The 142257-nt window shown below is 46.2% G+C and overlaps 1 protein-coding gene across 2 annotated transcripts; it reads left to right on the top strand.

Moving 5' to 3' along the window:
• The first annotated feature begins 51419 nt into the window (after positions 1–51419).
• RCOR1 (REST corepressor 1) lies at positions 51420–140569 on the top strand. Of its 2 annotated transcripts, XM_075029803.1 has the most exons (12): positions 51420–51723; positions 51826–51885; positions 96212–96295; positions 115643–115695; positions 119745–119906; positions 122546–122664; positions 126218–126296; positions 130574–130768; positions 131815–131892; positions 132616–132673; positions 133222–133451; positions 136109–140569. In XM_075029803.1, exons 1-12 carry the CDS (start codon positions 51537–51539, stop codon positions 136148–136150), a joined length of 1347 nt encoding a protein of 448 aa, XP_074885904.1. In that variant the 5' UTR covers positions 51420–51536; the 3' UTR covers positions 136151–140569. The 2 variants fall into 2 exon arrangements, with proteins under 2 accessions (XP_074885904.1, XP_074885905.1); XM_075029804.1 differs by lacking the exons at positions 51420–51723; positions 51826–51885 and adding an exon at positions 73387–73462.
• The last annotated feature ends 1688 nt before the right edge of the window (positions 140570–142257 follow it).

Here is a 142257-nt window from a genome sequence, read left to right as displayed (position 1 = left end):
GCTGGGACACCAGCACAGGGATGGGCTCGCTGTCACCTTCCATCTCGGCAGCGGGGCTGGAGCAGCAGCCACCGTTGACATGAAGAGCGTGTTTGGAGCACACACACTTTTTTTATTGCAGAAAGGGGTGAAGCACACTTGGACAAGGTCTGGGGCTCCTTCAGATGTTTTCCCAGTGCTGCTGGGGCCGCGGGGCATGGCATGCCACGGAGGCTGGGCAGGGCCGGTGCCCATGCCGGCCACGCAGCCCGTCTGCGTACCCCGCACACGCCAACGTGGTCCGTCGCAGCCGAGGGTTGTTTGATGGGCTCTTGGGAGCGCTGCCGTTTGGCAGCTCACCCGGAGCTGGGTATGGCAGCATCTCCTGGAGCGCCTGACAATGCGGGTGGGAATTTCACTTCAATAAAATGGGAATTCTTACTAAATCCAGTAGGAAGGCAGGTAACACAAGCAGGAAGAATGGTCTATGCATAGTGAGTCACAGCTCCAGGGGCTGGAAATGTGAATAATGAAACTTTCCAGAGCTTTATAGCTCATGCTAAGAGATGTTGCAGGAGACAGACAAAATACTCAGGCACCCCTCTTCACATCTCTGCTTTGTTGCTGCCAGCCTTTAGCCCCACTCTTCTACCCCCAAACCAGGGATGACAGAATAAGAATTGCCTGTGTCCCAGTTTGCAGCCAGGTGTTTCAGCTTAAACTACTGAGGAAAGTGGGTCTGGGCTAATACATCAATATAGTGTGGTAAAGGGATGTAGATCTTGGAATAATGGCTGTGCTTGGGGGAAGTAATGCTGTTGGGTTGGGTTTTTTAAAATGATGTCAGCATTTGAGATCCCTTATACCTGTGATTGGCTTTAGACCGCAAGAAACATGAAATTTCATATCAGTTTACCTTGGAAATCTTGCTGCTGTCTTTGAGCCACAAGTACTCCTGGAGACAGGCTGCTCTTGCAATTCATGTGTTCTGTGAAGCAGAAAGAAAAACATTTTGGCGAGGGTTCAGGCACTTTTCTCTGTTGTCCTGGTGATAAGTGCCTGATAAGAGTTCAAGGTCTTTGCTTGCTCGTAGAGAATAAAAGCAGCTTTTCTTAAGTTGCTGCTGGCATCCCTGAGCTCCTGGAGGGTACTGGTTTGTTGTTCCCAGTGTCTGGGCTGTTCTTGGTGAGTAAGACAAGGTTGTGCTGTGTGGGTTGTAATTTGTCCTACATCAGAGATGAGCTTCCAGGTTTTCAGTCTCCGGCATGCTGCAGTGACTATGCCATGGCAAGCATTTGGGTGAGCTGGATGCTCCCTCTGAGGGGCTGGGGCTTCATGGAAGGAACGTGGGATGGTGGCACAAGCCTGCTGCAGCTGGTAGCTGGCTGCAGAGGTCCCGGGAAGCAAGCCAGGGCTGGCTGCTGTTTTAGAACCATCACTAGGTTTCAGAGTTGACAGCCTAGGGAGATGTAAAGGCAAGGCAAGCCTTCCTGGTGCTGCTACTTCCAGCTTTTTGTCACCTCGGGAAGATGAGACTGGTTCTCTGATGCTTGGTTTGTGCTCTCAAAGACTAAGTGTGTCTGAGGACTGGATTTTTTTAGGAGGAGCGTAAGGATGGTAGTGTGGGGAGACGTGAGGCAAGTTCAGAGCAGCGAGATGTGACGTTCAGGCTTGCTGTCTGGGCTCCAGTGGGCTGAACCAGATGCCAGGAGCTGAACTCAGGTCACCTGCAGTGGGAGGATGGAGCTGCATCCACTCTGCTCTGCTGCCTACCAGCCCTTGCTCTCACGGGGCTTCCCCAGCTCCATCTGCCTGACGCTGTGGGTAACTTCCCAAAGCTGGAGCCTCAACTGCTTTCGTTTTTGCAAAGACCTGTTAGTCATTTCCCACTTTTAAACAAACATTTCAGAGGCACTGGAGAAGCTGAGCCACCAAAAGGACAAAGCTCTGTTGCTTTTAAAGTAGCTCATTCATCAGTGAGTTTTATTGTGCAACAGCTCAGCCACTGATGAGTTGAAACCACCCTCTGCTCGTTCTACCGGGAACAGGAAAACGTGCTTCTTGTGTGGGCTGGTTTTTCAATCTTCAGTTAGACTTCCGCTTTAAAAGTGTTGTAGATGAGTTGGCTTTGTTGTGAGTTTTTTTAATATTTTTTTTTTACAATTAAAAAAGAAAAATCTTTTATTTTTTCATATTTTTTTTAAATTTATTCTTCCCCTTTCTTTTGCAGTGAGGCCTGGGTTTGTCTCATTGCTTTTCTGCGGATGATCCCATGCTGTCTTGAGACCTTCCCTTCTTCCTTACATCCAGAGGTCTCCCTGGGTTTCTCTGAGGACACTTGCATTGGTTGGGCAATGGGGATCTGAGGCATGGTTGTTCCTGCAAACTAAAGGCAAACAATTCAAATCAATCCTTGAAAAGGAGGAATCTTCTCACCCATGTTTAACTGCTCTCTGTCTTCGGCACTTTTTTAACCTTCCTTTCTACTTGTGTGACCTGCCCGTAGGTGTGGGCTCACGCATTCCTCCTGCTAACCTGGGCAGGGCATCGGGCGCCTGGCGCGCGGTTCCACGCTGACATGCTTCTTGAAAATCCGATGTGACTGAGGGCACGCACAGCTTGGGGGTGAGTTATTGCCAGCTCTCCTGGAGCATTACCGAGCAGTGCTGGAAGTGGCCCTGGGGAACAGCACTCTTGCAAACGATCAGCCAGCCCCTTCCTCAAAGAGCCCCTCGGAATAAAAAGTTTGTAGGGCTTAAAGGGGAAAATTGCTTCACCAAAAAAATCCCAGAGAGCACCAAGTATTCAAAAAACAGTGGGAAATGTTTAAATCAAATTTTTAACAGCATATTGGCCACTTTAGTTAAGAGATTTATTCTTGACTCATTAAAAAAGAGCCCAACTTAATTATTGACCTAAATGCTGCCTCATGAGCGGCAGAGGCTGCAAGCCTGAGGCAGGCAGAGCCGAGAGCTGCGGGGCTGAGTTTTGCTCTGAGATCTCCATCAGTGAATAGATGCTCAGTGTCACGCTGTCCTGCCTTAGCTCCTCATCCCGGGAGGTGTGTGCTGCATCCCCAGGCCGGCCCTGAGGGATGCGGGGCCTCTGAGGGCTGCCCAGAGCAGCAGCTCGGGACCTGCCTCAGCATTTAGTTTAACTCCCACCGAAGGGGCTGGGGTTCACTTCAAAGCTCAGCGTGTGCCAGGTGGTCTCTCAGCTGGGACACCTACTTGACTGCTGGTGTGAAGAGTGTGTTGCTCTGCTACGTAAGCCTTTCAGGTTCCCTCCGATTTACTGTACTTCGGTAGGAGCTGGAAAATAACATTTTCTGCTGGACCTCCCCCTCTGCAGCAAGGGCCTGGCTCTGTGCCCATGAGGCAGATTCAAGTGTTCAATTTGGGTATCTCCAGTGACATTGGTCAGGCACAAAAACCATGCGATCCAAGAGAAGCAAAATAATAATTTTAGCTACCTTACCCCAAATATCAGTCTCTCTCTGTCTTTTTTTTTTTTTTTTTTAAATGATTTTATTTTTATTTTTAGGGCTCTTTTTCCTAAGCTGCTTAACACTAGGAAAACCAGAAGCTTGTTGTCATTAAATTGGGACCACGGCACAAATGGCCAGGGCTCCTGCCACCGGACCGAAGCGGACCTGTGGTGCTTCTTCCAACCTGCCTTGCCGCAGCAGTGAGTGGATCAGCAGCCAAAGGTTACCCCCTGCAGTACATCTAAAGCTACTGCACGTATAACACGAGCTGGATCTCATTTATTGATGTCGATTTGCATGTTGAAAAAAAAAAAGGGAAGTAGAAAAAAAAGCAGCTTGCTCCTCTAAACTCCAGAGTCAATTCTACCGACCTCAGTAAAAGTGGATGGGGTTGTCAATGGCATGAAAGAATCAGCAATTATTGGCACTGTTCTTCTTTGTGGGACCCAACTGGGAGTTTCTCTGGGAGATACGTTAAGCCAAGGATCATGGTATAATAACTAGATCCACAGGTCAGCTCCAGATGTAGTTTTGACCAGGCATGAACAAAAAAGGGGCTAAAAGTTTATGTAGTTCAAGGGACAACTGAAAAAATTCACGGGGAAACATGCTGAGGGACACTAAGGCTACACTGCAGCCGTTTGAATTGCCTAAGAATCAAACTGTTGGAGATAGTGGGTTTTTTGGGGGGAAACACTTTTGTTGATTCTCTGTTCTTGTAGTACCCCCTCCTCTGGGGAAACCTGGGACTGACAGACCTTCGAATGGTCCAGCCCCATGGCTCTTGTTCTCTCATAGGCATCTGTGCCAGCGCTTCCCAAAGCAGTTGGGGCTTGCTGTTGCTGCACGCTCTTGCCAAATTTAGGCAAATGTAGCTGAATGTATTACACAGAGGTCACAGCTAAAATGTCCTTTCCAGCGTTACCTGGTTAGGTCCTTTTCCAAATGAAAATTGAGCTCCTGAAGAACGTGCTGGCCTTGTACCTCACCTGTGCTGAGGTCTGTCCACCTGTGCATCACCTACACCAAGGTCTGCCCATGCTTCAGAGGCATCTACCCCAGTCTATTGACCGGTCCCATTTTAGGGATGCAGTGGGGCTTGGCCAGCAGTTGGCAGGGGCTCGTAAAGCGGTTGGGGCGTTTTGTCCCCCTCTAGCATGCACATACAGACTCCTTGAGCTCTTAGCTGGCTGCTGGCACAGCCCTCAGCATGGCACAGCCTGTGTTTTCTCATGTGAAATTCAATAAATTCAGCATTTTCAGGACCTTTGCATAATCAGGGTTTTCAATCTTCTCCTTCATTGCCTTCTAATACACCCTCCTAACAATTAACTCTGTGTGTTGGGAGAACGCCAAATGCAGGGTAAAAGACTTCGTTTTTCTTTCCCATAATTAAATGTCGTGTTTGCTGCTGTCTCTCCCACTCGATTAAGTGTCCGTGTATGGTCTAAAATGCTCTTTGGTGAATTAGCATAAGGTCTGTCAGGATTCGACCAATATTCTCCTTCCCACTGCATCTGTGCAGCTCACAAAGAGCAGCGTTGACTGGCAGCGGGGGCCTGGAAATGGGCTGTTCCCCCGGCCTTTTGCGGGGGGAACGGGGTCAGGCTGGGGGGAGCACTGCGAGGCTGTGTGCCCACCTCCCTTCGCCCCCTGCCCAAAGCAGCCATGCCTGGAGATGGAGCCTGCGACCCTCCACGTGGCGTCGTGGCTGCGCCTGGCTCGCTCCTGCAGGAAACTTCTTGGATGGTAGAGGAAACAGGTTTTTACTGCAATTCCGTAAAAACCACTTGCAAAACCTCTCCTGGGTCTCCATCCATGCTGCAGGCTAATTGGGGCAGCCAGCTGATAAAATAATCTTTTTTTAATTACATCTAAAGACATGTTGGAGACACACTCCCCAAGCCAGACTCGGGCAACATCTAAAGCACTGCAAGTGATGGCAAAAAAATATAGTAGGGTGTCACCGATGAACAGATCTGTGAGTTATAGGCTGTGAGGTGCCGCAGGTATAGTAACTTTCTACCAGTTTGGGATGAGCTGGAAGTGAGATAATGGCTGGGGTCCTCAGCACAAGACGAGCAGTGTGGTAACCCCAGCTGGCAGTCCTGTCCTGGGGAACGGCTCATCCCTGCTTGGGGTGTTTCCCCAAAAAGCATTCCCTGGAGCTAGTGCCCCTGTTGCCACATCTCCCAGGGCTGCTCTGTGCCACCAAACTCCAGATAGAGGGTGCTGGTATGTACCTGGGCGGTATGACTTTTCAAAGAGGCAGCATACTTCTGCTCAACTTTTTGGCACAGCCCCAGCTCCTGCCGGGGGTCTGTCCCCGTCTCCATTACATCCTGCAGTGCCCAGCCCTGCTCTTTAGCCTCCAAAATGTTCCTGGAGCCTTCTTCCCCCCCCGTGCTCATTCAATTGCTCGATTCTTTAATTTTCATAATTCTTCAACTTCTGTTTCATTACCAAGTTCAGAAGTAGTCTTTCCGATATGGGAGGATGGGTAATTATAAGTTGGGAGAAGACTTTGTGGTGAGGGGAACAGAGCTGGCAGAGAAACCCGGGATGTGGGTGCGAGTGCCAAGCCCTCCTTGCCTGGATGGACCTCCGCTCCCTGAGGATGGACCTTGCTGGGTGGGATCTCCGACCACCGCTATTTCCCCACCTCCTCCCGCACCCCTCTCTATGTCCTTCGGATAAACAGCCGCAAAAAGGGAGCCTTTGTTTCCAGCAGCGTTGGGGGAATGGCTCATGGTGGTACAGATAACCCTGCCTGCAAACCAGCAGAGAGGCTGCAGTACAACCGGGAGGGTACACAATGAATTATTCACCAGCTGTTTCCTCTCCTTTCAAGACGTTTGCTGTAAAACCAGGGGCCAGAAGTGGTGCATGTGAGCTGTGTAATCAACCACACAGAAGGAGTTTGAGCTTTTGGCTCGCTGGGTACTCAGTCCATCCCGGTCACGGAGACCTGGTTTGTGCAAATCTGTGTCTGGACCTCCACGGTGTTTGACTGTGGGTGGCCCATAAATGTGTTTTCTTTGCTTTCTGGATGCCTGCTGAAGACCTGAAAATCTGATTTACAGAAGCGCCAGGTGCCTGCAGCTTCGACAGACATTATTAGGAGCGATGCTTTAAACATACAGAGAGAGTCACGGTGCCACGCACCCCGATGACTCAGGTCTTGGGGCTTTCTGCTTGGGCCCCTGCAATAAATGGCTGTTTGAAACCTCTCCTTTGTGTGCCCCAGTCCCAAAGGTGGGGATAGCGACAGCCCTCCACTCCTCGGGCTGCAGTTAAAGTAGATGCTCTCACGTCGGTGAAGCGCTGCATTGGTGAGACGCTCCAGAGAAAAGCCCATGAGGAGAAAAGACAGGTCTCCATGCCTGTGTCCAGCACTGAGAAAAAATGATGCTGAGCAAGTACTGCTCAGTCTTAGGGCTCTGTGTGTGGTTTTATTTCTACCTCTGGCTGAAAACCATTGTCTAAGATGTGAATAAAAAGCATTGCTGGTTTTTTTTCCTTCAACCTAGCTATTCAAATGGCCATGAAAAATATGTCTGTTCTTTTCTTTTATAACCTCTTACAAGGTCTCAATTTTAGCCTCCACTCCCCAGACCCCATAAAATAAATGGGTAGAAACACCGTAAAAATGAACAAAATCCCCAAACATAGCTAGTTTGTATTCTGAGTGTCTTATTAAACGAATATTTTAAAAAAATCCCTCTCCTTACATAAATATGTGATCATTTACAAATCTGTAACTAATTTTAAGCTGTTTGAAACAGCCTTATAGCAGAATGACCTAGAAATAGAGCTTTACAATGAGGTGCCAGACAACCACACTAAAGAATGAGAACAGAGCAGATATGAGATACCTGTATTTTAAAATATTCAAAGAAGTTATGCCTAGAAAGCATACAAGTTTCGAAGAAAACAAAAAGGTGAAACTGTTAATTTTTTACATATATTTGGCTTTAAATAATAAGAATATTTTCCCCCTAGGTGTTCAGCACCCTGCCATACCCGGGAACCGAGCACTCAAACACCACCTTCCTCTCCAGCCTTTCACCTTCTAGCAGCGCGTACCCCAGCCAACACCTCCACCTTTCCAGAGCAACAGCAGAGACCTGAGAGAAGTTACTGGAAAAGGACGGTATCCTCTTGTATTGCCTCGTCTATTTACATAACAGCTATCTTGGAGCCGGAAAGCAAAGTCTTTTGTGCCTGCAGTTTCAAGGGAAACTCATGGCGAGGGGCGGGGAATAGAGGAGTGGACATAAAAACAAATGGACAAGCACATTGCATTTCTGTTCCTTGTGCTGAATAATGATGCACAGTGAGTTGAAAACCTGCCCTGTGCGGCCAAGTCCTACCTGATCCTCTGGCCCTGCTGGATGCGGGTGGTGAGAAGTGCTTCCCAGCCTCCCGGTTCGCATGCTGACAAGGTCTAGGCATGAAGTTGAGACTGGTCCAGCCATTCCCCAGCCCCGGTCAGGTCCTATTCCAAGGTAAGAAGAGCAAGGTTAGGTTTGGATCCTCCTTCGTCATTGCCCCCAGGGCAGGAGCATCCTTCACTAGTGCCCTCCTGCTCCCACGTATACCTTTGTCATTAAACCAGAGGGTGGCTCCAGGCTTTGCCTCAGTCCGTCTGGGAACAGAGGAAAAGGGAGCCTGTCTCCCAAGGGAAGGTGGAAACAGCTGAGCTGGCAAGCAGAAAATCCAGCCTTGTCCTGGCTGTGCCCAGGCTCCGGTACCCATTCCCTCTGCAAGGAAGTGCCTTCGAGAGGGGTTAAAATGTTGCTGCCCCTTTGGTGGAGACTGAGCTGGCCCCAAAGCAGGGCTGAGCTCGTGCTGCTGCTGCTGCTGGTGGGTGCATGATGGCAACCTACTTGATTACGTTCCCAGCAGTGGGTATAGCAACGTGTTGCCAGATGATGAGACCTCACACAGTCTTAAGGATGCTTTTAGATTTGTCTATTAATAACTCCCTATGTTTTCATTACTGGGAACATAAATATGTATCCCCAAATGCTCCTGATCATCACAGACCTCATCAGGCTGGGAGTTGATAAATTGGTGACTGATTTCAGTTCTGTCCAATGTAAAGTTTTGTGATTGATTGATCAGCGTGGCCGGAGCCCTCCTCGCCTCACTTCTATGCCAAAATTCTGGGTGCATATGCTCATTACAGTGACAGGCTGGGAACAAAGCTCAGGAGAAAAGCTGCAGGAGCTAGGCCAGTCCTGGATCAGGCTGGCATAACTTCAACTGATTTGAATGTGAATTAACGCCCATTTAGGCCAGGCCTGGAATTTGCCCCTGGCATGGGCTGGCTCTCTGCAGCTTCACTACGTGGGTCATTTGTGCCCCAAAATGCTGTTTGTGGAAAAAGAGCTGAGCAAAAGCAGATCATGGTGCCAGCCTGAGCTGTGATTTTGGCTATGAAAAATGTGACTAATATGAGCGAGTCTTTTCTCTTGTGATCTAACTTAGATTTTAACTTCTGTTAAAAATTAAAGTAGTTAATGAGTGCATACAAATGTGTGTGCATGGGATGCAAACACGTAAACTCCCACCCATGAACACACACTGTATATACTGGCTGATTCTAGTATAAGTGTTTCGTTTCTGGATTTAAAATTCCTCCAGATTTAGTACTTTGGAGTTAAGATTTTGTCACGCAGTACACAGGCCTGCCAAGATGCTCAGTGCGAATGTTGGATTTGATCTGGTTGCTGCCAGTTTCTTGGGTGATTTGGGATCTGGGCTTTGTCACGTAGTCCTGTCTCTGACCCCAAAAGTCTCTTCGGGCTCTGGACTACCTGAGCTGCTGGTTTTGGGGTACATGGGTATGGTGGTAGGGTCTCCCCAGACTGGAGGTTGGTATTTCCACTTCCCTCAAGGGTCACTTTGTAGTGTCTTGTAGCTGTTGGGTGATTAAATTAAAGTGTTCAACCTAGTGGCAACATAGGAGCGACATCAGCGACCCCACTGATGGGAACACGCGTGCACATGTGTGTGTAAGACCAAATACAGCGTAATGTCTAGCAAGAAGATATTTGCAAGATGACAAATTAGATCTGCTGAGACGAGAGCTGCCCCGGTCCCTCCACAGCTGGTGGGACCATGTCCCTGTGCCCAGCACTGACTCTCCATCCTCTGGTAACATGAAAATCACCAAGGGCCAGCTGCCGCCTCCCTGCCAGCTCAGCTTGGATCTGCCAGCTTCAAATATCACCCTGAGCCATTATCTGTTATAAATGCAGCTCTTCCTGGGATCAAAGAGAGCAACCACATCAAAAAAGACTTGTTCTCGCTGCTCGGGGCAGGACAGCCACCCCCGGGAGCGACAGAGGACGCAGCCATGCCCTGCTGAGGTCCAGAAGAAAATGGCACTTCTGGGCACTCTCTGGCTGCTTTTAAAAGTCTTAATAATTTTAAGGCCCACATTTGGGCTAAAGTAAAACAAATCACAATTTAGGGAGTCTGTATTCTAGTCACTCACGTGAGAATTATTTTAGGACAAAGAGCAGCAGCATTTGCAGTCTAGTGTGACACTCTTTGCAAGTATTAATTTGGTCTTGTTGCTGCGGGGACTTACTGGAGAAAGGAATGGCAAGAAGAGAAACAATGTAAACAAAGTGGAGAAGGAAACTGGAAAGCGAAGGTCTTGTCTCCCCTGGTGTGTTAGAACCAGAGTCCTGTCTGGAGATGGTCTTCACCAACGGTGGTGAAATGTCTTTGTCTAGATCTCCATGCCTGAGCACAGAAGGGGAGAGAAGAGCAGTTTTGGCCCCAGAAATGAAGAAATAGGAGGGTGAAATTATGCTTTCCTGCTGCAAAGTGTAGCAGCCACCTGGCCTCATGTGGAGTCACCCAAAAGCCTACTGCAGTGAAGAGCAAAATGTGGCCGTAGCAATCCAACCACTTATCGAGCTGGAGAGGGTCTGAAGCCAACTAATTTGGTAACAGCATGTTTTTGTAGTGTAATCCCGTGTTAGTCTTTAAAATGTTAAATCAGGAGTGAAATCAAGATTTTTCTCACTGCTGGATTTAGTTCAGGCTTTCCAAACGGGATAACACAGCTGAGTGCCACATTCATCGGAGTTGTTGTATTTCATCTCATTTGACTTCCTAGTTTGTCCTGAATAGCCGAGGACTTTCTAATAAAATAGTTTTGTGCTCTGGAGGCTGCTCAGAGCCGGTCATATTAAGGAACCCTGGATAATATTTCAGAGAGTGTCTCAGAAACGAGAAGATGTACCTCAAACCCGGGCTGCAAGCCCCGGGGCTGTTGAACGTCAGACTTCCTATTCTAGCACCGGTTTTCCCCAGCAGGACCCAAGCTATCGGTGAGATCACTGCATGGCTGGGCTCTGCTTTTAGGGGCCAAGAAACTCCCTTAAAGAACCAGTGCAAGTTGCAGGGCAGAATGTGCACTGTGCTGAACTGGGTGACACTGGTTTGGAGGCTACTGGTACACGGGGAACAGCGGGAGATGGCGTTTCCTAATATTTAGTCCCCACGTGCAAAGGCTGTCACAGGATGCATGACTCATACTTAATGGGCCTTCAACTGTTTCTGTTGATGTTGCTGTCTCAAACGGCCTGGGAAAGGCTGGTCAGGAGAGATCCCAAGGCGGGCAGTCCACGCACAGCCTCCTCTGCCACCGCTGCAGCAGGGCTGGAGGGTCAGCCACTCCGAGGGGGAGAGCAGGGGGCTCAGGGGCCACGTCCACCCTTGCCTGCCTCTGCCTGCCTTGGTCCAGGCGCCATCCCTTCCCCGAGGTGGGAGAAAGGCACGCGTGCGTTGGGAGAACTTTTCTGGGAATCCTTTGCCACTGGGGAAATCCCCCCAGCTTCCCGTCCCGCTCCTTGGGACAGGTCGGACGGAGGCGTCCTGTGTGCAGTGTGGTGAAATCGGATCTGGTTTTTTTCTGCGACACAGATCTCATTTTACCTGCCCGTTTCCTACCCATCAGCAGCTCAAGGAGCCAGCTGTGTCTTACGTTGAGCCCTTGCTTGAAGTCAGCGGTGTTTCTGCAGCTTTCGGTCACAGATCTGAGTGCGCTGATGACTAACAGCTTCCACGGACCCATCCATGCATGCTGTCTTCTCCATCCCTTGTGAAACAGAGAGGTATGAACAGAGAAGGAAATCAAGTAAGTGACAACGATGACAGTCTGGCACTAACTGAATGACTCAGCAGACACCCTGTTTTCAGTTATTTACATTCAATAAACCTCATCTTCAGGGTTGAATTTTTCTTGTTCAATTCTCATCGGGTGCTCAAACCACACACAATACTTTGCAAATATAGATTTCCAAAAAAACAGTGCGATGAATAGTTTTAGCACAGCTGGTTCTTGTAATACTGTTCTGGTTTCAAATATTCAAGAATCCTTTTAGAGCCCCACGTCCTCATTCCTGGTATTAGAGTCAAACCTTAGCTTTTATTTTATTTTAAATTCTATTCCAGCTCTCAACTTCTAGCTTATAATTTTGCCCTAGAAAGGCTTAGGAAATGAAATTAAAAGACACTTTCAAATGCATTGTTTTTAAGATCACTGATGATTTTTACATTAGATAATTTGAGCCTGGTGTTATCTTTAAGTGCTGGAATCACAGCTGATAACATCAAAAATAGGGTATTCAAGATAAGGTCCCTTTTAAACAAGTAGCACACAAGGAGCTGACCAATATTAAAACCTCTTGAAAAAAACCCACGACACAAAAATAGCTGATGTGAGTGCAACCCAGCATAGTTTCTGCCTGGTTCTGCAGGATGCTGGGTGGGCACAGTCCCAGGCACAGACCCAGTGAAGCTCACTTGCCTCTGACCCCTTGTACACCATCAATGCCCAGATACCCACAGAAACCACCTGGATTGCTAAACCCCTCCCCAGGTGGGTGGTTAAAGCTTTCATTTAGACAGAATAAAACCCTCAACAACCTACAGCTCCTACAGATTAGCCTTCAGGTGATTGCTCTTAGCTATTTGAGCTGGCTTTAGAGGGCACCGAGAAGCTGGGAGGTCTAGTTTGGGAATCCTGGAGAGGAGGTGCTGCCCTGGGGTATTGCTCTTTGCTGGCGTGTTCAGTAGTGGTGTGGCAGTCCTGGGATTTGGGCTGGGGAGAAGCTTGTTTTGTTAAGCTTTCTACCAGGGGCTGAGCGGTGCCTGCAGGGAGCCTTCCTCTGCCTTGGAAGATGAAGGTGGGCTTCCACCTCCCTGGAGGGTGTAAGAGCTGGGCTGGGGCTAACGAGGCTCGTGTGTGTTTTGGAGGATGGAGAAGCGAAGCCTGAGCAATGTTCAAGGGTTGGAGAGCTCTGCATGCCTTAACAATGGTGAGTTCAGTGTGGGCTGCTCCCTGGTATGGGAAAACTTGCCCATCTAAATTATTCAGAGCTGGGACCTGGGGAGCAGGTGGGTCCCGGGGCGGTGGGGGTAATCTGCAGTGTGAGGCTGGAGGAAGGCACATCTGCTGGCAGCTGGCCTCAGGGGACATCTCCCAGAGGTTCCCTATGATAACTAGTCAGTGCTTCCATGGTGCTGGTGATGGATGCGGGAGCAATGCTTGCTGCACTGGCTCTGAGTCTCCCTGGCCAAAGTAATTATTTCTCTTGGAAGTTTCATCTTGCCACTTTGGATGTTTTGCTTTTAGGCTGATTTGTGGCTGCGTCCAGCCCTTCCAACAGCAGCTGAACACTAACAGCTGAAGGCTTTACAGTAATATGCTTAGTGTAATAAGATTTATTATTTTAAATGCCTGATTAAAAGCCCTGGGGACTGGAATTCTCCCTCTCATCAGGGCACCGACAAGTACCCTGGCACCGGTGGGTGAGGTTTCCTCTCCTCCAGCAATCACCGGAGTTGTACACCTTGTTCCCACGTCCAGCCTGCTTTTAGGTGTAAAAAAGCATTTTGTTCTGTTCCTACCACCCTTCGCTCCTGGTGCTGGTTGCATCAGGGACTCCTCTGACGTGGATTTCTGCCCTTTGAGCTGGATGGCCATCGCTGAGTTGCTTCATCCTGGCTGGGAAACAGGCTGTACGTGAGGGCACTTGTAATGTGGGGCTCCGGGGCACAGACCTTTGCATCTGAGCAGCTGCGCTCACAAGGGGAGTGGTGCTACAAAGCACCTGTGCGTTGCAAAATTAGCCTTACGTGTAACGGTGCTGCGTGTGATGTGCCCCAGACAGGGGGAACAGGCTCAGAGCGAGGTGGGAAAGAAAATATGTTTCTACTTCTAGCAGTTCAGCCTTCAAGCTCCCAGACAAAATATAAATTTCAGCTTGAAGATAAAGTATATTCTATTAAATGTCTTCAACTATATATTTAAACTGTACCAGAGAATCAGACCAGAAATTTAGAAGATAATTGAATCTGAATATTAAACCAGCAATTCCCCAGAGGCGAAATTTTTTCAACTTGTCTGATTCTCCAAGGAGATGGTATTCCCAAAGAACTAATTTTGTAACTAATGATCAGATGAAATAAGGCTTTATCAATGGTTTACAAGACCTAACTTGGCACTAGTTGAACGCATATGGAATTTGTCATTAGTAATAATGAAAAAAATGTTTGAAACTTTTTCATTGAACGTGCATTTTTTCATTGAAAATGCACTTGTAACCAAAACCTCTTCTCCTCTCAATCTGTGAGGTTGGTAAAAGATGATTATGCCCTCTGTAACCTGTATCAAAGGAGACCCTACCTTTCTATATCATTTTCCTTTTATTTGAAGATCTTATTACAGAAGCTGATGGAAGTTGTCATGACGTGAGCGAGAGACAGAAAAGTTGCCAAATGTCTTGGAAACACAGGCAGCTACTTCTGGGAAAGCGGATGGCTAAGGGCTAACAGGAAGGCAACTGCTTGATTCCAAATTTAGATTCAATGTCCCAAATAGCATAAATCTGCTGAATTCTGTCTATTCAGGCCTTTTAAAGATCTTGTGCTTGGGATGCTGTGTCTCAGGACATTTGAAGGTAAATGCTGTCCCCATTTGGCACTAGTGGAATGGCTGAGCAGATCAGGGATTATTTATTCTTTATTATTAGCATGTGTTGGAAAAAATACTAATTTTTCAATGTGCTCTGCCCTGGGCAGTGGAGGAACAAGCAGAGCACAGCAGCTTTGGGCTGGGTGGGTGAAGGAGTTGCGGGGAGAGGGCTGGGGGAGGAGGGGGGGTGCTGCTGGGGAGAGGTTGGTGCTGTTGCTCCCATGGATGGACTTTCCTGGGGGAGTAGAAGGGGCTCTGCCTCCCTCCCTGCCCCCCTCCTCGCTCAGCAGGAGTGGATGTGCTGATTCAGCAGTTATGGACCATTGGGTGCCTGCAATGGACCTGCCGTGTGTGCGGCTGTCCCCAGAGGGGCACGGTGTCCGTCAAGGAGCGATAGTGAATGAGGAACCAGAGGGTCAAATGCAGCTGCTTTTCCCTCAGTCCTGGGCAATGAGGTGCGATGCTGTTCCCAAAAAGGAAGAGTTGTCCTGGGCCAGCCAAAGGACTGACATTCGGTTCCCAACACAGCAAGGGAGCTGTCAGAAGCGGGGAGATGCTTGAAATGAGCCATTGCCAGGTGGGTGTTTGTTGGCTGATGACTGGGAGGACCTGGGTGGATGAGTGAGAAAGGGATAGCAGTAAAACTGGAAAAAGAGTGGGAAAGAGAAGGATCTGACTAATGGGCCCGTGTCTGAGAGGCATGTGAAACGTGCTGTAGAGTCCAACAGTCTATCTTCTCCTAAGGTAGTGATCAGTTACATCCCGCTGCCTAACAGAAGGGGATTGTGCGCTTCAGTCCAGTGCCCTGCACAGCATCTGCTCCCCTTTGATATAAAAAGATGGATTAGGTCAACAAGACATACTATAGATGGCTTATTTATAACATATTCCTGCACCTATGTGTTGGCCGAGCAAAGATTGTTTAGCCTTGTGAACCATGCAGGCGTGCACAGGTACTCAGGAGAAATTATGGAAATGCTGATTGTTGGCAGAGCAACATGAGCAGAAATATTGGGGAAAACCGAGTGCTGTTTGCCTCCACAGTTCTTCTTTCGGCAGGGACAGCTGGGCTGTTATCCACTGTCCCATGCTTGGAGGAAGGAGCCCCTCCTGTGCACTGACCTCCTTTTCCCTTCCCTTTCTGCCCAGTCTTGGATGGTTTTGGTGCTGCTCTGGGCATGTCCTGCGAGAGCAGGGTGCACCTCTGGTGGCAGGACCTCACCTGCATGGCCTTAACACCTGAGCCATGGTTGTAAGGAGCACAGAAGGAGAAACAAAACCCCAAAGGCAGATACGGACACCAAATGCCCAGCCCTCATTGAGTGTTGGAGGCATAGGGACACCTGAAAATCCCACATGGACGGATGTCGACTAACTGGGAGGGTGTGAACCTTCCCGGTTGAGGTGGATCAAGAGAGGGAGAAGACTTTTGCTCCCCTCTGCATGTGGGTCCCTGCCTCTGTGTCCTGCTGGGGTGCAGCAATCTGCCCTGTATTCTGACCAGGTGCCGCTGGCCAGGCGACATGAGGGTCCACATGCTTCAACCCACAAACCTGCCCTGCCCAGTGGTTGGTGATGCCCAGAGCCACCCCAAGAAGAGCATGGGGGATGCTCTTACGGGGGGGGGTGTGTGTGTGTGAGCATGAATGCCTGAGGGGATGTCAGCCCTGGGAGGCTCCAGTCAGCATCTGAGCCCGGGTGAGCTTCCCCTCAGCAAACGCTCACACTGGATGACTGTGTGGCGCAGTCATGCGGTGGCAGCCATCCAGCCCCACAAAGCAACAGAAACTTTAAAAAGAAGTTGCTGAACAACACCTAAGGGGAGGCCTGCAAAAGGCCCAAAGTACTCTGGTTGGGACCATCTGTCCAAGGCTAAGGTGGACAATGCCCCGACCCAACGTGGCCCCAAGGCCCTGGTGTGGCTGGTGGCATCCTGGGGTAGGTGAAACCTGCTAGGGAGCTCAGGGTGAGGCTGGTCTGTGCTGACCTGTAAGGCAAAAATAGCCATGTTGCTTTTAACTTTAACTATTTTTAGGTGGAGGAGTGACATGAAAGCCCAATTCTCCTCTCATATGTGCTGGTTTTCCACCAAGACCCAGCAACAGTCTGGCTTGTGCTGGTGCAGTGGAAGAGCTGTCTCGATGTTGGCCCAACCTGCTGTGCCAAAGCAGTCAAAGTTATTGCAATGAGCATACCAGGTCTTGCACTGACTGTCCCTTGCTGGATTTGGAGCTAGGTTGCCAAAGAAAATCAACTGCTTGGGAAGGTGGGCAGCTTTTGTAGCAGTTGGCGATGCTGCTTGGTTTTTTGTGGCTCCTGTTGAAGCTTCTCCAATGGCTCTGCCCTGTGGGACCTAGTAGGGATTCACCCTGAAATCACTGCTGGGAAAAGGGGCTGCTTCAGCCTCCCCCAAGCTTTGGGGGGTGCCTGTGTCTTGGGACTGAACTGCGGCTTAAGGGCTTGGCCCCGGCATTGGGGCGTAGGGTGTCCCCTGTGTCACTGGCAAGGCCAGCAGCTCCCAGCTGTGCTGCCCTCCCTTCCGAAGTGACAGGCTGCTGTCCTGATAGTTCACGGGTCCTGCAAGACGCTTTGAAAACTTGTTGTAAGTGGGGATGTTTGAGCTCGCTTTTCTCATCGGATGGCAGTGCAGGAGCGATGCAATTAGCCTGCTGGCAGGCTGCAGCCGCTCGCAGGGATTGCTTCGTTCCTAACCTGCTGCCTCAGCTGGTTGAATAGTTGGAGTGTTTCCCTCTCAAAAGCATCTGCATTTTAAAGGTTGGTAACTGCTCACTTAAATTCCTCCCTCCCGAGAGGAGCAGGTCTCTTGAAGGCATCTCTTGTTGCTTGTTCGAACAAAATGCAGCAGCCTGCGGATAACTCGGGCTTCAGCCCTGGGTGCAAAGGGGAACCAGATGGTGTGTAAAAGTCCCTGCCCTTGTCTTTTGGGACGGCTGTGAGCTGTGCTCATCGGCTCTGTAAAGCCTGCTTTGCTTTTCACGGGACCGAGCAGCATGGAGGGGTGGGTGCTTGGCTTTGGTGTTTCTTATTACGTGGCCAGCGGGTCCCTGCGCTTGGAGGGGCTTTGGTACCCCCCACGGCTCAGCGCTGGGTGCGCTGGGGTTGCTGCCTGTTGGATCTTGTTGTCTTCACAGAGCCGCTCCTCCCACGCGTGAGGAGCTTGGTTGGGAGCTGCTCTGCTGGGTTTGGATTTCCTTTTTTTTTTTTTTTTTTTTTCCTTCTTAATTTCCCCAGTCATTGTCACTGCAGGCTGATGGCTTTTTACAAATTCAGCTCCACTAGAGGGCAATGCGATCTGGCGTGGGAAAGGGAGCGAGCCGGCGAGGAAATGGCACAACGTGCACGTAGGGATGCGATGGTGGTGGGTGACCGTCGGCCCTGGCGTGGCGTGGGGCTGGGCAAAAAAAGGGCTCAGCCCATCCCTGAGTGGGACCCCAGCACTGGGGTGAGAGCATCTCCCGTCTGTCTGCGAACCCGCACGGTGCGAGGCTTGCTGGTTGGCGCAGAGACGGGAAAGAACTTGACAGTCAATGAATGTCACCGAAAAGCGGGGGGGGGGGGGGAAAGCCCGAAGTAACACTGAGCACTTCTGAAATGGCAAAGAAAATGCGTGGGTGGGGGGATGGATGACACGCACAAGTACGTGTTCCTGCTGCGAGTAGAGGAGCCGGCTCCGGACACATCTTTCTCTTCCCTGGAGATGTCAAGGAAGATTGCTCTGTGCTTTGAGCACCGTCCAGTGCGGCGGGAGGTGACAGCGCCTGTCACGAGTTGTCTGTTCTCTTGTCCTCCCCCGGGGTGGGGAGGAGGTGGGTGCAGAGGGCACTTTGTTTTCATCAGGTCTGGGGGATTGTATTTTACTCAATATATTGAATATAAAAGAAAGGGTCGGCTTCCTTCCCTGGTCTTGGTGGGTAAGGTTTGTTATAACATCACACCACTCTGTTCCGAGAACGCATGTGATAGTGTGGCTTCTGCTGGGGGCCTGGAAGGCTGTAAAAACTGAGTTTGTCGTGGTGGTGTTTTAGGTGTTTTTTTCTTTGCTTTTTGCTTTTGAAGGACATGGAGATAGCTGATGATCTGTGCTTCATTACATATGATCAGGCACAACAAAACCTGCAGGAATGAGTCCAGAGAGGGATGGAGGCAGGGGGATGCTCCAGCCAAGTGACCAGCCCAACCGTGGGGCAGAGGACTGGGGGGTGCACAGGGCTGGCTGGGCAGAGAGGTGAGGGTGATGAGGTGCCTTCATCAAAGAAAAGCCCTGGGCTTTGCCAGCAGCGAGGGCAGAGTTGGTAAGCGGCAGTGGCAGTTGGCCAGCAGCTGCGTGGTGTGGCTATAAAGTGCATACACCTTCAAATATGGCTTGTTGGCTGCAAGCTGGTTCCTCCCAGGGGCAGAGCCTCCCTGCCTCCACTGCAGGCACCCCCTCCTGTGCCCCTTCTTCTGCAGAGGGTCCTCTTCTTCCAGGGCCAAATGCCGTCCCAAATGCTTCATGTCCCAACTGCTACGGTGGCTGAGCAGCACATCCTTTCAATGTAAGGGAAAAAGCGAGGAAGATGACCCAGGGGAGTCTATCTGCTCCAAATGTGGTTTTGGGGTTTAAGGCCACCTCTCCATCCAAATTTCAGGGGGCTGTGGTGTGGAGGTAGATTCTAATGCTCCAGGAGTGACTCTTGGCTTTGGCACTCTTGCTGTCCCATCAAAGCCCCTGCTGTGGGCTGTCCATGCTGGTCTCGCTGCTGTCCCAGAGAAGGCTGTAGCACAGCGTGAGCGGTGCTGGGGGGGCCCATGAGACCCTACCCTGCTCCATGGCTCTGGGTGGCCAAAAACTTCTCGAGCCCAGGCTGGCCCTGGTTTTGCCCCAAGCCATCTCCCGGGGTAGCCGCAGCCAGCGTGAAGGGCTCCCCATCGGGGAGGTAACACACCACAAGAGCTGCCCACCTGGTTGGAAACTGCACCCGTTTAAATTTATGTGGAACCTGCTGCAAGGTGGCACATCAATAAAAAAATGTGAATTGCTGACTTTGACATTCTCTCACAGGAAAACTGACCTTGGGAGATGATAAAATGCAGCTGTACCGAGGAGTTACCTAATGAAGTTTGACTTTAGTTATTCTAGGTTTTCTTCAACTTTTGGTAGATGGTCTTCCCTGTATTAACACTGTAGCAGCTCTCCTCCTTCTGCCCAGCACCTTGGGCACAGGCGTGTGGGACTTGGTGACTACTTCCAGAAGGCTGGGAAGAAAGCAAAATTAATTCCAGTTCAGTACATGATGTCATTTTGTTTTTCTTCTGTGGTTTATTTTTCTTTAATTTAATCTGCTCCAAATTTGGCTACACAGAAATTTCCACTCCAACCCAACCCGTGAGCTTTTGACAGGCTTATTTAAGACCTACAGCTGGAAGAAGTAATTAAGGTTCCACTGAAAATGCAACTTCTTAAACTAAAGCAAAAGAACTAAATTTCAACTTAGTCTTACTTTATAATCTCAGGTTCAGCTTTGTAGGTATGTAACATTTTACTGCGGATTGTGAAAATACGGTGCTTGAATCCCCCTTTTCTTTTTGGGGTGGAAGCTCACAAAGGCATAAAAAGCCCCTGAAAACACATTTCTCTCCCTTCACAAACCAAGGCCTATGATAGGTGTCTGCCAGTGATGGAAGGAAATGATTTTTTGTTTTCTGCTAATGTCTAGTATTGGAGGTGCGGGGCAGGGCAGGATAGTCCTCAGCCCAAAAGCCATAGGGAAAGGGTAAGTGGAGGAACGTGGGCAGCAGAAGGTGTGGCGAGTGTTCACTGTGCCCATGGCCCTGTGGTGCTCTAAAAGCAGAGGGAGCCAGCCCAACGGGTGATGTTTCAGTGGGCGTTCAGTGGGTAGTGTATCGGTGGCAAATGGTGGGTGTGCAGGCACTGAAAAGGATGGGTGAGGAGAAAATTCTGGCTTCCCTTCTAGAAACCTGGACCAAGCTAGGTTTACACCAGCCATATGGAGAGCTGGAGCAGATGCAATGAATCAGACCCACCATGGGAAGCCTGATCCTTTCCTCAAGAGCATTTCCACCTCCAGCCTTGACGCCTTGCTTTCCCGTTCCCACCTCCGTGGGGCTGCTGGTGTAACTTGGGGAGCATTTAGGCATCTGTCCTCCTCAGCAGCCCCTTGGGACAGAGCTGTCCCCAGGGCCCTCAGAGCCATGTCAGCAGCCCAGGTGGGCTCCCACGGTCAGGAGGCAGGAGGTCTTGGCAGCATGCGGAGCTGTGGGGACCCTCCAGTTACAAATAAGTCCAGCTCCTTTGCGGAGCAGCACAGAGAGGCAAGGAGAAAGCCACCAGGCTGAGAAGTGCTGTATCAGCTGGCGTGGGGTATTCGCCTTCTGTCCAGGCTCAGAGGGGGGGAACCTAATTCCTCAGTGTTCCCCTCGGGAACCAGGATGCAGCCTGTCAGGTTTTAGAGTTTGATTTAAAAGTCTGCTTTTGTGTTCAGCACCTGCTGTTTCCTGCCCTTGGAATGGGAAGCCCGTGTTGGTTGCGAGTTGACAGCGATGACTCCGCAATCTGTCCTGTTCCTCCAAACGGTGTCAGGGCTCAGGCAGCACTTGGCAGAGCACAGCAGGGAGCAAGCATTTTAAAAGCTTCAGGAAATGCACATCAAATTATTTTTTTTCTTTTTAGGGTGCAGCAAAGGAAACAAGCACTTTTAAAAGTTTGCCTCCACTGGAGGGCTGGTGTTGCAGGAGCCAGGGGTTGTCCTTGTTTGACGAGGACCTGGATGAGTTGCGCCTCTGTGCCTGGTTCTTGTACTGCTGACCTGAGCTTTGGAGCTTCCAGCCATGAGACCCTTCCAGGCAATACCTGCTCCAGGTCAGCTATGGCCCTCAGAGCCATAAATGTGCTACCGGTCCTTTGCTCAGCGTTGGCCACGGGGATGGGAGGGGGAGCTGTGCCTTGCCTGCATCTCCCCAAGAGCAATTGCCATGTCAGAAGGGGGGGGGAGTTTAGGCCTGGCTCAGGGAGAGGGTGTGTAAAACTAACGCTACAGCTGCCTGGAAATATACTCAAATGGAAATATGCACAAATTTCTTAAAAATCAGTAAAGCAAATAAGTAGTGTGGAATCCTTAGAAAATCAGACGATCAAATTTTTGACAGGGAACAGCACTCCACACTGATTTTTGTTTACTAACTTGCAGGCATTCTTGAACAGCCTTCTCCTGTCATCCCTTTCTTCCCCCTCAACATTTCTAAAGGTTTTCCTGGGAAGAGGGGCCAAGGAAATTGCTGATGCTCAATGGAAAATTTAGGATTTTTTTTTTTTTTTTTTTATTGTAATTGCAGGGACAAACCTTGTTCTGTTTTCCAGAAAAACTTTACTTAGTTAACTTTCTTGAATGAATCGCTGCTGTTAAGAGAAAAGCACTGCTGATCTTGTCTCTATCACTTCCTATTACACCAGTACCTCATCTCCAGAATATGTACTGTTAATCCTGTCTAAAGCCAGTCCCTGCCTTAAAAATTCACTTTGGCTGGCTGGGGCTGTTGCTACTGTTTATCAACAAGCACAGTTAAAATGTGCTGCTGCTTTTTGCATCGTACTGTGATGCAGATTTGTCCAACTTCAACATCAGGAGCTGGATGAGAGGAGAACCATGAGTTTAGTTTGCTGATGCCGTGAATGCCTGCTCCTGGATACTGGATCGCTGCTGTCGTGACCCCCTTGCTGCAGAGCCTTGGTGCAGCACGAGCTCCTGCTGCATGTCCGAATGGGCTTAAAACATTCTGACAAGTAGACTGTATCAGCTGGCTTGATGCAAGATCAGATAGTGTTTGTCAGGGCTGTTCCAGCTGTACAGTTCATTGGCGATTACCCATCTTCCCACATCTGGCACAGCCCTGGCACGTAGCACCCAGCTTGCTGGGTAATTCAGTCTCCCTGTGCTTGTACCTGACCAGCACCAATTCTGCACCGCGGGTGACCTGCTGGTGTTCTCACCTGGCAAGGCTGAGGGTGAAGCGGTGGTTGGAGATGGGCATACTCGTTCCATCCTGCAGCTGGCAAATACTGGCGAAGGAACAATGTTTTAGGTGGGCAGGGATGCAGACCCAGGGGACTGCCAATGTGCTGGGGTAACCCAGGCCAGGCAAAGCTCTGCTGTGGCACGGACCGCTGGCCCTGACCTGGGGAGGAGCTGGGATGGTCCTCAGCCCCTATGAACCCAGAGGCAGCTGAAAGGGTGCAGCCCAAGCCTGGAGGGTTTATCCCTGCCGCGTACAGGAGTGCAATATTTGTGGAAGAGGAGATGGGCTACGTTTGCTCAGCAGACCCAGGGGAAGCTGTGTCCTGGGGAGCAGAGAGTGGGAGGCGAAGGGAAAAGCAGAGAGCAATTTAAAGGAGTCCTCTAGTATTCATTTGCCTGCCTGTGCCGTGAGGTTAATGAGGAGGCTGTTTGGGAGCTTACAGCACTGCTGCTGCATTGTGGCATTTGCTAACACAGCTTTTAAGTCAAAGGGGGAGAGAGAGGGAAAGGAATCAACTGAAACTTTTTTTTAAATTTAAAATAAAATCCTTTAGATTTGGTGATGCAAAAAAATGTGAATAACTTCATCCCTGTTACAATGTATTTTGAGACAGTTTCATGTGCAAACTGCCTCATTTTCATTGATCTTGCAATAAAAAGCAGCCGACTGCTCACCAGGGTTGGCTCTGGCCATGTCCCTCAGTGACACATTTGCAGTTGGCAGGGGGAGGAGGGAGTTCACATGGGGCCAAACACATCCCAAGTGGGTGTTCCTCCAAGCGGGGAGAGCCGCAGTGCAGAGATGCGTCTGTGGTGGCTTGTTGTCCTCAGAAAAGCCCTGGAGGGCTGGGAAGGGACAGTAGTGTCCCTGTGCCAGCTCTCATATATGTTCAGCAGAGCTTTTTTCTGGTCCTTAGTCCCACTGGCTCCACATGGGCTCCTCATGGTTTGAGGAGGGGCTGTGATGAGCCGGGGCAAATCCTCTAAAGCATCTCTGCAGCCTGGTGCTCGCAGCAACGAGTCTCTGAAGGTGTGGGTCTGCTAGGGCTACTCTCAGCAAAACTGTGCTTTGGGTGTCACTTCGGTGGAGTTGACCATGCAACTGAACTCCCAGTTCCTCGGTTATCTCCTGTGAGAGATGTACCTGCTATTCCCTATAGCCTTTATGGGTAGCCTGGAAAGAGGTAAAGCCTGGGTGTTACAGGGAGTGCTGGCCAAAAACTTGCTTTGCTGTAAGTGCCTGCATTCGCCTCCTATATCCTCAGGTGGGTCACGCGTATGAGCAGCACAACTGGAGAACTCCTGCTACTGGCAGATAAGTGATGTCTCAGTGTGTTCAGAGTTTAAAAAAAATCTACTTTTCTTGTTCCAAATGATTTTAAAAAGCAAGCTAATTGTCTAGATGATTTCCCTTGCACCAGAGAGTTCATCTTTCCATGTTTGGCACAGTCAGGTTCTAGCCCAGTAGTGGGGCTTTGGTTGCTCTGATAGTACAGACAAACAGCGATGATCAGGAGGAAAAATGACAGTGACATTGAAACAAAATATACTGAGCTGGGCCGGTTTTCTTTGCAAGTATTTTGCTTTCCCACAGTCGCAGAAATCTTTGCCTGGGGATCCCATGCTGGGACAAATCCTCCTGGGACAAGCAGCTCAAAGGCGTTTTTGGGAGGGGAAACATTCTTCTAGCCCAGCTTTGGCAAAAGCACACACAAGTGTAGGAGTACAGGGCAAAAACCCTCTGACCTGTCCCTCCATCTCCTCTCCCAGCAATGGGCTGGGTTCCTCAGGAGCCGCAAGCCCCTATCTCCTCCCTTCTTAACTAGAGCCATCCCAGATTACCAGGGGTTTGGCATCTGAATCATACAATCTGTTGGTGACCTGAGCTAGTGGGAGATTTGGAAACTTGTCACCAGGATGCAGAGCAAGACTCTGTTCATAAGTTATGCTGTTGCTGTAACATACGTCCTTGAGGGCGAGTGGCATGAACAGCAGCTCTGACGTGAAATGCTCCCGTGTGGCTCCGTTCCCCTCGGCGGGGAGAGCCACGCAGAGCCTCGGCAGCCCTTCCTGGCAGCCAGCATTTCGGGTGCAGTCCAGCTGCATGTGCCTGACCCTGGATGGTCGCGATTTGGGACTGCAGCAGAGGAGTTTGCACGCCGAGCTGGGGATGCTGGGGGAGGAAGGCAGCTGGCATGGCCGCGCTTGCAGAGCCAGTGTTGGTGAGCTGACCTGCTGGAAATGATTTGACCTCTTTCTCTTAATTGGTGGGCCCCGGTTGGGGTGATCATAATTATGGTGGCTCCTCATTGATGCTGAGCTGCACAAGGGTGGCAGACGCGCACGTCGCGTGGGGCTGGGTCAACTTTCTGAGCAAGGGTGTTTTCACGTGGGTTGCCAGAGCCCACGCAGACCTCTGGAAACACTGGGTGGCCTCTTTATCCTGGGATGGTATTAAAGGCAACCCCGGAGGGGAAAATGCCAGGACAGGGGAGCTAGGAAGGCATGGAAAAGGAGCGAGGGGGAAGGGAGGTGGAGAAGAAGTTTGCTGAGGGCCTAATTAGCATGAGTGAAAAAATGGTGATAGGGGGAAGAGAGGCTGGGAAGGAAGGGAGAGCTATGTGTATATACGGAAAGACCAGCTGGTGGACAGCAATCAGATAAATGGGAAGAAACCAGAAGCAGGAGAGGAACAGGGATGGGGAAACGGGAGGGGAGAGGGAGAGGGTGGGGAGGATGGTTAGTTGTTTCGAGGGATTTTTTTCAGCAGAAGAAAATTAGGGTTAAGGGAAATGGAAAGCTGTGGAATGTGGAGAGAAGAGAGGAACTGAGGGAGGAGAATCTGGCTTTAATATTTCTCCTCTCCTGGGAGAGGAGAAATTGTTTTCAGGATAGCTGTGCACTTGGTTACACTGAGAGGAAAACCTGAACAGTAAAAGCAAGAAAAAGAGGACCAAGGTCCATAAGGAATGCAAAAAGACCAAAGGAACAGAAGGAAACTGTAGAGCCATTTATTGCAGAGAGACTGCAATTGGATTTTCTTTTCCCTACTAAGCAGGTGTAAAAGTGGGTTCAGCTCCCCTTCTCTCTCTGGAGCAACCCTGGGGCAACTGTTCTGCTGTTCCTCTGTTGGTTATGCTGCAGTTGGGTTACATCCATGCTGTGCACATGTGAGCAGGGCTTGTGCATGGACCTGTTTTGCATTCCCAGGCCGGCCCCCGGGGGCTTCCCCTGCAGTGCTGGCTCTGGGCCCCGGCTGTGCCCGGGTCTGCAGCCCTGACACCAGGCACGGGGCTCAGAAAGCTGCGTGGCCGGGGGAGTGTGTGCTCTCCCTCATGAGCTGTGCCCCAGGGAAGCTAAACCTCTGTGGCAGCCTCCCCTGCTCCATCTCCTAGCTGTGTGCCAGGCGAGAGTTCCATTTTAATTACCGAGCAATAAACTTTTTCACATCCCCTTTGGAGCCACTGCCGTTGAGCTGTGCTGGTGTGCGGTGCTCAGGATGCTGAGCCCCCGGGTGCATCTGCGATGCCCAGACCACACAGCTGGGAAGGAAACTAAAACCAAGAAGTAGCCCAAACCACAGTGCCAATGGTGACCCTTTGGAGGTGGCTGTGGTGGCACCATCTCTGCTATTAAGCAGAGATAAGGCCAGGGTGTACATAGGTCTCTCCTGTTTCTTGGTTTCTTTCTGCAATATCCACCCTCTATAATTCTGGTTATGTGGGTGTAATCACGTATAGAGTTCTCAGCTGCTGTTCTTCCCCACCTTGTACAACCATACCGGTGTGCTGCCTATAGGCTATAGGCAGAGGAAACTCAGATATGATTGATTAAGAAAAAGTTGCTATTGCCTGGATCGTACAGGCTCTGCCCATACCTGATGACTGGGCACATGCAAAACAGTGCTGGTAGCCTGGAAACTGGGTTGTAGAAATTTTTTGGGGTGTGTGTGGGGTTTTTTTGCAACTTCATTTTATGTATGTGAATTTTTGACAGACCTGGTGAAAATGTTTAACAGCTTCCACATCACTTAAAACAACCCCTGCTTTTTGCTTACTGTAATGGGGTCTTTGGTAAAATAGAATGAGAACTATCCATGTAGGCTATCAAAGGTGCTCATGGAAAGGGTCCTTCTGTGAAGTATAAGTAGTTTCGCATTTTAATGCACTTCTGGATAGCTCTTGGTTCAGTGCGAGGCTTGCACTCAGCAGAGAGGAAAAAAATGTCTGTTAAGCAGAAGTCATTATCAAAATAATGGCACCATAATACAGGCCTGCTCCTTGTCACCACCCAAGCAGTCATGCTGGACCAAATGGAACCAGGAGTAAAGTGCCATTCCTATAGAGATCTCTAAATCAGCTACAGTGGTGCTGTAAATCAGGAGTGACTCCAAAAAGGCTGCCAGCATCACCCTTCCACACCTGTCCTTCAGCGGGTGTTTCTGAAAAGGGGGAAGGCACACAATGACCTGTGAAGTCAGGAATATGAGTATGGTGTGGTCCTACGTACGCCAGCGCCCTGGGCAGGACTCGGGCAGCCAAGGGGGAATTGCTCCTGGGCAGCGTTTGTCCCCAACAGGACAGTGGGGTGGGGGGGCCCCGCGCCTTTGCGGGTACCCATTGGCAGAGTGATGCTGTCGTGCTGCCCTTGATGCAAAATGTACGCCACTGTGCAAACATGGTTTTGCCTTTGATGGGGGAAGGAAAAATCCAGGACTGGGCAAGACAGAAAGCAAGGTGATCCCAGAAAAGTAAAGTGAATCCTGTTTGAGGACATAAGTGATGGCGATGGCCATGGGTGTTATGAGAAAATCCTTCTTATGTGGGTATGTCTGCTGTAATATAACTGCTTCAGGCAAAAGGCACAGTCTGATTTGGCAACAGATAAAGGCTAAGTGAAACTTTTTTTGTTTATTTTTCTTAGCTTTACAGCTCATAACTGGAGTGGCTGGGTTTCTTCCACAAAAAATGCAAAAATTCAATTACATTGAAATGGCTGAAAGCTAAAGAAAATTAAAGCTGAACTTTCTTTTTTTCTGAACTTCTGCTTTTCTAAAAATTTCAAACACCACTTTGTTTTGAACTTTTCTTCTATTTTTATTCAATTTTAATTAATTTTAATGAAAAACCTTAATGCTGTGGTTCAGTACAAAACCAGGTATTTAATTTCACATCAAACTGAAGTGCTGGTAGCAATAATAATCATATTAATAGCCATTTTCATAATACAAAGAAAGGGACATGCTGAGGCTGGGGATCTTGTTTGGAAGGGGAGACTCACTGGGCACCCTGGTGACAGCAGCCAGAACGCAAGTGCATGTGGTGGTCTGTCCCTTTCATTGACAGAGTAAGATCATACAGTCAAATCGTACAGTCACTGCTCTTACAGACAGTGTGGCCCTTCTGGGATGGAATAAGGAAACTACAGTCCCTCCTTTTCTACCTTTAAGAGCAGTTCAGGGCTCCGGATCACACTGATCCCCTCCCTTCTCTCCATCCAACTATAGGAGGCCAAAGTGCTTTTGCTTGGTGAAAAACAAACCACCCCCAAACCCCAGAAAAAATACCAAACTCCCTCCCCCAGCCGAATTAGGTATTTTTTATAGGGTGACCTTTTGAGGGAAGCAAACATCATCAGTCAGAGCAAGCACCAAGAGGGTTGTACGTGATACGTGATAAACTGAAACCATACCAGGTTGGGTGGTTTAACTGTTTTAGCAGCCAGACGCAGAGGGCTGGAAGGATGCGGGGATGTACATAGAGCCCTGTCGCCCGTAAGGACCGAGCCTGTGATCCGAGTGATGAGCCGGTGGGTCCCCGACCTCCACTACCCAGGGGTGCGCGCAGGGAGCGGTGACCGGCGGCAGTCTCGCCCTCGGCTCTGCCTGTTGGCTTCGCTTTTAACGTTTTTGTTTCCTGTGTTGTGGTGGACGGGTTCGCAGGCAGCGCTTCCTGCCAGACATCAGTCGGGGACCACAAAGCGAGCTGGATCAATAGTCTCGCCGCTGTGATGTCCTTTTGATTAGCGCGGTGTCTCGGTGGCCGCATCCCGGTGCCGTATCGGCCGCCCTTGGCTGGAGGTATCAGCCTGAATCAGGCTTGGCCTGTCTCGGAAATGACAAGGTTTTCTATAACATCCCGTTATTGGCAACTTCTACTTTGTGTCAGATACAGACAATGGACTTGTCGGGTTTCATCTGCCAGAGGAGAAGCAGCTATGAATATCTCCCCTATGCAAATCTGTGCAGCCAAGCAAAGAGCACAGCCACTCACGGCGTGTCAGGGTCCCCTCCCGGGTACCCAAAGATCTCTCTGGTTTTCTGGTCAAGAATCATTATACCAAAGACACACTCTTCTCCTCCATCTTTAGAATGCAAAGAATTTGTAAAGGCCAAAACACACTTCCAAGTCCTCTTCTGTACGTTACGGGTTTGAACTGCAAGGTTACGCTTGGGTCGTTCTCTGGCTTTTCCTGGGAGCAGGATGTTTATGGAAAGCTCGGTTATCACACGTGCGTTTGCGAGATGAGACCTGAAGAAAAAACCCACCCAGCGTTGCAAAACATTTGAAGAAGCTACAGGGATTACCTGCCTGGGCCCAGCTGCTGCGCTGGCGTGGGAGCTGGGGCAGAGCCCACCGCCTCGCTGCAGTGGCATCCGTGCTGCCCTCAGCCCAGCCCGTCTTGGTGTTGGGAGAGTGCTTCCCCGTCCGTTTTATAACTAAAGGCTGGAGGATTATGTTCAGCCTTTGACTATCCAGTTCCCTTTCTCCACTTCTTCAGACGGCGTCGCTCCAAGCGGGACCCGCTGGAGGTGACTCGGGCCACTTTCTTTGCTCTGGCTCCGAGAACTGGTGGCCGGCAGCTGGCCCACCTCGAACTGCCGGCCAGGCAGGACGCCTTTCAAACAGTGGATGAATAAAAATGGATATATAGACTGCTCCTGGCCTTATAAGTGAAAAAAAGAGAAAAGATTTTCACTGCGCTGCTTGTTTTTATTTTTGTTGTTACCTTTGCGAGCACAGGCGGCCGCGGGGCAGTATGAGAGGACACAGGCTGCGCTGTGAGGCGCGGCTGTTAAACTGCTCAAAACAGTGAATCTTTCACCATTTTGGTCAAAAGCATCCTTAAAAGCGAGGCAAACCTTAGCACTGATTTGAAGCGCAGAGCATTTTACGTCTCAGTTTGTCTGTGAGGCCAACTTGGATACCAGCTGCCCCCCCCCAGCAGGAGCATGCCTGGGCTGCCCACCTCTGGCAAAGCTGAGACCCCCTGGCAGGGCAGATGTCAGGAGCCACCAGCCCCACTGCTGCACAGCCCCCTCCTGCTACCAGAAGGTGCTGGCGTGTCCTGATAATCCCATCTGTTAAAAATGCTTGATGTAATTGAGGAAAAATGCTGTATTTACCTTTTGCTCATCTTAACTCAGTTTGAAGAAAAGGCTCTGCTCTCCTTGCTTGGGGAGGACATTGTCCAGAAAGGTTAACGATAGAGGATGTTTATATGGGAACGGAGTTTCCCAAGGAGGGAGCTGGGTGGAGGAGATGTGTCGTCCAGTTGTCATTTTAATTTCCTGTTTTTAAATGACCGGTCTCAGCCTTTTAGAGAGAATACGGGGGCAAGCTGTGTTGGATGTGTGCTTTGCCATCATGACAGTGTGAAGTGAATGAACTGATGCCTCCGGGCCTGCTCATGGAGGCCCTCAGGGCTCAGAAGCCCAGCATCTGCCATGGGTTGGGTGGTCCCGTCTTTGGAAAACAGCCACTTGCCGGAGGGCACCTTCAGTTTAACAACAGGAGGGGCGTATCAGTGATGTGAGAGACTTGTTCCACCTTTAGTGCTGCCTAGTATGATACGTGCCCCATAAGAGCTATAGGGCAGTTGATGTGGTTACCCGATGGGCTCCTGGCCCTTCTTCCCCACTCACACCCGTGCAGTGGTTACACCCAGCCCTGTAGCAGCACCCAAACCTCTTATGGGTCTCCAGGGGTGTCATGTCAACCTGCTAGCCAGGAACTTCGATGGACAAAGACATGCCGGCCGTCTTGCTGGAGGTAGGGTCTGGAATAGTGCTGTTTTGCCTCCAGATGCCCAACCAAATTTATGCATCAGCACAGCCTCCTTGCCCAGTCTGAAAGCCTGAGAGAAATTGCTCCGTAGCTCTTCTACAGAAGGCACCGGGGAGAGGTGGGGACCTAAGCAGTTTTGGGGCACAATTCCCTGTGTAAAGACACCATCAAAGGTTTGGAAGATAGGTGTGAGCCAGTAAACTGGAAGGGGCATTCCAGCTGCCCATGGTACTGGGCTGAAGTTGGACATATTGATGGAGCAAGGTTGTTCGTACCAGCGAGAGCTGCATTATAAAGGGGCTAGCAGATGGATGCCTAACACAAAGGACTGAATTCAGTGCTGACCTGCACCATGTGCAGCCCTTCAGTGGGCTGGCGTGGGGTGCCAGTCAGCTTTCAGTTTGTCCCCAGTGAAGCCCTTATTCTAGTTGGACTCTATTATACGGCATGGGGTTTGCTGCGTTAGTGGGAATGGGATCAGAAACACCTATATGGGAGACACTGCCCACAAACAAAAGTAATTTTTCAGTTTTTCACAATTTGACTAGTGTTTCGGGGAAAAAAAAGGCTCCTGATGGCGATCCGTGTCTAAAATTTCTGCTAGGTAGCTGCATCCTGCTGTGTCCTGCCCTGACCCTACATCATTTTCAGCTGTCACCGGCTGTCCCTTGCTCTTGCCTTGTGAACTGTGTGAAACAAAACAAGAACAAGTACAGCACAAAAGTGCGAACGGCCTGTGCTGCAGACCTCCCTCGGGCTCTCTTCAAGAACAGAGGCCGGAAGCCAGCGGCTCTGGAGACGTGCCCTGGGTGAACTCCAGGAGAAGACAACTTGCTCCGCACGCCAGCGAACAGCCTCTCACCGGCGCGGCTGAGGGGCACCAAGCTCCTGGCGCTCGCTAAAGCAGCCAGCGTGGGGTCAGGGCACAGAAAAGCGGAGCCTGAAGGTCTCTTTGTGGTTACCAAAAGGGTGGGTTAGACTTCTGGGCAAGCAGCACCTCTGCTGCTCCTGCCCGCTCAGCACCCTGCCGCCTTCTTGCCAGGGCAGCACGGGGCTGGGGAAGCTCCTCCTTAACTTTCTCATACAATGCAGCAGAAAGTCTGTTATTTCTGCATAGCCTGGAGCTCAGGCAAGCTACTCTAAGTCTGGGTCTGGCTGCCTGCAAAAAGCGTTACCCAGCTTTTGTTTGCTTGGCTTTGTTTTCCCTTTTGTTTGCCCCTCTTATTTTTATTTTTTTTTCATTCCGAGTAGGGGGAGCATTTGAATCCCCAGCAAATCAGCGCAAGATCGATTTTTAGCAACATCTAACGTATGCGCTGCTCTCCTGCAGTCAGAAGAAGAGAGCAGAGGAACTGCGCTGAGCCGCAGTGCCGTGGGGTGCCTCCGTCGTCCACGGACACCAAGGTTGGAGCGGGCAGCGAGAGCGGCCGCTCGTCCTCCTGCCCGCTGCAGCCCACTCGCGCGCCCTGTGCTGCCTCTAACAGACACCCGGGTTTCTGTCCATATATACATAGATTTCTAACGTGCGGCAGAAGCGACGTTAGGCTTACCTTTGGGTGGTTGTGGTTTTTTTGGCATGGCGATTGTTGGACCTCTCTCCCCGCTCTGCAATGAAGAGGAAGTTGACTCAATGTTTGTTACATTTTGTAGATTACGGATGCCCATCTACAGCATATGTTTACAACGAATTTATAGACCCCTATAAAGGGGCTTACAGGCATTATATTTAATTAATGTGGCAGAAATTATATTATTGTAATAACTGCCTGGCCTTTAGAGGTAAAACTCAGAGCCAAGGATTCCCAGATGAATCATCTCCGATAAGAACCAGAAATGACACAGGACATATATTGTATAGTGAATTTGTTTGGATTGGTACCTTTAGGGTATTCAGCCTTGCCAAATCTCTGCGGAGCTGACACAGTTTATTACACATTTTCATTTATTAAGAGATTATTTGACTGCAGTTTGTTGTTTTATTGTACAGCAGGTGATAATTTTACACTAAATTAACTGTAACATCTCTGTTAGGAACAGGCCGAAGAGGCTTCTTGCTATGATGCTAAATACTAAGTAATGGCTTTTATTCATCAAGGGAGTAATTTACTCTCATGTGCAGGGCTTGAATAAGACTCTCCACCAACCTGTTATTAGCCTGTGCGTGTATGCGGTTCAGGTTAGGGTTAATGGGTCTTGTGCCAACGCAGGCTGCCTCTTAGAAACAGATATCTGTGCTAGCTCGCTACTTTGAGGGTTGAGTGAAAAATGGTTCAAGGCTACCACATCTGCACTTAGGCAGACAAATGGCCACTGAGGTCTGGAGGTGGGTGATGCTCATCGTGGCAGCCCAGGAGCCCGGCTTTTAGCATCAGAAGAGGTTACAGCTGGGCAGGCAAAAAAGTGAAAGCTCCCAGCACAGCCTGACTCTTCAGTAAGATAAAAAGATGCTGTTTCTGTTCCTGGCTTAAATATTTGTTATTTCAACTGTTAATTCAACCAGAAAAATAATTTTCAAACCTTTTATAAAAACAAAGGAAAAAACGAGCAACAACAACCATCCCCCTTTTCCCACAGAAATTAATAACTATTGAAGGAAAAATATTTATTCAAAAGCCCCTTTTTCCATTTAAAATAGATTACAGATGAAAATAATTTGCTTATCCCTTAATGAAGTCCATTATACCAGGCTAGTTTCATAGTCTGTCTCACACAGATACCGTCGAGTTAAGCTTTGTGTTGGGAGATGGGAATTCCACACCAAATTGAATTGGAGACTGAAGCAGGAACAATTATGGCTGCAAATTATTAAAGCTTTGCTATATTGGAAATTCACAGCATGCTTATAGTGGTAACTTACTATTAAGAAGAACCATACTACAAAGCTAAAAATAGAGGAAAAAATCAGAACCATATTGCTTTGATCACAATTCCATGTTTAAAGAAAGTAATCATTGGCAAAATAATCCCCTTCCCAACTGCGCCGTGGATTAGCTTTGGTTAATGCTAACATTTCCTTTATATGGATCACATCAAGGGAAAAATTATCAATTAAAATCTAGGGCTGAGTAAGTAATTCATAGTAAATAATTTACTTGAGGGAACCCCCTGACACACACACGCTCTTTCTCACTTATGACTTTTCTGCAAGCACACCCTGACTTTCAGCACATGATACTGGTGAGCAATAACTTACTGAGTGGTTAGCTGTGAGTTACACACATTTGTTCTGACTGGACAAGCAGATGAAGTCTTATATTTCTACCTGCTGAAGGGATGATCAGAGCTCCTAAATTAGGTGTCCAGTGTATTTTTTTTTATGATTAGTTATTCCAAATTGTCTTCTGGGGAATATTTTCTAGCACTCCTTTTAAAATTCACTACTCAAAGATCATTCTGTGGCAAGCTTGTTAGCTGGAGCGCTCACGGAAAGCTGCTACCAAAGCAGTGCACATCCACATGCTGAGAATATGAAAAATTATTCTTAACTACTTTTTGCAGTATTCCCCAGATCTGAAAGCATTGAATAGGCTTGTCTGGTTTATTGATTTGGGGGTGTTTGTTATTGTTTTTGGATGAGGGAATGTGAGACTATGTAAATGGCTATTGCCTTTTGGGAATGACATTTGATTTCTTCCCCCCTCTCCAATTTTTTGGAGTCCCTGTTTGCTGCGAAGGAAACATACAGCCAATTTCCAGCTCATCGTTAATGTGGATTTGGGGTTTTTTTCAACAGCAAGGGCAATACCAGCCTATGAAACAAAACTCTCCCAGGCGCCAGGCCTGGGAATTAAGTGTTTGTGAGTGGGAGGCTCTGCCTGTGCATCCCAGCTCAGATGCAAGCATTTGGGGAAAAAACGTGCGCACTTGAGAGCGGAGGAGGTGCATGGCACCCCATGGACACCAAAGGCACACCTGCGCAGAAGGTATGCTTGAGAACGAATCCTTTGCTGGATAGCTTACAAAAGCTGCTGCTCCTAAAGCCACCAGCAAAAAAAGATGAGCAAATCTGGGAATAAACTGAGATTCAAACAAATCCTTTGTGCACATTCAACGCATCTTTTGTGCAAAGTTGAGAATTGAAATGCATTCGATCCTTTGAAAGAAGTTACAGTCAGCGCATTTTTAGAGGGATGCGGTCTTGTGCCTGGACTGGAACCTTCAGGTCCCTTCTGCCCTTGCCTCTGTAACAGCCCAGTGATGTACATCTCTGTGGTTTTTAGCCGGCACACAACAGCATAGTGGGAGCTTGTAAAGCCCTGAGAGATCCTTAAGTGAGGGCTGTTCTACAAGGGCCCACTGAGATTACAACAGACAGGATTGCAAACAGTGATGTTAGCTGGCATGAGTGACATGAACATCAACTAGATCATGTCTATTTCTAACATCCAGCAAAATTATTAGAACCACTACTTTTATCATCAGCAAGGATAAAAAAACCCTAAAAGGATAGGGCTACTATGGGACATCCTATACAAAATGATGCTTGGAGGTTGCACCACTGTATATGCTATTAAGTTACATTTCTACCTCTCTAGCATCCCTGTAGCCTGCTCAAAGAGCTGTAAGTAAAACCTGAGCAGCTGATAACCACTTCACAAATGAAAACCTTGATTTTATTTGATGGTATAAGACTTGAGTAGAAAATGGGGGGAAAAACACAGAGCAGAATAAATTTTATTAGTAGAGTAGATGTGGCAGAATAATTACAATTTCTGGGAGAGTCTTGGAAACAGCATAAGAAGGCTGGAAAAGAAATAGCAGCTTAAATTTTGATTGTCTGTTTGGGGTGATAGTAAAGTCAAGAGTGCCATTTCCAGTCTAAAATCCTTATATCCAATACTACAGAGCATTAGAGCCTAAATAAGGATTTGAATACAAATGTCTTCAACTCCGGCTCACCACAAAATTAAAGGATCTGTTCCAGGAAATACAGTATCCGCATGAAGCGACCCCCCCTAGATCTATGGCTTTGAAGCTTAAGTTTTAATTTGGGATTAAGAAAAAAAAAAAAAGTTGCACAAGGCCCTGCAGAAGTCTGACATGGTGTCCTGGAAGAGATCCTGTGCCGCTGCGGGCTCAAGCAGAGCTGGGTTGGAGGTCTCGCCACTTGCCCGCCCCGGAGAGGGAACGCTGCCCGCGGTGATGCTGCTGATGTGAGGGTGATGCTGCTGGTGCGAGAGTGATTCAGCTGCGAACACAGAGAGAAACGCTGAATCCAGGACAGGCGGGCTGGCACACAGGCTGGCTGTGCCCCAGCGACGGTGGTTTTAAAACCAAACACGCGTGTTTTGTGTTAAGGCTGGCCTCCCTCTGTCCAAATGCGTTGCAGATTACAGATGATGTGGGCTTTGCATGGGTAATTTTTTCTTTCTCATCTTGGTATAAGGCAGCCCAGGAGACACTATCATATATGATGTGTGCATTTTTCTTGCGCTCTGTGTTTCATTTACTCAAAAGAGCTTCTTAGCAGCCCAGATACAGTAGGTGACCACTTCCATTACTCTCAGCGTTGCGCAACGTTATTATTTTGCTTGTCTTCTTTTATGTGCAGGCTTGAGTGCACTTGGAAGCACCAGGCAGAGCTCACTCATTTAGGGACATCTGAACTGGGGCAAAATAAGATATCCAGTAGGTTTTACCATCACGCCTTTACCTCCTAGTGTAGACAGAGCTGGCCGTAGGGTCATCTTCAATAGATGCCCATGGGTGGCCCTACCAAACCAGATGCCTCAGCGCTGGAAGTGCTGTGTCCCAGCAACAGCGACGGCAGGGTCCCGGGATGCAGGGGATGCTGTTAGCTGAGCTGCTTTGGAGCTGGGGCTGGGTCACAGCTCCATTGCTGGGCCCGCTGGCTCCGGGGTTTGTGGCCTCTGTGGTGTTTTCCCTGGGTCAGCGTCACAGACCCGGCAGCACCGGGCGGCTCTGCCTCGGGGTGACAGCGGGGAGTCACCGACCAGCCGCACCGACACGCTGCCAGCTGCCCGGTTGCTCTGTAAGCAATTCTGAGCTTGGGTTTTGGTTTTATTTATTCGGTTACATAAAATATTCAAATTTGAAAAAAAACCCCAAACCCCACAACACCTAAAGATATTTCCAGAGACCAGTATTTTCCGTCTGCTCCTGCTGGGCAGGGTCCCTGGCCCTTCGGCCCCTGGGACAGCAGTTTCCATTTTGAGCTCTGACGTTCTTCGGTCAGACCTGGCTACAGGAGCCTGTTCAAAATAGGGGCCTCCTAAGCCTGGTTCACGAGCCACTTGCAAGCTCCACTCCAAGGTGAGTGTGTGCAAATTCACTGGCTGTATTCCTTGTCTTTCTTGCTTGTTGTGCAACTAAAGATTGGTTTCTGAGTGATCCCGCTGTGCATCCTGAGTCCTGCAGGGAGACATGCCAGTACGAGCCATATTAGTAAAAAGCGCTAGTGAAAGGGTAGGCAACTTTGTTCTAGCATTGCAGCTCAGCTGTGGGCTCGGAGGGCCAGGGAACCTTTGGTGAGGGGCTGCTGCTCAGCAGACACGGGTTGTAATTTTTTCACCTGGAAGAGCTGCATCTTCCCAAGGAGGGAAGAGCCTCTGAAAACCTCCTGTGATGTCTTAAAACATTTTGAAATTTTTTCCCTTTTTGAAATAAAGAACTCATTAACTTTTCTGTTCCTCTGAGTCCCCGTGCTTCCCATTCCCAGAGGCATAACATTGAGCCTAATCACCAACTAGAACAACTGAGGCCTTTATTTTGGTGTAAATCTGCATGAAAAAAAGAAAGTCCCCTGTGTATACAGCTGTAACACTTGCATGATTGTAAGAAAAATGGAGGAACCCACAACTGATTTCCAAATCTGCATCTTCCTTTTTCCTATAATGAGCATGATGCATAATTTACACAGGCAAGAAAACGTATGAAGCTGATTATTTTTTTCTTTCTGTGTGTTTTCATTCAGTTGCAGAAGGGCTGGAACTCCAGAAAGCTGAGATAAGAGCCCTACCCTTTCCTTGGTGCGGTGAGCACGATATGGAGGATGGAGGGGAACTCAAGGTACAACCGTGAGGACTTAGTTGGGTCTTTCCAGCAGCTATCAAAAAACCCCTGTCTTGTCTCTTTCCTGTTTTGAAAAGGAGGAGCATGAGAGCCATGGTGTGAAATGCTTAGCGGTGTCGGGGGCAATCAACGTCTCAGTCACTGAGATACCTGCCCACACCCAGGACTATGGCAATAAACTGCTGACTACAACCAATATTATAAAAATTCCTCCCTGGATGCCTTAGACACATCAGTGGTTTTGCATGTGTCGAAGACTCACTGGGTGATGACATATTTCCTCCCTGGGTTGACTCATGAGCTGCTCCTCCTGGTTATTATGAAAGTTGGAAGCACTTTAACGTTGCCTGCTGCAAGTACATTTCATGGAAAGAGAGAAAAATCTCAATATTATTTTTGCATTCAGTGATTTGACCCTTTCACTTTTGCAGTTGGTGAGCTTTGCCACTTTGACATTTATTTAAATAGCTTGTTAGTGGCAGAAGCAACGACAATAAAATTTGTGTGTTTAATTTGAAGCAAACAATCTCCACTGTTAATCTGGCCTTCAAGGCCTGAGGTAAACAACCGCATTTCAAGGGAATGCTGCTAAGGAAAGAAAAGTCTGTTGGGTGCTACTTTTTTTAAATGATGAGACAAAATGTTTAACAGTCTAAAAGCTCTAAGCCCTGAGTTGTTATGGGGAGATAACAGCTCCGTTAATTAGGTGATCAAATAATACTTTATTAGTAAATTCTTGCATCGGTCTGGCATGGCTTGTGCTTGTTTATGAGACATGTGACTCTCTTCTTTTGAGCATTTATAATATTCCAGTAGGTTATTGAATGTAATTGCCGTAATTCTCTAATCCGTATATTTTCATCAGTGTTGTGTGCTGATTGTGACCTGGTTCAGGGTATTTGTCTGTGCTGATTTTCAGCAGCTGACAGGAAAAAAAATAAAAGGTCTTTTCATGATGGGCAAGTTTGCCACTGATTCAGCCCTTGTTTTCTGTCACTCACCAGGAGAGCTGAGACTGGTAGATCCATGTACTTGAGCTCATTCCGAGTTAGCACCACGCCAGCAGGTGGGCAGAGGGGAAAGCGAGAGGGAAGAGGCTGGATAAAGCCGTTAGGGCAGCTGACAGGGAGACCAGGAGCCGACCCAGCTCCCCTGCCGCTGACTCCTGAGCAGGGGCAGTTTATATGGGGATGGACAACACCTCCTGTTGCGGCTGCTTGCCCTGCCGCACGGACGGCGAAACCGCCTGTGAGCTGCTGATGGCCAGAGCTTACAGCCTGGTGGTTTAAGGGAGACTCAAATCACTGCTGACCCACCTTGAAACGCGGGCTGTAGGCAGAGCGCTCAGGCGTGCGGCAAGAGCCGGCGTGGGGAGCCGGAGGGTCGGCGGCAGAGCTCTGCCAGCAGAAGTCACCCGGCCCTCGAGTCAGCGCCAGGGCGTCTTGCAGGGACGTGGGCTGCCCAGATTGAAATCGCTGGTGGATTTAAATCAGACCCAGCGTTTCACAACGCAGCCTCTCCCTGTAGTTCCCGTATCCGCTTGTATATCATGCAGCTCCTTCACAGCCTGCAGTACTTTTAACACGTAACATACATGTTTATCTCAATGCGGGATAGACACCAATTAACACTGCTCGTTAATGAGGGCACAATCAACTTGAATAACCTTGAACCACCGAGTGCACACAGTGATGTATGAATGAGAGGTTAACTGCAGATGACAGCTCATTTCTTTTTGTTCTTCTGCCCAGAACATCCTGCCAATACACACATTATAAATAACGTGTTCTTGTGATGGTAGCGGGGGCATTTCAGAAGTGAGTGTCTCTGTTTTAGGAGTGCTTGCATGACATTCGGGGTTTCAGCCTTAATACCATCTATTGCCTCGGCGGCTGGGATCAGCTGTTTCCCCCCAGGATCTCCACTGCTTGTACCCTAGACCGCAGCCCCGTTCTGCTTTCTGAATTAGAAAGTTGAATGTGAAACAGATTAACTTAAAAACCTACAGAAAAGGGCAAGTGGCATTTTTGATGTGCCTGAGACGCCCGGGCCCATCTGACTCACAGTTCACAAGTTGCGGAGCGGTGTCATTCGTAATTCGTGTTAATGCTCACTTGCTCACCCACCCACAGCTGTGTTATATACTGCTTTTCCATGCAAAACACTCAGCCAGCAATAAAGCCCAGTTACCATCACGCTATCTCCGCTCTCGCACAGATTATGCCACCTCAGTGTTCTTTCTGTGGGGAATATATTTACTTGCTGTAAGGAGCCATCTAGTGAGGGTTTACTGCACATAAAATCAAAGTAAGCGTTTCTTTACTGTTTCCAGGCAATACCGAAAGAAAAAGTGCTATTTTTTTTCCCCTCCTCCCCCCCTCCATGTGCTCCTGCTGCACTCGAGCCACAGCGAAAGCAAACAGCTTGCGCAGGTGAGGCTGTGTGGGACTGAATGCTTATTCCTCTGGCCACCTCTTTACAAAAGACAGGGAGCACACACGCTCGCCCTCGCTCAGCTCTGCTCTTGAGGTACCCACGCGGCGTAAGGAAGAGTCCCAAAGGACCTGCCCTCTGCGCTGGCAAGAGCGAAAGCAAAGCGAGTGGGTGGAGAATACAGGGAAGGGCCACGCTAGGCAGAAGTGAAAGGCCTGGTCCCATCTTAGCAAATGGGGAGCGGAAGAACAGAGCAAGCTGGTGAAGTGGCCCTTGTCATGCAGGCAGCGATGGCATAGCCGGGAACTTAATTCAATTTACAGAAGAGCCTCAATCAGCAGACAGATAAAGACAGCCACGTTTGAACGGTGGGCACTTCTGTGCTAGGTTTTTTTTTGTTTTTTGTTTTTTCTTTAAAGAACGATGAACTTCAGCAGATGAAAATGTGAGGGTAGAGTTCAGAGTGTCGGTGCACTACAGAAATTTGAAGTTACTGCTCCTGGAGCATCAAAAGTACAGCTACCTTGCAAATCTATATTGTTATGAATTTTACAGTTTGCAGAAGGTACTGAACACACCAAGTTAAATATTAAGCACTCACTCAGTGAAATGACAAGCAGCTTTTCTACAGGGTAGAAGTAAGATTTCATGTTGTGCTCTGAAACTATGCCCAGTGAGCGTGGCTGGGTGGAGGGAGGGGGTGCAGGACCAGCATCATTCATTTTGGTTGTACCGAAGCAACCTCCAGGCTAAATCCGAGCGGCCACAGGCAGCGGGGTCTCTGTCGGGGTGTGCCTGGGATGCTCCACAGCAGGTGATGTGCTGGAGTCTCCATCGTGACATTCACTGCGGAGCCTCCTCCGGTCCCTGCGAGCCTCTTGGGGTGGGAGTTTGCAAGCAAACAAGCAGCTGCGCATCACTTTGAGCAGCCTTATGCTGTGCTGGCACTGGAGTAATCCTCCCCATCTCCTGCCTGCGTATTTCCAGCGCTGGTTCTCAGCTTTTCCATCCCTCGATAGCTCAGCTTTGTGCTCTCCCATGTTGTCCTCAGCTCAGTTGCCTTAGGGACAACTGGCCAGCCCTGGATGGGAGAGTGCTGAGCGTCAGCTCCTCCGTAGGGCTGAAAAAAATGGCAGGCACACTGGAGGAAAGAGATGCTGAGACGTTTGACACTGTAGTACACAATAAACAGGACAGTAATTTTTCATAGCTACACTGCATATCAGGATAGGGAAAGTAATCCAACTTTTATAAACAAGCCTTTATTCTACAAAACCCAGACACACTCTCATGCACAAGAATATGCACTGAATTATGAATGCCTGTCATTTTACAATAGCCTTTTTTTTGGGGGGGGGGGAATACAAACAATGAAATTTTTTTTTTTTACAGGGAGAAGATCCCCATTTTTAGTCTGTGGAAAGTATTTGACTACATCAATGATTAATAGGTTTAATGTAATAGCTGCAACTGAAATTTAAAAAGCAAACAAGCCAAACAGAGCCGAATGGATTTGTTATAATGATTTCATTAGGGATTTTTAAAAGTTTGCTTTATACTTGCAGTTTGTTTTCAGAAAGAATTGGCTGAATTCAGTCAAAATGGTTTGTTCTTTGTCTGTCCGTGGTCACCATAGCTACCATTTCAATCTGTTAACATATGTGGTATTATTTTGTTCCTTTCTCTTAAACTCTGTTCACAGATGCTGTCAAGATTTTCCTTTGTACATATCTGATCGGTTCGTGCCAGGTTTGGCTCCACGCCTTTTCAGACGAGAGCCTCTATGATGAGGACAAGGTCGTTAGGCACTTGGTGCAGCAATGGAGACAGAAGGAGAAGCTGGGGTGGGGATGGCTTCTACTCCACTATGGCATGGGATCTGTGAGAAATATCTTGGGAAGATGTTCTCAGAAGTGTATCTTTTCTCTGGAGAGGTAGGTATTCCCTGGATGTGCTGTGGCAGATCTTCAGCTGCCGTAAATCAGTATAAATGCATTCATTTTAGTGGTGCTGTCGTGCCTGCTGATGGTCAGGTCCTGTGATGTTGCTCATTACACAGGTTTTGGGTAAGGAGCCAAGACATGAAGGGAGGCACGGCTACATAATTTTAAATAAATAAGTAATAAGATTGTATAGACTCTACGCTCTTGCTCTTTCCAGTCTTAGAAAAGGTTCAGGTTGCCACTGAGTAAGGAGGTGAATCCACTCTGTACAATGGAGGTGACTGGAATATCTAGTGGAGATCAGATTATCCACACTTCACATTTTAATTGGCATTGAGTGGGGAAAAGAGTCAGTTTTCTCTATTGCTGAATGTGAAGATGATTGAGATGGCTTCATTTTCTTTCCAGCTGTGAAGCAGGCAGGTAAATGTATTGATGTGAGTATGTATGCAGTACAGTTTATAGCGGGGAAGCCATAAGAGAAATCAGATAGTCTGGAAAATACACAATTTTCTTTCACAACAAAGCTCTCACAGTAAAGAGTAAAGTTAAGGTGAGTCTGTCTCTTTTTTTTTTTTCATCATAGTATAAAAGCCTTTGTTTAAAGCTCTCTGGGTCTGATTTTCAGAGCTGCTGAGCACCCTGCTCTCTGATTTCTTTTAACTGGAGATGTCGGTGTTCAGCATTTCTGGCAGCCGGGGCCCGTCTACTAATGCCTGCAGAGAGTAGCTGGAGAAAGTGTGAGAAACATTATTGTAATGAGGGGCTAATTCTGCCTCTTCTTCCTGCCTCTCAGTGCAGATGAAAGAGTGCCTGCGAGTCATGTTATGTGCACGGAGAAAGGGAATTCTGATTTACTGGCTCTGGCTCCCCAGGGGCAGGGATGCTCTCCTAGCACAACTCACAGTAAGTCACATCTGTATTTCCAGTATAAGGCCCATTTTTAAGGACTCCTAGTTCGGCTATAAAAATTCACTTAGCGTGCATGAATAGAAACCAAATTGACAAGATAGACCATAACTGCTCTGAAAGGGCCATTAGTTCCTGTCGTATGAAAAATCCACGTTTAAAAAAGCGAGTATTGTTCACATTTGCACAACAGGCTGTAACTGTTCCTTCTAAGTCATTATAGCCTGTACGGAAATAATCATTTTCAAAATCACTATTGATACCACAGGCACAGAAACAGCAGGAAGCAGATGCCTGTGCTTGATATTAATCCAGAGCCTTCCAGTGCCTCTGAGCAGGTTGGATCAGTCTAAACTCTACATTTACGCTGATGTAACTGAGAAGAGGAAGACCACAGTACAAAGAATTGATGTGATGACTGGGAGTTTGGTGCAGGGTTTCTGGTGTCCTCAGATGAATGCCAGCGGTGCAGTGGCTGTGAGAGTGTACCAACAAGTTGTCCATTGAGAAACACCATCCATCCCCTGTGCTCAGTGCTGGTGGGGAGAGGAGGGGAAATGCATCTGTATTTGTCCTTTTGGTGTTTAATAAGGGAAAAGCCCGGGGCAGATAGGAATGGAGCTCTTTTTTTAATTGTGATTTTAAGAGGTACTAGGTTATGGCATTTTCTAAAATTGTTTCTTTAAGCCGGTGATTAATCCCTCACTTGATGTCAAATTGAAGTTTCTTTGATTTTTTTTTCTTTTCTTTTGCAGGTTTTCATGTGTTGCAGGTTTTCCTTAGACAAATAGTAGTGAGGAACTCACTTTGATTTCTCTCTCCTCCCCCTGAGATTGCTAGCATTTGAGATTTCCAGATTATATTTGGAATGAATGGAAGAGAGAGTGTAAAATCAAAGGTTGGCACTAGAGTCCTGATGAGTTGTGCTATGCCTTAGGGGTGTGTTCATGGAAACACTGGGCCTGAGCCTTCTTGTACTGGTTTTACAACAAAGGGGATTTCCAGGGATGTCAGCAGAGTGATCCCCATGTTTGTCAGAAGGATGTGAATAAGACGACTTTCTCTACTCCCACGTGTGCGTATGGACATACCAACCTATACATTTTTACTCTCTTACAAAAGTTTTCTTGGACCTATGACTATGTGTTTTGAGGGCAATTTCAGATGAATTTCTAACAGTTCCCTTTCCCATGGGAATGCCAGTGGTCAGAGGCCCTGCAGGATACCCCTGGCTGAATTTCCCTAAGATCGTGCTATGTCATGGGAAGAGATTGGGCTGAATGGTGGAGTAAGGGGGGCTGTGTTGGCAGAAAGTCAAACTGGGGATTTTTTGGTAGGATTTCAGGAGCAAGCAGCTGCCTCTCAGCTGGACCTCTCCTCCCCATTGCTGGGATTACAATAGCAGCAAGGCAAGTGAAGAGGACCTTCAGGGAGGCAGGAGACTGCCTGGCTGAGGAACTTTGCTGCAGGGTTTCAGCTGGAGCCCCAGACACCAGAGTGCCTCCGTGGGAGCGTGCAGGCAGGGGGCTTGCCTGCCAGGTTGCAAAGGCGGGACCCCTCTCTCTGGGCTGCCTTTTCTGCTCCCACCAGTGGACTGCAACGACGTGGGCCGCTGGAAAGCTGCCACCGTGGAGGGTCTCGCATAGAGGAGTTGTCCTGCTGGATCCGGCTGATGCTTCTTGTAGCCCGTTAGCCTTGCCACTAGCAGCATCCTTCAAAGGTAACGCCACAGCACTGCGCAAGTAGCTGCTCCTGGGGAAAGCTTCCTCCCTCACTCAAAAAAAAAAAAAAAGGAGATTGATTTAAATGCTGAAGTGCAAGGGATTGTATTCCTTGCAAAGCTCTTAAAATTAATATCTGCTGTTAAAGCCCTGGATCTCTTAATGCACAGCATCCAATCTTTGTCCCATTAGGTCTCGTGACCCAGAGCTCACTGAAGGGATTGTGTGCATTTCTTGTTTGAAATCTCCTGTGAGAAAAATTAAGTTATTGGACTCCTGGCCACCCTGAAAACGATGGCAGCTGTCCCCTGCATCTCTGTCTCCCCTCACAGACTTTAGCATTGCGTGCTGGCTGCCCCGCTGCTGAGATAGTGATGATGGAGAGGAGTGAAATGAAAGAAGTTTATAAAAAGAGAGTGTTATCTCCCCAGGTAAGTGCAGTGCTAGCTGCAATTGTCCCTATGATGAAGTGGCTCCTGAAAAGGAAATCTTTTTTCCCCGTTTGTTTTTTTTTAAGGAGTGATAAATCTCTTCACACCTTGTGTTTCTCTTCTGATACAGCGATTTTTTACTTAAACACAGAACTGAGTGGAGCAAAGCCATCAGCTATCTGAGGCTTTCTACTCTGATTTTGCTATGCGCCCCTTCCTCATCCTCAGGAAGGGCACGGTGTCTGTCCCACCTCATACGAGGCTTGGTTTCTGTGAGAAGGCACCAGCTATGGAGGGGTTAATGGCACCACAGCCTAGCTCCTGTCTCACCCCCTCTCCCTGCTGTCCCTTCCCACTTTCCTCTCCTGACCCTTCTTTAGAGCTGCTCAGGGGTGCAGGGTTTGGGGCAGAGAGGGGCTGCCTGCTCTGGGTGCTGTCTGCCGGGGGGTGCCCCTGCTCCAGAGCCCCCCCCTGGCTGGGGAGGTGGGGGAGCTAAGGGGGAACAGGGCTCCTCAACAGCCTGAAATTGAATTAGCTGAGAGAAGCTCCCAGGAGGAAAAGGAGAGAGGGGAGTCCAGTGGGAGCAACATGGGGTGGCGGGGAAGGCCATACGCCCCAGGAGCCAAATCCCTGCTGAGGGGATGCTCATAGCAGCATGTACAGATGGGTGACTCCTGTTCCCCTCACCTTCACAAGCTGTGAAATAGCTCCTAGCACGGAGGCTGAAACAAACCCACTGGGGTCTGCGTTCACACTTCGCTGGGATAGGTGAGGCGTTCTCCGCAACTCTGCCCGCACCAAGGCATCGTGTTTGTCCCGCTGCTCCGCCTGGCATCGCCAGCCTGTGCCTGCGCAGGATTTCAGTCCCATCCCCTCCTTCCTCCCAGGGCGAGCCCTTAGTGCCTCCCCTCTGGGCCAGCCAGGAGCCCCGCTCCAGGCCAGGATGGGTTCCCCTGCCACTGCGGCTCCCCTGGTCCCACCACGCTCACCCACAGCTGCCAGCAGCCCTTCTCCTGCCTGCCCCCGCTGATCCAACCCCAGCTGCCTCCCTGCACCCTCGCACTCCCACCGTGGTCATCCCCGTATTTTTTCCGCTGGCCTCCCACTCACTACAGGATATGAGCCGTTCTCTCCAGTGGGAAATGAAAGTTTGGATTAAAATTTGCAGTATTATTCCTTCTCTAAAAGCAGCTTTCAGGCTGAAAGGCTCCAAGGACAAATTTCCAAAGGAGCGCAGGAGCTTTAGGGACAGATTTTTAAGGTCTTTTAGCTACATTAAAATGAAATTAGATGCCCCTTGGGATTTTTTCAGCAGAAGGAGTTGTTTTTGAAATTTGCATGTGATGTCTGTTTATGTCTTTTAGGCATCTAAATGCTTCCAGAGATTTGGGTTTTGAACACCTAAGTCCCCTTGAAACCAAAGCAAGCCAGGCATCAACTCCCCTACATTCCTTCCAAATTCCAGCCAAAATTGTTGTCAAACTTGGAGCACAAAGTTCTAATGTAAGAGATTATAAACCCGATTTCCGCTCTGCTTTAGCAGGCAGCTTAGCACCAGGGAAAAAAAACCAACCCATAGTGTTGACTGTATAAACATCTTGTTCAAAGGGTAACACTTTCCTGATTAATAGCCTTTCAGTATTAAAAACAATCAGTCTAGATTGTGATTAATTGTCCCTTCTACTACTAGTAACCAAATATATGTATGTGTATATACATACATACATATATATATACACACTTGTGTAAACACACAGGGACATTCTCACTGGGGTAAGCATTTTTAGTGTGTCTGTTTTAAAGGAAAATACAATACGCAGGAGGTGAGAGCTCTTTTTTACAACTGGGGCAAACGGGAAGGGTTTTAGCTCTTGTAACCCTTTGTTGCAAGAACCAGCAGCCCCAGGGATGCGTGGTGAGCATTGCTGGCCTGGGGAAAGGCACAGAACGCTCACCTGGGCAGGGAGGAGACCAAGAAAGAGGCAGAAGATGCTTTGCTTTTTGTCCAGGGAATGAAGGCTGCTTAGTTGTTGGGCATCCTGGCTCCATTTCTGTTTCATCTGTATTTTACTTGTGGGACTGACAGGGTTAATGACAATAAAAAGTTTTCATTTAAAAGTTGGCTTTTTAGGAGGTGCTTTTCCTTTGACAAAGATAACCAAATTTCAAGAAATTATTTAAAAAGACAGTCCTGCCTGGTGCAACCTGTTAGGCTACAGCAAACACACAACAGTGACACCATCTTTATAAGGAAAAGACTTTTTCCCCCCCACCTTTTGCTCTGATATCTAAACAGCTGAACAGGTTAACCATTACGTTACAGTAATGTCCAGAAGTTGCAGTCAATCTCAGGAGCTAGGAAAAATGCTATCCTTGATTTATGTGACCCAGTCTGCTACAGATTGTACACGAAACTCCGCCTGATCCTTCACATGGCTTGATGAGCCTCAGCAGGGTGTGCGCAGTCACATGTAAGATCATGGCCTAACGTGTCTAAATGAAGTATTGATCCACGTAAACAGGAACGTGCTCACCAGAGTCTCTCTTAGTTCTCTGGGGGTTTCCTCCTCATCTGTCCCACCTTGAGGAACTTAAAAATAACAAAGTTTTAACATCGGTATCTTCAGAGCAAGCGGCATGAGCCAGAGTAGAATTTGTTGCTCTCTTGGCATTTGCAGTAGCCAGAGGCTGCAAAAAAGTGCATTCACTGTTGCTGCTGAAAAAGAAAATACAATTCTGTATTTTGTGTACAGTCTCTGTGTACACACTCGCCTACACCCTGCAAAGAGTTTTCTTTATGGCCAGAAAAGAATTTTTCAAAGTTTCCTTCAAGAACACCACCAAAATCTGTAGCGCTGTGTTGGGACACTCAAAACTTCACGATTTTAACCTAAGCAGAAAGAAACCCAACGCCACTGTTAAGGAAACAAACACACAGAGAAAAATTTCTCAACGGCTAGAAACAAAAAGCTCCATCGGCACCAGAGACGTTATGTTCAGGGCTCATGGATTTCTGCAGGAAGGTTTGGAAAAGCAGCCCTGCCGGGGTTGAAGAGGGTGTTGTTGGCGCGGGCCAACAGCTGTGACAGGCGCCAGCTGGCCGTGACGGCCGCAGCCCCGAGACCTCCTGCTCTGGGGACAGACACACGCGCGACCCTCGGCGCCCAAGGGAGGAGGAAGGCACCCATCCGCTCCTGGCCGTCTCCTCATCTTCTGCTGGGGACGAGGAGCAGCCTGGTGAGCGGGCCGGAATGGCAGAATGTGCCCCACTGTCCCAGCGGGTGGCTTCGGCACGGTGGCATCCCTCCCGGTGCTGCCGAGCAGAGCTGGGGCTGCAGGGGACGTGGGGCTCCTTCAGCCCGCTCCGACGGGACGGGATGGGATGGAATGGGACGGCACGGGATAGGATGGGATGGGAAGGGACAGGACGGGATGGTGGTGCTCAACCCCACTCCCGGGAGGGGCAGGGCCGGGGCCACAGCTCCAGGAAAGGCAAACAGTTGTGAAGTGCCAGCGGTAAATGTCGTTTCGACGGTTTAAAAGAGTGAAATTGTGTTATAAATATTTTAGGTGATTGACTTAAATTTTAATCCCGGGGCCTAAATGGGTAACAGCTATGAAGAGAGGCGGAGGGAGGGAGAGGAAGTGAAGGAAGACCAAAATTAGGCCTCAATTTGCAAAGCCATACACACGTGTCTCCGTGTAAGCTCATCTGTGGTCTCAGGCTCAAGTTCAAGTTGAATACTCAGGTGTACTTCAGACTAATTCTTGGGCAAGATTTTTTTTTTTTTTTCCCCGGGCTTGGACCTACAAAGCAGATGGAAAAACCTTTTCCATTTCACTCAAGCTCATTTTTAAATGAAAAATCGGGTGTTCCCTTCCTGCCCTTGCATTTCTGGAGTAGAAATACTGGAGCGTGGAAAAGGGTAATGAACACTCTGCCATGTTTGCATTCCTGTCTATCATGAAAATGTATTCTGCGCTAAAGAACTAATACACTTTGCACTGGGAAGTATTTGTGGCTGTCAGTGCTGGGGTTTAAGAGCATCGCTAATTATTCCCGATTTAGAACTGATATTTTTAAAGAGTGTGGAATCAAGAGTCACTGTCATAAAATTTAGTTTTGTGAGCTAGACAAAGTTATTTTTATGCAGTGTAAATAAACTTATTTTTTGCGCTGTAAATAAGTAACTGTGGTGAATAAATATTCACAGGTACATGCATGCGTACATGAAGGAAACTGGTTATGCATCTGTCAGTATATACACACAACACACATACTGAGTATAGAGGGGAAAGTAAATATTGTAAAGAGGTCAGTATGCTGAAAGTAACTACCATGCATTTAAAAAAGGTAATTTCTTTCCCCAATTTTAATGGAGCAAATAGCACATGAAAATCAAGGACCCCTTCCAAACTACTACCGAGAAGCAAAATAATTTTGATCATCTTAAGCACAATATAGAAAAGGAATGGTAAGCCCAGTACTAGAGACCGTAGCTCTCCCTCAGCAGCTCTTTCCCCCTCCCCCTGTGCAAATTCTCTTGGATTAAAATGGCAGAGGGAGGAGGGGAGTGGCTGGGGACAGTTTTTCTGATATGAGATAACCACTGCTAGTCAAATCGCACTTTTAATCGCACGGGCCAATAAAAAGAAAACTTGCTACAGAAGTTGATTTGAATGAAAATGGAAGACACACCCCACAAGCTGCTTTCCATGATTATGTATTGTTTTCCCTCACCCCGCCGCACAGTTCAAGTCGCGAATAAAAGCGAGCAGTTTGTGTACTTTTGTTGCCCATTTTCGCCAGGACGGGTCTGGAGCTGCCGCCCCCGTCCCGTGTGTCCCCCCCCGCAATTCCTCCCCTGCAGCGCACAGGGCTCTGCCGGCCGGCAGCCTCGTGCCACGAGGAAAGGAAAAGTGGTCTCACTTCCCCTTTTGTTTCCTGCCCTCGCCCCTCGCCCCGGCTCCCTCCCGGTTTTTGGGAGCGCTGCCGTTGGAGGCGGACGGCGGGGCAGTACCCACGCTCCCGCCTTACACTCGGGGAAAGCACAAACGCGTGGGACGACGCCGTCGCCGGCCCCGAAAGCCCGATCTGAGGACGGCGGCCATGCGGGGAGGAGGGCTCCCGTGCCGTGCCAGGCCTCCGCAGGCTGAAGGGGCTCCACCGCGGCCCGAGACCCCCCCCCCCACGGCCACGACGCCGAGGCCGCTCGGGGAGAGCCACGCGCCTGGCCGGCAAGGCGCGAGCTGTGGGAATTTGGGCCGTGGGGTCCGCGGCTCACGCTGGGCCCCAAGAGCGGGTCTCGACTCGGCAGGAGAGCCCCTCCAGGGGAAGGGGGGGGGGGAGCTCAGGAGTTACTTGCGAGGAGCTCCGGGCGACCACCGCTGCAGCCCGGGGCAAGGGCTCCTTCAGCGGCTCCTCCCGAACGCGAGACGCCCCGGCGGGCGGCTCTGCCTCCGGGGCGGGTGGGGGGGGTAAGCCGGCAGCACCCTCATGACGGGGCCCGATCCTGCTCGGGGCTGGGCTGCGGCCCGGGGGCCCCGTCCGTGCGGTGCCTGCTGCGCCCATCCCCTCAGGGCTCCGCTCCCGGGAATCGGGAACTCCCCCCCGCCCCCGACGCTGTCCCGCACCCTCAGCGCCGCTCCTAGCCCCCACCTCAGGGCACCCCCAACCCCTCGGAGGACTCTCTTCTTCTTCGCCCCCCCCCCCCCCGCCTCCGCGGTCCAACCGCCCCCGCCGGCGGGGGCCGTCCCGAGTGGGTCGCCCACAGAACCCCAGCACCAACCGCCCCCCCCGGGCAACGGGGGCTTTGTATGGAATCCCATTCAAACCACGCCATAACCTTCCGCCGCGGGGGGGGGCGGGCGAGTGGGGGGGGGGGGGAGAGAGGGAAAGTAGTCCCTAGCTACAGTCGTCCGGGGGGCTGAGTCCACAGCGCGGGCGGCGAACCCCGCCGCAGACCCCTCCGCGGGCCGGGCCGGGCCGTGGAGCGCCGCTCCGCTCCGGCGGGGGCGTGCGAACCCGCCTCTCCCCGGCTCCGCTCCGGCGCAGCCCTCGGAGGAGAGGTATCGCTGGGCGGAGAGATCGCGGAGCCCTCACACGTACGGCCCGGCGATACGCCTCCACCTAACCCAGCAAACGGAAGCGCCGGGCCGCCACGATGGACGGGAAGCGCCGTCCAATGGGCAGGCGGGCTAGCCTCCCAAAATGTAGGTTGAGCCAATGGCAAGGAGCAGGAGCGGGGAGAGGCGGGGCCGGCCGCAGGCAGCAGCGCAGGTTGAACGGAGTCCCAGCGCAGGGCTGGGATGAGCCTCAAAGTTCGGGGCGATCGTGGTGGGGGATGTAGCAGTGCCGCTGCCGCCGCGCACCGGCCCGGCCCGCCCCGGCTCCCGCCTCCCCCGGCCCCCCCCCGCAGTTTTTAAACTCGGATTTCCCCCCCCCTCCCCTTCTTCTCCACTCCCCCCTCCCCCCCCCTTCCCCCCCTTTCCTCCCCTAAATGCCAGCCATGATCGAGAAGGGCCCGGAGGTCTCGGGGAAACGGCGGGGCAGGAACCACAACGCCGCCGGCGCGAATAATAACAACAACGGCGGTAGCAAAAGTTTATCCGCCGCCCCCAACGGCAACAGCAGCGGCAACTCCTGGGAGGAGGGTAGCTCGGGGTCCTCCAGCGATGAGGAGCACGGTGAGGAGCGGGGGGGCGGCGGTGTGTGGTGACTGGAGGGGGGGGGGTGTCAGGGGCCGGGCGGGCCCACGCGGGTAACGCTTCTCCCTCTGCCTCCCTCAGCTGGCGGCGGTATGAGGGTCGGGCCGCAGTACCAGGCGGTGGTCCCTGATTTCGACCCCGGTAAGTCTTTATTATTTTTTAGGCGGGGGGCGACTACCTCCCCTAACCCCCCCCCCCATCCGTTGCTTTGGACCCTCGATGAGCGGAGCCCGGGGGGGTACTCCCTCATGGGGGGGTGTGTGTTCAAAAATAATCCCCCCTAATTCCAGTCCCAAACACCCAAAGCAGGAGCAAGGACCCCCCCTTCCCACCCCCCCCCGTTTGATAAAAGAAGTCTCGATGCTTTCCAGAGGGCGCTTTGCAGGCAGGGAGGAACAGGGAAGCTGGCAGGGCTAGAGGAGGCAGGAGATGGCAGTTGGGTGGTTTTTTTTTTTTTCTTTCTTTCTTTCTTTCTTTTTTTTTTTTTTAATCCCCTCCTGGACGCATGTGCCTGTGGGCTCGGTGGTAGGGATGGAACTAAAAGACATCAAGTTGTAAATATAATTTTTTTGAAGGTATGTAGAAGCGACTTGGGTCTGTATTTTAATTTTCTCTCTTCCTAAGAAGCTGCTCGCCTCCCCCCCTCCAAAAAAAAAAATGTTTCACATTCCAGCTATTCTGCTGCGGTTCTTTGTAAGCTAATTTAAAGTGGCATGGAAGCAAATTTTGAGCAAACAAAGGAATTGGGGCTGTGCTGAAAGGCAGGTGCTGGAAGCACGTTAGTACTGATGTATCTCCGTGTATAGAAAGACAGGCTGTTGACCTCCTTAGTTTGAAATCTAAGCAATTTTTTTTTTTTGTATTGTTCCTTTGTAACTGGAGGCTGAAGCTAGCGAAAACCCCTCCTCCTGTCTGGAGATACTAGCGTTTGGAGTTGTCCCTTTGCCCAGCCCAAACTTAATTGAATCCTCCGCACCTCTTGCCTTAAAACAAAAAGAATGGTGTGGAAAGCCACCGTGTCTCCTTATCAAATAATCTTGAGAGTTACTATTGTGTGGATTCAGGAAAAAGGTTTCTCGTGGATCGTCCTCAGACTGTGCACTAATGTGTTGGATACCTTTTTTATTATTAAATATATATGTTTGTTCTTAACTGTTAAGGTCTCGGCGTGGGGGAAGGGAGGGCAAAGAGGATTTTTTTCTTGAGTTCAATATTACTTGTCTTTATTTACAGAATCATTTTTTGCTACTCCTTCCCTCTTCATTTTCTTGACAGAATAAGATACAAGGTCTTGGCACATGGGAACTCCATTTCTTGGTTGACCAGGAGGAGGAAGGGGCGGGGGGGGGGGGGAAGGAGGGGAAAAAGAGGGGGGGGAGAAGGGGAGAGCTGTTAGTTAGGCAGCAGTTGACACTGTTTTTCAATCTGTAGGTCAAACACAACATTTCTGTAACACACAACGTGCATCACGCTGGCTGTTAGCCAGGTATCACAACAATACTTGGGCTTTTCGGTCACCCCTGTGAATTACACTCTTTTGTGCAATTCATTTCTCTAATATAATAGATGGAGGGGAAAAAAATACTATGTGCCCCTTCCTCACTATTATGTGCTTAGTTATACATTGTTCTGGTTTTAACTTATAGATGTACAGTGACCTATACAAAGGTTATTGCTTTCTGTGCTGTGTGGAGTGGAAGGGAGGGGGAAGTGTGTGATGTGGAGAAACAATTTTTTTTCTGAGTAATATATACACTAACACAGCATCAGCAGGCGCTCTTTTTGAGTACACAGTATAATATAGCAAGCTCTTAGTAGATTCACCTGAAGCAAATGATCAGTCTTCTGATGATCTGAATGGGCATTGGATCCTCCTTTACTGGTCTTTCTATTTTTATTTTTTTTTTCTTAAAAGGATACTTTTTAGCTAAGTTTGAGGTGAACTTTTGTCTGCTTGTGTGTTGAAGAGTTGGTTTCCTGGCCTGTGGAATTATTCTGGAATAATTTTGCAATGCAACATTGTTCCCTGAATTTTGTGATCCCTTCTTGGTCCTAAAGGCTAAATAGCTACATTGTGTTTATTTGTTATGCCTCTTTTGTTTCCCTGTTTAAGAAAGAAAACTGTAAATAAGCCCAACACACTGCACTAAGACCTTTTGACTGAAACGTGTTAAATTGTCCTGTTTCACTGGTAATTTCAAAGTTAAATCAATGGAATAGTGTTATCAGAGTGCACAGATGCTGTGTCTGTTTCTCGCTAGAAATTTTAGGGACTGGTTGACCGAAGGATCGTAAGGCTTGAAGGTTGTTTGGTGTTGAGTTGCACTGGCTTTCACCTTCAGATTAGCTGGCTGGTAAAATGCGGAGGGCTCATGCTGCTCTAGCTGTGTCTGAGGGGAAAATGGCACAGACGAGGCCTTGTGTGTGTTTTTTGTTTTTTTTTTTTGGTTTTTGTTTTTTTTTTTAACTTGATGTTCAATTATACCTTGGGTTTGGCTGAGGTATATCTGTAACTGCTGATTCTTACATCAGCATTCTTATGTGGGTGTTCCTCTGTCCCCATGCATAGGGGCAGAAAAAGTGTTTAATTTTGTTTCATGTCTCAGCCTCATGCAAGCTGTAGCAAAGAGCAATAAAATCAGGAAAGCTTTTCTGAAATTTTTTTCTGTGAGACTACAGGAGAAAGGAGAGGTAGAGCAAGGCAGTGGTGGGATGTTGGTCTGGGTTTCATGAATCAAATAGCCAGAGAAGAGCACAAATAGTACCATATGGTACGGCCTGAAAGTGAAGAGAGTGTCTCCTGAATGATTGCCTAAGTTTAGGGAGGGAAGGGACCTCAGCACCTTTCAGGTAGCATGGAGGAGGATAGAGAGTGCTCGTCTCCCTTCTTTGAGCAGAGTATGAGGAAAGTAGTTAAGGGTTGTGCTTCTCTGTTTTTGCTTCATCCTTAGAACCAGAAAATAACAAGTTCTCATTCTGGATTAAAATATCTTGGTGCAAGTTTTTAATACTCCTTGTGGCTAAAACTTGCTGTGGCAGTGGCCAAGGAAGGGCCTGATGCAATTCTTTGATTGTAAAAATGCTTGTGGCTGGAATCCTCTGTAGGAGGTGGTCCTTACTCGCAGCTCCTTTAAGTAAATCTCTTTACAGTGGCAAGGCCTATTCCATGTGCTGGCAGAGCCTATAGGTTCTTTGCCAAAGTTAATGTTGCTATCTTTCTTTTCTTTTCTTTCTTACCTATCCCAATCTCCCCTTACTTTGAGAAAGTAAGTTCTCACTGCGTTGATCCCACTTCTTGTATTGTCTCAAAAACTTACACCTCTATTATTATTTGTGTAATAAGAATAATTGTACAGTAAAGGCAAGGGTTTTGCAGAGGCAACGTGTTTATTGAACAAGCTGATTCAACTAGGGAGAAGAACAGGCAAAACTTTTTGGGCTGAAAATCACATGCCAGAGCTCACTAGAATCAGTAAAACTTGCAGTTCAGCTGTGTTTCACTGTTTGGCCTTGATTTCACAGATGTGATGTGAAAAATTGCTATTGTCTCTCCTATTTCTTCTCTTACTAGAGCTCAGAGCCAGCTGAAAATTCTGTGCATTAAAGAAAGGCTGGTATCGGTAGGTCAGCATTTCTTGCGAGTTCTCAGCCTGAGACGTTGAAGGTTTTGAAGAGGGAAAACTATTATGGTTCTTTTAATCCGTACAAATGAAACCCACATGTCCTGTTAATGGAAAAATTCGGTGGAAGGAAATATTGCCTATCCTAAAGCTAAATAAAAATCTTTTGTGTGGGGAAGCACTGATATTGTATTTGACCATTTGACTTGTTGCTTATTAATTTCTGCTATTGGAACATTGAAAATAGGTGGAAGAAAACATTAGTGAGCACTTTAACACAGCCAGTGAATTTAAAGATTAAAGCTTCCATAATTTTGAGGAGTGTTAACTTCCTGAAGAGAATGGTCTCTGCTGTATTTTGACATGTATTGAAGGCAGGTGAACTTTTCTTTCTCCTTTGTAGCACTACAACTTTAGATTCCCTCATTTGTTGCGATGGCAGTAAAAAACCAAGCCACATCCTATGCCTTTGGACATCAGCTGTGTTGGTCATCTTTGGAAGGCAGCTTCTGGAGCCATATCCAGTGGAAACAGATGAGCAAAAGCTGTTTTAACTCAATAGTGTCTTGTTGTAGAGATCCAAAGTTGAAATGCATGTCAGTTGGGAGACTTCAGTCCCTTGTTTGCAACACTGCTCTCTTCCCAGTTTTCTCTTGTTGTACTGCAACAGGTAAAAGTAAAAATGGTGGAAGGAAATACTCTAGTGCTTTCACCTCTAGATGCAGAAAAGTCTACTGGAAGGTGCTCACTGCTAGAACGTCACTAATCCTTGAGAAGCTAATTCTCTGGTCCACACCGTTAGCTGTTCTCTGCGTGCTCCTGCACAAACATTTGATATTCTGTGCCTTTCCTTCATGGCCCAGACTGTGTTGTTTCAGTGTTACCAAAAGATGAATGGGGCGGGGGGCGGGGGGGAACCCTGAAAAAGAAACCAACAACCCTTTTCAATGTAGTCAGAAACTCTTGTCAGTGTAGTTGTGTCCAAGAAGGGTAAAAAAACCCAAACAACATAGTCCCTGCTGTCTCTGATCTGGAATGCCTGATAGGGAAGCGGTGGCCTGGCAGTGTCCTAGGAGAGGAAGGTGGTGCATCCATCCATCCAATTCTGGCTTTTAAAATGCGTCCACCCTCTGTCTATCTAGGATCAAAGGTGAAAGTATAATAATGGGACAGTCCCTGGGTGGCTGATTCCCCTAGAATAGCTGTATTTCTCTGATGGTTGTAAAGGCCAGATTTCATTAGGTTGTATCTTCAGCTACTTCATGGGGTTCTTGGCAGAAGCATCTATTGGCCTACGCAATAGGGACTGTAACCCTTTAACAAGAGGTTGTTAAAAGCCCCCTTATGATGTGCACTTGGCAAGTCCAACTCCCAGCCAGCTTGTTCTGTTTCTTTGTTTGCAAATAGTTCTGCTCCCAACAGTCCTAATAGTTTGCAAATCGTCTGAGTACCCAATGACGGTAAGAGAAAATGGTGTTTAGGTGAATGGACTCATCAGAAAGAGGGTGGGGAAAAAAGTGTGCTCTTCAAGTGAGACTTTGGGATCTCCATCTAAGCAAGTGGAAAAGTCAAAACCAAGCTCCTGAAACTGGAAATACTGGTATCCTGGAAAGCTATCTCATCTCCTCAAATAACTTTGCCTTAAATGCAACAGGCAGGAACTCCTGTAGTGCAACAGTCTCTTTGGAAAAGAAGGGAGAGTTATGAGGATGTTTGATCTAATTGGAAATACCAAACCATACCATACTAATGCCCAATGTGTTTGGGCAGACAGAGGCTCCCTAGTATCCTGATAAAGCAGGCATGCCTCGATCCTTTCACTCTTAGCTGAGGAGACTGTGCATTGTCCCCAACAAGAGTGTGTCTTCCCAATTAGGTAGTCGAAAATTTAGATACTGTGGGTTTTCTCCTAAACTTTCTGGTGGGAGAAGAGGAGCTTTTCCACCTAGCTGTAGTCTGCTCAGCCCCTTACTCCCTCCTGGGTATTTGTCTTGCCCTACTTCTTCCACAAGTCACAGCCTCTCTGTATGTGCTGTACTGCGGAGCAGATGAGAAGGTCCTCAACAGGCGCTCCACAAAAAGCTGCTGCTGAAACCTTGTTTTTTTCGGCTGTCTCAACCGCATGGGCATTTAGGTACAGTCAAAGGGAGTTCTCAAGGCCAGACTGGTCCCTGGCAGCCCTGGGGAAGGGGGAGATGACTCCTGCTGCATCCTTACTGTGCTGGCAACTCTGCTGGTGCGAGGGTGAGTCTCAGTCTCATCTTGTTCCATCACCGGTACGTACTCCTGGTCCAGTCACTGTGGCAGGAGAGGTTGCAGTCCCACTACTCCTACATTAGGAGAATGAGGCAGACTTTTAGATGCTGACACTTCAGCTTATCCTCTGTTTTTTAAGTCCACCCTGGAGAAAAAGAGGAAGAGTAGTGCTCAAGTTGGAGACTTGATTATCCATATCTGGCACCTCAGCAGGAGTACAGCTGTTGATTTGGTGCATACCTTTCTTACCTCTGGGCTGCTCACCCGAGGGAGACCATTTTTAAACTTGTGTGGCTCAGTAGTTAGCTTTCACCCAGTCTGTTCACTCATCCTGTGAAGGGGTGCATAGGCTACTGGTGGTGAGCAGACCTCCTGCTCCGCCTTATTCCAAGGCATGGCTTTGGAGCTTTCTTGTTATTCAAATAGTACGGAGAACATCCTTCTCAAACCTTAATGCTGTAGTAAACAAACAAGTCTCAGTGCAGCCAAAGCCTGTGGCTTCCTTCCCTGCCTGGCACATGCAATGTTTCTATGTGGAGGTAATAGCTGTCTCATGTACTGACAAATGTATTAATGGCTGGACTGGAATTAATACTAGGTAGAGTGACTGCTTTGTTCTTCATAGCTGGTTCCTGCTGCTTAATGAGTTGCTCTTAAAACTCTTGTTTTCAGCCCTAGTTAGGTCTGTGACTTGGCCAAGTGAAGGCTTAGAGCTCCCTGTGATTAGTCATTATAATTAGCTCGGAAATCTTTGCCTCTGTGATCAAGGCGCACTGTATAATGCGGCTTATAGTGGGCTCTAGTCCTGTTGCATACCTTCAGAGTAGTATAAACGACAATGCTTTGTTGCACATACGTATGTATTTTTTTTAACTGTGTTGTAACTTTAATATACAATTTTTTAATATGCGCCAGGCAGGTAAATCTGAAGTAACTGGCTCCTCAGAAACTTGTGGTTAGTGCTAGTCCCTGCTTCCCTCAGATACAACAATTTCTGGTTGTGGCCAAGGCTTGCCTTACCCGTTCCAAGTGTAAGGTAAGATTGAGACATAGTGACTAGTGGCTGATTGAGTCTAGAGACCAAATCAAAAAGAAAGAACATGCTCTCTTCCTAGGAAGTCTGTACCTCTTTCTGCACTGGGTGACCTTGTCTTTTGAGGCTTTGACTTGATGGTATAACAAGATGAGCAATCCCATGTTCTTAAGTGTTTAAACTTGAAAGAACAGTTCGAAATTCAGTTCTTGAAAACACAAAGTTGATTTGTAAACTAAACTAGGCCTTAAAAAATGCTTTTGTAGGGAATGTTAGATTAGGTATCTCTTTCTTTAAATGTGACAAGATTTTAATTTATAGTTCCATATGAAAGTTTTGACTTTGTGCTTTTCGAAAGTGCAAGAGGATGTGCTCAGCCTTAGTGAAGGCAGTGAAAGTTTCTCCAGCATATTCTAGAATTGGGCTGCTTTTATGCTCCTCTCTGTTTTGAAATGCAACAGATTGTGATGGGTCTGCCTTTAAGTTTTGTAGGTCAAACTTGATAAATATGCTTCACTTCTCATGTAAAGTTTTGAGAAGAAACAAGTGAGTTTAATCTACCTTTCCAAGTACCTTCAAAAATTGAGCTCTATGCAGCAGCTTGCTCTTTGAACTTCATAAAGGAAGTATTGGTAAATGTTGCCTCTCTGGGGGGAGGAGGCTGCAGCAGTGTGATAAAATTGCAAAAATCCCCTCTTGGGAGGAAATTCTAGTCTATGCTTCCCCCTTCAGCCCTGTCCTTCTATTGTGCAGGTACCTCTAGGGGACATCAGCAGGGTCTCGTATGTACTCTGTGTGTGTGTAACTAGGTGTATCTCGAGAAAAATATTCCCCTGCCCCATTAGGGGCAGGAGAGTAAGGTTGTGAGATTTTTGTCCTTAAAGTTATTTCATCTTCCTTGCCCACCTCCCTTATCTCTGTGCTCTTCACCTGGATGGATTTCACAAATCATAATCTGAAAGAGCCAATGGCTTGTTTTTGTAGTGTAGTTGTCTAATTAGAGGAGTCTAACCACGTGGCTGTCTATTGCAGCTTTTCAGTTCTGCTGTCTGTAGGTATCTGTGATAACCTGTCATGATAGCATGTGGATGTACTTTTAGATGACCAGATGTCTTACCAGGTTGGGGTTTAGTTCATATAGAGACTTTGATTTGAGAGTTGGGTATTGAAAGTAATTCTTAATGTACATGACCTTGAATTGGTGTCCTTCTAGACTTTATAACCATAGTATGAAAGCACAGTGTAACAAATGTGTAATCATAGCTGTGGCTTCTGGGTTCAGAAACCCTGAGGAATAGGTATAAACAAAGCTTGTGTGTAGGGGCATGATGCCTGCCCTCCCCTCTTAACTGGTCCCTGGAGAGGGTACAGAGAGATTCTAGTTCCACAGGGGGATTGGGGATGGATAAAGGCTAAGAAAAACCTCTCCTGAGTAGGAAATGCCCTCCCCTCTTGAACCGGAGCATCAGGACTGGGAAAGTCTGGTTTACATAACAGCATTGCTTTTGAAGCAACTCTTTACTTGCAGCTTGCATTGAAATGTAGATTTTTTTTCTCTTCCCTCTGACTTCCCACCTTCTTTGGGGGGGAATGCTCATACCTCTGTTCTCACATCAACATCAGTTTTAGTTTTGGCCACGTGTGAATTGGGATAGGGGGAGGATTTTTCACCGCCTCCCCACCCTGTGTTGAGAGCTAGCTGCCCCACGTAGCAGGCACTGTTGGCTGGAGTTGTATATAGTTCTGTGTTTAGGTTGCTAACAGCTGTGTGAGAAGCTCTAAGTGCTGCATCTGTAATTCAAGCTTTTTTTGTGCTAAACAGTGCAAATGATCTGTAGATACCAGTATGTGTGTCTATTCCCCTGGCTGACATCTCTCCATCCCCAGAAGGGGGCTGCTCTGGGTGCTTTCAAGGGGAGTAAAGGGCTGTAAAGGCAGGCAGGTGTACCAGGTGTAGCGTTCGTACTTTCTCCGTATTGTTTTCTGTCTGGGAATCTTAAAGATGTCCCTCCTGGGACCCTTGTGCTGATTTGTGCAGCTACCACTGCACTGTTCATGACAGTAGCCATGGGAACACAAGTAGGATGATACAAGTTTAAACTCCAACTTGTTGCTAGGCAGACCCAGCTCAATGTGTGGATTAAGTAGTCTTAACCCCCCCCCCCCCTTCTGATATTCTACCTCTTTCGTGGGGGAGGACAACTCGGCTTGCCCCAAATTCTGGGTCTTTGTCTTTAGGCTGGCAGAATGAAACCAGCCCCAAAAGGGTCCCCTGACACCAGCCAACCGTGGGGGAAACCCCTCTTGTACATCTGAATAATGAGTATGTGGTGGCTGGGTGAGTGGGATTTTCAGCAGGTAGGTTTTGACACAACCTTTTCTTAAAAACAAAGTGCTGCGAAGCAAAGTGATGTGCCATCCAATGCAAATCTAAAAGTTGTAGCCTGCGTTAAAATAGATACTGCTAAAAGTGACATACTCTAAACAAAGGTCACGGGCTTAAAATATCACAAGATCACTTCTAAACTCTGGCTGTAAAAACTTAAAATTATGACTAAGGCAAGGTAAACACCTTCAAAACTTACACTGCTTTTGCAACTGTTAGCGTAGATGCTGGTATGTGCTGGATGAGCTGGCGTAGACCTTTTAACTTGGGCAATCTCTTGTTGCTAAGTTGCTTTGTCGCAAGCTTGTGTTTTGGCACTTCTTGTTCAAGAAATAAGGGCAGCCCATTCCCTCATGTTATTTTTGTCGTCAGTGCCTGACAAAGGATGTATGGCAAATTACAGGGGCCTGAAGGGAACTGGCGACCCAAACTCTAAGGGAGCGATGGGGCCCGTGTGCTTCTTGAGGGCTGAGCTCCAGCATGCCTTTGTCTCTGCAGCTGTTGGCTTCCTGTATCACAGCAGTAATTGGTTATGCTCTAGCCACTGGTTTAAATGGATCTTTTTTTATTTTATAAACATTTGCTGTGCAGTAACTGTCATTCCTGTTGGAGTAAGGCCATTTATAGAGATGCTCCCAATTACCACCTGCTCTTTTTCTTTCTTAGCGAAGTACGCTCTTACCTAATTTAACCTCCCAGAGCAACTGCTTTGAAGTTATTTTCTCTTTGCACCTTGGCTCACTGCTATCCCTTTCCCCTCTGACCACCTTAACAAACTGCAGTTGTCCCTGCTTGTCCTTCCAGAAATTACCTAGTTCTGTGGGGAAGAACTTCTTGCTTGGTTTGCCCCAAATGTTTTCGTAGTCAACTCTTGTAAGAAAAGATTGCTTTCCTTTAATATGCCTCAGCCCTTTTTTTCATTTCCTAAGTTGCTCTTTGTGGTTCTCCCGCTTTCATTATAATTTGTGTACAGCTTCTAGATCCTATCTGTCCACCCTCTTACTAACCCATCCCTGCTCAGATTTCTGTGCTTTTCTTTATGCTCTTGAGCCCTTTTTCCCTGTACTTCGTCCCTCCAGGAGGGATACCTTCTCTGTGCCTGAACTACATTGTAGTTGTTCTTGCCAGTTACCTCTCAGGCTGGAAGAAAGTGGTTGTGATTTTTACTTTTTCCCTGTACTCCCTCCCTCCAGGAGAGATACCTTCTCTGTGCCTGAACTACATTGTAGTTGTTCTTGCCAGTTACCTCTCAGGCTGGAAGAAAGTGGTTGTGATTTTTACTTTTTCCCTGTACTCCCTCCCTCCAGGAGAGATACCTTCTCTGTGCCTGAACTACATTGTAGTTGTTCTTGCCAGTTACCTCTCAGGCTGGAAGAAAGTGGTTGTGATTTTTACTTTGTTACAATTTTGCTCTGAAAGAGGTAAAAATCTAGCAGAACTCTGCCCCTTAACCGATTTTACAACTTGCACACCTCTGGATATGGCATCTGCCTGCTTTTCAAGCATTTAAATAGCAGTGATGTTTTTGCCTTTTCAGGCTCTTTTCTCAAGGCTTTCTTGCATCGCTGAAGAATTTCTTCCTCAGCTTCTCCTGTGGAAGCCTCAAGGCGCTGCTTGCTTTTGTAGGAGCTTCCCCCCACTTTAGCCTGGTAGAGCATCTGTCTCTTTGGCCAGTAGTGTCACTCTTCTCCTGAACTGCTGCTGCTGTAAGCAAACAGATGTGTGAGAAAGGTGAGAGAGTTGATCTCTCCTGTAGCCAGGGCTGCCCTGGGGACAGGCTGAGTGCTTGGCTGGAGCTTCCAGCTGGCCCCTGCTTGCTGGGCACTGAGGCTGAGTTGCCGTGAGTAGCTCTGAAGCCTATCCTACAAATTTGGAGAGGAGGGAGGGGAGGTCTCCTTGCCTGTTTTGTGAATAAAGCAAACCTTAGGGTTGCTGGCTGACTCAGATCTGCATGCGGTGAGTTGTGATGCAATGAGGATGGGCAAGTGCTCCGAAGAGCTTTTCCTCTTTTTGCTGTAGGCTCAGCCTTAGGCTCATCGTTGGGTGTGCTGAGTTGGGTGGTGCTGAGGGGAGCTGCGAGAGAGTACAGATGGATCTCATCTGAAGTTCTCATTGCCTCTCTTCTGTTAAGCTTTGTAAAAGTATTGAAGAACTTGGGGGAGAGGCTTGCTGGTGGGAACTTGGTGGCAGAGGGAAGACTTTTCAGAGCTGTCCTCTGGCTTTCAGCCCAAGATCTGAGTTGCTTTGCAAATTGTTTCCTCCTGTGCATACTGGCTCTGAGAAGTGAGTCTGCTCTCTGTGAAAATGCTGCATTGTGCTCTAGCTCCTTCTGTATTTTGGGTGGGTTTTTAGTCCCCTTGATTTGGTTCTTAAGATGGTTCTCCCCCCACCTAGATTTGCTTGGGAGTGTGAGTGCATGGGATCAGTTTCTTTTGTTTCTTTTCTTGGGCACTTTCAGGTGAAACAACAAGCTGTCCTCCACATGCAGGTCAGATGCTGTCCTTGTGGTACAAACAGGGCAGGCACAAATCCAGCCATCCCACCAACAGTCTGAAAATTGGCAAGGGTCTAGATATATTTGTGGATTTGGGTGAAAAATGACTTTTTCTATTGGAGCAGAACCAAAGGTGGTGGAGCTGGGAGGTGTTGCAGTTTGCTCTGGTGCAGCTAGTGACTGAGTGACAACCATGTGCTGGTCCAGGAGCAGAGATGGGCAGCACTTGTTTTGCCTGACAATCCAAGACCGGCTGCTGCTGGTTTGAAAGGGTGGATGTATATGGACAGGAACTTTATAAACGTTTAAGCTGTTCAAAGTGTGCGTGAGAGTAGTTACATTTAGGAAAATTATGTCTTTTATTGTACCCATCTTGCTGAAGTTATTTCGGAGGATGGAGAAGAAATAAAGACAGAACTTCTTAAACCCCTAATAAGAATATTTTTAGAGGTCATAAAAACAAATAACTGAGGTGTTGGGGGAATTAGGCTTGGAAGTAGTCCTTATGGCTCTGAAACTTGCTGGGAAGGGGACTGTTTCCATGTTCTCTTACCTGAGCCCTTGCAAAGAGGCTCTGGGAGCAGACACTGGTCTCCTCTTGAAATCAACTGTCTCCAGCTCAGTTTGGTGGAATGCTGCCCTGTCTGGTTATCACTCGCTCAGCGGTGGCTGCTGCGTTGCCCAGAGCAATACCTCCCGAGCAGTAGTGTGTCCTTTTGTTTCAGCTCAAGAGAAGGAAACAACTGGATGCAGTAGTATTGCTTGCAAAATGATGTCAATGTCTGCTGAGGGAGGGGGTGGAAGGAGATGTGATGGGGTCTCTAAAAGACATGGGTAGGAGAAACCTTTCCAGTGACTATATAGTGCCTATATAAATAAAGGCAGTGGATTTAATTCATGGTGCCAGAGCTGGGACAAAGCTTCGAGCAGGTGCACACCCAGAGCTTGCCTAAGTTGGATAAATGCTTGCTGAAATGTTTATCAAATGTAAGAATAAAAGGAAAAGGGTTGTATTTAACCTTTTTTTTTTTTGATGATGCATTTTAAAAATAACTTACATTTCTAAAGTGAGCAGCAGTTACAACCAGGGTTTGAAAAATTGACTTGGTACTTGCAAGCCACAGTGGGAAACACCTGTGCTGCAATATGCCCTGCAGCAGGAAGGGATAAAATGGTTGGGTGCTGCTCGCTTACTGTGGTGTTTGTTGGCTGTTGCAGCGGGATTCTCCTTGTGTGCTAGGGTTGCCTTTGCACTCTTATTGCTACTTGGTTCTTGCTCTTTCATCAGTAGACATAATTTGGCTTCGTATCTGTATTTCACTGCTGTTCAAGTGATTCTGAGCCTCTGGAGTAGGAAAGAATGAATCTAGTTAGTCTTAGCTCAGTTTTACCCCTGTAAAACTGTGGCATGCCATTGAGGCACTGAAGCTGTCTTCAGACTAAGGAAGACACTACTGCACTAATGTGCTAATTTTATACTCTCACTTGGCAGGTTGCCTTTGTAATCAAAGGGCTGGAAATTTTTCAGTGTGAACAAAATGTTCTAAGTAGCTGTTCTCTAGGTGGAAATGGATTTGATACATGGGATACTGCCTTCAAAAGAAATCCATTTTTCCATATCTTTCTGGGTATAATCATTCTAACTAAAATTCTCTTTCCTGACTAAGTGAAGCTATAGTCAAGACCTGGGTAAGGCTTACCTGTGAAGTTTCCTTAGCAGTGCTGTTATCTCATCAATCTCTATGGATCTGATGGGAATGGAGAGGGGGGATGTTTTCAGAAAGTACCTAGGAGTTTTAGGAATGACAGTTGTAATGAATTTTAACAGAACCATTCTATTATGTGTCATTTTCTCTTGGTTTGGTTAATAACTATTGTACAGGCTTGGTAGAGAGCATGGTCAGAATACAAAAGCTTGTTTTAAGCAAGTTTGGAAGAGAATATCCTGGTGAGTTGTACAGTACCTGGCACATGGGGATTATGCAGCAGGGAGTAAGTATCTGCTTCTCATCAGTAGTGTAAAAGTAATTAGAAACATCTCTTAATGCCCTTGGGTTTTTTGCCCATTGTTTTAGGGAATCAGTGAGCACTGACTAGAGAACATACATATCCTGACTTTACTTTTTCCAATGAAAATGTCCATGGGAGCAGAACAATCACAGAGTAATCATATATTTTTAAAGTGGTTTGAAAGGAAATGTTAACTCAAAGGCCATGCTATGTTACTAGAAAGCTTAAAACAAATGGCAGAATTGCTGTGAAACTCATGTCTTTGTTGCCTTTGATTTTTTTTTTAAAGTAACTTCCAGTGTTCTTGAATCTATATAGAATTTTAAATACACTATTTTTTAATAAGCCTAAAATTTCAACTTCTGTAATACTGTAATGAGAGCTGCCTGCTTAACTTTGTTGCTTTGAGTTTAAGATGAAACAAAACTCTGTGTGCCATATGTTAAAAGGACAAGCTGACTGGACAACAAGAATGTGTTTTATCTTCTGCATTTTGGCAAGACTCTGTAGTCTTGGAGGGCAACTGTAAGGAGAGAGAAATCAGTGAAGATGCAAGAATGATGTGAGAAGGACTTGTGGGGTCAGCAAAGCTGGAAGCTAACTGTCTTAGATGGGAGGGGGGAATAGGAAGAGAACCAACCAAGAAGGGCTGAAAAGTGGCAGTGGGGAAAATATTAATTAAAAAAAAATCTCATGCTGTTAGTGTCCTCTTCTAAAGATATTTGGCCATTCTTTCTGTTGTTTTATCATTTGATAGATTAAACAGTTGCCAGTTCAAGTGAATGCAAATCTACCCTTCCTACACTTTGGAGAATATGATCTTGAATTGAATTCCTGAGATCAGGAGACAACCAGGCTGGTGGGGTGGTGGTGGAAGGGAAGCTACAGTATCGTACTAGCCAAAGGCTGCTGTATCTGAAGGCCTGACACATCCACATTGAGCTGAGCTACTGCTTCTGCCTACAGCAGCTGTTCTTGTCAGTGTTAGGGGCTTATGGACATGGCCGAGTACTGCTCTGGCAACCTGGGCAAATATGCAGCTTGCCTGGTGATGGGAGAGCCAGAGCAGGCCTGTCCTTCCTTTCTCTCCTCCCAGGGAAGGAGAACTGTGGCTTTCGCTGTTCATGTGCCCTCTGCCAGCCCTGCAGCTGCTCAGGCCATTCAGCTGAAACTCTTTGCTGTGACTTTGTTCTACCTAACCCAAAAGCAGTTTGCTCAGAAGTTGAGGACTTACATAGTGGGGATGCAAGTTGGTTTTGGCACCTGCTCTTGTTGCTCTGTCACTTGTGATTTCCTGTGACCGTCAGCAAAGTGTGATGTCCCCACAGCATACTGTTTACATGGCCCTGCTGTGCTGGGCTTGGTGAAGCATGGTCACCATGGAGCTAATGGCTTGCCATAAGCTGCAATAAAGGTGTGGGGGGGGTTGCAAGTAAGCATTTCAGCCAACCTGTCAGTATATTTTACTTTCCTCTCCTCCTCTTTGTCCTGCCTGTCCCTTGAAGCCAGGCATCATCCCTTTGTACTGCCGTTGGAGCATGGGGACCTCATGCGTGATTACCTTCTGCTGGACTGTAGCAGGCCACTGGAAGTGCAAGTGAGCCAATTGAACTGCTGGCTCTAGGGAGTGTGCCCTAGCCAGATGCAGGAAGAGCTGAACACTGTAAGTCACCATGCAGGCTGGCTCTTGGCACAATATTCAGCTGAATAAAATTGCAAGATGTGCTTTGCAGGGTCTAGAGTCTGAGTTCACCTCTGAGTGGATCTTCTCAAGTCTTGTTACTTCTGTTTAGGCTCGAATTTTACAGTACCAGGTCTCGTTCCTCCATCTTTTTTTTACTCCTTGTAAGTTCTTAGCTAAATATTTGTTTGGGTTAGGGGGCCCTTATGGCTTTCTCTCTACCTCTAACCTCCCTTCTTTCCAGACTCCTTGTTTCATCCCTGAGCTGCACAAAACACCTTATCTCTTTCAGAGTTGGAAATACTGTTCCTGTCTGCATTCTTTAGACCTCTCTGAGGCTGGGACAGGCCTTGCCTAACAGAACTCCTAGGTCATGCCAATTCCTGTTCCTTGTGTCATGCAACAGCTCAACCTCCCCCCTCTGAAAAACAAGCAATATTGCGGTCACTTGTGTGCTGTTCCTGTGCTGTGCATTCAGAGCAGGACCCTCCTCTGCCATTGCGGTGTCCTTGCTGCAGCAGGTGGTTACTCTGGTGCTGAATTTGGCCAGGTGTGCCCAGGACCGTGTTCAGTAAGAGCAGGCATTTTGTGCTGGTGCTGTTCTTAGACAGGTGTGAGATCCTTGTCATACTTGGATCACAGTACAGTTACACCCTGTTGTTTCACAGATGTGTCCGTCACACAACTGTTGGGCGACAAAGATGTTCTTGTCAAAGCAGATGTTTAAGTGGCTATTTAACTTGCATCGTAGTGAACTGTCTCAGTGCAACTACAATTGAATGGAGTAGGATTAGGGGCTAGCATTGAGGGAGGTGGGGGGAACACTGCCTCCAAATAGCCATAAACAAATAGTCTTTGGTTGCGGCCAAGCACAGCTAGAGTGTTAGTGAAGTGAGCAAGGGGATGAAGTAATGATTGTGGACAGACCTTGGAATGAATTGGACGGGGGGGAAGCTGGCAGCACACCAAAAATGGCCCTTCTGTGTAGATGTCTGACTAATTGGCAGCGATGGGGGAAAGAGCACGTAGGATGCTGGGATTTGACACTAGCCTCTGAAGGGCTCTCTGGGGCATATCTGACCACTGGAAGTGGCTTGTGAAGGTGGCTGATACGTTCCTGCCAGGTTTAGATGTGTAGTAACAAGCGAAGGTGAGCAGTGGCAGGGGAAGAAAAATAACTTATTCCCCTCCTTCAGTCATTTGCAGTGTAAGACTACAAGCTTGTTCTGAGTTTGGGGAAAATGAATGCTATCAGCTGCAATGTTCATGGCTCTTGGTACTTGCTTCCCTCCACATAGAGGAGCTTGGGACATTTGTGTGCCACAGGTGAAGTAGCCACTGTTCCTGTTTAGGGCAAGACTGCACTGTTTATCCAGGTACTAAGATGAGTAGTTGGCACCTCTGCTCTGCATATGTGTTCTCCATAGCTAAGCCTTCATCAAGTTCTTGTGTTTCTTAACTCTGTTAGCCTCCAGCTGGGTCACCTCTCTTTGCACAATGGAGGCTGGACTTCAATGAATGAGAAACTGAGGTGAGCCAGCTTGGTATGCAGACAATGTGGTGATATTTCTTCCCCTTCCTCCCCTTTTTGGCCCAGTAGCTTAAAACCTGGTTCTGAAGAGCATCCTCCAGTTGATTTTTGAAATGGGGAAACAGGCAAGGCTTCTTCTAATAAGGGAAAGTAAGCTTGGTTTAGGTTACTGTGCCCTGCAGCAAAGAACACTGACATTTGAAAGTAAGAGGTAGTGGTGGGGAGAAGACTCTAAAAAGAGCTTGGTTTCATTAAGCAAAGTCATCTAAAATCTTGACATGTGAGAATCATTTCCACTTGGCAGAGACTGTGACAGGTGTTTCACCATAGGATACTCATTGCTTAAATTCCAGTGTGACCTTGGGCAGAAAGCTGAACCTTTTAGCTTTCTCTATTTTACATTAAAGCTACCTGTGTTGTTCAGTATGGGGATGAGAATGGAGTGGACAAGCACATGTGTAGTGACATGAGAGAAGAAACCAGCAGCCTGAGCAGAGCTAGTGCTTTATGAGGCAGGGCTGGAATCCTCCCCCATCTGGTTGGGTGACAAGTAAGATGGGGAGAGGAGGTGTCAGTGTTTGTGGTCTGTCTTACTAACAGAATTGATGCATCTGAAGTCTGGTCTGACCACAGCAAACTAATTCATGTTCTGAAGGTAAAACAGGAAGAAATTTTCCGTTGTAATCTCTCTTCCAAAAGTCAAAAGTGTTTCTGGCTGCAGGCTAACTAGGATGCATTAACTATTCCACTGTGAATTCCTCATGGAGACAGTGTGCTTGCTCTAGCTTTACTGCAAAGTAAAGCAGGTGCAGCCAGTGCTTGGCTTGCCTGGCCATCTCGGGGAGGAGTCTGCATTTGTGCATTGGTGGGGGGAGGGAGATGTCTCTAGCAGGGAAGGCAGAAGCTAAATTTACACATTTCCCTTTCAGGCTGCTGGGAAGGAAGAGAAATATATAGCAAATAAATGTGTGTTGGGGTTAGACTCTGTTGTGCCAGACCTGTGCTGGTCCTTAAGAGCAGTGTTGATGTGTCTCAAAGTTTAATTCCTTTCCTCTGTGTATAATGGAGTGATGAGGGACCAGAAGGTTTCCTGGACTGTTCAGTGCTGCTCATGTAAGGGCATACTTCTCTGGGTTACCTTAACTTTTAGTTCACGATGCTGCCTCTCTTGCTTGCTCATGCAAGAAAAACTGCTCCCGAGGACCACTGGAGTTGGGGAGTCCTCCGCTCTGATTGCTCTGGCATTGTCCCTGTTTCTGCAATGTTGCTTCTGTGGGTGATGCCTGGCATGGTGGAGCAGCCACAGCCCTGGAGCAGGGGGATTTCACTGGCTCAGGAGAAACCCACTTCCACGTTAAACAAAGGGTTTGGAGGGTGTTTCTTGGCAGTTTCTTCCATGCTTTTTTCTGTGACTATTTCACCAGAGAGTTTCTGAGAATCTGGAGACTTGTCCCCTGAATATCTGGGAGGGGAATACAAGATACTGGAGAAGGTAGGGAAACTCTTGAGGCAGTGTGTTCTGGCATGCTGAATTCAGGCAAGTGCCTGAAGCCCAGAATTTCCCACACTCAAAGGCCTCATCTACTGCAAAAGCTGGAGAAGTGAATGCCAAGGGATGCTAATAGAAGCATGTTCAGTTCTCCCGGACTCCTCTCTAGCTGCCTGCCTAAATAAACACCCTCTGCATCAGTCACACTGTTGTCTCATGCCTCTGAGCTAGCTAATTTTCCTCATGATGGTGTAAAAGAGGAAATGAATTCCAAATCTTTATTAAATGACAACTCCAGCGCTATGCCTTGCTAAGCGATGAGAGGACAGCTGGTCTATGGAGACACCACAGCATTTGTCACTCAACCATGTGCAAGGTAGCCAGAGGGTGCTGAGTGCCTGCTGCATCCATCAGAAGTCCTTGGTAGTGGAACTCAGGTTTGTTTGAGCCCACCCAATGCAAGGTGCGTCTGTACAATATGTGAGTCCTGGTTGTTTGGAAGTCTTAACGGAACTTGTGTTCAGTTGGCTCTTGGAAGGGAGAGATTAAAAGCAATGTGTCTGCTGTGGTCCATGAAGACCATGGCCTATTGGATGGTGAAGTTATCTTCCTAGGCTCCATTATAATGGAGCCTTAGGGGCACACTGAGGGGAATAGAATCTTGTTACTCTGATGTGGAGGCATAATTTAAGGAGGCCCCTCGCAGGGTTCAAGGCCTCCTAGTGACCTGCTTTCCTGTGAAGAGATGCTAGGCTATGACCAAGTACGCCTGGCTGTAGTTTGACGTGTGTGTTATGACAGATGAGTATGCAGGTGAGCTGAGAAGAGGGTAGGAGGTCAGAGTAGCTAGAAGAGCTTCCCCTGGATCTAGCAGCCAAACAGCCATTGTCTTAATCAGTATGTTGTGGGAATGGCTTGCAGAGAGAGGAATGAAACAAACACTGGCTCAGCAACCTGCTTGCTAGTGTGCATCCAAGTGTCTTGAAAATGTATTTCTTTAAAGTGTATTACCAGCTATGCAGAGCATTTCGTGTCTCAGACAAGTGTCTCAGACAAATTGATCTGTAGCTGTACCTTGGTTATCATAAGACTTTTTGCAGGGTATGTCTATCATGCTAAACAAATCATCTGTCCATCTAGTGACAAAAATCCCTGCTATTTATTCCTGGAAACCTGCATTTGAATTGCCAGTGTGAACACTCTGGTGGGCTAAGCAGTAAGTCTGAAGTGCGTCGTGCTGTCTTGATCCCTGCTTGGTGCAATATGTGCAAGGGAGCCCGGACAGAGCCCCCGGGTTCAGGAGCAGTTGCTGGAAGCCATGCTGCCTGCTGCCTGTGTCTTCTCAGTTCTGTGAAGTTTTATGCTTTTAAGTGAATGATCTTTCATGGTAATTGGTCCAGTGGCTTGGAGAAAAGAGGTATGCAGCACCATGTCCTGCTGTAGAGCTGCTTGTAGGGGAGCAGAGTGTGATGTTGCTGGAATTTCGAGAGCAGTCCTTGAGGCCCATCATTAAGTACCCCGTGACTGGCTCTGATCGAAGGCTTGCAGGGTGGCTCTGTTGCTAGTTTGTGAAGCTCTTTCCTTGTGGCTTTATCAATTACAGCTTTAAAAGTAAACTTGGAATTATTGGCTGTGTGCAGGCTTGTGATGGTGGGATGCACTGTTAGTTCATCTTTGAGAGGTGTGGGTCAGCTGCTGGCAGGCAGAAATCCGTGATATAGGTGCTGTGTGGCCAGCAAGCCCCACCCTTCTACCAGCAGAACTTGCTGGAAGGCATTTCGGTATAGCTCTACAAAGCACAGCTCTGCCAATATAGCAGGATACGTACTGGGAACACTCGGGGGATGGTTTTGTACTTAACTGCTATGGAGTGAATCCATGAACTTAGGAGCATAAATGCCATGAACCAGAGCCCAGCTAGGTCAGCGGAACAAGTCCCTTTGGGTTGGAGGGCTGTACGCTGGGCCTTGTATTGCCATTTTTCCTCTCTTTCCCAGTTTATGATGTGAAAGAGTTGTGGGATGTTTTTCCCTCTTCCTTTTATATTTATGTAGCTGGTTTCAATCCACAGTATTGTCTTATCCTATCATCTGTGATTCTCCAAAATTGTAAATTGGCAAAAGACTAGAATAAAGCTTACCAATATGTTAAAATCTTTTTTAGTTTTCTAGGAGCTCTTATGATAAGAACAACCAGATTCCTAGAACCTAAATGTCTTGTCCTTGTTTGTTTAGTTTTCTTTTTAATAGCTGTCTCCGGTGATGTTTTTCAGGCAGTTCACCTGGTGTGGAGGTAAGACTTGCTGTTCTGAACTTCTCAGAATCACTTCTGCTTGCCTGCCTTCTAAAGGCTCTTGCACTCAGTATCTGTAGAGTTGCAGCACCTGGTTAGAATAAACTGATGTGGCACATGAAGAAGAATGGACTGGGGAAGTAGGGGAGAAGACTTGTATCTGAAACTGCAGAGGCATACATGGCCTCCTTTCTTATGGCTAGTAGCATGCTTTTCTTTCTAGTTCACTGATTTATTCCTTCATTTTCCTGTGCATTAGTCTTTGAAATAATGCTAGAAAAGGATAGTCATAGATGCAGTTTCCCCTGTTTGGAAGTCTAGCAGAGATAGATTATTAGTTTCTCTGTAACTAACTTATCCTCCTTAACTACTGCTTTTTGTTCCTGGATTTTCCAGAAGGTCTTGCTGACTTGCATCAAAACAGGAAGTCTGCAGTGCTGTAAATAACTGGGTGGTTCAGTCTGATTTTTTCCATCCAACATTTTACCAACCAGAATTAAAATTCCTTTTTATTGGCATCAGTTGTCCTAAGCTAGGGCTAGACTTTCTCTTGGCACATAATAACCTATCGAGTTTCATTATGGAGAAACATGTGGGATTTGAGGATGAATGGTGTTGGTCCTGCCTTGCCCTTCTGTTGTATTTTGGCACTATTCCCTACAAAGGTACTGTATGTGAAGACACTGCAGAATGTCAGAGCATCCTTGGACTCAGCCTGAAGGTTGCTGTCTGTCTTAACCTGACTGTAGGAAAAGAAGCCTTAGTTCAGCAGCCTCTGAGGAGGAGCACACCAGATGGACACAGAGGATTTCAGTTTCCTGGTGAAGTTCTGCTGCTGAATTGACTCAGTTATACCAGTATAACCATGGAGCAGCCTCCTTCCACTGCAAGAGTGGACACAGTGTGGTGTGACTACTTTTTCACTGGTAACTGCTCAGTTTAACTTGCTCTCATATTCTATATCTGTGAAGAGATTTGGGTTATGTCATAACTGTCCCTGCTTGGGGTAGCAGCTATAGGTAGGCTAACTGTACTCTACAGTGAGATTCCTGGGTATAAGAACTTCAGGAACTCCTTTTGATAGCTCAGGTATATGGGTATCATCCTCTTGCTATGTTCTTTTAGTAGTTTAAGTAAAGCTTAAGCTGTGTAGTACAACTCTGGCTACAGATCTGCAGAGACGTAGGGTTCTGACTTACTCTTTGTCTATACTAAAAAGCTCTTCCTGTATGAGCTGAGCTAGGGTGTGAATTTAATCTGCTGTAGTTAAGGCTGTATAACCCTTACAGAGGAACTCCAGTTGGTTGTGAATAGCTTGCTTTCCCCTCCCTTTCTTCTCCTTCCCAATGGGGTGTCCTATTTAAAAGGGGTTTTGTGAAACCTTAAATGATGTTTGGGAAGGTGCAGGCTTTCCTAGGTAGGCAAGGCATCTCATATCATGCTAGACACCGCTCTGAGGCTGCAAGCCCAAGGACACCTTCCTGTTGTTCTGCTGGAGTGAATGGTTTCTGCTTTTGCTTTGCCCCCTCAGGCCAGGAACCATTTGTGCTGGTTTTGGCTGGGGTAGAGTTAACTTTCTTCATAGCAGGTAGTACTGGGCTATGTTTTGGATTTGTGCTGGAAACAGTGTTGAGAATTCAGGGATGTTTTAGTTATTGCTGAGCAGTGCTTACACAGAGCCAAGGCCTTTTCTGCTCCTCACCCCACCCCACCAGTGAGGAGGCTGGGGGTGCACAAGGAGTTGGGAGGGGACACAGCCGGGACAGCTGACCCCAACTGACCAAAGGGATATTCCAGACCATATGATGTCATGCTCCTCATATAAAGCTGGGGGAAGGAGGAGGAAGGGGGGGATGTTGGAAGTGATGGCGTTTGTCTTCCCAAGTAACCGTTATGCGTGATGGAGCCCTGCTTTCCTGGAGGTGGCTGAAGACTTGCCTGCTGATGGGAAGTGGTGAATGAATGCCTTGTTTTGCTTTGCTTGCATGCGCAGCTTTTGTTTTACCAGTTAAACTGTCTTTATGTTGACCCACGAGTTTTCTCACTTTTACTCTTCTGACTCTCTCCCCCATCCCAACCCAGGGGTGGGGGTGGTGGAGTGAGCGAGTGGCTGTCTGGTGCTTAGTTGCTGGCTGGGGTTAAACCATGACACATTTTATGGAGATCTCTGATATCTAGATCCCCGGAAAGGCCTGTGTCTCAAGCAAAAGGGCTACATCTACCATAAGACTTGCCCAGGTAACTGGCCTGACACTGGTGTCTGCTCCCATTAGCACTGGAACTAGATGTCCAAGTGCTGTTGGTGTCTACACTGGAAAAGTTACAGAATAGAGTGTGTGACTGGAAAGCACAGTAGCTCTCCTGCAGAACTCCACTTTCCCTTTCCCCACCCCCAAGGGGGCATTTTTGTAGTTCAACCTGCTGTGGAAGTTGTGGATATGATGGATGGAAGCCTCCTATGGCCAGCATTAACTCCAGGAGGTAACTTGAATTGACTTTCTGTGGTCTTCCCACTTTGAAATGCGCTGTGGTAAAAATTCCCCCAAAGTCTGTCTTTGCCTGGCTCACACATGCGCAGCACTTCTTTCTGCCGTGGAGCCCAGAACACTGTCCTGATAATGGCCTTTAGACTTTCTAGCCCTTTGCCTGTATGTCTGCAAAGTGCTGAGTATCGCCGCGAGTTGAAGGCAGGAGGAAATCGAGGCACTGAGGTAAAATGACTTGCTTCTGCTCCAGAGAATAAAATGTGGTTTCCCGATAGCATCCCTGCTCCATGTTCAGTCACTTGCTGTGGTAGTCAGAAATAAATCTATTTTCATACAGCTTTTCTTCAGAACTGCAGTGCATAAGCATTCTAGCAGACGATCTAAGCTTTTCTTGTAACAGTGCTTGAGAGGAGAAAACATAGGTCTTCTGGCTGCAAAGCAACTTAGCAGGGTGAGGTCTTCATGAATCAGTAATGAAATGCAGGGAGTCCCATTCCAAGGATCAGATCTTTTAGGACTATGAGAAGAAAATAATTCCCTTGGGTTTTTTGTTTGTTTTAATAAATGAATAAAGTGGTTTTATAGGTGTCTGGGCTCAAAGTCAGAAGGTCAGACTAACACAGATCCTCACAACCAGAAGAAAATGATACCTGGGACTGGTTCATGGATGATGGCATTGTGTTTCATGAAGGCCGGATAGTTCTCTAGGGCGAGATTCAGTACATGAAGCAACACTTAATCTCTGTGGAAAGGTCATGGATGTGATGTACTAGATGTGAGGACTTGATAGGGAAAAAGAGTAAGTCATTAGCTCTAAGAATCCACTTTCCCCTCCCTAAGTCCAATGTGGAAAAAACAGAAGGGATATTCTTGAGATATATTTAGGATTAAAAGTGAAAAGCTTTAAATGGAGATGACTGCTGCACTTAAGTTATTCAGAATGTTTTCTGTCACTAATGAATTCAAATATGTTTGCTTCATTTAAAAAAAGAAAATTGGTATATATGAATTTAATTAGTGTTAAAGTGGGATCAGATTTACTTTTTGTGCTTGCTGTTTCCGTGTCACAATGAAGGACACTTTTATGTAGACTGGGATGTTGTACTTGTTTCTTTATGTTTGCGTTATGACACTAGCTCTTTATTTAAGTACCATTTCAGAGCCCCCAGGATATATAACATTCTGTTTAAGTTAACAGTATTGATACATTCTATTTCTGATGGTTTTCCTCCCTTCTTTGTCTCACTTCAGAGATACACCAACTGGCAACAAATACACTTATTACCGTAGTGTGCTGCGACGTTCTAGTCTCACTTCGGAATGGTGATAAATGTATCTTGTATTAAAGAGCTTTATTTGAAAGCGTATCTGATAGAAATTTATGGGCTAACTCAATTAAGCATGACGTGTTTCTCATTCCTAGATGAGCAAAGGAAGTTCCAAGCTCCTAGAGTTGACTTCTTTGAAGATTTCTGGGAAAGCGCAGGTAGAAAGAAAAGAGAAATAGTTTTCACTCCCCGTGTTTCAAAACTTCAGGAAACATTACTCTTTTGGGTGATGCATGAGATGAACAAGACTGATCATCTTTATGTTAGGATGTAACAAGACAGAACAGTGTCTAATCTGTGAGAACGTGGGACATGGCACAGACCTTTCCCTCTGTCCTCTGCGTGTGTGCCTTGTTCTACAAGGATTTAGGCAGCTGGGGAAGTTCCCTTTCTAATTCACAAGTGTTATTTTTAGTGGCAGTGCTGAGAATGATAGTATTGTAGATGGTCTTGAAATCACCCAAACAAAGAAACTGCAGGAACAAGGGAAACTCACCATGTTTTTTGAACAATGGCAGAAGTGGTAGGGTTGTGTGATGGTTTCAAGTGAGTTTTCTGCAGAAGGGCCAAGGAAGCCAGGGAAGAGATTGTTAGTATAGCTCAATGGCAAACCCAGGGATGATAATTGCTGCTTCTATAAAAAAGAAAAAAAGATATTTTTTTTTTCCCTTGTGGCAAGTTTTCTAGTGGCCAAAATTGATGGTTCTGTAGGAGCAGCAGAGGAAGATCTTCTGAAAGCAGAAAAATCTGCTTTCCTAGCAGTGTTGGTAGCATGTCCTTGGCCTATACATTTGAACTGAAACCTCTGTTCAGTAAGGTGCCAGCATCACATGGTAAACTTTACAGTTGGACAGAGAAAGTGCAACCAACAGTTGGATATGACCAATCCTAAACTTGATGAGGGAGCAACAACTGACCATCTAGTACGTGTGCATACAGCTTATGGGGGGATCTACTCTGCAGTATTCTTCTGTCAGGAGATGGCTGTAAGAGACAAATGCTTACGTTTTGTTTCTACATACCATAGCCTGGTGTGTTCCCTGTTCCTCTTGTCTCTCCCCTGCTCCTACAGGGGAAATTCTTTCTTGGAGGTGGTACAGTAGAGCAAAGGCATGGAGCCCTTGCCTTACGTGAAGTGTTATTGCAGGGCACTAGCTGAGCCTGCTGGCATGTGACTTTTAGTTTTAGGAATCGAGAAGCAACCTAGAAGCTCATTGTAACACCTTTAGCTTTCCAGTAGCGTCACCCTGGCAAAGTGGAGCTTGGAAGAAAACGGTGTGGTTATTCTGCTCCTGTAGACCACTGGGTGGGATCTTCAGAAGGGCTTTACTCTCAGTTAGGATGTTGGGGGGGGAGGTTGTATCACCAACCAGTGTCAGATGGAAACAAGTTTTCCAGTCTTACCGGCTCTACCCAAAAAGAACTGTCCACGGGCAGTAAGCTGGAGATGTGGAAACTGGTTCTCTGGTGTCATCTTTCCTAGAAATTGCTGCAGAGTTCTCTACTGGAGATAGCATGGATATTTAAACGAACTGCATAGAGGGAGTGCTGTTTTCTTGGTGTACTGCTATAGTCAAGGGTGCAAGGATTCTCAAACAGATAGAGCCCAGGCATCTTATTAGGCATTGCTTAATTATTACTCCTTTTTCTTGTGCAGGAATAACTTAAAACCTGCTCTCCCAGCATCTGTGCTAGTCTTATGTGACTCCTCTACTTACTGACTGGGCAGTTGTATAAGGAGGTGCTGAGGTTGTGGGGGGATGTGCCTGGGTTCTGGGACTCATTGTTGAACTGCTCTTTGACTGATAATGTCATTTGATGAACCTGTTCATACTTGTGGCTGAACTGTTGGGTTCTGTGGGAGGGGGGAAATGGGGGCTTTTGGAGGGGACTCTTTTAGGAAGGTTAGACCAAACTCAGCAGCAACAGACATCTAAACTCTCCTGCATGTAAATTGATGCCTCTGGTTCAGGACAGCACTAGATGTAATGGGATCATCTTGTTCTGCAAGTCTGGAACAGCTGGCAATGGATCTGGAACACTGCTATGAGAAAGTGGTCTTTGACAGACTTTTGTAAGCAGGTTCCTTATTCCTTTCTCTGTGGGGGCACAGAAACAAGTAAGGCCATGCAGTCAGCAGCCTGGCAGTCTGAAGTACTGTGCAAAAGGTGGCTACAGGTCTAAGGCTGATATTGTTAGGACTGTGTTGCTGGAGGCCATGTGAGTTGGTCTAGCGTGTGGCTTACCAGCCTGGACGCAATGCTGGTACCTGTGATAATCATGACCTTGAGGAAAAGAACATCCCAGATATCTTGGGGCTTATCAGGGATGTTTCTGTCTCCCTGCCTTGTGCCAAGGTCTTGCAAGCTTTGCTGGTGTTCGGGCCTTGCTGGAACAGAAGAGCTGGTGTTTGTAGCTTATGCTGGATATACCAGAAAAAATACCTGGGTGCAAAGATCTAGCATCCAGCTTTTGAGAAAGCCTGACCATATTCCTACTGAATGACAGTTTTTGAAGATGGGGTTTGTCTGGAGCTTCAGGGTGTCCCGTTTTCCTGCTGTTTCTGTGTCTTGTGCAGTGGCACGTGTCATGACGACTCCTGCAGGAAGCTCCCACGGCTGTTGCAGGATAGTGGAGAGTTGTCTGTGGATGTTTGGAGTGGTGAGCATGTCACAGTACTGCAGCTGGATGCCCTCACACAGGGCTCTGTAAGTGGAGATGTAGGAGGTGTTGACAAGAGTGAGCTTGGAGTCTCGCTTGCATTTGGGCCCAGTACAGACAGCTAGTGCCTTCTGTGGGCATTGCTCAGGTGGGATCTCAAGAACAAGTAGAATAAGATGTTCTTGTCGCTCAGCAAAGTAAATGCATGCTGGAGGCATCTGCCGTAGGAAAAGAGCTTCTGTCTTCTTGCTCAGTGATGCTGGTTTACTCTCAAGTTTGTGTTCTTTTTATTTTATTTAACTGGAGCTTGGTATCTTTTACAGGCTATGAACTCTTCCTCCTTTGCTGTTGTACATTTGGGCTAGGTATTAATGAACAGAATCACTGCCAGCGTCATGAATATCTGACTACAAATAACTTTATCATTAGAAAGTTGGACCAATTGGAGCATGCCTTAAAGGCAGCTGAGGCTCCCAGCACTGTCCCTGGCCATGCTAACAAGTATTGGTTTAACGTGTGCCAAGCTTTTGCTGAGGGACTGTGTGCATGCAAGGAGGGGGAGGTGAGGCGAGGTGAGGCTGAGGGATTTTCTGGGGTAGGAGGAGGAGTAGAAGAGAGGTCTGTGGAGTCAACTTACCCGGCATTATTTTGACGCTCATTCTTTCCCTTCAACATAGATATAACTGGACTCAGCAATTTGTATTTGAGTGCTGGCACAGAGCAGAAGACTCGAGACTTTCAAATGCGCAGGGTGAAATCAGTGTTATAGCAGTACCTACAGCTCCCAGTTGCAGATCGGCGCTCGGTTGTACTATGAATGGTGGTTGTTAGTCCCCGTTTCATGGTACCTGTTTTGTAGTCTATCCTTTAAGGTAGCAAACCTTGATTGAAATAGCAGCCTATGAAAATCCAGACATCAGGGAAAATGGTTGTCTTGCAGAAAATGCAATAAATTGTGCTGGGAAAGTTACAGAGGAAGTGCAGGCCAGGATAGAAATGAAGAGGACAGGCAGCTTTTCTGCTGAGGAAGATGCAAGTGTCTCAAAATACTTGGCAGAGCCCCTTGCTATGGGTAAATGGTGCGGATTCCCTGGCTTGCCTTGCCTTCTAGTTTTCTTTGACAGTCTGCTTTCCTCTCTGGTGCCAGTGTGTCTCAGCTTTTCTCTGTTCCAGCCCACATATGCACCTGTAAGGCTGTTGTGTTCTCCAAGATGCTCTGCACAGACTTTTTTTTTTTTTCCCCTTTGAAGCCCCAGCAACCTTAGCATGGTTTAGCTTCTCAGTCTCTAATATTGCTCTTATAAATACTGTCCCTCCCCTGAGGCTTTCTGTCCTCCTTATGTCCCTGTGTGTTTTGTTTCCCCTGCTGCCTTGTTCTTGTTGCCTTTTTTTTTTTTAAAAAAAACTTCTGTATGGATGTGTGTAAGCCCCATTAAGTACTTTTCTACAAGCTGGGGAGCTGAGGTTTGGATTTGGAGTGACCTGATGGCAGAACAAGAGGCTGCATTGGGTCATTCACGCTCAGAAGATGACAGTGTGGAGACAGTGCTCCAGAGTGGCCAGGGTGGTAGCACTGCATGTAGGAGGACAGGGACTGTTGCTTAAGGCCTCCTTAGGTGGCTGGAGCTCAACATGGTGCCCCATGGAGAGCCACTGGATGCTTTTATGGAGTTATCCAGTGGTCACTGCGTAAAGAAAATGAGCTTGGCAGCTGCATTTTGAATTTGTCCAGTGTAGTGCGGAGCAGCATAATTGATGTGCGAGAAGACACAGCTGTGTTCCTATCAAACAGCTGCCGGGGGCTGGCCACTGCATTTTTTTCCATTATATAATTTGTGGGAAGGGAAAACGAGACCTCTGGGCTCTTAACACAGGCAGGGACGCTCTGGCTGCTTTCGCTAGGATGATGGTTTTTGGAAGGAAGGGAGAGAGATGTTTTGCCCTGAGCATGAATTATGTCTAAAAGGGATTTTTTTTTTTCCTTCTTCTTTTTAAATTGGAGAAAACAGAAGAATTTTCAGCCTCAATAAAGAGGCATTTAAGTGCTGAATAGGATCTCGGTCTTCGGATTGGAAAGACTAATGGCCCTGAACACAGTAAAATTAAGTTAATTTTGTAGCTGTGTGTGTGTGTGAGGAGGACCGTGCTGCAGCGTGCGCAGTACGAGGGACGTGCTACAGGGCAGGTAAGTGCTGAGCAAACCGCCTTCCTCTGCCTTGCCAGGAAGAGTCTCCTCCTTCCCCTCCTGGGGCAGCGCCAAGCCGGGTTCCTCCCTCAGCTCTCTACCAAACCACACTGTTCTCCTTCCAGCAGGGTCTTGGCTTTTCCGTTTATCTGTCCTGCCAGGCTGGCATTCGGCTGGCTTCTCCTTATCTGCTTAGCCTCACCGTCTTTGTGCTTGCTTCCTTGTGGCGATGGTTGGAGAACAACGCTCCGTCTCCCCTTCCCCCATCTCCTGCCTGCCTAGGCTTTCCCAGCCCTCTCCCCTGTCTCCTGCTGCTTCTCAGCTCTTTGTGTGAGCTCTGCTCCTGACGCTCGCCACGTGGTGGTTGCGTTTTAGAGAGCTTGTAAGGCCTTGCGCCTGCAAACTTCTGTCCTCTTTGTTAAACGGGGTGGGGAAGAAGGGGGTCATGCTTTAGACGTGGATAGGTCGTAACTGGTTTGCTTTTCCCTAAAGCATCTAAGCAGAGCAGAAAGCCCCGTGCTTTTCCGCAGGGTGCCCCAAGCGCTACGGGCCTCTTCTCAGTGTTCACCTTTGTGCTTGTGTCCTGGCTGATTTCTTTGTAAATATGCCGTGGTATGCAAATGCCGGCACTGCAGAAGGAGTGTTTGTAATCTCAAAGCGGAGGCAGCTCAGGAAAATCCAACATTTTTGCAGGGCTGTGCCCCTGTTTTGTTCCTCTGGGCTGTAAGTGTACTTGCTGCTGCTTACTGCTGAGACGCTGTCTCTCCAGGGTTTGGTTTGCTGTTACTTGGCACCTTTTAGGATCAGTTATGTTTGGCGTAAAGTGGGAGTATGGGCAGCACAGCAGTGCAGAATGGGTGCAAGGCAGTGGTTGGTGTGGAGCAATGATGAATTATTTAGCCTCTCTTGTAGTTATCATACTGCTTGCTTGCTCTGAAATTTTTAATGTAGATGCAAGACAAACTAGTTCTCAGACTCTTCGGAAAGTGGGAGAAGGAGAGGAACCAGGTAACTTGTTTGGGATAGTCTTTTACTAAAAGTTGAATGTTAAAAACAAAATTTTAAGATTTGCCACAATTGTTAGCTACATTTTAAATATAGTGCTTACTGTGTCTCTGAGTTTGGCAAAAATGGGGAAAAACAGACTGACTTGTGAAATCTGTCAGGAAAATGTGATCCAGGAGCTGCCTGCATTTTAAGGGCGTGTTAAATCTGACTTTGTGTTTTTGGGTATGAGTATTATCCTTACAGCACCCTGTTGATCCAGGCCCCGTGCAGACAGAAGGAGAGGGACTGTCTGTCCCTGGGGGAGCTTATGAGCTAATGAATACACCAGTCGTCTCCAAGAAGAGCTGGAATCAGACTTGAGTTTTCAAGATCTGATTGGAAATATTACAAGTGTGTTATTTATGGGCTCCGATTTGATTTTAGCATTTCTGAGAGTGGGGTGATGAGGAAGGATGACCCACAGTTGGGGCTCTAACACAGGGCCCAGGAAACCTGGCTCAACTCCTGTGAGCCTGGCACTTGGTGCTTTGCTTGTGTGTGTGTTGATAAAAGCTCTCATCTGCTGGTTAGGGGTACTGTGAGGATAAGGACCTGGAAGACTGTCATGGATGGGGGTGAGAGGAGGATATGCAACCGTCACAGACATTTAAAAGTCGGATTTGTGTGGGTTAAACTGGGCATGCTCGCAGCCTGTTGATTGCAGTTGCACACCACATCGGTGCATGACTCAGTGCTGGGTGGGATTTGATATATAAGCTTCTCTTACGCTCACGTTAGCCTGAGGACAAGTGGCTGCTTCTGGAGATGGCTGTGTCGGGAAAGGAAGCTGTACCTCTTTTTCAGAGGTTGCTATCTCTGCTGCTCTGCCAGCCAGGCCATGCGCGTAACCTCTATAAAACCAGCTTTGGGTAGAAGTGGCTGGGTTAGCTTAGGTGACTTCAGCACAGAGGTGAGGCTTCTCCTGGGTATGCTGTCAGGGCCTGATTCTGCTGCTATTGGAGGGCACTACCGCCAGCAGGAAGGTGCTGTGGTGGTACCTTCCTGGATGCCTCTCCACAGCACCCAGCTGGGTTTGGAAGATGTGTGCCTGCCACTGTATGTGATGGGCTTGTCTGCTTATGGCCTTGAAAAGTGGTGGTGTTTGACCCAGGTTTTAAAGAATAATAATAATGTGAGAAATCTTTACTGTCTTTGAGAGCTGACTGTGCTTAGCTGTTGCTGATTGATTTATTTGACTGTGTAAAATGATTTCGTACTGCAAGAGTACAGTAACATGGAATTTCTCTCTCATTTGACCCTATGAGTGGACTCTTGTCTGGATGGAGACACCAGTGTGTCCTATCTGCATGCCCTTCATAGTACTGTCTTGCCAAGCAGGAATACGTTTGGCCAGCAGCCTTAGTTCATAAGCCATTGAGCATAACTAGTTGTGATCCCCCCGCCGCCCCCCGAACTCCTGAGATGTAGGGTGAGGAGGAGGAGGAGAAGTGCCTACATCCCATACTCTTTGGAGACTCGGTTCTAGTTAGTCAGATCTGTTCCTGACTGTCTCTTGGCAAGAGAAGCGTGGTGGAAAAAATAAACCAGTTCCTTTACGTTAACCAAGAATCTATGTTTTATATCACTGGTGCTTTCTAGGCACTAGTTACTTCCACTAATCAGTGCAAGCTATCTCAAAAGGATGCTGTCATGTGAACTTTGGATGGGTGGGAAGGGAAGAGGTGTTGCTAAAAATACCAAAAAGTAATCTCTCTGCTTTGCAAACACTTGAGACTGACTTTTTTTCTTTTCTCCCCCCCCCCCCCCCTTGCATTGGGCAATAGAAACAGGCCAGCTGGCCCTTAATGTGTGGGAAAGATGAGTAAAATGCTGCTTGTTTGGGTTACCAGTGCTTGTGCAGGCCTATGAAGGCCAAGTTTGAAGCTTTGCAGGGGAAACCAGGTCTGCTCTATGAGTAAAGGAGTTCAGTGCTTTCTAAAGCTGGGGTGGTGGGAGTGTCTCTTCTGAGCAAAGGCAAAAGCACTGGTCCCTCTCCCATGTTTTCTGTTCCTCTCCTCATTCCCAAAAGGGTGCTGGGGAATGGGAGAGGGTGGCTGGAGCCAGGGATTGGGGACTACTTGGGTCTGTGGTCTAAACAGCATTGCTGTTTAACGGGAAAAGGAATGGGGGAAGCCGCAAGGTCTGAGAAACACTCTGTTGGCTTCTTGTTCCTTGTGTCATGTCTCCTGGAGGAAGAAGCCTTGGGAAGCTAGAGGTATCCTGGAGCCGGGGCTTGGAGAGGAGCCACTGTGCACTTCTCACTCTGAATAAAGCAACGGTTGTGTATTCTCCATGCCAAATTACATATCTTGTTATTTTTGTTTCTTGCTTTTTATTTTTACTACTAACAGCTGGATTGTCCTTTTGTCAGTGTGTAAAAGACAGTATGTGAATGGGAGGAGGGGGCGGCAGGGGGAGTGTGGGTATCTGCTGAACGGGGGGAATGGGCAACCTGTTCAGTCTTGTGACAGCATGGCTGTAAAAATGACAGGTGACACTTGTTGTTATGTGCTAAGTAATATTTGGAGAGGGGGGTAGGATAGGGTGGAACAACCCTTAACTGTATGTGTATGGTAGTGGTCTCTAAATTAGCTGTTGCCTTTCCAGATAAAGATCTTGGGAGTTATAGTGGTTTTTTCATCAACTCAATGGTAATAGTGAAAAGGCAAGTGTATTGTTAAAAGCTGTTATGAAAGCATCTGAGAACAAAACAGAACCTCATTATGGCATGTTTTATAAATCCTGTGGTGTACCCTCTTCTCGAACAGTGCGTACAGTTCTGGTTGTGTCCCGTTTCCATCCCTCCCCCATGCATACATGCTTCTCAGAGCTGTAAGATAACCAGATAAAAGTACAGGAATTGTTCTTGTTTCCCATCTCTGTACGAGGGAGAAGCAGAAAAGCCCAGACTGTTTAGCTTGGAAAACAGATGACCGAGAGGAGCATGGCAGAGGGTCTGTAAAACAAACAGCAAGAGTCACGGAGGAGGTGAACAGGGTGCAGTTATCCTCTGCTTCTCCTAAGGCAGGAAATGGGGCCACCAAATGAAATGACTGGGTAGCAGCTCCAGAGCTGAGGAGGCAGTGTGTGCATGGGCTTTCTTTGTTCTCCTTCAGACAACAAATATATAATTAAATTGAAGCACTCTGCCACAGGATGTTGTAGATGCCAAAATTACAAATGGGTTCAAAAAGGATTAGACAATTTGATGGACTAACCCCCCCTGCCTCCCGTGCCTGCCCCCTCCCCCCCCGCCATGAAGGGCCATTAAATCCAATGATGCAGATGCAGTGCCAGGCTCAGGAAGTCTCTCTGCTGGTCCTGGTCTCATTATTCCTAAGTGCTGCCTGTGAATAATGGGCAGGACAGGGCCCAAACAGCTCTTCTTGCTGGGGGTAAGGGAACACAACAGAGGACCCTGTTCAATGGGTGGGAAGAGCTGAGGGCTGGCTTAGTAAAGAAATGGGAGACAGTATGAATGTGGAGCTGTGCGTGTAGGAGTTGCTGATTGTCAAGGATGAGGGGAGGCAGCAGAATCAAGAACTGTGATGGAAAGAGAGAAAGATCTGTTTGCCTTATCTTTGCTTCCTCATCAGTGGATTGTTTGGCTTCAGATAGATTTGGCAGTGCCTAGATATTTGTCGGCAGCACGAGACCTGCTGCTTGAGGGAACTGTGCTATGTTATTGCTGTTCCTTTTCTGTGTATTAAATTCTATATGTGGATCTTGCATACATGTAGGCGTGCCTGTATGACTTCTTGGTCACCTAAATGAAAGTGGAAGGGAAATAGTGTAGAGGGAAGGAAGGAAGGAAATCTCCTCTCGTTGGGGCAGCGTTCAGGGAGATTGAAGAGAAACCAACAGAAGTTGGCTCATTGTAGCTTGGCTCAGCTTGTAGTTTGGCTCTCAGAACTAATTGTGTGCATGCATTTACCTATTTTTAACAAACTTTAAAATGGTTCACTGCGTGGTTCTGTGGAGGTCCTGCATGGATGTTTTTTTGTAGGGTTGTGAGTGTGCAGGGATTCCCACGGTTGGTGGCAGGATGTGGGGCCCAGCGTGGCGGCCGTGGGTTGTGGGGTGGTAGCCACAGGGTGCGTGGGGCCCATGAGGTCTCACCTGTGGTGCTTGCTTTTGTTGCTACTGACTGGCGGGATGGCACGGGTCCAGTCCCCTCCCAGTCCTCCTGATGGAGCTTTGGAGCTGCTGCGGCTCTGAACCGCAGCCTGGGGAGGCCAGGGCTGCTCTCTGTGATGTTGAGGGGGAGAAGTGTGCTTGGGAGGGCAGGTAAGCCTCAGAGCTCCAACCCGACATGTGTGCTGCAGGCTTTTGCTTTGTTCTGGTTGCCTGCTTTTTGGCTGTGCATTCGGGATTGCTGTAGTATAATTACTAGTCCTCCTCCTTTAAAAAAAAAAAAGTGGACAGTGCAAATTTTTACCTTCTTAAAAAGGCTTGCGAGAGATCTATGGTAAAATCTTAATCAAACGTGCATTTTCTCCTCTTAATTTTATACTTAACTCTCTCTTTAAACAAACTCCAACCCTTTCACGTTTCAGTACAAAACGCTGGCCATGTCTAGACAAAAGCCTGTTATGATTAGCAGAGGTGTGCTTCTTGATGCTGAGTGTGTGTGGGGGGGTATATTCATGCTTCTGATATGTTAATGTATTTCCTGCCTCTGTATGGGTTGCAGGGCTTGTGTGTGGAGAACTCACTGCAGAACTTGGATTGGAATTGCATGCATGTAGAAAAAATAATTTTACACACTTAGAGTGTATATTGAAAAGCTGTTTGCTTGTATAGTTATTCAGACCTCATCTATGGCTGCACATTGGTGCCACCTGCTTGCAGGAAAGAATGAGTGGACTCCTATTATTCAGGGGGAAAAAAAAAAAATCAAGGCGAGGCCTCAACATCTGTTCTGGCTTTGTTATTCAGTCTGGCCTGGGCTGTGGGCAAAATGTAGGCCACAGCTTTTACTTTACTGCTAGCTCTTAAACCGGAAAGGCATCTTGGTCAGATATGTTCTTAAAAAGTTTAAAATAAAATACAAAGATGTGAAGTTCAAACCTAGTATGGGTTGAACTTGATTAAAGAACAGGAAACTATTACTATCCTTGCTTTTTTCTCATTTTCTCTTCCAGTTCTTCTAGTGGTAATATTTTTTATCACTGCAGAGTGACCTTTGTAATCATTGCTGGATGATTAATCTTTAACTGGGTGATTTTTAAAGCAATATTTTTCACACTGTTGTAATGTGTGATACCATGGGTTTTTGTAGCACAGCACCTACAGTTATTCTGAGGCAATAAAGCCCTTCAGCCTGTGTTTCCAGTGCTGCTGCTCTGTATAGAAACCCAAATAGCCTTTGTTTCCCTAGGCAGATACAAAAATGCCCTCAGAACTTTATTTGCATATAGATTATAATGCCAGCCGGGTGTAGTCATGTATAGGAAGAGCTAACTGCTGCTTAATTTATAACTTTTTAATTAAAAAACGTTCCTCAACTTGCAGGATTCCAGTCTAAAATGTTCTGCTGCATTTAATGCTGCTATACTGTATACAAAGGTGGTATTTCTATGAGGTACCAGCTACTGTATCTAGGCAGTCCTTGGGAAACACAAATGAAAGGGGATCACAAGCATTATTTGCTGACTCAGGGAGAAGTCACATGCAGAAGGAAGTGGAGATGTACAGCAAAGTTCTTGAAATGTCTTTGAGTCGCTGCTTGGGACACCAGTGCCAGCAGTGGGGAAGGAAGGTGGAAAAAGCTTTTCTTCTGACTCTCAATTTTGTTTGAATCCTCTTGTGCTACATAGGTATTTTGTTGTTGTATCACAGCTGTGCATTTACAATTACACTGTGAGCCTGAGTAATATCAATGAGCCAGTGAGAGAGAGTTTTTTAAACTATGGGAGCCAGTGCGTCCCTTGTCTTATTTTGTTTAACAGTCATCATGGGTACTGTAAGCAGGGGATTTTACCCTATGCAATAAATACAGGGTCTACACTGATAAAGAAAATGCAGGGTTGGGAATGGAAGCACTTGTTTCATTAGAAGTAAATACATTTAGACTTGATCCAAAACTGCTTTAAGTAGCATTCAAACAGCTTAATTGTTATATGTCAGCTCCAGCTCTTCCCCAAATAATAAAAACATCAATTCACCTTTGGGTATTGTACAATGCATGTTTTGTGTATAATGCTGAGGGTTACGTATTAAAAGGAAGAGGTGTTTCTTAGTCTTTCTTTTTAAAGCTGCAATATGTGATTTAAAAATGAGTTAGTACCAGTTATGGGGGGATCAGTAAGTGCTGTTAGGAATGCAATAGCCTTTGTAGGTGGGAATCTCACCATCCTGTACCTTGGGGTTTTCAGTTGTTGTGTAAACTTTAATAACTTCATGAAATATGTTGTTTAGATCTGCAAACCTGAAGAATTCCCTGTACTTCTATGGGAAGTGCTTTTTAAACTTTGATTTGCCCATGTTTGCCTTCCAGAGATGGTACAGAAGTGTATATCTGTGTCAAGCACCTGACAGTGGATGTGCTTTTCTGAGTTACCTTTGCTGTCTCTAAATAACAGAGGAACTGACTAGCAACAGGTTCCTACTCTTCATGGTGTGTGGTACAGTGCTCTCGCATAGTCACGTGTTAGTGTGTTTTACTTTGAAATTCAGAGGGCTTCAATAGCTCTGAAATGCCTTGTGCAAACAGCAACAGCAAAAGCTCACATCAGAGACTACTGAAAGGGTTATGGAGAAGGAAGAATGCTGGAGGCCTCCTGGCAGAGCTTCACCCTGACTTGGGCAGGATGGAGCTGGGAGCAAAGTGTGTCTTGGCATCTGGAGGAGGTGAGAATCGTCCCTCTGAGGGGTCAATATAGGTGCCAGAAGCAAAGCGTAAAGCGATCTTGAACAGCTCACAGCTGCGGCTGGAACATACAGCATCCTTGGGGGAGAGCTGAGAGACGGAGCAGCTCCCTCAAGTACAGGAGCTCAAGTGGGAGCTGGCACCGCTGCCTTGCACAGAAGCAAAATAATAGGTGACAGAGTGATTGGTGGCTCTTTGAGAGGCCTCAGCTCCCACTGAGTTTATTCTGGCACGTTTCTTCTCTAACTTGGAGAAGAAAAATAAAATGGGATGCGTCAGGCTGGAGCTGTGTGGTGCTGGGCTCCCACTCGCTGGCGGGCTCCGTTGGCTTCCTGCTTGTTCTTCATGTATGCTGTCATTCCACCAGTGGTCCTTAAGACAGCCTAAACTGGTGCTGTGATTGAGGGAGGCACCCTGCCTGTCCCTGCTTCCTCATTCCCCTTCCTTGTCTCTTAGGATATGCAGTAGGAAACTAGGAATGGGTATGAGTTAAAGCTAACAGCTTTTTTGTTGGATTGCCTTTTTTTTTTTTTTTTTGAGCTCAGGTATATCCCCTGCTTTGGTTTGTCAAGTAGGTGTTGGTGCCAGTGGAAGGGGAAACAGCCTCCCTCCCTCTCTTTTGCAGTAGTGCTGCTGAACCATCATGTTGGGGTGAAGCTCTGCGCGGTAAAGGCAGAGAGGCCTCTGTCCACATGGGCCTGCTGCTCCCTGTGTGCCTACTTGGCTGTTTGTCTCACCTTGCAGCCAGCTGATTTGATTTAATAACTGGGGAAAATGCTGTTTGCTTTCTATTTTGCCAGGTTACTTTTAGTGAATGTGCTTGGCTTGGAGGGATAAGTGCCAGAGTCAGCACAGGATGGGGGGGAGAAGCGGGGAGCATGTGTCAGGAGAGCAGAGAAATGCTGGCTGAGCAGGACCTCCTCTCCCTTCAGAAGTGGTGAGGTGTTGGATGGATTCAAGCTGTGAAGTGCAAGCTTCACTGTTTGGCCTTTTGACACAGCTCTTCAGAGGCTCTTGGTTCATCTCACCAAAAGGAGATTAAGGTGGGATGAAGGGAGTGGTATTACTGCCAGGCACAGCTTTCCTTCTGTACTGATGCTAGCTGTTCCATGGCTAACTTGAAATTGGGGAGGGGTCAAAAGGATGGGGAAGGTAGTGTCTGACCTGTAGGGGAGACTTCATGTGTGTGGTACAGTGACCTTTAGAAGTTTCTGTTTGGAGATGTGCCCATTTCCCTTTCCCTGTCAGGTGTCCTGATTTCACAGCACCCTGGTAGAGGTGGGAGAGAAGCACACTTGTTGCTTTCAGCCCTGCTTTGTTGTCCATTTGCAGCAGCTCTGCTGAGTGTGGTGGCTGAGGAGCCTGAAGGGCATGTGCGCATGTCTTGGCGCTCTTGCAATGTTCTGGAGAGAGCCTGAACCAAGATCTGTGGTTTCATGTCAACACAAATGTATTCATGATGTCAAACTGCAGCACATTCAACACTGAGCTTATTCATATGGTCCTGATTCCAGCACTGGTACAACTTTGGTTTGCCTAAGAGAAAATAAGAAGTTACAATATCTGCAGAAGAACCCCTCAGATGTGGGGAGATGCATGCATTTTTCTTGGTGTAGGGAGGGGGTCCAGACTCAGGGTTTAAGGTAATAGACACATCAGAAGACTTGCAAGGTTATTTAGGGCTTGGTGTCCTTTAAGAAGTTCCTTGCAAGGAACTTACAAGTTCTACCTTTCTCCTCTGTTTCTGCAGGGGGTCCTGGCAGAGTTGACCCTCTGCTCTCTGACTTGGAGTAAATGCAGCAGAGGAATGTGGCTCTGGGAGGAAGGGAGTGGGTTTTAAGAGTTTTTGGGTTGGGTGGTGGTTTTTTTGTTTGCTTGTGTGGTTTTTTTTTTGGTTGTGTTTAGTTTTTTTTTAATTGGACAAAAGAAAAATCTCTTTGCTCTCACTTTACTCTTTGTTTTCCTTCTTTGTGAGCTGGGATCACTCAGGTGTGGGGTCTACGGTGGATTTACCCCTGAGGCTTTAAACTTTGTGGGTGGTAGTAGGAGAAGAGGACTGATGGATGTCTTGCTGTATGCAAGTGGAAATTGGACAGACAGATGCTCAGGAGTGAGGCTGTCCCATGTAGTAACCTTCACAGCAGGGAAAAGACATGCTGTAAAGACTCAGTCAAGATACTTTTTTAAAAAAATCAGCCTGATGCCTCTTGGAGTCTGAACTGACTGCTGCTGCTGGTTGAAACCTCTCTCTTGTTTTTCTGTGGGGCAGTCTTGCAACAGCTTTCCAGAAGTTGGAGAAGAGCCGTAGCTGCTGTGGGTTGGGGTTTCATGTCTTGCAAGGTGCTGTTCTTCCATGTGCCAGGCCTGTGCCTTAGCACAGGCAGCCCAGGGAGCTCCCAGGGTAGGAGAGCCTCAGCCTGTGGGCAGAGGTGATAGGAACTCCAACGGCGGTGTTGTCTCTCTGCTGTGCAAATCGATATATTCCTACACACAGTGTGGTCAGCTGCATGCTGGTGTTGAGATGTGTCCTCACAGGTCTAGGGGGAAAAAAACCAAAAATCCTCCACAACTTCTTTCTAATGTTGATTATATGGGTATTCCACCCTGCCACATCTCCTCCCTTGCACAGTTGAACTGTTTGGGCTTGTGCAGTAAACCACATCTGTAAATGAGACCAACTTTAAAAATAACATTTTCTTCACAAAGTGAGTTTTAAACTGGATTGGTTCCCTCCTGAATTTCAGCATATAGTCCATGGGGAAGGGGTATGTTCTGGGGACAAGGAAAGAGAGAGGGATGGGAACTGCTATGGAAAAAGCAATGTGATACTGTGCCTGGTTGGGGCTGTATATCTCTGCTTCGATAAAGGCAATGGGAGCTTGCATCCCCTGTGAATACTGGCAGGGGAACAAAATTTAGGGGGTGCTGCTTGTAGTAGAAGTTCTTTCTCTTGGGGATGGAGGGAGCATCCATGATTCCTCCCAAACTTGGGACAAATGGGAAAGCCAGCAGTGGGAAGTGATTACAGAATGTTTGCTCCCACAACAGCTGTGATAGGGAGCTAATGGCTGTGGCAGAGACTTTATAAATACCTGGTGGGTAGCCTAGATGAAAGTGCGGGATTAACTGAAATGTGAGATGATCTTGTCTGCCAATATACAGCTCTTCTAAACACAGGTTGCACTGGGTTAACTGCAGTTGCTTAAACAAACTCAATTGATCCTAAATTGATCTGTTCCCCTAAAAAAGAGTAAACCTTGCCATCCTTATGTGGCTATTTTGTTATGAAATATATAATGGACTAAACTGAATTAGCTTTTTAGCTTTGTCACTGAAGTGTAGAGTGTTTGAATTCACCCTTGCATCCTTTGTCCAGAAGCAGGGGACAGGGGAAGGAATTCCCCCATGTTGGTGAACTTTCAAGCTGTGCTTGGAAAGATGCAGAAAAGGGATGTAATAACCGCTCTGCTCTAAGCCCCTTCTCTTGTGGCTGTTGCTCTGAAATAACCATTTCAACGTGCTTTCAAATTCTGAGCAAGCTCTTAAGCGCTTCCTTGCTATGTCATGTCGTAGAGTACTTATGCTCTGTGTATTTATGATGGGGTCAATGCTGGACTTGGAAGAATGCCTGTCATGCCTGCCTTGTGTGTGGGATACGGTAAACATGGGGACTGTGGGCTTGAGAAGGGTGATGGGGAGAATGCGGTGCTGGAAGGTGAAGGAGCTGGGTGGCAGGCTAAGTCACCTCTGATATTACAGAGGGAGTCTCGGCCTCTATGGATGTTTGAGGAACACACCCACCCACACCTCCCTGCCCTTCTATGTGTGTTGGCCTTTAGGTGCTTCTGTCCTTTGGAGAGAAGCATGAGTTTTAAGTCAACCCTACTGTGTGCCTTGCTGTCATGGTTTAACCCCAGCCAGCAACTAAGCACCACGCAGCTGTTCACTCACTTCCCCCCCTACCCAGTGGGATGGGGGAGAGAATCGGGGAAAAAAAAGTAAAACTTGTGGGTTGAATTAAGAACAGTTTAATAGAACAGAAAGGAAGAAAATAATAATGATAATAACAACAATAAAGGGACAATAATAAAAGAATTGGAATGTACAAAAGAAGTGATGCACAATGCAATTGCTCACCACTTGCCGACCGATGCCCAGTTAGTTTCTGAGCAGTGATCCCCCCAGGCCCACTCCCCCCAGTTTATGTACTGGGCATGACGTCACATGGTATGGAATACCCCTTTGGCCAGTTGGGGTCAGCTGTCCTGGCTGTGTCCCCTCCCAACTTCTTGCGCCCCTCCAGCCTTCTTGCTGGCTGGGCATTGAGAAGCTGAAAAATCCTTGACTTGGTATAAACACTACTTAGCAACAGCTGAAAACATCAGTGTGTTATCAACATTCTTTTCATACTGAATCCAAGACATAACATCATCCCAGCTGCTAGGAAGAAAATTAACTCTATCCCAGCCAAAACCAGGACATGTGCACTGGCCTCTACCTGTGAGGAATGAGGGCTGAGGGTGGATAAGTGTGGGCTTGGGTGGAAAGGCAGAGTGGGAGAGATGTGGGAATACCGAAGGTGCTGCTTCACACCCATTTACAAGTGCAGTGTAACTTGTTTGGTTGTTGTTACCGAGAGGCTGGAGGAAGGCAGAGGAGAAGAAGCTTGGTTGTGGGAGCTGGACAGAAGGGGGTCCTGAGGACTGCATGAAGGGGCTTCTTGTTCTGGGTGTGAGGCCCAGGGAGTGGTTTACCCTGGCTCATAAGGAGTGGATGTGGGGCTGGAAGGAGGTAGCTCCTAACCCAGGCACTCCCTTTGCAAAGGTGCCTGGGTGCCTGAGAGCGGAGCTGTGGTGGAGGACGAGGAACACGTTTCACCAACCTCGCTTGGGTGCCATGGGGTCCCACAGTACTTCTCTGCTCTGGTTGTCACCTCCCAGGGCTCGCTGCACTTCACAGTCAGGAAGGCTGTGGCACTCCCTCTGCAATGCCCCAAAGTGTAACTTGGGGTTTTAACCGTGGGAGGTGAAACTTCACCCACCTTGCTGCGGGTGAGCTGAGCTAGCGGCACTCTGCTCCTGAAAGGGACAGCTGGGCTGGGATGTGCTCCTGACATGTCAGGGAGGAGGTTCAGCCTGTTAAACTAGGAGAAAACTTTTCCCTTTTCCCTGAGTTATGTAGGTTTTGCCAGTTCAGCGAGTGAGACTGTGGTAAAGCCAGGCTGCCAATTTGCCTAGTGTTACATGTCGCTGGCAGAATTTGGGCATCAGGCTCCTGAACTGCAGTGGGTTACTGGGGGTGTGTTGGGATTTGGGTGGAAAGTGTTTAACTTCCTAGACACCTGACTGATGATTGAGTATTTTTATGGGATGAGAACATGCTTTTCAGTGTAATGCAAAGTGAGGAGAGAGACTTCTTTTCTTTCCACATTTTGAACCCCATGCTAGACATTAGTAGGAAAGACCATCCTCCATAGGAAGAGCGAGGAGCAGAATTTGATGAAGGGGAGGCTTGAGGTTGCCTTGTTTTTTGCATTCTGGACCTTGACTTGAAATGAAGGAGAAAGTAAAATTTAATCCCCAATGTTTCAAGACTTTTTTTTTTTTGTGTGTGTGTGAACTTGTAATATAAAATTCAGTATTGTAATTTTAAATTCAGACACCCTTCATGTTCTGTTTATAGACCTGGTCTCCACCCCCCATAGGCTGTTGTCTCTTCTCACTCCTGTTTTTCTGCCTAGTGTAGAAAGTAATGAATGTGTGCAGTGCACAAAATACCTTGTATGTGCAGTTGCTAACCTTATTTAAAAAAAAGCAACCAAGAAACTGTGTGAAAGATAATCATGGTGTTTGCTATGAAAAAAATTGTTAGCTCAATGTAAATATGTTGCTGGCAACTGGTTATTTTTAATACATGCTATTTGTGCTTTAAATTTAATGTTAGAATATTTTTGTCATCTAAACCCTGACTGTTCTTAGCTGAGCAGATTTCAGGTTAAAAACAGTAGTCAGACCATGAGAGTTCATAGCATTGTAATGTAATTTTGTTTTACTAGCTCTTTTCTGACCTGTTTAATGCATCATGAAGTGGTGTTTGTATGTCTAATTGCAAAGCGCAGAGAAAATAGCATTGTGTTGAAATATTGCTTAAAACTTCAGTGTTGTGTGACGTTTTGTAGTGGAAGTAGTACTGTAGGCACTCGTTCATAACAAGACCTGCAAGTTTCTGTCGGCCAGGGTGGGTAGTTGAGCTGGCTGTGTGTGTGCTGACTCAACAGAGCAAGTTTCTTTCTCTTCTCGTCCTCCTCCTCTTTTGACTGCTTGTGACTGAACAACAGCAGATTCACAAGAACTTGCAGTTGAAATGTACCTTTGCTTGAGGTTGCTCTTTCAAATTATGCAGCTGTGGTTCTTCATTTGAGACTTTCAGAGCTCTTATGGTAGCCAGGTGTTAAGTTGGTTAAAAACGGACTTGCTTTCTGTGTGTGGGTGCGTGTATGCAGCGTGGGTGTGAATGCACAAGAATTTCTCTGGAGCAGTTGAGCGGAGTACCTGATTCTGACCTGGGGGACCCAGTGTCACCTGGGTGGGCGTTCCTGTCTGTATGGCAGATGGAGACCTAGAAAGGCTGCTGGGGCAGGGGAGGAGGTGGTCAGAAGTGAAATCTGGGAGGTTCATGCATGTGCGTACCCTGAAGTGTTAATCTAGCTGCACAGTACAGGCTTATGATGTCAAGGGCTTGGAGCCTGCTGCCTAAGCCTAGCTCCTCCCTTTTTCATTAACGATGGCTGGAAGAAAAATAATCAAGTATGCTGGAAGAGAAACATTAATTAACTTTTAATTTAGATCTAACATATGCTTCTTGGTGTACTTGCATGAAAGAGTGAGTGTGTGGTATCTGTCATGTTATATAGGGGGTGATGCATTGAAGAAACAAGGAAAAGCCTCAGGTCTGAATGGGAAGATGGGGTTTTAACTCTGCGGATGGGTTTTGTATCTTGATTAAAAGCTGCAGATGTGTGATAAGTCACTTTTGTATCCATTTTGCATCTGAAATTACTTTCTCTGTAACTTGGTTTGTATCTGTTTTCTCTTAAGCCAAACTCGCAAGGCGAAGTCAGGAGAGAGAGAATCTCGGCATGCTGGTCTGGTCACCTAACCAGAATCTGTCTGAAGCAAAATGTAAGTCTCTTCAAGTACTTTTATTCTCCCTTTCCCTTACATGTATCACTTCAAGAATGCAAAGTTGCCACTTTCAGTGGAGAGGTTATGTCTGTGACCTTTCCATTATGATTTGAAATTAATTTGAAAAAAGAAAAGCCTACAAAGCAATCCCCCCGAAGATCTTTGTTCCCTGCTGGGCAGCTGCTCAGAGCATTAGATCCACGGAGGCAGGGAAAGCAGGAGAAACGTGACACACTTTCTTCCTTGGTATGAATTCTTTAAGATATTTATCCACAGGCCTACATGATCTGCTTTTTAGCTGCTGGTGCTGTAGAAGATGACAGAAATAACTGGGGAGAGCAAAATGAAAAGTATTTGGCAGGGGGGGAATATATGGTAATTAGCAGTACCTTTTTCCCACAAAGGCACAAATAAAATCCACATCTGGAGCCCATGGAGGTTTAAATGCCAGAACAATTGCAGTGCCTTGGAATTCCACGTGAGGGCAATTACTAGCACTCTGTGTGTCTGGGAACAAGTCTCAGTACTGCTGCCAGATGGCAGAACTAGTGTTTGAAAGGTTTGTCTAGCTACAGTTCTCCTCATGAATAAGTAGGACTCCTTGATTAAAGGGCTGCTGTTTGAATGCAGTAACTAAACCTAAGTGCTTTTGGGGGAGCGAGCTGAAAGGAGCTATTTTTGACTTTGTGCTCATACCTTTTTTTTTCTCCTTTCTGATTCTGCGATCAAGAATAAGAATCTTGCATTCCTGTTCCTCTGCAGTTGTTTGTGATGGCACTATTAAGCTGATACCTGGTTCTCGCTTAGACCCAAGGGCTAAGATGCATCACAAGACACTTGTGAGGATGTAGTGGCATTTGCAAATTAAGGCAGTAGAGACTGTGCACAAACTGGCTCTGTCATGAAAGGGCTGGGCTCTGCCCTGGGGCATTTGTTCCACTGAGCAAGTTGCCCCTTAAATTACAGAAGGATGATGGTACTGTGATCTACAGATAAAAAGGGCTTTGCAAGGATCATGTCTGCCTTCTCTCCTACCAGTGGTTTCTTGTCTGCTCCCTGCTGGCTATTGGATGCTGAACTAAATAAGACTGATGAGGAGAGGGATATATTTGACAGTTATCTACAGCTAGAAACATCTAAAAAGGTGTAAAAGCAAGAAACTGTAGCCTTCACCAAAAGGAATGACTGTTGATGGGTCGTCTGTGACAGGATTCCTGTAGCTGCCTCTGAAGTCTAAGTGTCTTTTGAATCTCAGCTCAGCTTTGGAACATTTAACTCCTGCCTGATAGGAAACAGGTTTCTTGAAGAGGGAAGAGAGAATGAAGGAGGAAAAGGAGTGAAGATATGTGGAGTTGAGTAAAATAATCTGTGACTCAATATTCTGTGGTAATTGGCACAAAAATATGCAAGGATATTATAGAGCATAAAAAGGATATAATATCTGCTAAGAAGATGTCATGAACCTAAGAGTTAATTAAAAATGTGGTGTGACACTGATGAATAAAAACTAGGTGGTGGTTGACTGTTGCTGGCACAATAAGAAAGTTGGGGAAAACAATATGAGGATAAGAAGAGGGCAAGAAGAAATTTCTCAGAAGACTCAAAATTCTAGTAAGAGTATAGGCTCATCAGTGATTTCACCTTCCAAAAAAGATGAGAGGAAAAAATTAATAGATATTTCATATGGTGTTTTGGGGAGAGAAGTATGATGCTCTTGCGCCATACATGACACACAAAATATCTCCCAGGCGCCTAATTGATATAGAGGGATGGAGTTGTGAAATTCAGCATCTAATAGTAGTACAAAAACCCAAAGGAGCATTGGGAGAGATGGTTGAGGGGACCTTGGAGTGGCAGGAAACACTGCTGCAGATGGGGAGAGGGCAGCTATGCAGGCAGTGCAAGAACAGGGTGAGAGTGGGCTGGTTGGTCATTGCTTTGTCTTGAGGCGATTGGAGCTGGCACTACCAAAAGGTTATCAGCTATTCCTGTCTCTACCTGGCATTACTAAAAATGAACTGTGAAAAACAAATCCTGCTGAAGGTAGCTGCTTTTGTTCTTTTTGAGGCTAGAAATTGATTGATTGGTAGAAATAACTTTACAGCTCTAATGTATTCAGCCAGCTGTTAGGCATTGATTGCATGAGAGTCTGATTCAATCCCCCTTCCTTTCAAAAGATGGGAACCTCCTCCAAAATACCAGTGCTCTGCAATGGCTGTAGAGCATTTACTAAACCTATTACAAGCAGAGTTCCCTAATGTGTTTTATGGTTTGTGACGAAAGAACATCAGGGGACAGAAGGTCTCTTCAGCTACTCTCAAGTTCACTGACAAGTCTTGGCATTGTTGATAGTGAATCCTAATTAAATGGGCTCCATGGGGATGTGTAAGAGGACTGATGATGATCAACATTTCCATCAGTGGTATGGGAATTGATATGGAATTGCTGTGGAGAGGAATTGAGGATGAGCCATAGACTGACAGGATGCTAAATAAAATGAATGCTACTGATAGTCTTGTAGAGTGCTTTGGGTCTTTTCCTAACTTGGACTGATGCCAATGCAATGGGCTCTTAATGGTAGGGTTATGAATCTCAGTGCTGAAAGCTCTGGCCTTCTGCATTAAGGCTGATGTTTGGAAAGAAGTGGCTTGGAGAGCAATTTCGGGGACACAGTGGGCAGGTAGTTTGACAAAGTTTCCCAGTGTCCTGCTTGACTCAGTGGATGATGTGGGTGTAAACAGAGTGAGGCAGTCACTGGAACAGTTTGCTGCCTCTGCACCCAGCAGTGTTCAGGAAAATGAACCTCAGAATAGTGGCTTTAGTGTTCAAAAACTGAGAAAAGGATGGAGACGGGAGCTACTGAAACATTTTGGAAACTGAAGATGAAGCAAACTCCATCTGTTTAGCTTACTGAAGAGACTGAAAGGGGACTATTGTCAATTATTTTCTCAAAGGGAAATTTTGACACAGTAAGAGACATGCATAATACAAATAGATGGCTGCAAAATAAGTCCACATGGACTGAAATGAAATGCCTGAGTGTGTGGGGGTTGGAAGTTATCCAGATAAGTGATGGATTCTCTATCTCTTGATGCCTTTTAAACCATGGATTTTCATGACGTGTGTGTTATCCTTGGTGCGGGGAATCGTTGGCACTGTGAAATTGTAAGTGGAAGGAGCTGTGGTCTCCAGGAGGTTGGTGTAGCCCCATGGGCTGTAAGTACTGTGAATCCTAGCTAGCACATCCATTCTTAATATTGCTGTTCAGGTTGAAGTGTGGGTGAACAAATCCTTCCAATCAGCAGCATGTTGGTACCTGTGTCTCGTTACTTTCATTTGTGTTCCAAAGCCTTGAAACCATCCTGTGGCTGTTCTTGTGGTGAACTCTTTAAGTCACAGGACTCTTTTCTGTTCCTGTGGCTGAGGCTCAACGTGAAGATGGAAGTTAGTGCAGCACATGTTAGCTGTCAGCTTGGAGTGAACTGGTAGGTCTTGTGAGCAGGACAGTTCTTTGCAATCAGTGAAACTCTTGGCAGCCACCTCTGTTAAAGTTGAATCTGTGCTACAAAACACTGTGAGCAGATCTGTGACAATGCTCAGAGCAATGTGTGCTGATGGGTTTGGCAGAGGGCTGGCCAAACTGGCGGAGGTTGTGGGAGGGTCCTCGCTAAGCTGCTGAAACAAATCCAGTAAAGACCAGTGTGTCAGCCAAGACCTGGTGCATGTCTGCATACCTGATGCTCCAGGCTCATACAATTAGTTAAAGTTTGTTTGGGTCCCATGCACACTATATGCTGTAACATTGTTTTAATCACATTGGAGAAACCTTTTGCCTGGATGTCATGAAATGATGGATATTGTAGAGAAGATTAAAACAAACAAAAGTATGTGTTGGCACATTGATCCCTTTTTTTATCCTGTGCCTTGTTAACCATTAATTCTTGGTACAAATGACTTACTGCCTTGCCCATATTAATACCAAAGTTGAATGCTGCCAGCATGTTCCATATCTACTGCCAGACTTCTGCCTTTGAGGGGTCAGTTGCATAGCAGTTGCCACCATTAGTGAGTAGTTCACAAAGTTAGCCCAAAGCTAGAAGTTTGTCCCGTTTCTTTTGAAGAAGAAAGAAAGAATTGTCATTGTGCGGTAACTGAACATTTGGACTGAAAATAACTGTGCTCCTCTTCCAGCTCTGCTCCAAATACCCTGTGTGCTGTGGCTGGTGTCGCACCTCTTACAAAGAGCTTGCTTTCAAAACGAGACTCCTGAGGGGGCTCTCTGAGGGCTTGGTGCCACAGAGGGCAACTGTTCTGGCTGTGCTGGGACTCTGTCACGGAGGGTGGGGAGGGAGACAGGGAAAGAGGAGGAAGAGTGAGGTCTTGAGCAAGGTGACATTGAGGAGCAGGAACAGCTAGGTGGAAGACAGGCATCTATTCTCTTTGAGTGGCATGTGGGGAAGGAGGGGGGGAAGTAGTGAAAAATGCATTGTAACAATGCTGTGGAAACCCTGCACAGGATAGAGCTGGGCCAGCACAAAGCTATTAATAAAACAGCAGTGTCTCTCTCTCTCTCTCTCTGCCAAGTACGCCAATGGGTGGAACCATAAAAATGACATTGGGTTGGTTTAGAAATGAGCAAGTGCTGGCATGCTGCAGCTGCCCAGGAGTGAGGGATGGAAACCAGGCAAGAGGATAGGATGTGATGATTGCTTTTATGCATCTGCAGTTCAAAGGTGAACTACAAGAGGAGAAAGATGTATTGTTTTGCTAGTGATAAGCTCCATTTTGAAAGTAATTTTTCTGCTGTCTTCCTGACAGAATATGTGTGCTGCTAGATGGGAGTTTTGGTTTGTCACTGATGTCTTGGTGGGTGTCTCCAGTGGATTTGCAGTTTATGGGGTGTCACTGAAGAGGCAGGCACTGTCCTTGTTACCCAGAGGACAGCAGGTTGTGGATGGCAGGTGGGTCCCCTGGTCTTGCAGTGCTGCTTCTGTTTGACCCGATGGTTGATCGGCTGGCATGTCAACTTTGGATGCTCACTAGTCCCTCGCTCTGTTACTCTGTGGCATCTCTTCCTGTGAGGCTGCAGCTGGCTCCCTGCTTTACATTATGCCTGCCTTGGTGCACTTGGAGAGAATTTAGGTAGCCTCCTTCTCCCTACGGAGGAGCGGTAGAAGTGCCCAGGGGACATGGGGCAGAGGAATGCCAGAATTAGCTGAAGCAGCAAGTGCTCCAACATCCTTGTGATGTGCTTGGCCAAAGCCTGTGGCTGGGGGGAGAGGGAGGGGTCCCTAAATGTGCTGCAAAACCTGATGCTGGGAAGGCAGCAATGTGCAAGCTGAGGCTCTGATGGAGGAAGAAGTGCTGGTTGCTATGGTTACTAGGGATATTAACCCTGTGGTGTCTGGATGGGGCAAGGTTTAGTTAACTGTGCCACAGGCTGGGTAACGGTTGGGAGCGTGGAGCAGCAGTGCTCCACCCTAAGAAGCTATGAGTTGGCATTCAGGATCTCAAAAGCCTATGTCCCAACCAAGTCTGTAAGTGTGTACTGGTCATTAGTGTGTCAACAGCCTTCTTTGGGTGAGAGTGAATTTTGGTAGCTGTCCTCTGTTGTGAAGGTGAGGTGAATCCCAAAATTTCTGAGGGCAGGTTGCAGATGTAAGTGGCCAGAGTCTGTCTCCAGCTGTAGTTCAGGGGGCAGTCTTTCCATAGAACAGGCTATGATTATTCTTCAGTTTCTCTTTTAAAGGGGATGTTAAACAAACTTGGAAATGACCTTTTTCTGAATTTTCTAACTTAAAATGACTACCAGAGTAGAGGACAGGAAAATGTCTTTTCTGTCGGCATACAACACCATCAAGTACTGTCATCAATTCTCATTTTTCTTGGGGTGTAGGGTGCCCTAGCAATAAATAAATGTGAGTGGAACACCACAAATGGGAGAGAGTAGACTGGGGAAAGTGTTGATCTTAAAATCTCCTTTCTAGAAAATGAAGCCCCTGTTTAACAGGATGCATTTAAAATGGAAGGGATTCATGCTTTAGAGGTACCTGAGCCACCCCCTCCCTGGCACACAGGCACCTATCCCCAGACAGCAGCAGTGAGGGAGAGGATGTAGTCAGGTGTGTATTCAGCATCAGCAAAGCTGCTTTTTAAGTCCCTCCTCTTCACCATGCTGTAAACAGGATCCTTGAAATAGTTGGAATTGTGGTTTTATTTTTAGTCCCTTCTCCCTTCCAACCCCTATCGTTTCTGTGACCTGATTTATAACACAACCCCATGAAAGATTGCATTGGTGCCCAGCAAGAGTGCAGCCACCTTGGTCAGGGATGGGAGAGTGGGAGCTGCTTAGGCTTTGCCACCAGAGAGAAAAAAGCATCGTTGAACTCTTAGCTGAGCTTCTTTTTTTTTTTTTTTTTTTTTTTTTTTTTTTTTTTTTTTTTTTTTTTTGTAGCTGGCTAAGTGCTGTGGGAGGTTTTGAAAGAAGGAGTGTATGTATTGTGCTTTTCTTGTTTGGGTTTTTTCTGCTTGTTTGTGTCTGAGGATTTTTTTTGTTGAGGTTTTTTTTTATTATTATTTTTGGTAGTAGGAAAAGTGTTAGCCTAAAATATAGCTGCCAGGTAGAGCCAAGACTTCCAGGTTTCTGAGGGGTGGACTTCAGAGGTTATAATTGTTGCCTGAAGCTAGGTGCTTACCTTTTGTCACTCAAGTGAAGACAGCAAAAAAAACAAACTTAGGATTTTGCTGTTTGTTTGTGTGCCTTCCCTAGAAATATCAGTTTGTTGACTGTCCCAGTGACAGCAAAAAGGATTAATGGAAAAGCAGAATTGGGTTTACGTTTATCCCTAATCCAAATTTCATATTATGCAGTGAACCTGGCAGCTGTGAAGCTTGGATGCAAATACAGAGCTGAAGAATACAACTCCATGAATTCAGAAATGAGAGAACTGGTGTTTAATTTAAGATTCTGCTTGAGTTTAGCTGTAGAAATAAGTCATGACCACTTCTCCCAGCAGCTGCAGTTTCTGCACTTCAGAAAATGCTCAAAAGGTGAAGGTGAAAGGAGGCAGTTTTTCATTTTAACTCAGGCAACTTTTGATGCTTATAGTAGCAATATTGTGAACAGCAAAAAGAAGATACCAGGCTTCAAAGGCTATGGGTGTATCCCAGAAATGGCTGAGTTGCCTCAAACTTAGCTGCAGTTTCCCCTTTGTCATCTGCCGTGCTATTGCAATGCTGTGTGGAAATCTCAGAGCAGCAGGTTGATATTTCTGGATCCTGAATGCATATTTAAATTAAGATGAGATTTTAACCCTTTCACAGCAGTGATTTGTATTGGAGGCAGGAAAGAAATTTAGTTTGAAAAGACTAAGGTGTGTGTTTGGGATGGATTTCACCCAAGGTACAGTGGATTGTGGTTATTTATTTATCTGGGGGGGGGGGGGAACCCCAAACAACAACAACAAAAACCCCCAAACCCCAACAACCCACAAACAAAAAACCTGGAGGAGAGAATGTGTTGGAGAGTATCCAGAAAAAGGATGTCTTATCTAAGGTAGCTGTGTTATCCTGGAGGAATTTTTGCTGTTGTGCTGGGGGGTGGCCAGTCACCAGTTTCTTCATGTGCCTTGTTCTCTCCTGCCACCTGTTTGTTCCTCCTTTTTATTGCAGTGTGAAACAGGCCTTCTCTGAACGTGTCGAGATGACCCAGTTTGAAAATGCCGGCTGCCACTACTGTTGCTGCTGTGGGGATTGAATTAGTGCTGGCGCTAGGAAGAAGCTTTTTTCCTAAGAGAAGTTTAGAGACAAGATGATGTGGATGTAATGGAGTGATGATAGCAGTGTTAAGAGTTACCCTGGCAGCAAGCCTTGATCTGAAACACGTTTGGGAGCAGTCTTAGCCAGCCTGATAGGTGCTGTGTGAGTTGTAGGACCAGTATGACGAGAACTTAGCAGGCTGCAGCTATTTTGTGCTGCTTGGACCCAGCCCTGGGACGGGCTGAGTGTGCTCCGGTCTTGCTGGTCTTGGTGGGAATGGCAGGCTCAGAGTGTTTCAGAGGACAAGGTCTTTTTTCCTGACCTCTTGTCTGTTACTGTAGCTGTGAAGGGAAAATAAGAAGGATCAGGAAACTGGAGGGTAATGTTTTTTTTTAATTTGTCCTTAGAGCAAGGTTAGTCAGCAAAGGCACCAACAAGTGCATGTTTATAGGGCTGTGATGGGAGCTGTGTGCAGGCAGGGAGGAGCTTTTGTGGGGTATGTCCTCCACTGAGGAATGCTTGAGGAGGTCATGGTCATAACAGGTTGCTGTGATGAGTTCCTACACTGCTGAGTGTGACCTTTACAGAGGTGCTAGTGCAGGAGGCAGGGCAGCTAGGCTTTCTCAAGGACATGTGCCAGAGCTTCCCTCACCATAATGTGTTTACTGTGGCATTATTTGCTCTAATTAGGAACCACTCCCAGAAGTTATTTTACCTGTACTCTTAGTTTTGCTCTCCATGTTAAGTTACTTTCCTGATCATGTGCTTCTCATGCAGATTCATATTCTGGTAGGGTAGTAGTGACTTTTCTAGCACTGCAAGGATTAGTAGCAATATGTAATTACTTCTCTGTAAGGACTGGGTTTCTAAATCCTGGCTAAGAGCTGTGACCACCTACCACTGATATTCCAGGATCTAGTTAGTGGCATTGGTTTATCATAGACTTTTCTGCTCAGTCTCTTAGGATCAGCCTTGATGGCCCGGGGCTTGTATGTAATCCATGTTTCAGCATGTGCTGTGTGAATCTATAAGTTGATTTTTTTCTAAATTGACTTAACTTTATGTATTTTTGAATACCTTAATATTGGTCAACATAAACACTAATACTTTGGTTTAGAGGCTACTATAAAGATCATGTTGCCCAAGATCTGGCTTTGTAAGCTTGCTGTCTTTCTGCATGGACTTCTTGGGGGGAGGGGGTGTCAAAAACATTTCTTTGCACCTCTTTGGTTTCAGACATGTAGGAAGTAAACAGGTGCAAGAATGGATGTATTGAGTGTCAGTGTCTCCTGAAGGCTGGCCTGCCTATAGTAGGGCAATCCACATGAGTTTGTCCATAGGTAGCTTCTGATCTCTGGTGGAGAAAGGGCTCTTCACCTAAATCTCTGTTTGTTGCCCAGGTTCTCACATTGTGTGAGGTAAGGTACCAGGAATTCCATGAACTGCTGCACCTTAACCTGTATTAGGCACCTGTTTATGTTGCCTTAGTTCATTGCCTGCCTTACTAAGTGATTAAGCAGCTGCTTATCAAGCAGCTGAACTGTTCTTGCAGGAAGCAAGAATAGAAACTTTCAGGAGAGGGATGGGGCAGACAGCTGGGGGGCAGAGCCACAACCGCTCTCAAGATAAGCTGTTCTCTTTAGGTTCTGCAGCACTGTGTGCATTGGAAGTGTTTGTCTTGTCTCCGTTGCTCAGCTTCCCGCTAACTTGCTTACACCCTGCTGATGTGAAAGTGAGGAAAATGGAGTCTTTCAAAGCAAGTTTGAGGCCTAATTTTTTTTTGATTCTTAGCACCCAGGTACAGTAGTGCAATGAGTGGAGTTGTGGGAGGCCCTTGCCTTCTCAGAAAGGGCCAGCCCCAAACATCTGAAAACAGGTTTTTAACTGTGGATGTAGAAGGAACAAAAGCATCTCAGTAATACTTCAGAAAATAAAACCTGAAGGTTTAGTTCCCTTCCACATCAAGCTGCCTTCACTTAGTCCCTATCATTCTTCATCTGATTTTGCTGGAAGCAAGTTTCATGCAACTTGTTCACAAGTGCAGAGGCCATCTGGATTACTGAGACTATTATGTTACTCATATAGCCGGGTTTGGAAGTGAGGGGGCTGGCTGCAAAAGGTAACTGAAATAGTAAGTGGTGCTTTTGTGACCTGACCGTTTGCCATTCAGGATCATGGGGTTGTCCTGTTCCAGCTGCTGAGGAGCTGAATGCAGGCAATTACAGCTGGAGGCTCTTTCCCCTCCGCGAGCAGCTCCTGGCTCTCAGCACATCTGCTGAGGGCAGCTCCTCTGTGTGACTCCGACTCGTTTCCTTCCTTTCGCTGCCTGCTGGCTTGCCTGATGCTTCCTTTCTGCCCAAGTGACATCCTTCAAGGAGGTAGCCAGGGGACAAATTGGTAATTTCTTTTGCTTTTGTATCCATTATAAAGGGGGTCAGCATGGCTTCAACTCTCTTGACACCGGTTTTATTATCGGTAACAATAATAATGAGCTGTAATTTAACCTGATGGCTATTCTGCTCCCACACACCCCTTGTGTGTGTGCCCTCATGCTGCACAAAGACCCTGTGTCATGGGGAAGTGGAGTTACCCAGGCTGTTTAGGAGGCCTGGCTCTGATACAGTACTTTTATTAGCTTATATTCCTACTGCAATGGAGAATATAACAGTTCTGGTTTTAGACAGGAGCTTTCAAAAATTTTTGGAGGGTGGAAAATGGACCTTGTGGAAGGTTTCACCCTCTTTAGAGGGCTTTGAGTCTGGATAGTCCTTGGTGGCATCTGAAGCTGGTTGACAGCAGGTTGCTTGACCAAGCTTTATGGTAGTCTGTGCTGACTATTTTGCAGAAGAATTTTAGCATATATCACATGATGTGGATGAAGAACTGAGAATGTTCCTAGGTAGAGTACTGAAGCCTTGTATCAAGACTGCTAGTAGTTTGAGTCTGTGGTCTCCTACTGACTCTGTCATCAGTGTGTGTCAAACTTTTTTTCAAATTGGTGAAACTAGCTTTTGGAAAGAATGCACTGGATCAGGCATTCTCAAGGAGTGCAAAAAATAATAATTCCATAAGAAAATTTGCATGAGGGAGGTTTCTTCTAATCCAAGTTACCATCTCCTGCGTTGAACCATCTGATAAAATAATTTTTTTAATATTCTACCACTTGTCACAACTGTATTGATAATAGTGCTGCTTGCATTGCTTGGGCATGTTGCTGCCTGTAGTTGAAGTATATAATCCAAGGCTATAACCTCTCAGTAGAGTTAACTCAAGCCATGGTTTGACAGCAGAATAAATCTGGCTTTAGGGCTTCTCGGACTGAATTGAGAGCATTGTGCTGAATAATGCAAAGAGCTGTTCTGCTATAAACTCACTTTGTTGTTTGGGCACGTGCTCTGTGCATTTATCCTGTCTGTAACTTCTCATCTGTGTCTTGGAAGGTCATATGTGGGAACGAGTATTCCCTCCCTGCCAGAAGCTAATGTGTGCTGGTTTTATGTTCTTACATGGGCTCCAAACCCAATATCAAGTGCTCTGGCTAATCACATTTAATACAGTCCAGTGCCTGTGTCCGATTTAGGATCAGGTTTGCACTGCTGAATGGTAGCCATGCTCAGATCCCGTATGGTCACAGATTAGGTCCCCGGGTGATCTGATGTGGCTCTGCCTATTCTGTGCTAGGTCCCAGAGGTAGTGTTTCCTCTTTGCTACTGCCCCGTCAGATCTCCCTCATCCTTTTCTCTTCTGTGGTACATATGCAGATGTCTGGACTTGTGGTACCCAGGGCTCTGTAGATACTGAAACCTGTGTGTCATGGTTTAACCCCAGCCAGCAACTAAGCACCACGCAGCTGCTCACTTGCTCCCCCCCCACCCAGTGGGATGGGTGAGAGAATCGGGGGGAGGAGGGGGAAGTAAAACTTGTGGGTTGAAATAAGAACAGTTTAATAGAACAGAAAGGAAGAAAGTAATGATGATAATAATAAAAGAATTAGAATAAACAAAACAAGTGATACACAATGCAATTGCTCACCACTTGCTGACTGATGCCCAGTTAGTTCCTGAGCAGTGATCCCCCCAGGCCCACTCCCCCCAGTTTATGTACTGGACATGACATCACATGGTATGGAATACCCCTTTGGCCAGTTTGGGTCAGCTGTCCTGGCTGTGTCCCCTCCCAACTTCTTGTGCCCCTCCAGCCTTCTTGCTGGCTGGGCATTGAGAAGCTGAAAAATCCTTGACTTGGTATAAACACTACTTGGCAACAATTGAAAACATTGGTGTGTTATCAACATTCTTCTCATACTGAATCCAAGACATAACACTATCCCAGCTGCTAGGAAGAAAATTAACTCTATCCCAGCTGAAACCAGGACACTGCCATTCCTCCAGTAAGGTGGTGTTCAGTGCTATGGTGCAGAAAATTTCTGACTGAAGGTTAAATGTGATGGATGTATATACAAGAAGCAGTCTTTCTTCCCGGAGGGTCCTCCATGGATGCCCTTACAATGGGCATCCACATGGCCTTTCTGAGGGAGAACAGCAGCAGCATCAGAGAGCAAGAGAGGCAAGAGAGCATCAGCTGGCTGGCTTTCTTTATGGTAATCCTCGTTAATACACTCTCCCACACATATACATGGTGTGTTGAGCCTTTTCTTGATGTGATAGTGTCAGCTGAGGGTGCAACTTTAGGAATGAGTGTATGTGAGTATACGTCAGTAAAAGCTTTAAAAGTAATGCATGTTTACTAGCAAAACTTTCCAGGTAAACAGTTTAAAATCGTTTTGGGAAGCTATAAAAACTATGCTAGATTTGTCAGTACACCTGTGTCTGCAGTACAGCTTTCCTGCTGGTATAGCAAAACCTAAAGGCAGATGAGTCAGGTCTTTAACCATCACTGGAGTTTCAACTTTGGACTTGCCCTTAGATGCAGGCCATGCAAAGAGCAGTATTAAAAATAATAATAATTAAAAAAAAGGGGGGAGGAATATGGTGTTTCTTTTCTAGCGTATTAGTTTGCACTGCTTGGGTGGGGACTGGTTGCCTTTGTGTAAGAAAGGAAGCTTTTGGTAGGTATCAGGGCTTTTAAAGGAATAAATCTCCCAGCAATGGGGGCAGTCCATTTTATTCCTTGTTTTATGCTCTCTGAGGCTGCAGTTTCCAGGCTCCAGATGTGGTTCCGTTAGCCACTCTTTCCTCACCAGCGCTAGTTTACATAGCCATGCCTGTTCCTGCTCACTGTGCTGTGCCAGAGCAAGGAATGAGTCGGGCTTTTGGCTGAGCCAGTCTCATCGCTTGTCTCTTCTAAGGCTTGTGTTACCTCCCAGCAAAGTGATTTTTATGTAGTATAGAACCATATAAAGAATGTAAAACTCTGTTTTATGAATAGCATGCTGCTTTGGTGGCGGGCAGCTGTTCAGTGCCTTGAGTGGCTCCAGAGCTAGTGCAAGAGAAGGGGCAGCCTGCGTAGCTAGGGCTGGTGATAGGAGGGTCTGGGACTGCCCCTCCTGGTAGGTGAGAACGTGTCTCTGTACTTTCAACCACCACCACTCAATGCTTGTATGGCTTCACTGCTGCTTGGGTGAGGGAGCTAATGCAGCAGGAGAGGGTTGGCTGTTTTTTCAGGTGGAACAGTTTCTCAGTCCAGTTCTCTGGGGGTCCAGGCAAATGTTTGTGCTTCCTGGTGGGAAGAGGTGGCTGGAGGCTAGGGGTGCTTAACCTGGCCTGCTGCCAAAGGAGAATCCTAATGCAGTGGCACCCTCTGGTCCTTAGTACGTGGACAAGAGATGATATACAAGTAAAATCTGAGCTACAGGGAGGTAAGTGGGTGGGAGGCTAAGATATACTGTGGAGTTCTGTGACTCGAGGTACTCTGTCCCGCTGCAGGGTATTTTCTCTTGCTCCTATTCAAGTAAGCTTCTCCAGGTAAGGTTGGTTTTCCTTTGCCTTGCAGTTGCATCCAGACTTTTCCCTCACCTGCTGCAGATGCAACGGAGTTGAGGCCTACATTTTCTCATGCCATCAGTTGCATGAAGTGATTTTTAAGTAGCCTTTGTGTCTGTGTAACTAGTACTCTCTGTTCCTAGAAAGTGTTGAAGGAGGCTGTATGCCTGCCCAGGTGGGTGCAGCATGGGGCAGAAAACATGGCTGTGCTCTGACTCCCTGTTCCTCGCCTGCCTCTGACACACATCACATCTTCCCAAGAAGAGGAAATAGCTTTTCCAAGGCAGAATACCCTTTTAAATAGGCGGGTTTTATTTTCTTTTAAGTGATTCTGCCCAGAAAATTGGTCAAGCCACCTTGCTTTGATCTCTGTCTGTCCCCCATGTGCCCCCCCCCCCCCCCCCCCCCCCCCCCCCCCCCCCGCCTCCTGTTGCAGCTAGCTTTAGTGAGATATTTGTCCAAACTCTTGTGGTTTTTGCAGCTTCCTCTCCTGTGCTGGGACCACGAGGTGGCAGGATTGTTCCACCAATGCTGCAAGGGTGGTGAGACGGCAATGCAGCTGCTCATTTTTATAGCCAAGGCAAAAACTGTGCTTAGTTGTTTGTGTACCATCATAATTGTGTTTTGAAATTTGGAAGAATTTCACATGTATGTGTCTAATCCATGATCCTTATTTTCTTTCTATAACATTGATTTGTTCTGGGTCTTGCCTTTTTTTTTAATCTGTTCTCAAGGGAGATGGAAGGGAGGGGGGACATGTACAGCAACATCCAGAATTCTTCACAGGTTCCAGCATTGATCAAACCCTGTGAAGCACATTACTGAGGCAGTGAAGGCTGCTGCTTTTGTCCTCATTTCACCCCATTCTGTCAGGGTATTGCATCACGTAATATGCAAAGTGTTCAGAGCTCCTGCAGTACCCCAGTAATAGGGGTGAACTAAGGTTGCAGCAACAGCTCTATCTCTGCATTCCTGTTGCTTTCTATAGGCTTTAGCACACTCGCTTCTGCTGCAAACCCTCCTTGGGGTCACTGAGTCCACTAAACATGATGCAATGCTTGTGGGGTCATTAAGAAGCAATTTGGGTAGGGGGGAGAAATTGTCCCAAAAGACGCACTTGGAGAGATCATTTAATCTGATCAAATGGTGATGAGGGGAGTCATTGCTTTCATGCATTTCCCTTTGCAGAGTTCTCCCACCCCCCTGAAATTAATGCTCCTGTTTTACATCTCTCAATTCACTGTTGTAGGATGCGGGACTGAAAATCAGCAATGCAGTTGTTTGTTCTTCTCTCCTTCCCTCTGTCAGCCAAGAGGGTCCCCTTTCTTTTGCTTCTAGTGGGGAATTCTTGCAGGAAGATGGTTAGCAGAAGAAAAGGGTGTATGAGAAAGATGGCTGGAAACAAGACCACAAAATTCAAGGGGTTGACAGCATTGTTTTGGTCAGAAATTCTCCTCACTAGATGGCGAGGGGGAAGCATCTTTCCCTGCTTCCTTTCCCACTCCCTTCCATTTCCCTTGTCTCTTTGGCTGTGTTAGTGCTACACCTGGGGTCCTTTGGTCATCTAATTGTAGACCTCACTTCTTGTATTAGGGAGAGGTGTTTTTAGCATCTGAACACTCTGTGCTCCTCTTTGCTGGTGACAATGTGTATGTGGGGCTCTGTTCCCTTTGTCTCCCTACCTTTTGTGCTACTTCTGCCTTCCTGAGCATGACTGGCTGTAGAAAGGGACTCTTTGGGCCAGTGCTCACTCCATTTCAGGTGTGGGGCAGATGGGGGGGTCCTGCTTACCCCTGCACAGCTAAAATGCATGCAAGAGAAGAAATGTAGCCAAATAGGTAAAGAAATACCAGTTTATGATTCTCTTGTCTGTCCATCCCCCATCTGGTTTCTAGTAGCAACGAGAGCCTTTACAGGAGCAATGCATCTCCTGTGTCACACAACTGTCTCTATTCAAGTATTGTTGTCTTTTTGGGCCTGGTCTGTGCTGAAATATCTTTCCAGCATAGAGATATGAGTTGGATGGGAGGGGAGGATGCTCTTGTCTGCCCTCTTCAGGGAAAAATTATGCTGGTAGAAAGGGTGTGTGATGGTGTTGCTTATGCTGGGGGAGATGGAATGGGTTTGTTTTCCTGCTCTTGCTTATTCTCTTCTTGAAAGTGGCTAAGAGCCGTGCTGGCAAACTGTCTCTTCTGGTGTAAGCAGGGCTCTGCCCCAGGCTCCTCTGGCTCTGAACTCTGATGTCTAAACAGATTGATGGGTTACATGCTAAGCATGACTGAATGCCACTGAAATGCAGTGGAGCAGAATTCACGTGCCTGCTGCCCTGGGCTTGCTAGAGGTGCATGGGGAAGGCAGAGATGGAAGAGGGTACTTATTTATCTGGTGTGGCATGTGAAGCATTATGCTTGTGGCAATTCCAGGCTCTACTAGTATGGGAGACTAAAGGGATCCTGTGACTCAGCTGGTGCCATGCTCTTTCTTGCTCACTTCATATGGAGGGGGATGGTAAATAAAGAGCAATCAGAAGGATTGCTCAAGGGACTGTTGTACCTCTCAGATGGTGCAAGCATCAAAGCGAGTGAGCCTGCAATTAGCCAAGAAATGACAAGCAGAATGGGGTAGATTGTCAGTAAGCAGGCAGGGAACAAGCCAAGAGTAGAGTACAATGTTGTATTCCTTGTCCTTCCTTCATCCACAAACACTCTTTTAGTGTATAGAAGGAGCATTACTGTGTGTTCATGGTTGGTTTACTGCCTTATTGCCTTTTTCTTGTTTTTCTCTTCTCTTCCTCCATTGTAACAATGAGGTGTTACAGACCCCACCGTGACAAGAAAAGCATCCTGCCTCCTTTCATGGTGTCCTATCACTCATAGTCTACTGTTTGGCTCTATGGTGTATTGACTTGATTCAAGAGAAATCCTATTGATATGTGGGGACGTTGCTAATGTTCTTGCTCATTTAGGAGAGAAAATGCTGTAATGAGTTTTTTGGTGGAGGGGAGTGGGGAGCAAGGGGGAGGAATTATGTTTGCATTGCTTATAGCATCTGGTATAAGAAAGGTAATATGCTGGAAAGGAGAACGACCTCATCTTTTCTCTGTATATATTAAAGGATAAGATGCTGAAGTCTAATCAGGAACTGTAGGTCCCTCTACAGTGAGAGAGAGCTAGTTAATGCAGCAGTACTTAGCATTCAAGAGCTTAATTCAGCCTTGGACTTCAGAGAATTCAACTCCTTTCCCTCCTCCTTCCTTGCACCTCCCCCTTAGACAAAATATATAACACTGCAATACTGTGCAATACTATTGCAACACTGTGCAATACCTGTCCTAAGGAAGCTGAGAGCATTTAGCTGAAGTACAGGGAAATGCTGCACTTATGCGTTCGTGGCAGCCTTTGTTTTTGGTGTAGTTATAAAGTCTGGAAGCATCTGAAGTCACTCTTCTGCCCACATCGTAGTGATGTTCCCTGCCCTGTTTGGTGTGTGGAGGGAAGGGATGGTGTGTAGGGAGGAAGCAGTTCCCTTCTCTGTCTCCATTGCCCAGTGTGGTCCTCCTGGATCATGTTCTTCCCTTGGGGTGTGGTTTTGCAAGTTGGTTGGTTTTTTTTCTGTTGTTGTTGTATTCCCCCCCACCCCCCCGCAAAGCTGATTTCTGAGGCTCCTACCCTTTGGTAACCCTCAGGATGTTCTATTATGCAATGCAGCGATTTCAGTCTAAGAAGTTTCTATCACTGTCCCTGTCACCTCCACTGTCTGTGCAACTATTTTTTTGTTTGCCTTGTGCAAGAAAAGGTTGTTTGCAAGAAGGGATGGTTTTCATACCAGTTCAGTATGGTGCTTAGAAACAATTTGTTGACTTGGAGAGGCAGATACGTTTGTGCTGCAGGGGTGCAAATGAGTGGTTGTGGCTACACCTTTCTCCAAAGGGCTAATAAAACTTTTACTGAATGTATCCAGAACATGGTCCAACTAATGGGTTCATCAGCCCCTTGGGAGTCCCCATTGTGTGCAGGTGGGAGCTTGAAAGAGGAAGAACTTCATGGCGCATCCTTGCTAATGTGGAACCGTGCCTGTATTTACTGCATGCTCTTCTCCTGCCACAACATGTGGCTCTATTAATATTCTCTTGGACTTTTCCATGGCACTTAAAGCCCTTTTTTGCAACACCTTTTTGTGAAAAACAATTAATGCATCTCCTTTCCAAATCCAGCATTGATATCACATGTCATATTGTCTAGTAAGGTGGGATGTCCACTTTCTTTGTATTGATGACAAGCTGAAAATAAGAGGCTGGTGCTCTCCTGCTGTGCATTTTCTGATCTATCCTCTCTGCTTTCACAATACCTTTTGAGTTCATTGCTTAGTTTGCTCAGCTAAAGGAAGAATTGAGGACTGTCCCAGCTTGAAGGGAAGGCTTTAAGAAATGCCATGCTATTGGACACCAGAGACTCCATGCAACTGTTCTCAAAGGCAGAGAACATGGGAGAAGCACATTTGAGGGCTGAAGTTAATCATGAGGCCCAAACTGTGGGGAATGTGGCTTCCTTAGCTGCAGTGTACACAGAACCATTGCCTTCTGGAGGTGCTGCACGTGCTCTCCATGAGTTGGGTGCTCAGCACAGGAATTTGCTTGCATCTCTCCCTGGGTATCTGCAGAGAAGGAAACAGGAATGATTTTTGAGTTCATTGCTAAGTAACTTGTCTTGAAGTCCAAAATTTGTAGAAGAAACTGAATTCTGGCTGTGTGTGCCAGTTCCAAGTCTTTTAGGGTATTTGCGTGTTGGGGATGCTACAACCGACCAATGCTTCCAGCATCTTCCACTCCATTAAGTGAAGTGCAAGTTTCACCTTTTAGCTAGTATTTTTTTCAAGGGTGGTGTTATCATTACAGTGCGTTTAATAATGACCAAGCACAAGGGCGTAGAATTCAGAACGCCACCTCTGCTACTGACTTTGATCCAGCCCTCTCAAATGGGTGCTGTTGCATATAATGTAAGTTCAGTCATTCATACTGAAAGAGACTTTTGGGTTTTAGTCCCATCTGTACAAAATATAACTCCTCAGGGCATCTTCACATTGTAAAGGTTAAAAGCTCGTGGGGGCCTAATAATACATAGAGGTGGGGTTTGGTCCAAGATAAAAATTGCTGAGGCATAAGGGCTGAAAAATTTGCCAAGATTATCTGCAGTGGTTGTGCAACACTAGGAGTCTGGCAGTATTGGAATGTATGGATTGTGTCGGGATTTTTGTTCTTAAGAAAACAACTGCTTTGAGGGATTAAAAAAACCAACAAACAAACCACCAGGTAGCTGAGACAGTCATGCCTATAGCTTTGGTGAAAAAGTTCTGAAATATTATATGCCATGTTTCAGAAGTACTGGAACTGGATTGGATATCATGCATCATTTAGGCTTGTTAAGGAAAATATGTAGTAGTTTGTGTGTGACTGTTGTTGTTCTTTTATTTTCTTCCTTTCCTGAATTGTTGGAAACAGCAGCTATTCATGAGAGTTCTCTGTGGAGGATGCAATGACCATGACTTAAGTCAGAGCTGCAGGACTGGGTTTTAGACTGGAAAGGGGAAGGGAAAAGCAGATGAGATGTTGTATGAAATGCTCTTATGCCTTCTCTTTGTTTTTCAGTGGACGAATATATTGCCATTGCTAAAGAGAAGCATGGATACAATATGGAGCAGGTAACAACCCTTTGAATACTTACTTTATTTTAAAATCTTTTCCAGCAGGTATTAAAACGTGACCTAAAGTGTCTGCCTAAAACTGGTTCTTCCTTTCTGTACTGTCTGTGTTTCCTTCTCTCCTACTTCTCCCCAAACTGACTGCTCCTGATAGTAACCTGTGCTCTGGGGGTATGGAGTTCTTCCTAGTTTTACATCAAGAGTCAAAAGAAGAAAAACAACCATTGTAATTTCTATTGGAGTTTGGCCATGAGCATGGCTTCCTATGGTGACTACCTCTTGAACACTTTCAGAACCCCTAAACAATGTTAAAAAGATTGGCTTGTCTTTGGACAGCTGCCTGATTTCATTGCAGTTTCCAGTTGACTGCTCCACCTCTGCTTCATGGATGTATTGGCAGTTATTATGAGCTATTGAACCATCATATGCTTTTCAGAGGCAAACCAATATCTGCGGTTATTTACCTTAAAACTGTGCTGCAAATCATTTTGCATTTCATAAATGAGCACCTCAGACGTTGGTGCAGTAGCAGTGGACAACTTCACCAGCTGTCTCTGAGGTTAGCTGGTGCCTTTAGCCTAGGCATGGAAATCCTGGTCTGAGAAGCAGACCTCTGCTTTATTCCATGTGGTCTAGGATTGTGTACTAATCTTCTCTGTGTTAACTAACATTGATTTCAACACTCATCTGGGGAGATGAGTAGACCTGTGCCTGGGAAGCTTTTCTGAATTCTGTGGAGTTTCCTTATGCACTAATACTCGCCCGGAAAGAGAAGGCGGGGAATCTCACGACTTACTGTATTGGCAAATTATGTACCGTCTCTACAAAGGGATTCTATGAAAACTTGAAAGTTTATGAAATTGTTCAGGCAAAGGCCACGAGTATAGAAACCAATGATTTGGATGGGCAAGGGTTTCTATTTAAATAACTCTGCTGTCCTTTTTGAGTCAGACTTTCAGTGGTTGGTAGTCATGCTCAAAAAGACTTGTTATAGAACAAGAGCATTGAAGTTGAGATAGCCAGCAAAACCAGGAATAATCAGACTTGATAATTATAGTTTCTAAGAGCAGAAAACAGCAATAAAAGGAAGATGAAGGCACCAAAAGGCTGTGAACTTAAATGAAAATAAGGATGGTAGCTCACTTCAGTTGAGATGGGGGTATCCTAGTTTTAGATGTCGTGGGTAATATTTGCCAAAAGAGATGGTCTCAGGGTAATAAAAATGGGTTTCATTATTTTAGTGGAGAAGTGTTGTTTGGAGGGTATAGACTGACCCAGAAGGCTAATCAAAACGAAGCTTGTGATTTTTAAAAAACCCACTGAATTCTTGTGTTTTGAAAAACTTTGATTTGGCTAACAGAGATTTGCATTCATTTTAATGTTGGAAATACAGACCCTCCTACTCATTCCTTGAAGTCTTTTTCCCTGTTTTTCTCCCCTCCTCTGTGTACAGAAGTAGAAGTTATGGGACTTGCCACACCAGGATATAAAGTGGATAAGCAACTTGTAAAAATGTCTCTCCTAAAAATTTTCTCATTCCTTTCCTAGCACTCACATAATACTCTAGAGTTAAACATGTTTCCCAGGTCCTTTGGAATTTCCTAGACAGCTAAGCGAGGTACTTCAGGAAATAACTGGAGAGGATCTATCTTCTATCACTCTGGAAGGCATGTACTCATTTTGTATTATAGGGACAAGTGTCAAGGCTTTCAAATCGGGATGATTTGTTGTGTCACCAAGGGACACTGTCTCTTCAGCAGGTATCATCAGAGTTTCTATTGGCTGCGTAACTGTAGACAAGCTGATACGGACTCCCTGGAAGCCAGTCAGAGCTCACTTTAGCATTTGGCCACTGTCTCTGGGCTTTGCTGGCCAAGGCAGCCCTTTCCCATGCATGCATCCCCCGACAGCCGGTCTCTTTGGACCCCTGTGCAGGTTGCTTGGCTGACAGTCATCGCACAGAGATTCTCATTCTTCCATCTGTGCCCCCTGCCCAAAACCTACCTTTGCAGTTTAAGATGTGCTAGTTTGTTGAAGGGAGTGGTGAGCTACCTGGCAGGGTGGCTGTGGCGCATGCTGGGGCTCTTCTGCCCAGTGGCTTTCCTGTCCAGCTGGCCGCATTTGCACTGTGCATGGCTCCTATATCTGTCCTTTCTCTCCTTTTGCCTGTGGCCAAGTGCCCCCTTGTTGGCTCTGCTGCTGTCGGATGATGGCTGGAGGCTCGGGGCTGTGTTGGTGGGAGTCCCTGCAGCCTCGCCAGCTTGAGGGCAGGCTCCAGCAGGCGAGTGAGCTCTGGCAGGGCAAGCCCGCTTCAGCTGGTGTTGCAAACCAGGTGTAGGTGGTTGTGCTGAGCTGTAGCAGTCACGGACTTTTGGGAGCACTACATCAAGTCTGGCCATGAGCTGTGCTCTCCTGCTAGCCTGTCTCAGACACCCTGGGACAAAGGAGGCTGGAAAAGCTGTGTACTCACCTGTGTATGAGTGCAGAGCTCTCCTAGGACAGCACGGGGTGGAGGAGGCATACTGCTTTCCTGTTTAAATTAAACAAGCCTATAAGGAAAACCTTTTTGTTTACCTTTTGCTTTGTGTAAGCAACTGTCCCCTCAGCCCTTGCTAGCACCTTAGTAGTATTTAACACTACCCTGCCCTACCAAAATGTCTCCCTCCTTGTTTTTCTCTTGCTTTCTCACAGGGATATTTGGTACACCTTGTATCTGCAGCTGAAAGGGATGGCGGGGGAGAGAGAACTCAGTCCTTTGTGACTGCAAAATAGTTCCTTTGCCCCCATGTTTGCCAGAGTGGATGGAGATAAGTGGCTGAGTGGCTCCTATGACAACTTGAGTGGCTGTGCTGCAACCAAGACTACTTGTTTTGCATGGTGGCAAAAGGGAGGAGAGGCTGCCTGGGCAGCACTGAGAGGCCAGTAGGGTCAGGACAAGATCTTGGATAACACTAATATTTATATGCATACTCTCTGCAGAATCTCAGGGGAGCAAGATCCCATAAAGGAACTGCTTTTTGCATAGCGAAGCATAATGGGGAAACCCCGAATTTGGAGGGATTTTGTAGCTCTGAGTGGCCAGGGCGAAACTACTAGATGAGGGTAACTGTGGCTGCGAAACCCGAGCTGAGTTTGCATATGATGAGCAGGTTATTCTGATGTTTTACTCAGCATGTTAGGGATTGTTTTCACTTTACAGCCATTGCAAAAGGCTGGTTTCTTGCTCTGCAGAGTCAGGCCTTCCCAAAATGACTTGCGGTGGTCGCTGGCATGCCAGATGTAGTGATGTGTCATAACACGCAGGGGCTGTGCACCCCTGTGAGAGGGGTGGCTGCGAGCGAGTGTCTCGGAGATGGTGGGAGGAGGACGGTTTGCAGATGGTGAAGCACAGCGCATGCACTTTGTCTTTGGAACTGAGAACTAGAGACTGCAACAGTGAAACGAGGTGTCTCTCAAGGGAACAAATGAGCAGCATCCAAAATAAGTGAGATTTGTTCCTCCTTCGGGCCAGGGACATCTTAGCAGCAAGTCAAGGTTGTTCATGCTCTCTGCCTTTCCTTCTTCCAGTTCTTCCTGCATCTCCCCTCCCCGAAAGAGCCCCCTAAACAACCATAAAAGCCCCCAGTTAACTAAACCGTCCTCCTAATTGCATAGGAAATGAAGGGAGTTTAGCACTGGCAAGAAGCTTCCTTTTGTCCGGCCTGTTTTTTAGGTAGTCTTCCCAAGTCTTTTCTTAGCTTTCCTGTGCATACCATGATCAGTAAAGTTGGGGTCATTTCTTCAATTTTCTTCTCCCCCCTTTCTGTTGCTACTCTCTTTATTACATTACTACCAGTGTGGTTTGGATAAACTTCAAGTTGGTCTTCACCCTAGCAGGGTGGGGATCAGATTCCAGGTTTCTTGCACACAGAAAAGTGTCTGATGTAGCTGAGAATTAAAATTATGTCTAACATGTTGCCTGAGAAAAATGCTGTAGCTCTCCCTTTGCGTGCATATAATAATGTTTCTTGTGATTACAGTTGTCCGCTTGGTGTCCTTGTTATTTCTAGGCCCTCGGGATGCTGTTTTGGCACAAGCACAACATAGAGAAGTCTTTGGCAGATCTGCCAAACTTTACTCCGTTCCCAGATGAGTGGACAGTGGAAGACAAGGTCTTGTTTGAACAGGCCTTCAGTTTCCATGGGAAAACCTTTCACAGGATCCAGCAGATGGTAAGTAGTGTCACAGGAATGGAAAAGCAGAACAGGTGGTTGGACTGTCATCTTCAGTGCTGATTGTGCTGAACTCCTGTCTAATGCTCTTGAGAGAGAACAGGCCAAAGGGGATGTTAGAGGAAAAATCTGACCATGGATGGAAAGAAACAACATTGTTTCCAGAGTCTTCGTGGAAGTGTTTTCCTGAAGTGCTTTATTCATTCAGGATAAACTGTGACTGTGCAATTTTTTTGGCTGGAAATTACAGTGTTCAGTCCCTGGCGTGCTATGGTAGTGTTTATGTCTTAGCTGGAGTTCAGGCATGGTTTGTACACATGTGCCCACCCACACACAGAGTAAAGATCATCTCTCTGTGCAAAGTTGATTTCCTTTCTTACAGCCTGCTTTTTAGGAATTAATTTTATATGACTATGAAGTCTGTGCTTAATGTGATTTGGGACTGTCAGTGGATGCTGTGGTGGAGGTTTATACATCATTACAAGCATTCAGTCCTTTGCTTTTGGTTGGTAGTGATATTTTTTTAAACTGTGATTGAAAACGTCAAGGGTAGCTTTCTGCCTGAAAGGGAACTGCTGGGGTGTGTGCAATTTTCTTTCAAAAGAGGGAGAGGATGGGATGTAAAATTTTTTTATTGATTGTATCTTAAGAGTTTCTTCAAGTGGTTCATCACCTGGGTGGGAACCAGACTTTGTTCTTTGCTCTCCTTCAGTAAAGTGCCTCTTGAGTGTTCCAGCAGGACCCGGTTATGTTGGTTGTGACCCTTTGAAGTGAGCCTAGGCTGTTGCAGTCTGTTCACCCTCTTTCAAAGCATATGTGAAGGTCTGTGTTCCTGATCCCGCTGAAAAGCAAAAGACAACTTGCCTCCCAAGTATGAAGAAAAACTGCCAGGACCCTTTTCAAAAGGGTAGCAGGAAGAGGCTCGTTCTCCTCATGTCCTCCTTGAATCTTTCTTCACTGGGGTTCATTTACAAACGTTCTTGGAGTCCTAGGGCCTCCCACTCCCTTGGGTCAGATGACGGGGCTTGCACATACTATGCACAGCTGATACAGACAGTCTGGAGAGTTGTGGACTCCTGAAGGGTGAAGCTGTTTTCTTCTTTATTCCTCTGTTCTTACACAGGGGGGGAAAAAACAGGAGGGGAATCTCATGGCGGGGAAAGAGAACATAAAGCCTGTCCTGTTGCTTGGTTAAATGCCAAAGCAAGAAATTATCAATTTGGTTTATGTGCAGAAGCATGACTCTGTCCCTGAGTGAAGCGCATTCCAATACAGGGATGCCAAGCTCATGCACTGTTCCCTAGGTAATGATATTTTTTTACTGTTGCTCCCAGAAAAGCCATCCTGCATGAAAGGAATTAAATGGCATGAAGCTTTGTGTTTAGCAGGGGACAGGAATCAATGGCTCCGGAGCATGTTAGTTGTTAGTTTATATATGCTGCCCCATTAGCACCAGCGCAGCTTGGAACTGAGGGGAAAAATCATCAAAGCTAGAGAATGAAGAGTGAGTTACGTTATTTACCGGAGCTGGTTCTGATATTTTGGCACTCTTAACGTGCGTTTATAGCCAAGTGGATGTTTGTCACGAACAGCCTTGTCCCTGAGTTTGTTCTGCGGAACTCTTTAATTTCAGCACATCAGCCTGCAGCATTGCTCTTGGCAACGCAACATTGACATAGCACCTGTGCTTTGCCAATGCAGATGGATTTATGTCTGTGTGCAGCTGTAGGCCAAGGTGGTAGTTCTGGTGTGATCCATTATAAGGACTTAAAGTCAACCTGCAGTCTGAGAACCAGACTTATCTCAAGTGAAGACTTAAACTGCAGTATCTGAATAAGAGAGATCTGGCTCTTGCTCACAGTTTTGTTTTCCTCCCTACCTGTCCTGCCCTCCAAGCTGAATCAGACACTTACCTAAAACATGTTTTATTCAGCAAGAAAGGCTGGACTTTTACCTTGTAGAAGTCCTGTGTAAGAACATCCATGCAGAGTACCTCAGAAATAGAGAATTAGTCTTAATGTAGTCATATGCTTTTTGGGGGAAGACTTTTCATTCATAGCTACAGGGCAAAGACATTAGTGTAAGAGGAGAAAAAAAAATAATTCTGAGACTTGTTTTTTCTTATATCCTCAGTTCACTATACAGTAACATTTCACCTTTTGAAAACATCTTTTGTTGAGACCTTTGAATAGACTTCATCATGTGAATGGTGTGAATAAGCCTTTTTAACCAAACATCAAAGATACGCTTGGGATGTAGCCTGCAATTCAGCAGTTCCTGCGGTTGCTTACACATGCCTATGTTGGCTTTTAAAACTGTTATCTCAGTTGCAAGGCCCCATTTTGGATTTGCTCTTGCTATGTTCTTCTATTCTGAAGGGAACCAGCTACCTGGCTGGTGAGTGGAGGCTTGCTGAGATGCTCTTCAGAGATTTTGATGGCCTAAATAGTAGGCACTAACCTGAAGCACTCCCCCATAGATCATTTTTGGAAAGGCTGCAGAACTGCCTTGCTTGAGCCTTTGAGAGAATCCAACATAGAGAGATCAGATGTTCCTTGATAAAAACAGACCGATTGTATGTGAACTCCTGGGGATACTTTACATATAAACATATAAAAGGATACATGTTTAATTTACAGCTTCCTGACAAATCAATAGCCAGCCTGGTGAAATTTTACTACTCCTGGAAGAAGACAAGGACTAAAACTAGTGTGATGGACCGTCATGCTCGTAAACAAAAAAGGGAACGTGAGGAAAGGTAGGTTTGCAAGCAGAAAGGCTGTGTATTGACGCACACTGATTTCTTTAGACTATCTCAGAGATTCCTGTTAGCTTGTAAGAAACTAGATGTAGGATTTTCCCCAAAATGTTTCCTAGTACCACACCTTCTTTTCCCACCCCTCTTCCCTGCTGTGCATGTTTTGCTTTGCTTAAAGCCAAAGGAATCTGTTAGCAATTAAGTGTGCTTCCTTTTTCAGCACTGATTGCTCTCTAGTGCAGTGGTCACCGTTCCATTACTCTAGAAGCTTTTTCTCTGATACTGCTTGAGGGTAGCGAAAATGAAATTAAAACTGTTTACAAGCTGATTGGCACTGTCGTCAGCAGAGCCAGAAAAGCTTATAAGCAGAGCAGTAAAAGGAAGTCATGAAAGAGCTAGAAATCTGCCTTTATTTCCTCCATGTGATGCTCAGTTGAGTGAGAACGTGCACCTAATGGGGAACAGGCTCTAGTGCAGCACCCCTCAGCATGCACACACAGACCCTTCCTGTGCCTTTTACTTAGAAAGCTGTTACCAATAAGGCTGTCAGGCCAAGCTCTGTTCCCTGAGAAAGATGAAATTAAGGCTCTGTTTTTGAGTGACGTGAGAAGAGGGTACCACAGGGGAACTTAGGATGAGTTCTCTGGCAGAGGTGTCCCAAGGAGTGCTGGGTGCATTAGGATTTGGGTGGTTGGTGTTTGGGATGTCACTAGCCACTGAGCTTCAGCAGATGAGCTTGACTCCTGCTTGTGCAGCTTTGCCTGCAAGTTCACCGCCCTGGATGCCTGTGCAAGCCTTTGAAGGTAGGTCAGCCAGTGGCCTTGTGTGTATTGCTAGAAGTATGTATACAGTTAGAACTGTCACTTGATGACTTTCCCTAGTTCTGGAGCTGACAGAGCCTCAGAAATGCAGTGGCCTCAGGTGTGTGGGGGGAAAAAAACCCCCGAGCCTCTGAACAGCAGCAATTCTGTCTGCTTGATGCAGGTACCTTCTCAGCCTGCTTTAAAATGCAGTTAATGTCTTTGCAGACCAAACTTGAGGTGCGCCTGGCTTTGGAAGACTCCTAATGTAATTGGGCAAAATTCTGCAAAAGCTTTTCCCTCAAAGGAGTTGCTTGTCTAGCACTTCCCAGGGAGCTGTTTGCTGGCTCCAGTGCGTATGAGCAAGCCCCGTTTGGGAAGGGGGAAGAAATGTGTTTCCAGGCTTGAGCTGTACTACACCAATGACTCACGCAACCTCTCCCATCTCTCCATTAGGTCAGCAATACTTGCTTAACAGGCAGGGCCAGGGAAAATACTACCAGCCAAATTGTGCAGTATTTGGTTGGCTTTCTCTGACCTGACTCTCTTTTTCCATTCTGTTGTTTTCCCTTCTGTGCAAAGGCTGTCTTGATTTCTTGATTTTTTTTTTCTCTCCTGCCCATCCTGCTTTTTTTTTTTCCTACTAATTTCTGAGGAGGGGGGAAATCTCTTATAAGGAGTATGTGTTTGTCTCATACTATGTGGTTTAGGATCTTTTAATACTACCTCTCTATTTTTGTTCTGTACTCATAAATGAAATTACTACAATTTGGAAGTACACCTCTTTGGTACCTATGCCTGTTTGCTGGGAAAAGCACCACCGCAGAGCATCTGGTGATTGGGAAAGAACTGTAGGGGCTGCCATGTGCTGTAATTTTGTAACCTTTGAGGAAGGCAGCTGGATTGGAAATGCGTGATTTGGTTTACACCTGCAGCAAGCTAAGCACCAGGCCGTCAGCTTGATGTTTGATTTCCCTTCTTCCCCTCCATTATGTAAAATAGTCAGACCCCTACATCCCCGAAGGATTTGTCAGTGCAGCCACGCAGGGCGTGGAAGCAAAGCTGAGTGAGTTTGGGGTTGCCCGGATTTTGAGGTTGTACTGTGCCATTGGGTGTTGGCAAAACTTCAAAAATCTTCAGTTAATAGTGATCAGTGTCTAAAACTGCAGAAATGAGTGGGTGGGTTTTGATCTAGCTCATGTCTAGGGAACTTGCTGGAATAGAAGAACAGACTACAAGCACAGCGAAGGCTGTGGAAGTTCGGCCTTTGCAGAAAGGCTGAAATCTGAACCTAGGTGAGAACACAAGGAAGCACTTTTGGAGATGAGGTTAAGAGAAGAGGCAGTCTGAGGTATCTCACTCGAATACTGCTATATCTCTTCTGTGGCTAGGCAGGGAAATTCCCCAACCTCTCAGATTGTCACTAAAATAGCTCCCGGTGCATTCGGGACCAGGTTTTCAGTAGCCGTTCTTAGCTGTATGCAAGGGGCTTTGTCTATGCAGCTCTGGGAGGGGGTGCTTGTGAGTTTATTCCCTGGAATCGTGATTACACAAACCAAATATCTTGTGAATTGGCTTGTGAGCCAGGCGGCTTGGGAGAGTAGCAATGGCTTGTATAGGTGACTGCTGTTGTGGAGATGGATGCCAGCTCAAGCCACCCGGCTGTACGTTCCTCCTTAGACTGTCTGCGCAGGACGTCGCTGCAGCAGGGAGACAGCCGTGAGTGAGCACCAGTGCCGCAGCCGCGCTCGCCAGCAGCTGCCGTGCCTGCTGTCCCCCGCTCCTGTGCGAACACCCCCCGGCTAGCTCCAGTACCCCAGCAGCATAGCACAGCTTCTGCTGGGGTTTCCCTGCACAGCCCTGCTGCGCACTGGTGCTGTGACATACCTGCACCAGCCGAAGTTCCTCGTCCCAGGCTATAAAGTTTGATATGACAAAATAGATTTATTTTTCTTATTAAAAAAAAAAAAGGAAGCTTTGATTAGGTCAGCTTATTTCTTCCGTTTCTGGGCATCATCCCAAATAGTGCAATTAACTTTAGTTGTGTACAGTACAAAAACTCTAAATGGTGCAAATATATTCGATTTAATGTCTGATTAAAATTCCAATGAAGCCAAACAGGCCAGGTGTGCCAAGGTCACTTTCAATATGGCCACAATTTCATGCCTGTTATTATTCTGTAACTGATAACCTCTTTTTCTTTTCCAGGGGAGAATGAAATGTGAGGCTGTCACTGAAAAAAAAAAACCCAACCCAAAACCCAAAAAACCCCAAACATTTTTTTATGCTTGTTCTTGAGGGAGTTTTATCTTGTGCATGTCTATTTTGCTAAATGTTAAGAAGCTGTATGAAATCCGTGTTCTAGCTACTTGCTGTAATTCTAAGTCTTTGTTTCTGTCTTGGTCTGCCTAAAGTTAAAATGCTCAGTATCCCATGTTCTTTAAAAGATACCTTTTGTAATTAATTTCATATATCTTGCCTTCACCTGAGCAGACTTACTTTGCCTAAGTACACTACTGAGAAGTCTTCCTTTACAAGAGATGGTCCCTAGTATCTTTACAATTAAGAATTTCTTGACTTAAAACAAAAACAAAGAAAAAAAACCCACCCCAACCCTGTAAAAAACCACCCTGGGAATAAAACTAAGGAAAGCTGTTGGACTTGCTGTTGCATCCATGCATTTCTTTTAGCATGCTATTTATAGAAAGAGAGCCTCACAAACTAATACAGTACTGCTTGCTTTTGTCTTCCAGTGAGGATGAAATGGAGGAAGCAAATGGAAATAACCCTATTGATATTGAAGTTGAACAAAACAAGGAGAGCAAAAAGGAGGTATAATTCTTTTCTTACTACTGTACAAATGAAAGTGTTTACTTACTAGCTACTTCATGTAGAAGCTGACAGTATCTAATTTTCTTTATTTGTCCTTTGTATAGTTGTCATACAAGAAAAGAAGAATTGTCTTCAGAATTATTCTTAGATCAAGACAAGTATAGACAAATAAGTTATTATGCATGTAGCTGGGAAAATTTAAGACTTTACCATCCCATGAGAATGTACTGTGTGAATGTTTTAGTCTTTTTGATTATCTTTGGCTGTGTTAGCTTGAACCACCTTCAGTGATGGTTTAAGTCAACCTAACTGCATGGAGATGGAGTAGAAGCACTTATGTCCCCACTGAGATGGCTTGGTGGAGGGGAAATATGTCCTTTAGTCTGTTCTAGGTAGATTAGCAAGAGTGTGTTTATTTACACCTTGGACTCTAAGGTAAATTCCTGTTGTACTGAAATCCTCAACAATAGTTCTGAGAATTTCAGTGACACCAGGATTGCAACTATAGTGGTGAACAGTAAAGGAGAAAGCTTCTGTGTGGCCAGTTCATTTTGTCTGGCAGAGGGCCCTTAACCTGTTATGTGTGGAATATTTTATCTACTTAAAACATAGTACTTGCACCTCACTTCAAATACTTCACTTTAAGTGGGCATAGAGTTCTGGATTAAAATAGCCACACAAATATAATGGACAGTTTTGAAAACCTAGTCTGTGATGCTTAACAGGAAAGTGTATACTTTATTTTCATGTGTATAACCTGCTGGTTATCTGTTACTAAATAAAAAAAGCCTTGCCATTCAGCAGCAGTGTGGGTTGTATGTGTGAGTGGGTGCTACAGGAAGATGTTTACCCTAAGGCCTTCTCACCTTGAAGTAGCTCCCTTTCCTGATTTCTTGTAGCCTGATTTCTCTCCCACAGTCCCTCTCTTTCAATTTTTTTTGAATTATTTTTTTAAAAGGGTATAGGTAGGAAAAAACCACTAGAAATATTTAAAAACATTATTGCACACAGGCAAAAACAAAGTCCTAGAGCAGCTGTTCTGTCAGTTGCTGTCAGTGAGATTAATTCCTCTAGTAAATTATTTTGAATGGAAATAACTGAAAAATCACAGCATTTTAGTCTGTTCTTCACCCATGCCAAGGTGCTCTCTAGACTTCCCAGCAAAGCCTAGCTGTTGCTTCTGCTGAAGGAACCATCATCCCTGATGACTTCCTAGGAGCAGAGTGGATGTGAAGCCTTACAAGAAGCTTGAGTTCTCAAAAGCCTCAGCAACACCCAAACTGGAAGGGTTCTCACTTGGCTAAGTTGCAGCTGCATACTGCAGGTCTCCAGTGTGTCTCGTAAATAATTCATACTATCATCTCATTTCCCATTATTTTAATAAATCTTCAAGTTTAGATTTCTTCATAAGCTCTTTGAAAGCTTGCATCTGTAAGAGAGCTCCCTTCAGTCCCCTTCATTATTGCTTCCTTCCCTAACAATGCTGGCATGCTCTGAACTTGCTGCAGAAGAGGGAAGGGTAGTTCTTCGCCAACTTGGCTGCCTCTGTTTTAAGGCCAAACCAGAGCAGATGGCTGACAGCTACCATCAAGACATTTTTGTAGAAAATCTTGTATGGGAAGAGGCTGTCTGCTGTCCCTGTCACACTAATACAGGCCATGGCACTCTAACCAATCTGAAAGAGATCACCAGAACTCATGGAGCATGTGCAGTCTGGCTGTGTATGCAATAGTGGGAAGCCTTGTGGGGGCTTTTCTGGACAGGAATTGTACTGGTGGGAAGAATGAAGCTGACAACCTGCATAGCCTGTTCAGACTTAATTTGATTTGATTTTGCAGTACCTGAGCCTGGGGCTGACTGAAAATGCCTTGAGAGAGAGCAGGTATCCAGGAGGGGGATATGTTCTTTCTTGATCATTATGTTTCTTTTAACGAAGTGGTCAGATGTGCAGAGGTGGTGATGTACCACTAGCCCAGGACTCTTACCGTAAAGAACCTCCCTGTTGCAACCCTGCAGAGATGGTTTTTCCAGCTCTGAGAGATGTCAGTTACCGCATGACTTGCCAAGTAATACTGGGATTTCTCAGAGTATCTGAAATCTCTTACGTTTCCTCTTTTGGGGATCATTTAAGGGGGAATCTTTCTTCTTTTTTTTCGTGGTTTTTTTCTTTTTTTCCCTTCTCTACTTTCAGTGTTAGTGCAACTGTTCAGGTTTCTTTAGATAGTGACTCCATAATACTGAGGTCATGAACTAGAGCTGCTTTCTTCACATCTTCCCTGTTCCCTGAGATGTCTCCCATTTCATCCTCTGCTTTTACATGGCTTGAGATAGCTTGGTCTTTTCCTTTTACACAGTGAAATCTGAGGGAGGGAACCTTGTTTGTATTAAGAGGTTTGTAAGAGTGAAGTGCACTGGATAGCAGTGGCAATATCTAAATAAAGAGAGGAGCTCTGCTAAATTCCTGCATCTTAATTCTCTCTGGTTTTCATGAATTGATTTAATTCTACAGAGATGTGTGTGGCCAGGAAAGCAAGAGTTTCCAAGATAGGGTAGATGTTCAAATTTTCAGAGCCAGCACAATATCACCAGGGCCTAGAGGCATTTGGAGCTGTCAAAAACTGTTTTGCTGGAGCTCTGGCTTCTTGTCCGCAACACAAGAGCTTCACATTCTTTGAACTGTATAAAACAATCATTTGAAACTACTTTCATTTTTCCTTAATGTTGAGGTTTCTGGGATATTTGCACTGCAGGCATTGTATGTTGGTCAACCTACAGCCTGAACCTGTTGTGAGGCATTACTGCATGATCCTGTGAAATTTTCTATGTAGATGAAATATGAATAAATCTGAAATATCCATGTTGAATAATTTACCCGGCTCAGTTATCAAAACGCTTGTTTCTGAAGCGGAGTGCAGAGCTTACCTCACTTATTCATAGCTAAACCAGGCTGGTTTCTCCTGCTCACCGCTCCCTTCTGCAAAAAGAAATAGGGTATCCATCCTGCAACAGCAATAGTTATCTCTTGCTCCTGGGCTTGCCTTGGGCATCGCCTCTCATGGAGTCATTGAAAACAGGCAATTGTCCATATTATTGCTCCTATGTGGCTCTGGCCATTGAGCCCGTGAAGAGGGTGCAAGCTTTTATCTGCTGGCAAGCTGTGCTGGGGTCTTCCAGTCTTCGGGAGGCAGAGCCTCATGCTTACATGGGGCTTTGTGCTCAGCCTTGTGTGGGTTTGAATGTGAGCGTTTTAATGCTTATTAATGAGCAAATGCTGCAAACTGTGTAGAAACTACATGTAGCTGCAAATTAGGAGGGAAACAATAGAGCTAAGTGAAGCCAATGTGTTTAAAGCTGGCAGTGATCAAGTTGAGGATTTCAGATGTGTGGCTTCCTCTCTCTGCTTTTTCTCTCCTTGCCACCCTTCTGTTCTGTGTTCTTGGCTAGGCTCCAGCCACTGGGTAATAAATCTTGGGTATGAGTTGCTTGTTGAAAATAACTTCTGGAAGAAATGGTTTCGGTATTGGAGAATCAGATGTGCGCTTGAAGTATCTGTAGTATAGTGTCCTAGCTAATCTACCTGTTAGAGGTGTTTGCCTAATTCTTTGCTTTAGGCAGAAGGTGTAAAAGTAACTAGTGGTGTGTGAAATACTCCCTTTTCCAAAAGAGACTTAAATTTTACTGCATCAGTTTAATGGAACAGTTGATATATCAGTGCTATGCAAAAAAACTTGGCTTCCAAGAAACCACGTAATGATTAAGAATGACTTTGTAGTCACCTTGCTCCTTTATCCTTAGCCTTTAAATAAATTTGGTTTATTCCTTCTCCTGTCTCGTATGTAGAAAAACAAGTGTCTGTAAACTCTTCTAGTTGCGTTCTTTCCCTGTCTCCAAACTCCACTTTGTTTCCTTCTGGTGTTCAGTTAAACTGGTGTGTTCAGACCTGGAGATAAAAGCAAGGACAGAGGTTTCAGAGTGTTTGAAAATAACCAGAATTTTTAACTGCTGGAAGATTGGACATCTGTCTCCCAAAATGAGAATGGGCAGAGAAGACAACCAGTATCTCTATAAACATTGAAAGCTGCCTAGAAGAAAGATTTGTGTAAGACTGTTTGTATGATGTGCCGCTTAAAGCAAAAAATGTCTTCCTGTCTTCAGGCCAGCTTTTTCATTCTCTAACCTTTGACAATGGCTAAAAGTCATAGAAGCACAGAATGGTTTGAGTTGGAAGGGTCTGTTAAAAATCATCTAGTTTTGTAAAAATGACTGCTGTTTGCCAGATGCCGCCTGCTGAAACCGTTCCTCAGGTGAAGAAGGAGAAGCACAGTACGCAGGCCAAGAACAGAGCGAAGAGGAAACCTCCCAAAGGAATGTTCCTTTCCCAAGAAGATGTGGAGGCTGTTTCTGCCAACGCGACAGCTGCTACCACTGTACTCAGACAACTGGACATGGAATTAGTCTCAATCAAACGACAGGTATGGGTGGGATAGTTCAAGAATAACTAGTATTTTTGGTGGTAGTGCCTGTCACAGTCTGCAAAGTTCACAGGAATTTGTAGCTTGGCAGTGATGATGCACATCGTTATGTGGCTTAATTGACAAGCTGCTAGCCTTGTGCTATAAACTAATGCAGCCCTGTGTTTTATGTCTCTTATGTTTTAGTTCTACGGGCAAGACTACTTTATACCTAAAGTGAAGCAAGGAAAAGTCCATAGCACTGACTTGAAGGAACATTTGTTGGCACTTTAGTGTTTCTTGCACTTTGGAGTTCCTTATGTTTTAACTCTGAACTTCCCTCAGATGACATTGGTTTCAGCAGTATCTGATCTCCATCTGCAGCAGTCAGTTTCCTTTGCCTTTTCATATGGTACTTTTGGAACAGGCAGATACATTTGTTTTATTCACTCTTAGAGAGAATACCTCATACAAACTTTCCTATGTACCTTTTGCTTCCCTGAGGGATCTGCCGCTTAAACAAGTGTTTTTCAAGTATCTGTTAGTAAAGACAGGTTTGCTACATGAGTCTGTTTCCTAGTTCTAAACATTTTCACTGTTTTTAAAGCAGAGATCTGACTCAAGGTCTTTATTAAACTTAATAGAATTGGTATTTTGGTCTGAAGCCTTTTTCTTGGTATTCTTGGAGAAGTGGAGCTCTCTAGCAGTCTTTGATTCATTACTTGTTGTGAACAGGGCATTTCTTCTTATGCTGGGCTTTATACAGACCTGGAAGTTGGGGCAGTTCTTGCTCCAAATAACTTGCAGGCAGGATAGAATAAATTAAATGGGATCTCCTGATGTGCCAGCTGCTCCTGCATTACTTTATTCCAATATAACAAACTTTCTTTTTGGAAAAGGGAGGTTGTGAGGAAAAACTGGAATGCTGAGCTTGTGGGGTTCCTGCTGGGGCTGCTGGAAGAAGGCTTGTCCAAAGTGGTTTTGTTTTTTGTTTGTTTGGTGGGGTTTTTTGTTTGTTTTGGTTTGGTTTTTTAATCCTTGTTAAAGGGATGAAACTTTCTTTTCAGATTCAGAATATCAAACAGACAAACAGCGCACTCAAAGAAAAACTTGAAGGTGGTATAGAACAATACAGACTTCCAGAGGTAGGATCATTTTCTGACCTGTGTTTATTGTGGAGATAAATGTTAATTTGTGTTTATGTACCAGGGCTATTTGCGTTGCCAGTAAACTAGGACCAATGCCCTATTAGTTGTCAGTGTGAATCAAGACCTTTACCATATTCACTGTTGTTGTGTAATGGAAAGAAATGGGAGATGAGAAGAAAGTAAGAGCAATGTTTAACATGTGAAAGTGATTTCTAACAGCAGCACAGTTATCCCAGGTATACCACGTTTTGTCAGTGTTGTATCCGTATGCCCTTGTGAGAGATAGTTGCTTTGCTCTAAATACTGAGAAATGTAGGAGAGGATGTTAATGGCCCATCTTTCTCTTGGCACTTGGTGCTTTTGCTGTTTTCCTTCCAACTCTGGTACCTCACGCTGGAAGTAATTTGACCAAGATTACAGAGGGTGTCTGTGATAAAAACAAGTAGGTGCTTTGGAAGAGCGTGGCTCTTGGTTATCTGCTCAGACCATTCCCTATCTTTTTGTATTACCATGACTTACAGGCGCAGTGTATGTCACAGTTAACTGAATGGATGCCATACGCGGTTCTTTGTTGAAAACATTGTTGCTACTAAAAGCAATGATGCAGTTTGAATAGCAGTTAATTCCTTGTTGTGTTTTTGTGAGGTTTTTATGAGCTCAGATACAAGTGAAAGTTGTTGCTTATGTAAATGAAGTTACCTGATTTTTTCTGATGTCTAGGTCGTTCAGAAATTTAATGCACGTTGGACCACGGATGAGCAGCTTCTTGCTGTGCAAGGTATGGCACTACAAGTCTATTTGTACTTCAGTTGGTGATAATCAAAACTCTGCTGCATTTCAAAGCTGTGTTTCCCTTCAGTGGCTGATGAAGGATTTTGACATCGCTGTCTACTAATGCCCAAAGAATGGAATTGAACAGGGAAACAATATCCTCCCTTCCCCTCCCTAGGCAGTATAAATTGCACCATATGAATGTTTGCAAATATTCTCTGCTCGTGCAAGCTTTCAGAAAGTGAAACTCTACTGGAGTCACTGCTATGCTCTTTGTCTGCATAACTTCTCAAGTAGTACAGGCAGATTTACACAGGTTTTCTAGATTTGGCTCTGCCCATCTTTACTACATCTCTATTTTATTCTCTTCTCCCGGGCTAGTCTTAACTGTGTATCTTGCCCAATGTAGACTTTTTTTTTTTCTGGATTAATCTGAGAAAAGCTTGCAACTTTGACAGAAGTTCAGCTTTGGATCCTTATGCTGTGACTTGAGCCTGATTTGTGGTCTTTGTGGAAATAACACATTGTTTTTGTTTTTCTTTTTGTTGCTTTTAGCAATCAGGAAATACGGCCGAGACTTTCAGGCAATCTCTGATGTGATTGGAAACAAATCTGTGGTGCAAGTGAAAAACTTTTTTGTAAATTATCGGCGTCGCTTCAACATAGATGAAGTTCTACAGGAGTGGGAGGCAGAGCACGGCAAAGAGGAGACAAATGGAACCAATAGCCAGAAGCCTGTAAAATCCCCTGATAATTCCACTAAAATGTCCGAAGAGGAAGATGAGGTAAATCCAATTTAAAAGTCACATAAAATTCCCAATCTGAGCTCAGTTCAGATAGATGTGTGTGTGTGTGTATATGTGTGTGTATATATATATATATATATATATATGTACTCTTTGAAAAAGCCATTTTTGACAATCTTCAATCTGAGCATATTTCACTTCCTCTGGATATACAGGTTCCAGTACTGATTTTTGGAATTGGGAATTCCAGACATATATGAAAGTGGAAAGAGAACAGTTAATTTGCAGCCCTCTGACAGGATCTATATCTCATCAACACATGGACATTTTAATGCCTCTTGCTGCTGAAACCCCATACATCTTTTTCTCACTTGGATGTTTTCCCTGCACTCAGTTCTCCAAGCTGTTCTAGGTTTGGCTTTGTGGGACCGTACAGTCTTCTGAGGCAAAGCTTGCTCTTTCATTTTTGACAATGGAGTGGTTTCACTCTGGGGAAGGAAAGCAAGCTATAAACAAGGAGAGTGTGTGAAACTGTTCACTCTGGAGTTACCTAGAGGCAAAGTTTCCTTGATTTTACAGCAGTTTCTGTGAAGACAGAAATTCTAGAAACAGCCTCTCCTTGATGGAGCTTCACGGAGTTAACACTTCTCCAATGACAATCTGTGTTTAAAGTTAACTAAGAGACTGTAGAGTGTTTGTAACAACCTTTCATATTTAAAAATGTAATATTAACACAGTCTTGCAAAAGAAGACCCAACTAGAGGTTTGCATGTTAAAAATGTCTGATCTAGGACTCCCTTTGGCCTAATTTTGTAAGACAGCTTGGCACAAAAGCTATGTCTTCTAAATGCAAGCACAGTCAACAGTGTAAGGTGAATTTTGGTCTCACATGGACTAAAGACTTTTCAGTGTACTGTATATTCTTGTTGCCCTGATTATGGTTGGCTCACTTGTACATTGCCATTCAGACATTCAGAGAGCAGAACTTCATTGCTGCACAAATCCTAACAATGTGTTATTCAAAGATGCTTATATCTGGGGACTAGGTCCAAAGGCATGACAGATGAACAAAACCAAACTCAAAAAACTTGCCTTCTCAGAAGGGTGTGAGTGAAGTTGCCCCATTCTTCCAGAATTGAGAGGTGGAGCAAAGAAGCAATGGTACTAGTATGTAGCCACCCATTTGGAAGACAGGTGGCTTGTGTCACTGCCTTTTCCTGTGACCAGTAGAGTTGTATCTGTTGGCAGTGCAGAGTTTTTCTTCTCTGAGCCCTCTGAGATTCTTCCTTGCTCCTGAAAGTTACAGTCAAAAAAGGGGAGTCTCACTTGAGATAGGAAGAAAATTGTTGCATCAGGAACCGGAGTGTGCAGATGTGGCCAAGTGTGTGGATACTGGAGCAATGAGGATCCCAGACAAGTTAGCAGAGGAGGAAGAGGGAGACTGGAGGCATGACAGCAATGTCTGGTGAAACGACTGGTGGAGCAGCAGTTGTAATCCCCAAAACAGTGATATAAAGTGCCCAGGCTGGAGCCGAGCAAGTGCTGAGTTGTGAAAAGGGGACCAAAACAATAGGCTGGTGGGAATAGTTGCAAAGGCGAGAGAAAAGGCAGCTATTGTGAGAGTCGGGCAGTTCAGTGTGCCCTGCAGTACAGTAAGGGATGAGAGCAGAGCCTGCCTGCACCAGTCTGACACAGGCAGGAGCCAGGCAGGGTGGCAGTGAGCTGCCAGCTGTGACATACCATGTATGCCTTACCCTAGCACCATGTGGCTTGTAGTTCTCGATGAAGCCTACTCTGGATGGTAGGAACTGATGTGTCACAGCTGGGAGGAGGAAGGTGCTGGCAGCATGGAGGGGATTTTAACTACCAAGCCTGCAGCTTTTTATAAAAATGCTCAAGGAAGGAACACAGGGGTGTTGCACACTGGACGTCTAATGGCCACCATGTTCTCTGAGCACATCAGACATTGCCTCTCAGGCTGGCTGTAAATGTGGTGCTCCTGCCTTTGCAGGTAGCATAAGCACAGTGCGGACTGGGTGCCTGTCTGAGCAGTTCTGGGGGCAAAGTGAAATGTCATTGGGATTATCGCATAAGTGATCTACATGGGCTAGGAGGGGGGTTCCTGGTCCCTCCTGAGCTGCGCAGTACCGTGTGGCTGGTGCCTGCTCTTGAGAGCACTTGCACAAGCGGCTGGTCAAGTCGGGTGGACTCAGTCAGTCAGCAGTAGCCAGGAGAAGACTTTGTTGACCTAACACTGAAGTCCCTTGGGTGCTTTCTCCCCTGGCATGCCTTGTCTGTCTGGCTGCCAGCCTAGTAAAAGCTTTGTCAGCCCTCTGTCTGCTCTGGGCTTTCCCCTTCAGTGTGTTTTCATAGCAAGTGACCACAGTTGGTGTCTTTTGTGTTGTTTTTTTTGTTTTGTTTTGTTGTTTGTTTTTTTTAAGAGGAGAGGTGAGACTGTTGATTATAAAGCAGCCTCAACTCCAGTCTTAATTCTTGTATGTTTACACTCCAAACAAATCGTAGTGTGGCTCAGAATAGGGGAAGCTGCTGTAATTCTTCTCATGTGCCAGGGTTGTCCGTTTTGTTGCTTTCAGTACCATGGATCTGGGGTGAAGTTTGGAGATGCAAGAAAGCCTATGTGTATTCATTTTTAAACTAAACGTCTCCTTTTTCTCCCCCCTCCCCCTTCCCTCCAGGCTACTTCTGTTCTTGATGTCAGATATGCATCTGCTTCGTGAGAAGGTGCTGTAGCCTAGAACAATTTGTGTTGACTACTGTGTTATCCAGGATATCAGGTATTAGCAAACCTCAGACAGCCATCTGCATCATATCTGTGGACAAGCAGCTATTACCAAAAAAAGGCAAACGCTTCCAGTCCTGTGCTACATCTGCCTTAATCTCCCCTCATTCCTCCATACTGCCTCCACTTTCTTTCAAAAGCACCCCGGTAGCTCAGCTCTCCATTTCATCAGCGTCCTGCTTAAGCATGGGGATTTCTAGAACCAGTAACACCTGTCTGTAAATTTTGACCAACCTGCAAAACAAGGAGCTCCTTAGCAGCCCCACAGTAACTCTACACATTAGGAGTTCTTATAATACTTGGTCCGTAGGGTATAAGTACATATTGCTGCATGGCCTTGTGGTCTCCGCTTCCTGTGTATTCTTATGATGACACTATTATTAGCGAGCTTTCTATAAAGGAGAGGCCTGTGCACATGCCAGTGGTGTCAGATTTGTTCTGAAATGACAGGGCATGCTAACAAGCAATCTTGAATAATGCAAAGTGATAGGAAATGTTATTTCTAAGGTTTGGTCAGTCCAAGGTTGTAAACGTAACTCATTACACTTCTGGTTTGTGCAATTCTTTCCACTGTATTTGTGTGTTTTTGCTTCATAGAAAGCTCCCTAATTGAGCATTTTATTCCTGTATATTTTAATGGCTTTTATTTAGTGCAAAAGGGAATACGTAACCTGAAACAGTTTGATACGCTATTTAACCCCTGGCATTCAGCATTTGCATTGTAACTTGTTAAATGAGTGCTACACAACTTTCTTTTTCCTGATCCTCTGTGGGATTAAGTCAAAACAACTTTCTCTGGTGCCTCTCCTTTTGGAATATGTGCCTTTTTACATTTGGCTACCATAGGTCACTTTCTGTCCCAGTGTCTAATTCCTCCTCAGAGTGCTGTTTGCCAAAGACATCAAACTACTTCTCCCACTGAAAGTCTGGATGAGGGTTGGAGCACCAAATTCAACCTTCAGGTAGTTTTTGGTCTCTCAGAATTTTAATGGAGAAGATCTGGGTTAATTTCATTGGCCATTTTAACCCTTCTGAAGCACACATTGCTTTCATGTTCTGAACCAAAATATGCAATTTAAAAATCTAAGAGGTGCTTTTCCAAATATTTGGTGCATGCAGCTTTCAAATCCCCAGCCCTCTGCTTGGACGACCTGTGCTGTGGCCTATCTAGCTGGCTTGAACTGGAGCTGTTCTTGAAAGTCCCGTATGAGGACTTTGCACCTTGAACAAGTTGCTGACTGCCAAGCAGACAGTGCTCAGAGAAGCTAGAAACAGTAGTATTACTTCTTGTCCATTGGAAAGCTGCAAAATAACACTAGTCACAAAGCATTTAAAAATGGTTAATTTAATGGTGTTGGAAGAAACCACCAGGTGTCTTTGCATGTGGAAAAAAGGACCTTTCCCTCTCTTCCTCTACAGAGGGTTCAAGCCAAGATGGCACACAGCAATGTATGGCACCAGCCTCTCTTAACACAACCTGAAATGAGCTAGTCCATACCCTGGCCTGCAGCGGAGGTGCTGCAGCTCGGAGTCTAGCCCTGAACTTGGTGCTGATGTTTGAGCTGCTGAGCTGTGCCATGTTGTGTGCTGTGACGGCTCTGCTCTCTGTACCTAAACGAGGTAGGCTAATGCCAGCTGGCTGACAGCCGGCTGTGACTGCACCTCCTGCAGTGTAGACACAACCCAAGGAAAGGCAGGGGAGGTAGCCTCGTGTACTGCTGAGGTGGTCTTCTCCTTGGGCCTTGCGTGAGGAAAGTAATTCAACATCAGAAATCGAGCAACAACACAGGCGAAGGAGCAGATAGGCCTATCTTAGGACAAGCTAGGGTGTGGAGCCCAAAAAGAGTCTGTTTCAGCCACTTTGCAGCTGTTTCTGAGCAGTTTCATTCTGGTAGCTCCAGAGAGATCCTTTGAGGTGATAGGAGGAGGGAAGGGATCTAGTCCCTGTCCTCTGTACTGGAAACCTGTAATCCCAAGTTTGTGGCAGCGCCTCTACAGCTGTTGACGTGAACTGGCAGCTCTGATGGTGGCCCTGCAGGCGTTCCTTCTGTCCTGTGCCAGTTGGAGTTGGGAGTCTCTTGTGGGAAAGGACACTAGTTGTTAGCCAGTGTGAATTAGGATTAAAGACGGGCAAATAGCACTGTGAATTCAGCTGACAGTTCTGCTGTAAAGCAATGCCGCTCATTAGAAATACTCTAGTATTAACCTCCTCCTGGTTCCAATGCACGGCGACAGGTCCTCGCCAGTGTGAGCACGCTGTGTGAGCTTGCGTCCCAGCTGGTGAGACTCATCAGGAGAGGCTTCTGCTGGCGAGTTGAGTTACCTGTGAAGACTTTTCATCAGTTTTTGCCCTCAAATCTGTCCATCTGATGATCAGAAAAGTTGTGTTTTGGCTTCATCCCCAAGGGGTAGGGGGAAACATGTATAATTCATGATACTAGGAAGAAAAAAGTTGTTTAATTACTTTTCAGTTGACTGCTATCTTATTGTAGTTGATACATACAATATAATAGCACTGTATTTTAAACGTTTAGTTTTTTACATTCTCTTTAACTATGTTTTTAAATGCGATAAAATAATTTTAGCTTTTGAAAGTTTAAATGGTTTGGTCTTGTTTAGGTGAAGACCCTCATTTTCTTTTTTAAATGGGTCAAGCATTAGATACATCAACTGGTTGCATTCTGATTAGAAGGGTCCACAAAGATAACTGCATAAGATAGAATAGTCACTTAAATTTTGTTTCTTAAACTATCAATGTGAATGTCATAATTATATATATTTTGTGGAAAATGGGAAATTATTTCTCCTAAGTATAAGTTATTGTGCAAAATATGGTATCGTTAAAGAAAATGATAGTTTAAGTTTTAGTTTTAGAAATCTTAAAGATATAAAAGTGTATTGCATATGCATAAACAAATTTCATTTGTTCTATTTAATTTTTATGTAGTTGTGTAAAGTGCTAGGTAACTTCTTTTTTCGCTTATCCATTAAAACAACCTTGTTACTTGAATATTCGTGTTTAACTGGTTTGAAACAGTGATCAATTTTTGTAATATAATCTTATAACCAAGGGAAAAAAAAAATACATGCCTCAGTTGTGCTTAACAATATAGCAACAATGTACAATCAGATGCTTAAGACCATAGTAGCCATAACTGGTAGTACAACCACAATGGTTGTGTCTTGATATATTTAATACCAATGGGGATAATGAATTCTTAATATATTTTTACAAGTTTGCAACCAGGAAGACCCCATAAATATCCACTAGAACACTTTTTTAATAGTTAATATAAGAGTGAAACTCTTGTTCTCTTAAAGCAATGTCCTGACAAACATTTTTCTTTCCTGTACAAGTACATCTGAAACGTTATGTATTAAAATATGCTCATTGTCACTTTAAATTTCAGTTTTTATTCTCTAAATCGCTAACATGCTGTTGGTATTCTTGCACACCAAATACGAGCCAAACAGTGCATTACACTAACTTGATCACTGGATTTGTGACCATAAATCTCCAAGTCAATGAAGCGCAAAAATATCGTAGGAGATTTTTCTGATAACACGTTTTTTGAAATCTGTGTAAAATTATGCATAGCCCATTCAGCGATGAGTGGCCTGGTATTTACTCTTTACAAAAAAAAAAAAAAGAAAAATGATTTTTATTAGCTCCAGCTTGTCTTCAGCAAGTCAAAATCTAGTGATCTTGTGCAATGCCCCTAAAGCAAATACTTTCTGCCACTCCCTGGATAAATGCAGCTTTTCCTGTTGATAGTAAAGCACAATTGCAGTGAAAGTTACAGTTCAGAAGATGGAAGGTCAGTATAGTCTATGCATGTTGTATAATAATGAGTGTTTACATTCATATTCTCCTAAAATAAAATTTATACTGGAGTGTATAGTATTCCATTATGTAGATTTTATCAATTTTGTTAACTGCTTATAGATTGCTTAAAAGAAGTTTTTTCAAGATTTTAAAAGATGTATAAGGTTAAGTTTGCAAATATAATGGAAATGCTGTATAGCTTTTGAAGTGATAAAATACTCGTTGGGATTTTAAAGAAAGTATGTTGTAATAATGCTGTTGTAAGTAATATTTTAAATGTCTTTTTTGCCTGTTTTCTATAATTCAGCACACTTCCTGTGATGAATGTTCATAGCATTATAAAATTGCTTAGCCACTGAAAAGTAACATTTGGTTTTGAATTATTTTACTGTATGAGGAATTATAGTGGGGTAAATTCCTTCGTGAAATTCTACATAATTCATTTTTCTATGATTTCCAATGTTTGCTGACATCAAATAAAATTTTTTCAAGCCATTGATGTAATAAAATACGTAGTAAAATGTTATTGATGTAAAACGTGGTTCTGCTATGTAATTGATCCCCTACCTTTCAGATTTTGGTCAGGAGAACCGACCGGGGTTTGCCCCTTCCTGTACTGCGTCGTCTGCGTGTAGGTTGCCGTCGGAGCGCAGGTTAACTGCCGCTGGAGTCAGCGGGCAGAGTCCCGGTCTCGAGCAGCCTTTAGTGTGGTGCTGCCAGCTGGAGCTGCCTGGTGCAGTTCACGCCAGGGGTCCCGGAGAGACCGCTGCTCCTTTCTTGATGGTTCGGCGTATTCCTTCCCCTGGCCATGCAGCTGCATGCTCTGCAGTCCCGCCGGCACGGGCATCGCCTTCAGGCAACGGGCAGCGCTGTCGCGAGGCAGCTCTCGTGTTTGGGAAGCGGTGGGACTGGGATGCTGGCTGGTCTTGAGGGGCTGGAGCCGGAGTCTAGCTCGTAGGGTATGGATGGAGACTAGCTGACAGTGTTGTTGCTATTATAATGAGGACCTGAAGAGTAAACTGTCTGCTGCATGCAAAGTGCTAGCACTTGGCTGTACAAGTTAACAAGATCATCATCTTTGTCCTGCAATGAAAGAAATGCATTTAAAATGTATAGGAAAAGGCAACTCTTACCCTTGAAGCTTAGCAATGTGTAGATGTTGCTATCATAGATGCTCAAAATGGCAGGAAATTTTGCACTGGCGTTGAACCTTGGTATTTTCAGGAAGGTAATATTTTCTGTCTTCACGTAAATGCAGAAGCGCGGACAAGACATTATAGGGCAGTTCAGGGGCAACTGCTTTGTGTTGTCTTATTACATTCAACAGGCAGGGTACCAGCAGTGCTTTGTGAGTCTGGGTGTCAGCACAGGACAAATGACAAGGAGTTTTCTGCTTTGCTGGCATATGTTAAATGCAGCAGAACTAATACAGCAAGATACTGTGGTGGTTTCCAATGCTGTAGTAGGAGGGCAGGAATTAGTCATGCCTTTTTTAGCCGTCGTCTGACTTGAAGATCTTTCAGCCCTTAACCTTCAGTACAAACCAGCCCTTCCTGCCCATGTGCCCCCCCAACCCCAAAGTAAAACAAAGAGAAACAAAGAAGGAACTTCCCTCCTTTCAATCAGGGAGCATAAGCAGGTGAGGAAACTGGGACTTCCTCTGCCCAAACATGGACCTGAGGAATCTCCTGAGGAGTCCAGAAGCAAAGATGAAGTAGTGGTAATGCTACTGTTTTAAAAACACAGGTGCTATGTTTCTACCTAGTAATGGTATGTATTTGTAAATGGGAATGCAGTGTTGAATTAGTGCTGAATGGAGTTAAAATGCTGTATTTAGTATTCCTTATAGCCTGTTTCCTACATAAACAGATTGGTATCTGATAACTTCCAATGTCGAAGTCTTAAGGCACCAGCACTCTAGCAACTACTGTGGTTTAGACTTTTAAGGTTTGACCTTAATTAAGCTTTGGACCTTAACTAAGCATGGGAATATGTGTATATGCGGAAACCTTTGTTTCCAGAATGCATACACATGTCTTCCAGGTCTTGTTCATACTCCACAGCTTGCAGAGATGGGAAACACGACAGCACTGAGCACTTCTCCCTTAGGGTAGGAGCTGCCTTGCAGGATGCAGTATGAGCTGGAGTTCAGGCTGAAAGGGAAGAGTTCGGTGTTGGTGCTGTTTGTACGCTGAGATCTTAATCTAATCCCCAAGTAT

Source organism: Buteo buteo, chromosome 6, assembly GCF_964188355.1.
Source record: "Buteo buteo chromosome 6, bButBut1.hap1.1, whole genome shotgun sequence".
Classification (NCBI taxonomy): domain Eukaryota; kingdom Metazoa; phylum Chordata; class Aves; order Accipitriformes; family Accipitridae; genus Buteo; species Buteo buteo.
This window is presented reverse-complemented; position numbering and strand designations above follow the sequence as displayed.

Excerpts from the sequence above, each read along its gene's own strand:
- RCOR1 (XM_075029803.1), top strand. The coding sequence starts at position 51,537 with ATGCCAGCCATGATCGAGAAGGGCCCGGAGGTCTCGGGGAAACGGCGG. Across the intron at positions 115,696-119,744 it reads ATGGATACAATATGGAGCAG|GCCCTCGGGATGCTGTTTTG; the intron begins GTAACAACCCTT and ends TGTTATTTCTAG. Across the intron at positions 131,893-132,615 it reads AACAATACAGACTTCCAGAG|GTCGTTCAGAAATTTAATGC; the intron begins GTAGGATCATTT and ends TCTGATGTCTAG.